At 53.8% G+C, this 108,840-nt stretch overlaps 1 protein-coding gene across 1 annotated transcript; it reads right to left on the reverse strand.

The window, feature by feature from the left end:
• Window positions 1-10,524: 10,524 nt before the first annotated feature.
• Window positions 10,525-68,229, reverse strand: HS3ST4 (heparan sulfate-glucosamine 3-sulfotransferase 4). The gene is made up of 2 exons (XM_061349082.1): window positions 67,327-68,229; window positions 10,525-12,091 (listed from the first exon to the last, which is right to left on the reverse strand). Exons 1-2 carry the CDS (start codon window positions 67,977-67,979, stop codon window positions 11,455-11,457), a joined length of 1,290 nt encoding a protein of 429 aa, XP_061205066.1. The 5' UTR covers window positions 67,980-68,229; the 3' UTR covers window positions 10,525-11,454.
• Window positions 68,230-108,840: the final 40,611 nt, after the last annotated feature.

Raw genomic sequence — 108,840 nt, forward strand, 5'->3', positions numbered from 1 at the left:
GCTGCTCTAGCATCCCCTCTGCAGGGCACTCTGCTCACCGCAGCACATGTATCACCCTCCAGCCCCATCACCCCTGTGCTGCCCCTTCCCATCACTGCTCTGGCCAGGGAGGTTTCTCCTCTTGGGCTGCTCTCACTTGGACCAACCCACCCTGCAGAGCCTCAGTGGGCACAGCCATGGGCAGGGTGATGGACCTGCAGGGAGGCTCAGGCTCCTTGTGAGGAGAAACAGGCAGAATGAGGGAGGAAATTCAACAAGCGGAAGCTCCCCAAAGGTAGCTGGAATTTATGCCCCATTTCAGAGCACACCCTCAATGCAGAGATGCTAATGTGCATCTCCACATGTCCATGTGTGTTCACAAAAATAGGCTTTGAAAGACAGCAGCTGGGTAGGGCAGAGCTGCACTACAATGATTTTTACATCTGCACACATGGTCTGTCTTTCATTAAGGGACATTTCTTATGGAAAAGTAGCTGGATTTCTGATGTGAAAAAACAATTCTTCTCAAGACTGAGAGCTGTTTAGAATAAACGCCAGACACTGTGTGATGGAGACATTGCACAGAGACTTAATGCTGGTCACATCTCTCTTCTCTGCCAGTAAGTCAAGGATGTGCCTTTGCTATTGTATTTGGTGACTCATCTTTCAAATAATCATCTCTGGAAGAATTTTGTGCCGAGATGAACAAATGCCCGGATCCCAGAGGCGTCTTTGTGCCTTTCTGTGAGCGCAGCCTAGGCAGGAGCTGTGGGGCAGCTCTGCCCGTCCTGCCCCACGGGCTGCATGGTCCGCAAAGGACAGTGCCTGCTCTGGGCACGGGATGGGGAGGGAATCAGTGCACATCCTGGCAGGAGGCAGCCCTGCCTCACACAGGTTCCACTCACCCCAAGTGGCTGCAGGACAGGGTCAGGCAGTGCCCAGGCCATTGGGAAGCCCTGCATGGGGCAGTGCCAGCATCGCCATTGCCTGGGGCTGGAGCCATGACAGCCTGAGCATCCTACCAGCACCCAGAGGTTCCCCTCATCCTGGGGCAGAATATGCAGATTAGCTGAGTAAGTGAAGAGCAGTATGCTAATGAATTCCACAGACCCCCTGTTCCATAGCATGGAGCCTACACAGGGAGGGTGTGCTGGAATTGGCTTCCCCTGGAAAGCATTTCCTTGCTGCTTAACAGAAAGTTACACCCTCTTACTAAACCCTTGACAAGAAGGTGAACACCAGAGAAGCTCTTGGTGCTGTGTGGGCTCAACCCGAGCAGCCAAGCCCATGGGGAGAGCAGGCTCCAGTGTGTGCCCGGTGATACTGAAACGTGCAAACAGCATTTGACGTGTGACCTGTGAGGAACCTGCAGTGTGGATGGCGTAGACCAGCAGAGCCAGGCTCCTTGGGGCTAGCACCCCATGGGGCAGCAGCCCCATGGCCACATGCTCGTGGGGGTGACAGAGCTGCCCTTCTGCAGGAGGCTTTAACAGCTTCTTGTAAAGTACATGTCAGGGTGAAGTACACAGATCTGAAATGAAAACCAGCCCTGGATTGGGTTGATTTGGGCTGCTCTGTGATTCAGCAGGGATAAAGCAGCCCTTAATGCGAGACAGGAGTTGTGTGTCTTTGTTAATAGTGCAAGCACCATCCCTGAGCACTGCTGCTCCCTGCAGCCTTCCAGATGGGTGGCTCCTTCTCCTGTTCCTTCTGTGCTGGGGTAGGAGCTGACACCACTATTGCACACTGATCTGACTGGACTCAGAGCATCCAGTGCTTGCTAAGGGAATCCAAATATCACCCAAGAGCTGTACTGGAATGACTGACGGGGTGCCGTCCAGAACACAGAATAGTAAAGCCCCACAGCAGGAGTGTTTGCTATCACCTGGGCACAGCTGGGAAGAGATGAAGAGGCTGCTTCAAAAGGAAGGAGAAAAAGGCTTTAGCTGAAACGATTTGACAGCTGCAATCAGGGCAGGAGCTGAAGGAGCTGAGGAAAGAAAGGTGCGGTTGGGTAGGGGAGGAATGGCAGCGGCAGTGCACAGCTCCTACGATGGCCTCTGTGAGCACGCACCTCCACAGCTACAGAACCGTGTGCTGCTGCGGGGATCGTGGGGCCAGCAGGAGCACAGGGCTGGTGTCTGTTGTTTGGCCTGGCTCCTGGCTCAGACATCCAAATGCACGGAGCCTTCCCCACCTGAAAATGGAAATGCCACTTGATGGAGGCCCTGGGTGCAGCTCTGCATAGAGCGAGCGGTGGTGGGAACCTGCAGCTCCCAAGCTGCCGGCACGGCACCCATGTGCAGGGGCACACAGGAACCTCCTTCAGACACCCGTGCTCTTGCCAGCCATGGGCTGTGTCTCTGTGCCTAACATTGTCCAGGAAGAGTCTCCTCCTCTGCAGGGTTTGAGCCAGCGCTGGGTCTGTCTCTTTGGTGCTGGTTTGTCCCCCGTGCCTGTAGGAACACCTGGCCTGTGTGTGCTACAGTCGTGCCTCCAGCTCCTATCGCTGCAGCTCTTGTGCCCTGTGTTTAAAAGAACAAAGCGGATGGTGCAGGGTTTGGCAGGACCAGGGACTGATTTTCTGGTTTGAGAGCTCTGCTGCTGCAGCAAACAGAGCAAGACAGATGGACAAGCCGGTGGCATATGCCATTCCCTCTCTGAGTTGTGTGAAAAGGCATTTTCCATGATAGAACGGGGATAAGGCTCACAGTTCTCAGGCCGTTAGAGCATCTCTAATGTACGCCTGGGAATACCGGCGCAGCTTTGGGCTTTGTTTTTAATTTCAGAGAGTAGCGCTCATACTGTAAATCTGACAAATCTGCTTTGCCACTGGAGCTGTCGTACCGGCGAGGAAAACACCAGGCTTTGTGCTGTAAGTGCGGCAGGAAGGAAAGGTTAAAGTGTTTTCTGTCTTACACTGCAGACGTGGCCCTGACCACATGGCTGTGCCGGTGCTGAGTGTGTGCTCTCCAGCGCTGCAGACACTGCAGGGTCCCTCGCAGCACAGCGGGACCTCCTCTTGTGTGAACTCTGACAGATTGTGTGAACGGGAAGGTGGCCAAATGCAGCCCCGATAGAGAGAGCCTCTTTGCACTGTCACTAATGAGCTGCCTCTGCAGATTGGTGTCACGCAGGCAGGGGCTGTTGTGGTCCCAGTGTTTAGGATTAAGACACTGCTGCAGTTGGCTCAGGCAATGCCGTGGGCTTTTAAACCAAAGCAAACGTCTGACCAGTAAACCTTTGGTAGGCAATCAGGTCAGCACACAAAGGGCAGCCAAACTCACTGGTGCTTGGGCAAAACCCCATAAACTGCTCGACCACCTTCAGGAAGATCATCTGCTGAGAGGGGCTCCTCTTCACCACGTACTCGTGGTACTCCATCAGTGTCCATCACCCCAGAGTTCTTTCGGAGGCATTGGACAGGGTAGAGCAGACATCACAGTGCTGAGGGATTAGATTAGCAGGAGTTAGCTGTGATGAGACACTTCTGCCCAAGTAAATTGGGAGCTCTGAGGGAACGGAGCACTTCTCTATTCTCTGCAATGGTGCTGGACCCTGGGGAGAGATTCCCACCACAGGCACATCACCCAGCTGTGTCTTGAGCAGACTGAAGTCCAATCCCTGTCCTGAGCCTTGCCCCAGCTCCAAGCCCATGGAGCAGGAGCAGCCAGAGCAGCGCAGATGCAGCTGCTTCCTTGGCTCCTGCAGGGCCTGTCCATGTAGGATGCAGCTGGAGAGGTGTCTGCAGCCGCCGGCCCATGGACTCTCAAAGACAAACTCTGAAGGATCCTCAGGCTATTAATGGGGTATATTTGTAGCTGTTTATCTCTGTCAGTTGGGTGGAAAATCACCAGATGTGTCGTTTGCCTTCATTACACAGACATGTCTGTGTTATCTGGATCAGGGCTTTTAAGCGGTGTGTCACCAGCAGGGGAAAGCTCATTTCTTCTTCGTGGTGTTGGTGTTTGTGGGATCTGCCTTAGAAAGCGTGGAGAGCAACACCCTGGAGGCAAGCCTGCTTGTGGGGCAGAGCTCTGTCCTCTGCTGCTCTGCATATTAACCCTGTGCAAGGAAAGGGAAGCAGCAGAGCTGAGAGCCTCCTAAGCGGGGCTCCAGAGCAGCCAGGACTGCCCTGGGCTGGGCTCTGCAGCCTCAGAAAGCAGGTCCCTGCCCCTTGGACCAGGTCATGTGGGAAGGGCTCAGGGGCAGCAAGGGGGTCCTGTGGGCAGGGGCTCCTGGGAGCACAGGCACCCCATGTGTGGGGCAGGAGCTCAGAGTCATGTACATCTCTCTTCAGACACACAACAAAGGCGTAAGAAAAGAATGCCTTAAATAGGAAGAAACTGTCTCCAAATAAAATGCTTTTCTCATTTCTCATGATACAGTGAAATTTCTTCATGGAAAGATAGTCAGAGTAGAGTCCATTACACTCCACGCTTTTTGCCTTGAAACATAAAGAGCTGCATATCATCTAAGTGTTTGTTATGAGGAAATGTGTATGCTGGAAGAAGCTAGAAATTAAATCATTATTTCATGCAGAAAGATGTTGCTAAAGGGAGAGGATTACTTACTATATTAATTCTGTCCTTCAGCTCCCTGTACATCTCTGTGCACATCATGACTTCAGACACAAAACATGCTGTTGAAATCATCCTGGTTCCTCTCAATCCCGTTTCCTCAGAGCCTGCACCCTGGGCTGAGGTCCCTTGGCTGCCCAGGCTCCAGCCTCGCTCCAGGCCAAGCCCCGGCCCTCAGAGGGTGCCTGATCCACACAGCTCCTTTGCTGGGGTGCCTCTGACCCTGGTGGGATGTGTCCTACCCCATCCAGAGCAGCCATGGGGCTGGTGATGGCAGCATGGGGAGCTCCCTGCATGAGTCTGCAAAGCCCCAGTGTCTTCCTCCTCTGGCATCCTAGAGCATCACTAGCTTAGAGCAGAAATCCCTCTTAATCTGGAGGTAAAACCTTCCGTGTAGAAATCTTCTGGTCTGGGAGCCCCTGTCCTTGCATGGGGTGCATGTAGGCAAGTGCTCACATCTACTGGGCTGTTAGACCTTGTGTTACACCTAAAACATTCCAAAATATTCCTGCTGGTGGTATAAAGCAATAGCAAAGTGACCCTCAAATTATTTCTTCTGATTTCAAGTCTTTCACCTGAAGTCAGGAGAGCTTCTTAAAAGGCATCAGGCTTTTCTAATCAGATTGTTTTTCCAGCGAGTGACTCATAGAGGGATCGTTTTTGAGGTCAGCAAAGCAAAGCAAAACCCTGTGCAAAAGGCACTACGAAAGCTGCTGAAGCAAGAGCATCACTTCCCTTGGTGCTCCTGCCTGGAACATGTGGGAGGTCACAGCCTGGTGGCACAGAGGCAGGAGTCACCAGATTGCACCATGCGGGGTCGCGGGCTCCGTGCCAGGGAGGCAGTGGCAGAGGGCAGGGTGCTGGGGAAGGGAGTTTGTTCTCGCTGACAAAGCTGCAGCAGGGCACGGTGGTTTGGAGCTGGGCAGCTGAATAACCCCACGGTGCTCTTCTCCAGCTCATCTCTGCTCCAGTGTGCGAAAGCCGATGGCGGGAGCCCTTCCCGGCTGCCCTGGTTTCCTGGTTTTGCTGATGCAGGTGCAGTGCTACACTCAGGACAGGGAAGGGCAGTAAGCCACAGGGTCTCGCATCACCATCTGGCTGGAGGCCATGTTGGGCACAATGATCACAAAGTGATAGCTCCAGTTCCTGGGGAAGTAAAGAGGGGGTCAGCAGAACGGCCCATGGGACTCCCTGAGGCCAGACTTTGAACTGAGCAGGAGGCTGCTAGGCAGAGTCCCTCAGGGCGCAGTGATGGAGGCAAAGGGGCCCAGGATGAGTGGACATGCCTTGAGATGGGAATCCTAAAGGTGCAGAGGCCAGCAGGGCAGAAGGAAGCCAAGCCTGGCTGAACTTTGCTGAACAGGCTTTGGCTGGAGCTCAGGACAAAACAAGAGTTTACAACCTTTGGAAGAAGGGGCAGGAAACTCAGGACCACAGGAGTGTTGTGAGGTTATTCAGGGAGAAAATTAGAAGGGCCAAAGCCCAATGAGAACTTAATGCAGCGACTGCTGTAAAAGACAATTAAAATGCTTCCATAAATACATTAGCAGCAAAAGGAAGGCTAAGGAAAATCTTCATCCTTCACTGGATGTGGGGTCCATCTCTTCTTCAACAAGCAATAAGACAAGAGGAAATGGCCTCAAGTTGCATCAGGGTTTAGATTGGGTATTAGGGAAGATTTCTTAACTGAAAAGGTTGGAACAGGCTGCCCAGGGAAGGGGTTGAGTCACCATCCCTGTAGGGATTTAAAAGATGTGTAGATGTGGTGTTTGGGGACAGGGGTTAGTGGTGGCCTTGGCAGTGCTGGGTTAACGGCTGGACTTGATGATCTTAAAGGTCTTTTCTACCCTAAAGAATTCCATGATTCTATCTAGTATGTCATCCTTATTCAAAGGGCTCTGTTTGAAACCTGGCATCAGCACACACAGAACATGTTGAATCTTTACTGGTACCTCTTCAATCTGGTTTGCAAGACATCCTGGAGGATGTGACCTTGGAAGGCAGGCGGAATATTGAACCTGCATAATAAGAGCATCTCCGCATCGGTGGCAGCCTGTTGGGTACAGGGCAGTTAATAAATAATGAGGATGTCAAAGATAACAGCAGGAAAGTCAGAGCAGGCAGCAGCTTTGCAGCCGGCATTCTGACAGCCGCCTGGCAACGGCCAATTAAGAGGTGCACGCTGGTGCTCAGCCCCACAAGGAGCACATCCGGCACCAGCACCAGAGTCTAGTGATGCCAGTACTGGCACTGGGGGCTGGTGATGCCAGTACCAGCACCGGGGCTCTGGTGATACCAGCACAAGGGCATCCTGCATATGTGCAGCATGTGGAGGGAGCAGGGAGCTGCACAGCTCTTCTGGGAGCAAATCCCTGTAAGCAGCAAAGGGTGCCTGGTTATGGCACTGAAGAGCCAAAGGGCAGGGGTTTGCAGGGAGGAGCGATGCTCGCTGGACAGACAAGGAGAGGTTTGCAGAGGGTGGTGAAGCCCTGCGTGGAGCAGAGGAAGGAGACACTGTAAGAGGCAGCTGGAGCAGCTTAATGTGGGGCTCACCTGGGTCTTGCAAGAGAGGAAGTTGCTCAGGAGCCCTGGCCCTGCATCCATCAAGTACCAGTGCTGCCAGGGCAGCTCCTCGGGGTTACAGTCCCTGCTCATGGGGGTGTTTGGTTCAAGGGTTAAATTATATCATGCCACAACTTAAATATTAGAAATCTGATTAGGTGTGAGGTGTAATTGATCTTCTGATGACTTTCTAAACATCTGGTAAGAGGGGACTGCTTTCCAAACAGCAAGATCTACACACAAATGATCTTGATTTGAATAAGTATTCCATCCTTGTTTAGCAAATATACCCAGTGTTAATGGGGCTTAATGGTGCCTGTAATTGGTGTCCAAAGTTATTTAAAAGTAAATTTACTAGAAAATAATTAGCAATTTTATAGTTGACTACTTCCTCATTTTGTTGATAAAAGTTTTTCAGTGGTTTTTATCAGCTGACACAATAGGGCTGTGCTCTGAAACGGCGTTTTTCAGGCTAGCAGGAAACTGTGCACACAAAATAAGAGGAAAATAATCCCCCTTCATCTCTTTGCCTGCAGCCAGCCCCCTCCCTCCCCTCATTATCCACTGACCTGTCCTTGATGAGCAGCAAGTGAAATGTCTCAGGCACTGATTAGGGATTTGTTCTGTGTGACCTTGGGAATTGCAGCCCAAGCTGTGAGGTCAGTGAGGAAAGTTGTCCCCCACCACAGGGACAGTCCCGCTGTCCCCATCCCAGGGACAGTCCCGCTGTCCCCATTGCAGGGACAGTCCCACTGTCCCCATTGCAGGGACAGTCCCGCTGTCCCCATTGCAGGGACAATCCTGCTGTCCCCCACCACAGGGAACAGTCCTGCTGTCCCCAGCTGGGGCAGCTCTGGGTCTGGGGACAGTGACTGGTCCCTGCCTGCAGTGGAAAGCAGGGTTTGTGCTCTCCGTGGGTCCCTGACTGGATCCCATGAAGAACATCTCAGGATGCCTGAGACCCTGTGGGCTGGAGCTGGCCCAGGTGGTCATGGACCTGGTCGTGGTTCAGGTCCTGCTCCCACTATGGCACACACCTTCCCCCACCCCTTCTGGCACCAATGGGGTCGTGTCCCGTAGCAGGGTCGAGTGGCTGCTCGGGACTGGGCTGGCTGATGATGGGTCATGGCCAGCACCCATTGTGGCTCTGCTGCTTGTGGGGTGTTGGTGGGAGAAATGGAGCAGAGAAATGCAGCTGCTACAACGTTTTATTGTTTAGTGCTGTGGGTTCAAGTGTTCGGTTCGGGGTTTTCATATTGTTCAGGTACAGTGACGCTGACAGACAGAGACGCGCTTGGGAGGAGGCGACGGCACAGCAGTTTGGTTTCAGAAAAGACTTCACTCTCCATTTCCAGTCTCTGAACCATAAAGTACCAGCTTTTCCAGAACAATGAATCACCCAGTCTGTGTATAAAATTAAATATAATTTATGCTCTGCTAATTGAAATCAAATACAAAATTCAATTTCCTGTGTATTCTAATGCTGACATTTGAATAGTCTAAAAAAACCGTGTTATTAACCTGACTCTCTCATTCGCAGGCCACTCGCGGCCACATAGAAAATAATTCCCCTGTCAATCCCCAGCATCGCGGCAGACGAGGGGCGCGTGTCAGGGAAGCCGAAGGGGCCGGAGGCACCGTGTCCCTCCGGGATGGGGCGCTCGGCGGCTCCCCCGGGATGGAGGCTGCAGCCGGTATAAAAAATAAACCTCTGAAAGTATGGCAGAAAGAACGGGAGCGAGAGTTGGGCATGGGCAGGCCCAGCACCCCCTGCACCCTGCACCGCTGTAAGCCATGCGGTGACCCCTTTGGGGGCTGTGGTGCACCCCACTCCAGGGCCTTGTCCCAGCAGCAGGGCTGAGCCCTAGATGTGACTGTGCTTCATCCCAGCGCAGGACCGATGCTCCGGGTCCAGCCACACGCTGTGACCTTCCTATTGGGATGCTTCATCGGGTCGTAGTTCTCAGACAAAAATGTGGTTTCAGATCTCGTGTCCCTCCAAGTGAGGGGCACGATGGGTTGATGGCAGCTGGGGGCCAGAGGTTCTTCCCAGGAGAAGCCATCCTGAGCTGCACAGGGACACACAGGGCAGTGCCTGGACCAGACCACACCAAGGCTGGGGCATGCAGGGAGACCTGCAGGGTGGGGATGGGGCTTCTCGGGGGCTCTTCAAGCTCAAGGAGACCTTGCTCAGAGAAAAACTGCTCCCGGTTAAGCTGGGGACGGGGGCTGAGGCAGCCGCAGCTCTGGCCACGAGGTGATGCACAGGGCCATGCTGCGGGCACGTACAGCCAGCAACCTGCCAGGACCCTGCTGTGCCATGGGCTGGGGCAGCCTCCCCCAGGGCCAAACCCCCCCTCTGCACTGGGAGGTTCTGCTCAGCTGGGTGTTGGGGCTGCAGCGCGCTGGGAACAGGCAAAGATACCCCCGGTGAGGAGCCTGGATGCTGGTCCTCGGTCAGCCCCTCCCTCGTCCTCCACTGAACGCATGGAGCAGCTTGCACCGAGCTGTGTGACAGCGGTTTTCACTTTGGAGCTGATCTGAGATGTTAATAACATGTGAAACACTGTAAAATGATTCCTGTTACGGACTTCCAGTTTTCAGGTAATAATTTGGGGATTGTGGGTCTGTGAAAAACTCTTGTGTCAGGAGCTGGTTTTAAATCCAATCACGCTAACGGGAACTGACGTGATGTGAGCAGGGACCTCGCGGAGCCCCTCCAGCATGGCCCACGGGCTAAATTGTCCAAATGGCTTCAGCTCTGCCTTTCATCCAATCCAAGGCACCAGCACCACTTCATGGCGTAATGAACCACGCGACAGGCCACGAAACCCAAGCAGGTTCAGCTTGTTACCCAGAAAACAGTGATTTCATTTGGTTAGCTGGCTCAGGAGGGATTTCTTGCCACCTTAATCAAAACTGAGTCTTTGTCCTCCCACAGTGATCGTGCACAGCATCTCTGCTGCTTCCCAACAGCCAGGGACCAGGCTCTCACAAGGGGAGAGGACTCACACACAGCCCAGGAGGCATCCTCGCCACTTAAAACAAAGCAAGCAGCCAGCAGTACTGGAGTGCCCTTAGAAATCACCCCTACGAGGGGAGCACTCAGCCACAGCAGCTCCGCATTTTCCCTGTTGTTCCCTCCCTGTTTTCCCTCAGTGATGGGGATGGGAACAGTGCTGCTGTGTCAGAGTGCTGCTGGCTGCTCTCCACTGGTTCCAGCATGCAGCACTCACCATGTCGCTGGTGGATCCAGCTGGGATCTGGGTTTATTCTACAGCTTCTACCAGGACTGCAGATCTGGTTGTCTTGCCCATTTCCAGCAGAAAACACACGATTTTTGTGCAGAGCGCTGCTCTCCCTGGCAATCCATTGCTTCTCTGTAACTGAACTAAAGCTGTGCAGGCCCCTCTGTCACCGACAGGCAGGAGAGCTCTCGCTTTCAAGGTGCAAAGGGCAGTGCCAGAGGCCCCACAGCCAGCCCTGCCCAGGCCCTGTGCTGGGGCTGTCCCCATGGCTCTGCCTGCAGGCACCCTGCCCTTCCCACCAGGAACGCCTGGCTCCAGACCTCGGAGCAGGGCACGGCTCAGCACAGAGGAGGGGGGGGCTTGGGGAGGACCCAGGTCTGATCTCACTGAGCATCCCAGCAAAGAGGAAGGGCTCCCTTCCAGCAGTGGGGATGCACCCATCAGTTGGAGGAGAATCAGACCCCGGCGTTTTGTGGCACTTGGTAAACACTAGTTGTAGTGCAACAGGTAATTGGAACATCTGGTGCAAATGAAGTTTCTGTACATAGTTCCCCTGCAGCATAACTGGCTTTATTCCTTCCACACATAAACACCAGTGTGCATGTGAATGCACGAGCCCGGACTTCAACAGATCTGATGCTGCTGTTTGGGCAAACCTAGAAGCCAGGACAGAAGAAACCAAATCTGTGAGTTTGACCCCGTGCTGCTGGGTTTTGGGCCACCCTCCTGCTCAGGCAGCCCCGCAGGAGCTGGTCCTGCCTTGCCTGGCTGCGAGGGGGAGCCAGCAGTGAAATGTGGGCACGAAGCATCCCAGCACCCCGAGGAGTCCCGCGCCCTCTGCCTCCTTCCTCCCACCAGCCCCCGGCTTCTCACGGTCACAGTGGGGAGAGCCCAAGTGCAACCCGAGGTTTGGTGCCACTGAGGTTTCAGGGCTGGAAACATGGGGTGGCTTTGGCAGCAACCCCGACAGCGCAAGAGCCTTGCGCTCACGATGCTGAGCCTCCAGCCCTGGGTGAGTTTTGGGTCTCTAATGATGATTTACACCTCAAAAGAAAAGAGCATTTTCTTGTCCTCGTTTTGTGGGTCTACTTATCACTTTCTTCCTGCTCCCACTGGAAATCCTGGCCTGTCATTTGGTAAAACATGACATTGAAGGGTTTGTAAAACTTCCTCAGTCTGTGGATGACGTCTGGGTCTATTTTGGGGTGAGTTCGACCCTTGGACTTGCCCAAGCACCGGGGAGCACTGCTGTCCTCTGGCTTCTTTAGGCAGGGGAACCCCTTGGTTTTATTAAAATAAAAATGTTTCTCTGTCACAACCCTCTTGAGGCCCAGGAAGTCCTGGACCTTGGCCATTTCCCCAGCCGGGTCAGTGATGAGCCTCTCGCCACTGACAAAGAGGATCTGGGAGAGGGGGAAGTACTGGAGCCAGTTCTCCAAGTGCAGGGCATAGATCCCGATGCGGATGGCGCTCCAGGAGGCGTCGATCAGCCCCAGGGTCCGGTTCTTGAAGGCCAGCACCTCGAAGGTGGGGATCTCCGGCTTCTTGGAGAGCGTCTGCGTGTAGTCCGAGATGGCGCGGGTGACCGGGTTCCGCACCACCACGATCAGCTTCGTGTCCTTGGCCATGGAGTGAATGCGCCTGGGGGCCTCGTTGGTCACGAAGTAGCTGGGGGTCTTCTCCATGGTGATCTGCCCATCCAGGGTCTTGGGCATCACGTTCCTGTGTGGAAGCAGAGGAGGGATGTTAGCAAGGGGCCGGGCATGGGGGGACACCTCGTGTCCCTCCTGCCCCGTGCAGACGCTGCTGGGGCTGTCAGGAGGGGGGATGCTGCGTGCCTGCAGGCCCCAGTGACCAAAGCACTTCTGGCTTGGCTTCCTCTTGGACCCTGGACATGGTGGGCACCTGAAGCATTAAATCAGCCTCGGTAACACATTATACAGTCAATTCGCCATAGGCATATGTAGACAAAAGTTAATTGACAATAAACCTGTACAATACCTGTCTGTTCAGCAAGCCATCTGCTTCCATTTGCTCAATTAAGCCTATTCACTTCAGAGCCTTGTACCAGAGTGGTGCAGTTAGGATTACACAAGACCTTTTTGTTATGATGACATGCTTTTAAATGTCTCAGCTAATAAAACTTAATACAGAATAAGATCCCTTGCTTCTAGTACAATAATTAAATTTATTTACTATCTTGTATGTGAGAAAGAATGACTTTTCTTTTATCTCTAATTCGCATGCTCTGTCAATAATTAATTGCTGCTGGGTTTTGAGCTTCCTGTGCAAGCACTTTTATTAGCCAAAAGGAATTTGCCTACTGGATAAATTAGCATAGCAAGACTTTCCTGGATAGCATATTACCATACTGTAAAATGAAACTGCAGCGAGATAGCATTTATATCTAAGAAAATGAAGAGGTAAATGCTCATCCCAGCTGCCCCCGGTTAAAGATTATCATAGCAAGCAGGAAGGCATTAAGTGATGTCCCTGGCAAGAGCATTAGAGCCTCTTTCACACCTCCTCAGGGTGCTGGAGATGCTGGAGAGTTGTGCCAGGAGCCAAGCTCCGGCTCTGCATGTGCCATGGCCATGAACTGACTGCTTCTTGACTGAGTTACAGCAGTATTTTTATCTTGAGCTCTCCAAGTGCTCCTGCATAGGAGCAGCCCCACAACCCCTGTTTGTTTAACCTGTTGCTGGCTGGTTTGCCCTGCAGATGGGGGAGGCAGGAGGAGGAGCGGTGTCACTGCTCCGGGAAGCGCTGGTAGCACTGGCCAGGTCTCCTGCAGCAGACACAGAGCATGGCGAAGCTCGGGGTCTTACAGGATTATCCCTTCACATTGCAACTATTTTTAGTACAAACATAACAATGTGAATAGGCTGGAAATGGTTCTGTAAGAGCACCTTGGGCACCGGCGGCCGCGGTGATGCTGACGTCAAACCGCCGAGCCCCGGGAAACAGCCATTTCAGGAACTGCACAGCTCGAGTGAGGCCAGGCCCAGCTGGGTCTGACTGCCAGCCTTGCCTCCTGTGCGTGACTGCTGCCCAGCCCAAGTGAAGGGGCTTGGTGCTGCCGCAGGGCTGCTCGTGCCACCAGCGTTTGGGAGTGAAGATGCCAGCGGGGTCCTGGCATCCTGCAGTCACCTCTTCCCTGTTAAAATACCTTTCCCTGGGTCCTGGCAATGGGGCTGTGCTGGGAGCAGGGCTGCAGGGCTCCGGGTCACCCTTTCCAGCACACCCATGGCTAGGCCCTCCAGCATCGTGTCCCACCGGGGCTGCCCTCTGGAAGTGGCGGGCGGGTGTCTGTGCTCTGGGTGAGCACTGCCACAGCCTGAGCCCCAGTGCCTGCCCCGACGAGCTGCAGGACAGTGGGAGCCTGCGGGGAGCAGCAGCTGGTGCCTGCGGCTGTCCCTGGGGCTGGAGAACATGTGGAGGAGTGAGGCAGAGAACTGAGGCCAGGGAACAAAGATGTTTCTAATCCAGTGACTTTGCCCAGGGCGCTCTGAGAGCAGGTTCCTATTGAACCATTAATTACCAAAATCAATGTGTTCCTTGCTCCACAAAATAGTTATTTTATCATCAGTTATAGCTAGCAATTTGTGTGCATTTCCTTCTTAACGGGTTCTATCACAAGCTGCAGACCACACTTTACACTGCTGCTTGCTGTCTTGTGCTAACAGCCAGAGCACATCCCTAGTGCCAGTGCTGCCAGTCTGTGGGGACACAGGTACCACATCCTAGGTAGTGGCTGGGGGTTTTCTGGCCAGGTGCCTGTCCTTGACACTCGTCAGTAACGGAAGCTCCTAAGGAAGGACCAAGGATCTCTCAGTCTCAGTGGGCTCCTCTGCCTGTGCTCCTTTCCTCCTGATTTCTGCCACTGAAGATCTAATGAAGTTCCAAAGCAGAAAGTGTTAACATTGCTTCCCATCTCTGTAGTTAGTGGCAACTCCAGATGCAGTTAACAGGCACATTAACATGCACAAAGGTGTCCAGTCCTGCCGGACTCGTCTCTGCTCGAAGACATCAAGCAGCAACAGGGTCCATTAATTCACCCTGCAGGGCTCAGGCAGTGTTTCTCCTTTGTGCTCTGTATTCACTGCTGGCCTGCTCCGAGAGATGGGAGAATAGAGCTTTCTGCCTTCTCTCTTTACCCCAATCTTCATTTTACAGCACAGTAAAGCCTGACAGTGCTGGACCAGCTCCGATGCTCCCTTTGCCAGCTCCCAACAGGAATACTGAGGGTCAGGGTTCACAGCAGGCTCTCCAGAGGCATCCCTTCCAGGCCAGAGGCAGGTTTGATAATGAGCTGATAATGGGGGTGAAACTCTGGGCACCTGGGGCTGTCCCTACTGCTGCTGCTGGGAGCTTGGCTCAGCACCGTGACACCTGAGGGTCGAATGGGTGCAGTGGGATCAGTGAGCCTGTGCTAGGTGGCACTGTGGGAGTGGGGAGAGGCGGCTCTGATTTTGAGTGAAGAGGGCATCGGCTGAGACCGCAGCAGCCCGGGTGAAGCAGAAGGCGCAGTCTGCAGAGTTCTTCTACCTTGCAAATGGAGCCAGGCGAGCACCAAGCACCAGTCCCCGGTGGTGTTTAATTACCCGGACACCCGCACGCTGTTTGCGCTGCCTCAGACAGGATAAGCTGTTTCCCTGTCAGTTGTGTGAGCAGGAGGGACCAGCAGAGGCAGAAGGGGCTGGTGTGTGCTCCTGAGTCAGACACAGGCTGACAAATGTCAAAACGGGGCGATCACGAGACGCTAAAAGCTCTGTGGGATTAGGAGCAAGGGACCCCCAGACAAGAGGGCTCGAGGGGACTGCGGCTGTCACCAGCTCTGCCCCTCTGCATGGCACAGGCAGCTCTGCCCCCACCAGCACTGCTGCTCTGCTCTGGGAACTGGAGGAACGGGGGATCCCCGTTAGTTAACACCTCTCAGGGGTACCCAGCACCTCTGCTGCAGCCTGAACCGGGCTGCCCGCAGCCACTGCCTGAGGGGTTCTGTAGCACACCCCTGAGCCTGGGCTCTCTCCCAGCTGACAAGATGCTGCTCTGCATGTAAGTACCTGTGGGCTCTAAAACTAAAAGCTCAGAGCAAATGGGGACTGGCTGGGCCCTGCCCCTTGTGCCCATGCTCTGGCTGTGCAATCAGAGGGGGTTACTGGTGGCATTTGTGCTTCATTTGCTCCTAATCCCCCTGACCAGCACCTCCCTGGCACTCGGAGCCTCCTGGTGCCCAGAGATGTGGCACTTTACCTACACAAGCCCTCATTTGCTCTGCATCACGGATTGTGTCTGTGGTCTGTGGGGTTTTAGATGACAGTGCTTCAAAAGAGATGAAACCACTCAGAGTTCAGAGGCAGCTCTGCTCTCTCCTCACCCCTGCTGCTGCTCCAACCCATCCCAGCACTGGCCAGGGCTGGGTGACAGGAGCAGGGTCCTGTCCTGCAGGCACTGCCGTGCTCCCGCTGCCCCTTCACAGGCACTTCTGTAAGCAAGGATTTTGGTCCCCTCTGCTCTATGGTCAGGGCAAGATGATTGTCTTGCCTTTAATATTGTACTTACTGAGCTTTGCCTTTAAATTATGGTTTCAATAAACTATTGCTAAAAAAGCCCCAAACCTCTAAGCCCTTTCCCTGTAGTGGGGATGCTTCAGACAAGACACTGGAAGCAAGTTGTAGTGGCTGATGTTGAAGTATAAAACAAACACACCAGGGGTTTATAAAAGAAGCACGAACAAACTATTAATTACAACAGCCCCTTCAGATGATGTTATCACAACAAACAGGAGCCAAGGAATTGCAGAGCTAATAACCTGAAAGTGTTGCCACATTTACAGACCCCGTTTAACTCCATGCACAATAAAGACAAATGGATAGAGAGGTTGGCACTGAGGAGAGACAGCAGGGAAGGAGCTATCAAGGAAGAGAGGAGGAAAAGCAAATTCAGCTCGCGCTGCACCGTTTTAAGGATAACACTGGGAGCTGCAACATGTCCTCGAGCCACCCCTGGCCCTGCAGAGCACCACAGCTGCTGCGGCTCTGGGATGTACATGCAGAAAAGCTTTTCCCCCAAGCTCTGCCCTGTTTCAGAGTTACTTTTAGGTGCTGCCCTTTCTGGGCAGGCATGTGGGTGCCTTGCTGAGCTCCCACCAGGCACTGGCAGCTGGACCCTATCAGCACCAAGACCCAGTGAGCCCCACACACATCCTGCTGCATCCATCCTGCTGCATGCAAGCATCCCACTGCACACATCCTGCTGCATCCATCCTGCCGCATGCAACCATCCCACTGCACACATCCTGCTGCATGCAACCATCCCACTGCACACATCCTGCTGCATCCATCCTGCCGCATGCAACCATCCCACTGCACACATCCTGCTGCATGCAACCATCCCACTGCACACATCCTGCTGCATCCATCCTGCCGCATGCAACCATCCCACTGCACACATCCTGCTGCATGCAACCATCCCACTGCACACATCCTGCTGCATCCATCCTGCCGCATGCAACCATGCCACTGCACACATCCTGCCGCATGCAACCATCCCACTGCACACATCCTGCTGCATCCATCCTGCCGCATGCAACCATGCCACTGCACACATCCTGCTGCATGCAACCATCCCACTGCACACATCCTGCTGCATCCATCCTGCCGCATGCAACCATCCCACTGCACACATCCTGCTGCATCCATCCTGCCGCATGCAACCATCCCACTGCACACATCCTGCTGCATCCATCCTGCCGCATGCAACCATCCCACTGCACACATCCTGCTGCATCCATCCTGCCGCATGCAACCATGCCACTGCACACATCCTGCTGCATCCATCCTGCTGCATGCAACCATGCCACTGCACACATCCTGCTGCACACGTACATCCCACCACATGCACCCATCCTGCTGCACACAGTAGCTGTTGCCAAGTGCACAGCAGAGAATAGTGCACGGCATCGCCAGCTCCTGCTGCTGAGGGTAACAAGGGTGTTAAACCTGGAGCAGCCGAGACCCTGGAAGGGCAGGAATACTCCTCAGAGCAGTTAACCATCACAGAGCTGCTCGCACGTGCTCTGCCCTAATCGTACATGTGCTGACAGAATGCCAGCCAGCTCCAAGCACTCCCGCAGGATGCAGTGCTCCTATTGCTCTCCTCTGGTGGCTGCTGCAGAGCAGTTGCAGTGCCGGGACAAGGCTTTGCTCCTCGAGTGGACTCCACAGCCTCTTGGACACACTTTAGCTTTTCTTGCAGCATTTCTTTCCCTTCTGATGCTAGGCTGCTTGATGAAGAGGCACAGACATGCTGCTGACAATGCCTGATGCACCTCTGCAGAGCAGTGCTGGAATGGGACACATCTGCTCATGGCTCTGCCTCTGGTGTCGACTTAACATCCTACCCCCCTCCATCACCTCCCACCTGGAAAAAGGGGACAATGACAATAAGCCCCTGGAAGGAGCTCCACCACCCTCTGGCATCAACATCTCCATCACTCATCTGTGGGGACGGGCCTCATTTCTTCATGTTGGTGGCAGCATCCCTGTGCTGTGCCATGTCAAAATGAAACTTTTATTGCCGTTCCTGGGCTTGGATCCAGAACTACCTGGTCCTCCAAGCAATGATCAAATATGCATTATGGCGTGCTTGTGTGGGCTTTTGGTATTTCACTCCTTTCCTGTTCATCCCCTGGTGCTGAGAGTTGGAGCAGAGCAGGACCAGGCTGGGCCCTGTGTGCCCCAGCTCCTGCAACAGGATGGGGACTCACTGCTTCGGCACGTAAGAGCAACCCCACAGCTCCCGGCCTCCCCTGGCTCATGGCAAAGGCCGGCTCGGAGCGCTCATTGGGAGAAGTGCTGCAGTAATTGTTCTTAACTGCCGGCTTCAGAAAAGCTCTTTATTTTCAAAGGATACGTTTTATAAATCTGTGAATTTGCATGTTGCCAAAATCCCCTTGTGCTTTATTTAAATCCAGATTATCTTGTTTATTCCTTCAGTCACAGCTGTCATTTATCTCTGTGTAGGCAGCCTGCTCACGGGGCTGCAGGTTTCCCGCAAGCCCACTCTAAAGGAGCCTTTGTTGGATGGATTTTCATCTTCTCCACAAGAGAAAAAAGTTCTCAGCAACTCCCAGGGCCGGGAGGAGCGGAGGAGGACTGAGTTGCACAAGTGCTGCCCAAAAGAGGCGATGCCCAAGCACTGAGACAGTGTCACTGCCCATGGAGCTCGGCTCCGCTCCGCAGGGTGGAGCAAACATCTGCTTTTGTCTTCTGCAAGGCAAACATGAAGTCATTTTCCCTTTTATTACTAACACATTCCAGTGTAGCTGCTCGAGCTGTCAGCTGTGACCTGCCAGTAATTCAGCAGCCGTGGGACGTTGAAGGGGAGAGTGGCATTGCAGCCGCACGCTGCAGCGCGCATTAAAAGCAGAACCTATTTGCTGTAAGCCCCCGAGTCAAATCTCTTGTTGAATTTGTTCAAACATAAATTTACAGCTGAATTTACATAGGTTTAATGTTTTATAATCTTTTTGCTCTGTGAATCTGTATTCAAGACTGAGTGCATTAGCTTAGAAATATTGTGCTTAACGCTGAAAATAATTTTAATCTCTCCAAAGTCCAATCCTTTGCACATCACTAAACCTCAGAATCCAATCCCTTCTAATAAGAGACACAAAACTTGCATCTGTCGCTGCCTAATAGATTCATACTGCTCTAATTCAAATGGCTTGCACATGTCTGTTAAAAATCATTAAACAAATTGTAAAGCACTTTCAGAAAAGCGGGTGCCAGATCAGGCTGGGGCTAAAGCAAAACAAATCTCCCCCAGGGGACTTACTGAGAGAGTTTAGTTGTTTGGAAGCTGGTGGCTGTGGGAGAAGGGGATGAGCCACCCTTCTCTGTGCCTTGAGCTCTACTCTTGCAAGACTTAATACCCCAAATTAAGGGCTGCCTGGGACTCTTGGTTTCCATCACCAACAGAAGCAGCTTTTCCCACCCCCAAAGCTTGCAAAGCCATTTGGTGTCCATGCAGAACACTCTCACGAGGGGCAGGCTGAGATCCAAGGGCACTGCCTTGCTCCATGCCAGCCACATCCCTGCTGAGCTCCTCCCGTGCAGGACTCAGGAGCTCAGGACACTGCAGCCAGAGCAGGAGCAGCCCCAGCTCTCACTGCAGCCAGGGAATAAGGATCAGCCAGGGCTTGGGAGCATCTCACTGCCCTGTAGCAGGGCCAAGCATGGGGCTGCACTGCCCTTCGGGGCCGCAGGGTCCCTCCAGGGCTGCCTGGACCATCCCTGGACAGCAGCATCAGGATGGATGGAGAAGGGCCCAGTGTTGCCATACCAACGCAGGTGCTAACGGTGCTGACTAACTGCAGGCTGATCTGATCCCAACGGAAGCATCGAGTTGCTATGGTAACCGAGATGCCAAATTGGAGATGGTGCCAATAGCAAAGTTATCCAAACAGAGGCAAGTGTGTGCAGCAGGGGCCGGGCCCCAGCCCTGCTGACGCTGCTCCTGGGCAGATGCAGAGCTTGGGACACACTGCGGAGCCTTGGCTGCATCCCAGGACTTCCATTCCATGGGGCTCCCCTGCTCCCTCCTTTGCTCTCCTGCTCCTCCACCCCTGCTTCCCTCACAGACATGGCCAGAGGGGTCTGTGCCTCTCATTGCAACAAATCCCAGTGGGGCTTCCACCTGCAGGAAGGATGCCGCCTGCGAGCATCATCTGAGCCGCTCTCCAGACACTGAGGAAAATGCCCTTGGAGCACAGTCTATTTCTAATGTGATTTTTCATCATCTCACCCAGTCTGGAGTCCAGCAATGGTGGTGAAAGGGATTCTGTGTCTCCACAAAATGCAAAATCTTTAACAGCGCTTTGGCATGTTTTTAGGTTGGCCTGGATAAGAAGTTGCTCCTGAGAGCCCACTATTGATTCTGTCAGGGATTCAAAGGTTTTATAGGCATTGCTCAGGATCTCTTTAGTACTTGTACCTTCTTAATGGCTCTCATTGCCAATAGGACTGAAAACATCCCCCTGCTCACTGGAAAGTGGCTGAATCCATGCCAGGAGACAGAGCTACTGCCACTGGAGCGTGGCCACCTTCCATGGCCAGCAGGCAAGTGTCCCAGCAGCCCTGGGCACGGAACACGTCCATGGTTCCTCTGATGGAGGTGGAGATACCGGGGCTAGGGACCGAGGTGGGTGAATCTCACTCGGGAAGGCTCCTCTCCTCCTACCACTCTGCAGCTAAATCAGTGGGCAGGTGGCTGAGTAGCAGACAAAAATATAAATATGCTCTGATTTCACTGGGACCATCTGGCTCATGCATGATAGGCGAGTAAGAATGCTATAATCATGGAGCAGAGAACTAAGCGGATCCATTAAAGTCTTTTAGCTGAAGCAACTATGGAACCTGTATTAATCCAGCAACGCTTTGTGAACAAACATCACAAGGTTAGATCCATTCAGTTGCAATTAAAAATAACCCTGGCTGTTGAGGCTGGCTTGGATAGCTATTACAGCACTATGCTCCCCAAAGGCTCTCACGTATATAGAGTGTTGATGCTCACACAATGCAATCTGAAATTATGATCTTAATGCTAAATCTTGCTTTCTTCTGTTCTTTCCTCAAGTGGATCTCCTCTGGGATACGACTGTTGCCTTGTGCTGAAATCCCTTTGCCCATCTGACTGCACAGCTCACACGCAAATTGGAGGGTCTCAGATTAGACAGTGCTGCTGTGATTTTACTGCCTTCTTAATGGGGGTGCCCTTAACCAGCCCCTTCCTCCCCAGCAGCCAAGGTGAATGCACAGGGCTGTGCTCGCTGCCGTGGCCTGGCCTAGCAGCTATCCTAGGAGCAGCCGCTGGAGCTGGCACAGCTGGAGGCACTCAGCACATCTGCACCGGCACATCTGCACCGGCACGCACCACCTCAGGGGCTCACAGCCATGGCCCTCAGCACCTCCTGGCTTTGGCTGTGCAAAGCCATCTCAGCGCTGAGGATGAAGACGTGTGTCCAGTGTCACATTGTTCTACTGAGGATATATTTGTCCCAGACTCTCCAATTGTAGCGTATGATTTATTGCTGGTCAGTGCTGAGCCAGGAAACAGCTTGTGAAAAAGCCTGGAAACGCCTGTTCCTAACCCCACTGCAGTCAACACTGTTTTGACTAAGCCTCGCTACTGTTCTCTGCAGCAGCACTGTGATCCTATTCTCTGGGAATCTCTCAGTGTCATCTCCCAGGTTTAATTGCTGTATTAATCACAGTTACAGCTAAGCAGCACTAGTGAGTGCCCTGCCTCACACACACTGGAACAGGGACTCCCTGGCAGAGCCTGCCTCCTCTGATTGAGGATGTGCAAGTCAAAGAGGTCTGTTCTAAGACCAGGCTTCCCTTCAGCATATGGGTACAAGTCCCTTGAGTGAGCTCATTCATTTTCCACTGTCACAGGAGAAGGGAAAAGACCTGGATGCCCGTGACTGCATGTAAATCCTAGGGCTGAGCAAGCAGCCAACCCAGAAAGCTTCCCACCCACCCAGGGACTGTGTGAACCACATCGAGCTCCACTCTGGAGACAGGTCTTGCAGAAGAACTTCAGGCAGTCTGGGGAGCAAACAGCAGGTATTTAATGAGCAAATACAAACTCACTGAAAAACTGGGGTGTCCCAATACCTGCGTCTCAGTCACAGGCAGCCTGCTCTGCAAAGCGGGTCCTCCAAAGGCTGGGGATGCTCCCGTTTCTCCCAGCACACCCACAGGTAAAAGAGGCATCAAGTACATGGGATGCTGATGCACGTGTTGGATGGCACCTGCAGGACACAAGTCCTCTCCAAACAGCAGGCCCAGTGCACCTTCTGGCAGCAGCCCATGGCAGAGCTGCCATTCCCACTCGCTTGGGAAGAGATTTCCCAAGGTGGGGCTGGCCTCAGACATGGACCAGCCAGGCCCCTCTGCCCCGAGCACACCGGCGCGACAGCCCGGCAGCCCTGCAGAAGTGCTTCCATCCGGTGCTGCCAACCCTTGCTGGTTGCCAAGTCGTATCTGTGGAAGTTTCAGGACTGTTAATAATACATGCCATTGATGTTGCAGGCTATGGCTCCTGGAAAAGCCAGTTTCAGATGGAAAAGGTACAGCTGAGGAAGGGTGTTACAAACAGTCCAGTCCACTTTAATACTGTTTGACTCAACTGGGTGGTTCAAACCACTCCTGTTTCCCAGAGCTGGTCCCATCCTGAGAAGGAACACCATGAAACTAGACTATTAAAATGTATTAGTCTGGAGCTACACAGCATGAGGAGTTCTTTTTCATCTTCTGGAGAATTTACTTCTACCAGGAAAAACACCCTGACAATAATGGCTGCCTAAGTGAAAGCACTGCTGCTGTATCATGCTAAAAGCTTTTCAGGGAAAAACAGTAAATAAATTCCACTCTTCAGATGTATGTGGATGTTATCCTAACACAGTGCCAGAGTAATAGGTGAGCCATCAACAGCTAAAAGGCTGGGAATTGTTACAGAGGGACAACAGAGGAGCAGTACCTGCAGAATAGCTGAATAACAGAAGTAACTGTGCACATCCCACTGCTGACTTCTCACACCGCTGGCATCCAGGAAAAGGAGTTGGACTCTAACCCCAGTGGCACAGAAAGGTCTGGTATGAAGCCACCGGTCCCAGCTGGGCAGGGGCCAAAAGCCAGCCCTGAGCTCAGCCCTTCTGCAGCTTCAAACCCTCATGAGTCCTTGTTAAAATACAGCTGTAGACAAGGTGGGTCCATGCAGAGCCACTGGTGGCATAGACAGAGCAGCTGAATGCAGGGCAACAGGGACAAGGAGGACAGGATCCCACAGGGAGGGGACAGCAGATGCTGGAGGTAGCAAAGCCAGCCCCAGATCCCTCCACATACACACCAGGTGGCCAGATCTTCCCAGCTGCACCAACCTCCGCTGTCCAAAACACAACATCCCACTTTTTAATCTACAGTGGGGGAGGTCTGCATCCTGGCACCCAGCACTTGCCCTGGGCAGAGCTCCATTGCTCTCCCTCACCATCACCAGGCAGTGGTGAACACCACTGCCCCGTCCCCCTTCCCTGCCTCTTCCCTGCAGCTCCTGATGTGTCCCACTCTGTGCCATAGCCAGCCTGGCTGTGTCAGCTCCCAGGTCCCCAGAGCAGCCTGGAGGCATTGACAGTGGGCACTGCACCGCCTTGGTCCCAGCTTCAGACAAGCCCCATGGCAGCCAGGGCAAACCTCAAGTGACTGCCAAGCACAGCACATCCCTTTTCCCACCCCGGGGCTGCTCTTCACTGCCGAGGGCACAGCTATTTATTATTTGCTTCTGCCGATTATTTTGGGGTTTAAGTTCATTTATTATGTATGCAAAAATGGTAATACACTGGCATCTGAATGTCTTTTAGGCATACAATATCCTTATTATTCCAAATGCTTTTTCCTCCATAATTGAATGGTTTACCTTATTATTACTTTATGTTAATGACCCAGCATTTCCATTTTTCTATAGGATGCTTAATTGTAAGCAAAGTGCAATCAGAATCAGAGATGCCATCTATAATTGACAGCATCATAATAACAGTGAGCATTGCAGGAACAAAGTACCAAAATAAACAGCAGCGGGGAAAGGCTCCTCTGAAAACACCCAGGAAGCTGCTCCGGGCTGGGACAGCGCCGGCCATGCAGGATCCTCACCCTCGGCAGTGACAGCTTGGGCATTAACACAGATCGAGTGCTATTTATATCAGTTTGTACATTTAATCAGTTTTTTTGCAGTTTTCAGCGAGATGTGAACTATATCCCTGTCCAAGGCATTTGGTTCAAATCAGCTGAGACAGAGAATAATCAAGATTTATGATTCTCATTCTGACTTGGATCACACAGTCAGTGCAATCGGTACAGCAGAGCTTCCTCTCCGAGCCCAACTGACATCCCTTCACTCTCCCTCGCAGCAGTGATTTAACGTCCATCTCGGGAGCTGTCAGGAGCTGCTGCAGCTCCAGATAACGGCAGCTCCAGGCTTCTCCCCTCTCCCCACCGCACGCAGCCGCCTGCTCCCCTCCCACCCAGCCAGGGGCTGCTTGGCAGAAATCAATAAAATAGCAATTGCCAAATAAAAGGGATTTCATCTTGTTTTACCTCTCAGTACAGCTTAGGGCAGCCAGAAGGTGCAGCCTGTGGCATGTCTGACCTTTTCTACATGGAGCATCCTTGCACAAGCCTCCAGAGCCCAGGTTTCCTGCCCTGCTATGAGTGGAAGGGGCTGGGGATGGAGCGAGTCCTGGGTCTGCAGCAGGGAAGGGCCCAGGAATGGCTCAGGAGGCAGCTTGCAGCAGCACAAAGTGTTGTCAGTGCTTGCAGCAGACAGCTCTATTTCCAGGGGCTCAGCGCCGGTCCAGGGAGCCGGAGCTGGGCTCTCCAAGACCTCAGCTGGGAAGCAAATGCTTAAATAAAAATTAAATGATCCAAAAGCAACTCTATTGAGAGCATCCAGGTGATGGGAGCACAGTGGTGGTGGGGCTGCTTCCAAGCCGTTTGCAGGCAGCCGTGCCATGCACTGCAGGCTGGCTGTGCTGTGGTGTGCTGGCCTTGGCTCCCGGGATGCTGCCGTGGGCTCTTCCCTGGGCATCTGCTCCCGTCAGTGCAGGATGGGCACGAGCCCGGGCCAGGCAGCTCAGTGACAACAGCGGAAGAGGCCTCTGGTACATCAAGTGTTTTGTGCCTGGAGAGACCCTGGAGGCTACCTCCACATCATGCACAGAGCTGGGCAGGATCCCTCCCTGGGCACCACAGCCCAAGCACCCCCAGGATAAACCCCATCTCCTAGGGCTGGCTCATGACAAGAGAGCACCACGACCCCAGAAGGAGGCTCAGCAGGGTCGGTGGAATAACTGGGGTAATGGGGGCTCTGTTCTGACTGCAGCAGGGAAGGGCAGCTTTTGTTGTGCACACCCTCAATACAAAGGCAGAGAAACAGGCCCACCAGCAAAGGAAACTAAAGACTGTTTTCTTGCACTGCGGAGGTCAGTACAGGTGTCTGCTAACGTTTTGTTTTCTTCACCGTTTGTTTAGCCATCTTCCCCCCATACACACCATGTGCAGCACAGCTTAGATTAGGCCAGGACTCTGTTAAATTCACATATCCAGTATAACATTCAAGTAAGTGAAAAAACAGACTGCTGCCATCCCAGTCAATAGAGTAAACAACTCCTGGTTTGGATAAACAGAATTACTAGTGCTGCAGAGCCCTGGGCAGCACTGCACCCTCCGATTAGTGTAAATGCTAAACACAAACCAATTAACACCCTCTAAGTCTGCTTATCTCATGTCACTTAGTGCTAAAATAAAGCCTAACACTAAATACACATATTGATTTAGCCATTAAATCCAGCATCACTCAAAATAGCTCATTATATTACTGAGAAACAAATAAAGTCACCTTAATTTTCAGAACCTGCTGTATTATGAACAATGACTTAATTGCTCCATCCAGCACCAGGGACTTACTGCTGATACTGAGGAGAGCCTGATACTACTTGGCTTGAAAATGAAACCAAGTAGGACCAGAGGCAGAGGGGACAAGAGGACACCCGTGTGCCATCCATGGCAGCCTCACTGCGGAGACACTCGGCATCCCCCCCGGTGCTGTGCCATCAGCTCAGAGAGCCAAGATGTAAATGTGACCTCTGGGAAGAACACTACTGCTGGTACCAGACACCAGTCCTGGGCATCCATTAGCTCCTCTATGAGGATGAGACTCACCACAGTCCTGTCAAATGCTTCATGTTGCTGGTGCCATTTCCTAGAGCACAGCCAACACTGACAAAGCACCAGACTTAGTCCTGAGGAACCAAAGCTGCTTTGGCTTCGCTGGGGGTTTATATGCCTGTTAATTTAGGGACTACTGGAAGCTGGTGTGTGGGAAGTTGATGATGGGAAGAGCCCGGCTGGCAGCATCCTACCCTGAGGAGCACCGGGAGCAGGCAGGGATAGGGGGTGGGTGGTGTTTACACTCCTGATTACAAGAGCTGGTTCTGGCTTTGGCCCTTCTGCAGGCAAGGTTAATGGGATGTGAGAGCCCACAGCTGCCAGAGCACCAAGTGAGGAGGACAGGCAAGGGCCAGCAGTATTAACCAGCCAGGAGTGATGCAAAAAAATAGTTATCTCAAGCTGTTTGGAGGCACGGATTAAAAATAAATCTTCCTGAGTTTAATATTCTGCCAGTCAGCTCCTTTTTGTAGGTGGAATCTATTAAAAAATTATCTTTCTGCTAAAATGCTAAAGTATTTCTGACATTTAACAGCTTGCTCTAAGCAAAAAAGTGCAATAAATACATGGGAGAGCTAAACTGGCCCAGCACCCAGCCCGTCATGAATAAGCACTGCGGTGCCAGCTCACCAGTGACTCCCGCAGACCCTGGCTGCCCGAGCAATGGTGCATGTATTCCAGTCTCCCTGTTCACCCGGAGTAACAGGGAAGTTCCCACCAGGATCCAGCAGCAGAACAAAACCAGACAGAAACTGAATGTTTAGACCCTGGGGTACCAGGGGAACATGTGCTGTAATTTGGCCTCTGTACTTTGAGGTACTTGGTTTGCTGCAAGATGCACAAGGAGCTGCTTGGCAATGTAGTCTTCTCAATAAAAATTAATGCTTTAACAAGAAGCCAAATAGCTACAGCTAATGTACTTCTGAATGAGATCTAAATTTTATTCATAAGCATCAGTGTCAGGACTAAAATAACAGTTTTATGGACACTATGAGCATAAACAGCTCTGCTGATTCAAAAACAGAAACTGCACTTCTGAATGAATCGACTCATTCATTTGGAACAAAAGCATCATTTTAAATACATGCCTCAAATAAAAGAGAAAGCCAGAGACAATATTCTTCTCATGAGCCTGCTTCCAAGAAATGCACTGCAGAGAAGGGAAACAAGCTCCTGGCAAGGGGATGCTGATTGGGAATGTGCTGGGGAAAAGGAGCAGAGATCACTCAGAAGCTGTCTGGAACATGGCTGGAGGTGGGGTGGGATGGCATTCGCCGCTCCCCCGAATCATCTATACGTGGAAAAGAATCTCAGATGGGGAAAAACAGGGAAGCAGCCCTGAGCTCCAGCATTCAGGACCTGCTGGCTCTGGTGCCTGTTGAAATGGCTTTTGTTCCTCTGGGCTGGACTGCACCATGTTTGGGTATTTCTCTAGAATCCTGACCACCAGGTATTGGGCAATCAGACTGAATTTGAAGAAAAAAAGCAATCCCAGGCCTGTGGGCATCACTCACCAATGTGTGGGAGGATGCACGGAGCCTCCACATGGAGTTGCGAGGATGCAAGAGTATCTGCATGGATGGCTGTACGCACACAGTCATAGTAGGGGATGCAGGATGTATGACACAGCAGCAGCTACACTGAATTTGTGTCCCTGCAAAACATAATACAGAGGAGATGACTGTTCCTTGCAGATATTCCCAGCCACTGCTGGTCCCTGGTCTTCATGCTCTGCCTCCGACTGCTTTTTCCTTGCCTTCTCCCACTCTAACACACTGTGGTGGCTCCAGAAGCTGACGGCCACAGCACGTATGGATGAAGGCAGCTTGAGCATATTCCTCAGTTTGGGACCCTTCCTGCTCCCTTACCTGTCATTTCCAGATGTGCTTTTAAGTGGCAGTGGCCTGGGCAGGGCCCTGTGGTACATTGCACCAAGGGCTCTCCATGAGCTTAGTCTGGATCTTGCTGTGCATATTGATAAGCACAGATAGCCACTGCGAGCCCCACAAAGCAGTTACCACTGCGAGTTAAAAACAGTGCTAAAACGGGAAAATGTGGAGAGCTGTGTAACTAACTACAAGGTTTTTAGAGAAATACATCTCGGAGAATGTGCTCATTACAGGCAGGAATATCAGGCAGCTGTCAGGCACTGCTCTGACATAAAGAGAGCTTGATCGACGTGCATGACAGGATGAGATAATGATGGTCATCTGGGCTGGTGGCAGTTCTTGTGCCTTGAGGCCTGAGACAGGGAGCTGTGCACCATGGCCAGCTCTGCCGAGTGAGGGTCGTGCTCCCGGGGCAGAGGAGCTGTGGCCAGGTGACAGTCACCGGGGTGGTTTGGCTGGGCAGGGGAGATGGTGACACAGGGATGGGGCACACGGGAAGCTGAAGGCCTGAGCCTGCACTGCTCATCCCCTGTGAGGAGCATCCTGTGGGGACACGGCTCCTCCCAGCCAGCCTGGCCAAACCCCACCAGGGACCCTCACAGGCACTGGGCCACGTCCTCTGATGGTGTCCTTGCAGAGGATGCTGAGGGCACCTCATCCCCCAGCACACGATGTGGCATGGGTGTGCAGGCTGTGGTGGGACCACACCAGCCAGAAGCACTCCAGAGCTGGGCTGAAGACCACATTGTGCATTCAGTGAGGAGCCCTGAGCTGTCTGAGCTGCTAATGAAACCGCAACAGGCTCTGGACAGTTTGCTTGTTTTACAAGGCCAATTAGGGGCTGTGCAAGAGGAAAACCGCCGGTGGCCGGCACCCCCCTGCTCTCACCCAACTCCTGCAAGTGAGAACAGGACCAAGCAAGTGCCATTGATACTGAAACAGCCCAGGTGAAGAGATCCTCACCCAGTCCTGAGCAGCCAGAGCTCCTGGCAGGATGCAGCCAAGCACAACCCTCCTGCCCTGGTAGACCCTGGGCTCCTGACCAAGATCCGGGGCAGCTCTCTGTGTGCCAGGAGCCCAGCTCCCGCTGCTGCTGTGCTTCCTGTAACTGGGGTAATATATCTGTGGCCACAAATGAAAGATCAATATTTATTTAACACACACACACACACTACCCTTTAGAGGCCCTTAATTGTAAATTAATCATCATTAACTGACAGTAATTGAACATGCTGAAAGCTGCGATCACGGCTTTCCCCACAGCGGGAGGCCCTGGCGCGGCTGCTGCGGCGGAGGGAGCGGGATGGAGGTGGGATGCGTGCGCTTTAGTGCTCCCTCAGGAACAGCAGCATCCTCCAGACTGGACACCCCCACCATGGCCCCTGTGTCCAGCACAGGGGCTGAGGAATGGCAGGACTGAAGGGATTGTCCCAGGAGAAGAGCACTCCAAGGATGTGCTGCTGCCTGCCCTGGGACTGCAGATGGTCCCAGGCAGGGGAAAATGTTATGTTGTGTTGTGTTGTTATGTTACATTATGCTCTATGTTATGCTGTATATGTTATATGTTATGTTATATGTTATGTTTGGTAAGTTATATGTTATGTTATGTTATGCTATATGTTATGTTTGTTATGCATGTTGCTCACCAGCTCACGGTGTGCTCTCTGCAGGAGGCATAGCTAACGGCAGGCTCCAAGCCCAGGGGAATGCCTTTCCCTGGGGAGGCAGAAGCTCCAGTTTGTTTCATTCCTGATTTCACAGAAACATAAACCAGAACTGCAGGTGCCAGCTCCTCCTCCCTTGGCTCCGATAGCTCAGGGCCCTGCCATGGGGTGCTGAGGGAGAGCAGCGGGCAGAGGCTGCAGGAGATGCCTGCTCACCAGCAGCAGTGATTTGGAGCGTGATGCTTTCAGAGGAACCCACCCGCACACTGGAGGCTGTTGAAGCACTGGTGTGCTCCCCAGTGCGGGGGGCTGGAGCAGGTCTGTGTTTCTGTGTCACAGGGATGAAGCGACAGAACCCGTCAGTCTGTGGTGGGGCGTGGAGGGAGCGCGGCCGGTCTCCGGTGCCAGCAGGCTGTGCAGGGTGAGCAGGCAGGAAGAAATGCAAATTCCCTTTCTGTAAGGACAGCAGTGGCATGAGCCCCGGCTCTATTAAAATGCAGAATTATTGCAGGGCCCTTTGTTTAGCTCAGAGCCTGGAGGTAATTTATGCACAAGGATGGAGCAGTGAGGGCTGCGCTCAGCAGCTTGGCACTGCCAGCATTCCTTGGCTCCTGCTCCTGGTGTGAAGGCTTTCCAGCTCTGGAAGGAACAGCTGGGAAGCCCACAGTCCCCCTGCTTGTTCTTGCTGAAGAAGTTTTCCTGTCCCCACATCTCCTATGTACATCTGGGGACCAGATCTTTAACATAGAGGCTAATTAAATACTCGCTAATCAGGCTGGTCCACTGCTCCGCCATGCCTGCACCTTTCCCTCCCAGCATCCTTCGCCTGCTGCTCTCCCTGCGGTTCCCTTAGGATAGGAGCAGGAACGTGGCCCCTTGGCACTCTGGCAGAGGATCCAGTTGAGCAGTGAGGACGTGGGCTCCCGGCTCCCTGCTCTGTACTGGGCACGAGCTGCAGCTCTGCCATGGGAGCATTGACCCTGCAGCCACCAGGCTCAGCAGTGGACTGGGTCTGCCCCATGTGCACTCAGGATGCAGTTCATGGACTTTGCAGCCATTAATTCTGCTTGGATTTGGAGACTCGTAGCTGGCAATCTGAGCCACTGCAAGCTCTGACCAGAATCTGGGGCTTCGCTGGCCCTTCTGCAGCTTTGGCCTCTATATGTTGAAGAGAATCAGGCAGGAATTGGCAGAAGAAATCCCAGAACCTGGCATGGAGATGACAATTGGTTTCTTATGATGAAATCAAGCTCAGAGGGATGCAGTTAATTCGCCCAAGTCAGGACTCCAGCATGCCCAGAGTAACCGTCCTGGTCCACAGCAGAGAGCTGGGCATGCCTGGAGGGACCTGGAGAGCGTGGAATGGGCCAGAGCCAGAAGCAGCAGAGGGGAGAGGAAGATGCTGCCCCAGGTCTCTGAAGGGCAGCAGCAAGCACAGACACTGATGGCCTGGCTGGGGGCGAAGCGGCACAGCCCAGGAGCACAGGGGGACATCAGGGCAGAGGTATCACAGCAGGCACCAGTGCCAAGCACTTCACCTCTGCCCAAACATCATTGCGAAGGCAAACAGAGGCTCCAGGAGCTTGCTGGCAGGGAGGTTTATTGAGATGAGATCTTTGCATCAGGTTGTGTGTTCTTGTTTTGTCGAGCTTAAACTATTTCCAGGATCAGGCTGGATTAAATCCTTGACTTGCACTGCCATCCAGGAAGTCCCGTCTGGGCTTATTTGCATTTTCATCTGAATACTAATGCCGGGCTTCTAATCAGCACGAAAACCTTCCCAGCTCATTGGTTCAAAGGTAAATGTCTGCAGCAGAGAGAGCATGGAGGAAGGCTCCAGCCACGGCTCCACCAGAACCTTCCCCTGTGCTGCATGTACGCGATTTGCTGTATCCTGACTGACAGAACATCAGGGACTCTGCCGCCTAATCCCGATGTGCACGTCTGGCATTAGGATGTGCGCTGCTGGGGCTGTGTTCTGAGAATGTTAGTGTGTTTGACACAAGGTCTGGCTTCACTGAGCCAGGTTTATCACCAGACATTACAAGCAGAGCAGAGGGCTGGCTGTCAGCAGGGGGGGAGCTGGTGAATAAACCCAGAACCTCTGCAGAAAGCAGAGGCCCTGGCGCTGGGAGGACGAGTGCGGTGCTGCTGGGGCATGGCCGGCAAGGAGCTGGAGAAGTCCCAAGGTGTGTGGAAGGGAAATGACCACGACCCCGGCTGCAAATGGGTCTGTGCCGTGAGCAGCTCCGTTCCACCCAGCAGTGCTGCTGCAGGGCCTGCCTGCGTGCTGTCCTGCCCGAGGCAGCCGTCCCAGGCACCGCATCCCACCATGCTGCTAGCACAGGGCAGCATCGTGCCACCCCTCCCCAGGCACCGCATCCCACCATGCTGCTAGCACAGGGCAGCATCGCGCCACCCCTGCCCTGACCTGCTGCGTGCCCTGGTCCCGGCTGCCGGGGACAGCGTCAGGGGTCTGGCTCCAAAAGCCAAACACCGCATCCCCACGGAGTTTCCCAGAGGAAACATTTCTCCTTCTGTACTTGAATGTTTCCTGACAGTTTGCATCAAATTGGGGTTACAGCGGAGCCGAGCCGAGGTCAGCCCGTCCTGCGCCAGAGGCAGACGTGCAGCCCCGCTGCGGCACCAGGAAATTAATCACCATGGCTAAGCTCCTTTCCTGCCACTGTGTCACAGCCCTGACGCCCTAATTGTGCTTGTTAAGAGGAGTGTCTTCCTTGCTCTCGCTCGGGGCTGCGGTCATTTCAGATAAGACAGAGTCCAGATCAATGCTGTTTGACAGGCGATGCACTCCCAGCCAGGCAGTGCACGGGGTGCTGCTGCCCCTGAGCAGGGAACACGCATGGTGTGTGCCCTGGGCACCGCTCCAGGCATGGAGGACTCCTTCCTGGGGCTGAATGACCCAAATGTCCCAGAGCAGGCAGGGATGTGCCAAGCGTGGCGGAGCCAGGCAGCTCTGTGCTGCTCACCTGCTGATCTTCAGCGCTCACCCCACACAGCTCCTGCTGGGAGGGCTCCAGCCTCCTGGGGAAACCTGTCCATGGTGCCAGGAACAATAAACCCTGACACTGCCCCGGCCCTTCCGGAAAGGCCGTTATTCCTGTTTGACTCTGCTCTCCAGAGGCTTTGCCACCGAGGGCTCCTGACAGCTCTGTCCCTTTGTTGCTGCACCAGCATGGGACAAAACCGCCTGCACATTTAGCACCTATGGCATCGCAGGTGATCCTGTTAAGATGTTTCTGTGCTACCTGACTGGTCGCAAGTACCTTGCTCTAAGGAAGAGCCGGCTCTGCAGGCTCCAGCTGGCGATGCTCAGTTCCAGTCTGGTCCCCAGAGCCTGTCGGCAGGGGCTCACACTACACCCCAGGAGAGGGCCGGGGAGCAGTGGCCAGGCTCAGCACCCATGCTGGCCAATGGACCACGAGACACCCAGCGGGGCAGGGACATCCTTCCCAAAGCCACCGCAGCCTCAGACTAGTGACCCCGCTGGTGACTGGGTGCAGAGCTGCAGGTCCCAGCCCCGGTACCCAGCCAAGGCGGTGGCTCTGACGGACCCCAGTTCCTGCCCTGTGCACACCCTGTGCCCCTGGAAAACATCAGCCTTTGGGGACAGAGCCAAGCTAGAGGCAGTGGCCTAGTGTCCCTGCCTGAGCTGGAGCTCTGGGGCAGAGCAGCCTCCATCAGCTCCGACCTGCTCGGCAGCCTCACGCCGTGTGGACACATTTCAGACCAAACACATCTCCAGTTTGGGAGTGCTTGGGGACCAGCAGTGATGGATGGCGGTGGCAGCTGCCCTGAGCAACCTGAGGCTCATATGGAGAGACGTCTCCTTCCTGTTAGAGAAGAAAAAAGCCATAATCCACCCTAACCGCTGCTGTGATTCTGTTATCCATCACAGTGGCAGCTTATTTCTACCTGCCTGGGACTTGTTACTGCTCCAGAAGCGGGGGAGTGGGATGGCAGGGAAGCAGTGGGAGCACCTGATGGGTATCCTTTGCTCCCAGCCAGAGCAGGGGGGGCAGATGAAGCCAAGGGGGGTCTGCACCACTGCACAACCCCACTGCACCCCGGGCACGTGAATGAAAACACCACTATTGTTCCCTGCTTTGGCAGTCAAACCTGGGGCAACACATCTCTGAATTCAATGCCATGCTCCGGGCCAGCTCCCGAGTGTACCGAGCCTTTGGGAATGTGCAGTGTTTTCCTGTAAATCTACAAATTCCTGTTTGTTACCTTGCACTGTGACCAGGAGCGCTGTGTCTGTGCTCATCTGCTGCCAGTGCCTGTGCTATCTCCATCACATCTCCTGAGGGGTTAAACTGTCATGTTGAGCTTGGGAAATGGTGCATGCTGGGCAAGGTCTGAGGAGCTTGGATCTTGGGATGCCTGCGGGGCCTGGGGGTGCCAAACAGACTGTCAGACTCCGGGAGATACATGTGGGGAGATGTGTCACCACAAAGGAGCAGTCACTGGCTTCAGTACTGGGCTGAAGTTTCAGAATCCTCATTTGACAGTGGGGGAAGGTGTTTCTGTGTGTGTTTGCATACGCCTCTGCCTCTGACAGAGAGCAAACAGCTCAGCAGTGGCAGTTGACAGAAGATGCACACACATGGTGAACACCCCCAGCTTCAGGAAGGGCCCCGTGGCTCTTCCCCACCTTGACACCATCCTCACAGGCTCCGCTCCCTGCAGCGACCCTCAGTGGGGCAGCAGCAGCAGCCTGTGGGGCTGTGAGGAGCAGATTGTCCTCCTGTGTCCGATCCCCCCCTCGCAGCCCAGCCACCAGCTGCTTCCTACACAGCTCCTCTATTCACGGACATAAATCCCCACAGTACCACCAGGAAAGGTTCAGCTTTGCCAGCCACACTTGTGAAACTGAGTGTGTTCCTGAGCTGTGTCCCCAGAGGAGGATGCTCTCGTCCCGGCCGCACCGCAGCCACGCAGCACAGTGTGTGAGCACAGGGTCCTGTGTGTCAGCACGGGATCTCAGTAAAGGATCTCTATGAAAATAAAGCAAAATAAAAAGGTTCCATTGTAATCCTATTAATGCACCTCCACACAGGTCGGTATCTCCTGAAGAACACTTCCCATTAAGGAAATCAATTTAGTATTCGGCTTTCTTCCTGTGGTGCATGTTAAAGTGGGATTTGACAATGATGGAAAAAAGATTTGTGTTAAATACTGCCAATAATGTCTCATAGCTCAGGGTTACAGCTTCTTGTGAGCGACAGACGCTCGGAATCCAACGTGCTGGAAACACCGCACTCCACTATCAATTATCTCGAGTTATTAGGTTTTAAAACAAACGGCACATCCGCACCCCAGGCCACATGTTTAGTCTGCATTTTCCTGCCAGTTGCTTCACCTGTCCTGGGTTTTCTGAAGCCGCCTGCTGCCAGCCCTCACAAGGCACAGGGATGCTGCAGCCTCAGCCTGCACCCGGGCACCCGCTCAGTGCGTCCTCACTGCACTGGATTCCAGACCTGGATGGAGCTCCTGACCTCAGAGAGCTTCACAGCAGACAGGTAATTCCTTGATCCTCTTCTGCTCAGCTGAAGACAAAGGGCTGGTTTCGGAGTCACCGGTTGAGTCAGGAATTTCAAACAACTGTTTTTCTTCCTGAGGTTCCTCAGAAGCCCGCGTTTGCTTTGTGTCCCAAATCCCGGCTTTGATGCTTGACAAAAGCTTTCTTTTCTTTGATAAACAGAAACGAAGAGCCATTAATGGGTCCTTCTCTTCTCACTTGAGGAGGCAGGGGAGCCCTGCTGGGGACTCAGGAGACCTTTCGGAGCATCTTTGCATGTTGAAGCTGTGGCAGCACCAGCAGTACAGCCAGCACCTGCCCTGTGAGCTGCTGCTGTGAAGGAGATGGCACGAAGGGACACGGACCTCCTGGTGGGCACCGATCTCACCATCACACATCTGCTGCCCAGCACATGCAGGGAAACTGGCTTCAGCGATGCCACAGGGAAAACTGGGACAATGTGGGAACCGCACAGTGGGCTGGGTTTCAGTCCCTGCCTGGGGATGCACAGAGCTGTGTGCCTATGGATGATGAACTGCCGAGTGCCAGGGAGCAAACCCAGCAGCCAGAGCTGGGAAACACGGGCAGAACGGACAGGTAGGAAGTGCAGAATGCAGGCACGCTGGGCTAGGGGGCCAAGGAACCCAGATCCCAGTACATTCAGCGTTAGGCACCTTCCTAGGGATTTGCTACCCCAACTTGCAAGTCAGTGAAGCCACACGGAAGCCCTGTCCCATTCCTGGGTTGCAGCGTTCCCTGGGACAAGGAGTCTGTGGCATGAGTCCTTATGAACATCACTGTGCCAGGCAAGGGCTGCAAAGTCAATCAGCTGAGGAAGAGCCTGCAAAGGTGAGCAGAAGGCCTGAGCTAACCCAGCCTGCTGCGAGGTGGCCATAAACTGCGGCACAGACTGGTCTTTTTCAAGGCCACAAAGACATTCACTGGTCCTGCAAAGCCCGGGGTTACAGTGAATATCCTTGATTCCTGCTATCAGCACTTCATTAAGCAATTACAGATCTAGAGACATTCCTCTTCTATAAAGTGTTCCTGCATCAATGGCAACAGCCTGCAAATATTCTAGAGGCATAAACAGAGTAATTAATCAGGGTGCTGTAATGGCAAGAAATTAACATAAGGAAAACACAGGCTGGATATTGGAGAAAGTTTTCTGGCAGCAAACCATGGTAATCAGGGAATTGCCATGGCAGGGAAAGGGGGAAACTCCACGGTGTGATGCAGGTCAGAGATGCCTGGCAAATATCCCAGGGGAATGCACAAACGCTGGCTCATGAGATGGACAGGATGACCCAATGCCGACTGCTTCTAATATCAATCTCTGAGTGATTGCTAACAATGATTCACTGCTCTGGGAAAAGGCACTTTCATTCACGGCCGCCTGACAAGGCAGAAGCTCACCAAGGTCTCCTCTCTTGGTGAGACCATTTGCTGCCCAGGTCTCCCCATGCTCATTCTGCTGCCGTGCCGCAGGTTGCTCCTGTGCAGCTCACAGTCCTTGTGCGTGTGCCATCAAGTGCAGGCTCCCAGGCAGGCAGGAGCAGTCCTGAGTGTGTTGGCTGCTGTTTGCCCAACCCCAGCACTACCAGGGCTGGTTTCTGATGGACTTGCTGGCCATGGCAAGCGCGGTCTGTAGCTGAGTGGTAGCGCCTGCACTCACTGCAGCCCCCTGGCCCTGGGGATGCAGCACGGTGCAGATGCAATGAGCAATGCTGCCTGGGAGGGCAATGGAACCAGCTGCACTGGGAACTGCCAGTCCCCCTGAATAAAACCAGCTTAATAGTCAGGATTGCTCTTGGCACACGTCAGTAGTTTGGGGCAGAAACAGGAGTAATTGCAACCCTGTGGAGTAGTTACTGCTGTGGCCTTGCCTGGGAGCAGAGGTTCACAGAACATGCAGCAGGACAGGAGTGGTTCCAGGCAAATGTGTGTCTGCCTGAGAGCTACTCAGAGCATCCCACAGCTCCGCATCAGGGGCCTGATGCTGCAGGGGAGCTGTGTGCAGGAGCACTGGGCTCCAGCCAGCCTTTGAAGGAGTAAAAACCTCAAGGTGAAGGAATGAAAGCACCCCACTCATAAATTCTGGTTTTACAGCAGCTCTTCTGGGGGTTTGGGCACACTGCAGCGAGTGCAAGAGCACTGCTGGAGCCCACCGAGCCCCGCTGCAGGCACAGCGCACCCCTGTCAACACACAGACCTGGGCTGAGGCTCAAACCCACCTCTTCCCCGCACAGCTCTGACCGTGCTGTCACCCGCTTGTGACACCCCACCGGGTGCTCTGTGCATTTCTCAGGGTGACACAAATGTGCCCAGAGCTCTCCCAGGACTCTGACCACGGAGCTGTGCTGTGGTGCTCATAGACAGTGGAGCCAGGGCCCCCCTCTCGGGTGTGCTGTGGAATCACGGACACCAAAACCACTCTCTGTAGCTGTGGCAGAGGCAGCAGCCTGAAGGGTGGGAAGCACTCGCCTGCTGCCGGCTCGGCTCTGCTCCTCTGCAGGCTGCTGCCCACCTGCAGCGATGCTGGAGGTCAAAGCCAGAGGAGGCACGGGCCGGTTTCACAGCACACGCCAGAACGTGGTGCAGGAACAAGTGTCACCAACACGGCCCTGGAGCACGGCCTGTGCAGCTGCAGCCATGGCAAGGTTACCGCTACCTGCCAGCACCGGGGGGGCACCCGCCTGTAGGACGCGTCCCCTCGCACACTGACAGATCATCCACTCAGCGCTCCTGTTGCACAATGTCTCTGTGCCGCCGAGCAGCCACCCGCATGCGAAAGCAGTTTGTTCCCGGCGCTCCATAAAGATGTTATATTTGTCCCCAGAAGTTAATCTTTAAAGATTTTTAGAGAGATCGATAACAAGGGGATGTATGCAGAGCTGTCTGCAGCGACATCCAGAGAACCGTGCCGGGCGGTGTGACTGTCCCTGCAGCTCGGGATTGGGGTCACCATGGCACTGGGCTGGGGAGGGACTGGGGGCTCCTGACACTGAGCCTGGGGCCATCAGGGGACCCAGGCCAGCAGCGGTGGGGGTGTCCAAGAGCACACCAGCTTCTGCAGACCGCATGGAGCATCCCGGTCCCAGCGGCTGCTGAGAACTGAGTGCCTTGCACAGGCACAGGAAACTCCTCGTCACCTTCACACAGCTCCCCAGGCCCATCCTTGGGCCCCTGCTCTCCTCCTCCTGAGAAGGGACCTGCCCGGCTGCTTCCTGGCCCCTGCTCCGGCACCGCTCTGGATGTGGTGGGGCTGTTTCGGACCAGAGCTGCCCACTGCTTCAGCACATGGCCCCTGCAGAAAGCTGGGATGTGAGCGACTCAGGAAAACACCCCAAGTCCCAGCAAAACCCCTTCCACCCCCTGAGAGATATTTCCATATTCATGAGCCTTATCACTCCCCTCAAGCTGCTGTGTGAACACAAGCCATTCAAAAGCAGCACCACACAAAGGCAGATTTTAAAGGCACCGGGGAACCGGCAATACAGTTTCTCAAAGACTCGCTCGCCCTGCGCCTGTCCTGCCTGACTTAAGCCTGTTCCAGCACCACCAGTCCCAGGGCAATGACCTGGTCCCAGCATCTCCAGTGCAGGCTGAACATCCCTCATGGCACTTCCCGCTCAGCGGCTGGTGCAGGGTAAGTCCTCGCAGTACCTGCACTGGGGCACATGGGCTGCCCCCCACACCGTGCCTGCCTGGGCTGGCTCCTTGCTGAGGGAGCAGGCTCCTGGTGGGGTGCTGGAGGCCAGACGGGCACTGTGACCTGCACTGTGCACACGGCTGCGATCAGGATGCACACGCAGCCTTTGCTGTTGCATTAAGTGTTTTATTAAGGAGAGCCATTATCATCTGAAAAAAATCCAGACTTTGTCAGTGCTTATCCTTGTCTGACTCCGCAAAGCTTGTTCACTGTTATCTCCTGCAGCCTAGATTACAGTAATGCCTTGCAGCTTCCAGCTTGCCAGGAGGACGATTACCAGCTCTGGGCCCCGCAGGGCAGTGCCACAGCCCCACGGAGCATGAGCGCTGTCAGCCCAGTGCCTTGCACCAGGGCTGCTCCCAGGGGCTCCCCTCTTGGAAAGGTCTAATAAGATTACTCCAGGTCACCACAAGTGCTCCACACAATTAGTGCCCCCATCGCCTGAGCTGCAAAATGCAGCGGGGCCCTGCACCGTCACTGCACCCATCACTGCACCCATCACTGCACCCATCACTGCTTTCATTTGGGGCTTGCTTCCTGGCAGAGGAACCTTCAGTGTTCCCCACTGTGCCAGGAGAGCGGCTGCTCTAACTGCATCCCGGTTGTGTCCCTGTTCACCCCTTGCTGCAGGCAACCACTGTGCCCCATGCTGCTGACTAAAACTGTTCTGGCATTCGTGAGGCTGAACACGTCTGTCAGTGCTCCACTGGAGTGGTGGAAAAATGCTTGGGAAGCAGCTGCCAGAAACCCCATCCTCCCAGGAAAGGCCCAAAATACCACTTACACCTTCAGGCAATGACCGCAGCCACTCTGCCCGGCTGGAGCGATGCTCCTGGGCCATCCCCATGGGACGGAGCTGTGGGATCCACCAAGGAGCAGGAGCAGGAGCTGGGCTCTGGGCTTCCACAGCTGAGGATCTTGCCCACTCTCTGTGCCTGGGGACAGTCCAAAAGGGATCACCATGCACCCGAACACACACCTCAGCTCTGGGGCACCAGCAGCAAATCCCCCATCTGGTCCATGGGGAGGGATACACGCTGTCAGCACCCGCATCAGGGCCTGCGGCTCCCGTTTCGGATAAAATTCCATGATAACACACCAAGGGAAGAAAGTGGATTTATGGCCATCGGTGGTAATGAGCCTGCTTCCAAGGGTCAGCAGGGTCTGCAGAGGTGATGCTGCTTTGCAAAGGCAAATGCTGGGACAGGGGACGTGCCACAGGGAAAGAGGTGAATGATGTGGGCAGGATTTATCGTACCCTGCCCCGTGTACCCCAGGTTTATCAGCCTGGACCCAGGGAGAAGCAGAAGCACTTAGCACAGCAGGCTCATTTCAGCACGTTGCAGTCAGAGCATCTAAGCTTGTCTGGCTCCCCCCACAACTTATCTGAACTCTTCCCAGATGGCTTTTATCTTTAAACTACTGTACAGCAGCACAAAAAAGACAACAGTAATTTAAGATCCTCTTTGACTGCAGGCTAATACCAGTGCACTCCGCTCACCGGAGGATGGGACTGTCCCCTCTTTATACAGCCCCTGTGATCTGCCCAGCATATGCAGATAATCTCCTGCTCCTCATAAACGCAGCCATAAGCTTTCCTCCCTCTGCCCCCGTGGAAGTGCATAAAACCTGCAGGAAAACCGGCATCATCCTGGGAAACATCTGAGGAGGCACCAGCTAAAACAGGGCAGCTGCAGCCAGGCAGGTCTCAGGGGGAGCTCCCCAAAACCGGCACCATCACCCCTGGGATGTCTCCATGGGGGAGTGCTGGGGAGCAGGGACCCCTGCATACCGAGGGCTGGCTGCCTCAAAACCAGCTCATGCTCCCCTACCCCAGGGCCTGCCTGGTTCACGTGGGGCTATCAGGAAGGGATTCCTGCTCACAGACCAGCCCGGGGTGGTCCTCTTCTCCTGGGGGATTCTGAAATATAAAAGCTCTTCCCATGTGGATGAAAGGTCAATGTCTTGGAAACGTTACGATCTACTGGTGAGTTATTTGGGGTCTATGCAAACACAGCCTTTCCTGATTTCAGCCCTATTAATTGGGTGCTTTTTCACATGTTAAAGCTGAATTAATTAAGCCTTCAAACTCTGACTCATTGTCAAACCTGTTCACTACAGCAGCTGAAAGAAGGTGCTCTGTCAACAATGGAACTTCTCCCCCAGCACTTTAAAACCTGAAGGCTCATCGGAACCAACTATAGTTTGCAGATTGTTTAGGGTTTAACTTAGCAGCTTCTTTTTGTGGCAAAAAGAACGGTTCAGAAACGCTCCCAGGCATCTCTGCTGCAGATTCTGGGAGAGCAAAGGGGGCTGGCACAGATCTCTGATCCTCAGCCAATTTCTCCAGCACCGGATTATAAGCATCCTTCTTCCTCTTGCTGGAGTGCAGACAAAAACTGCATGTTCTTGTAAAAGCCTCCAGCCATAAAGAAGACAAAATGGTGTAATGTTTAACAGAATGTGGTGTCCTGGCCATGGCTCTGTGTCCTTGGGGTTGTGCATCAGCAGCCTGGGCCAGTGCTGGCCTCTGTAGCTCCAGGTACCCCTGGTGTGGGAGGAAATCTCTGGATGAGGAGCAGAAGATGCCACCGTGGACATGTGTGTGCATCATCCCTAGGCAGCAAGCAGACCTGTCCGTGTGGGCAAATCAGTGAAAGCCCCTTCCCTGGCAGCACAAACCTCCTGCCTCTCCTCTGGCTGCTCTTTCTCAGCTCTTCATTGAGAGCCAGTATGAAGATGAGCACTTGCATTTTCCCTTGGCCTGGGATGGTTTGAGGGTCCCTTCCAACGCAAACTCTTCCACGATTCTATGATCTCACACTGCTGGGAGAGGGCAATGGCATGCATGGGCCTGGGCTCCCGGGTGTCTGCTCAGGTGTCACAGTGGGACTTCAGGCTCTACATTGCTCTTGCAATGTCCTGCTCGACCAGGCTGGCACAGGCCATGCAGATCAGTGCTGCACCCAGAGCAAACCCTTCCTCCTGCTCCCACTAAACAGCAGAGTCTGGCTTTGCCAGGAGTCGCTTTGCTCATTGCAGGTGCCTCCATCCTGCAGATGACAAATCACTCCCTGAATGCTCGGGCTGCTCAGCCTGTCTCTGGTTGAGTTGAGATTTCACCCAGAACCACATCCCCAAGAGTTATTATCGGTTTCATTAGATTAATGATTGCGGAACCACCAGCAGCATAGCAGATGAGGCGCTTACTTTTGCATTCCCATACAGTAGCAACCAGTTGCATGGTTTTGCTTAAATCAGGCCAAGAGACTGACACAGTGAGGCGTGATTTCTTGCTGGCTTTAGCAGCAAGGAGACAGATTTATGATGCTTAAAAAATACTGGCTGGACCGGGAAATGGACAGAAATCTTGGTCTGTGCATAATGACACACACAGCTTTAACCCCTTGCGTACTATAAACTCCTTCCCAGTCTATTCTCAATTTAGACTGGTGGCAGAACCCCCCTAGCATAAGGGGGTGAGGAAAGCAAATTAGAAAACATCCTCTCACTGCCTAGTCTGTCATCTGTGCTGCTAATAGTCATGTGTAGACCACATGGTGGGCATGCTGAGATAAAAGGAAGCTAAGAGATTGTTTGTACCGTTAATATATCTCATGATAAATGATGTGTAAAGTTTTACTGCAAGGTCTGAAGGAGGCTGTGAGCAGGGAACACCAGCTGAGGGGATGCCAGTTTTGGGAAGGATTGAAAGGCAAATCTGGGGAGGCTGGGGAAGGGCTGGGAGCAGCCTGAGCCCACAGGAGAGGGGCACAGAAGGTTTATCCCATCTCCTCCAGATCCATAGGGCACTGCCAAAGTGCAAGGAGCTGAGACTCCAGATCTGATGGGGAGGTTGGGGCATCACATGCACATGGGGAGGTGAAGTTGAAGGCTCCTGTGATAGCTGAAACATGAAGGCAGCCAAGGCTAAACCTGGCAGCCAGCTATGCTCTTAGTGGGCTTTCCTGCGTTATCGTTTTGTATTTTTCCCTATGCTTTGACACAGTGTCAAATGGAATAAGGTTCGTTTTCACCCTGAAGCCTTCCCTGAGGTCTCTGGACACTCCTTCCCTCTGGGATTAAAGAGGTTGCACTCTGCAAAGCCTCGCGGAGCACAAGCTGCAGAGGTCCCTCGCACAGGGGCTGCAGGAGGCAGCTCTCCAGACCACTCACACTGCGACTCCTGGAGCTCCGTCCTTGGGAAGCTGCTGAGATTCTCCTTAGCAAACGTCTGTGAAACTCAGGGCCATTCCCGGTGTCTGCCAGGGTTTCCTTGCCACAGCAGCACTGTAGCAGCAAGAGAGATGTTTGCACCATCTACGCTTTCCGTGCTCATCCAGGCTAACTCTTTTGGTGCTTTGCCCTTGGCTCATGGCTGCTGAGAAGCAAGTGGCAGGTCACCATGCCCTGGTGGGCTGGAGCGAGCTGGTGTGCGTGCCCCCGGCTGCAGCCAGTGTTTGAGCCTCTCAGCACCACTCCTGGAACAAACCTGAGGGTCCCTGGGAAGCTGCCACCCACCTACATCTGCTTCTCCTCTATTGGTACCGGATCCTGCTGCGTGGAACCCAGTGCTGGTGGCATCGTGACTGGGGACACTGCGAGCCCCTCTCCTCAGCTGGGGCGTCTTGAGATGCCCACAGCAGAGCGTTCATGCCGTGGGCATCTCATAAATGCCATGTAAACATGAAGAGAATTGAGCGAATGCTAAAATGGAGATGAATTTTTGGGAGCAAAGAGATTGAATAAAGAAACAAGGCAACAAAATATGAGGTTTATGCACTGGAAAGATGTATCTTGACAAGGACTAATATTTTATGTAGAGCAAATAACTCACTGGTAACAGATATGCACATTTTAAAATGTGATACTAGAAGAAAGTCCTGGTTGCCCCTGCTTCTCGTCAGAGCCTCAGACAAGCACAATCTCCTCACCCCGCACTCAGCATTGTATTTAATCACTCTTGTCCTCCCTGCCCCTCTCTTTCCCCAGCAGCTCTCCTCTCCCCGCTGGAGCTGGGTTGGGATCACTGCTCCAGCTCTCTGCATGGGGCAGCACTTTCTCCCCATGACTGACACACAACGTTGTGTGTAGACTCCCCATGTTGCAGAGCCCAGCCTCCATGCTCTGGTCACATCCTGCCACTGCTCCCTGCATCGGGAATCACCTGGAATACAGGGGATGCTCTGCAGCTCAGCAGTGTTGGTGATTTGGGCTTGTGTGTCCAACTGCTCACTGTGACTGCTTGAGTCCAACCCAGGGGAAGATGACATGCTGAGGAGCAGGGACCTATGGTGGTGGGACCCATCCACAGTGGGGCTGGGAGCTGGGATCCGTTACCCTCACCTCCGTGTCTATAAAGGACTCTGCCACCAGGCAGTCAGGACGCCTTTTAGGAAGTGTGCTTCTGCAGGCTCCCAGCACGCATTCTGTGCCAGACCATCTGCCTGTGCTCCCCATCTCTCCTTGCCACAGCCAGGGATTTGCACAATTGAGCACATTTAGCTGTCACTGGAATCTTCCTACCTGGCGCAAGGGCTGTAAGCCTTATCTGCATTTAGGAATTGCGCTAAGCCAGCAGATCTCCTGCATATTTGCTCTTTGAAACCGTGCTATGAAAAGCTCTGGCAGGAGGGCCACATAAAGGGAAAGCCCTACATCTCCAGCCTACAGATAAAGCTTTGCACCATACAAGACATTCTGATATTTTATGCTAGAATTTGGCATTTCTCCAGAAGAGCTCCGAGTTATCTTAAGCTTCATAAATGCAGAGCTAAAGCATTAGCAGAGGAATTGCTCTTAAGTCAAGGGTTAGAGGCGCACAGCAAAGAGGGCTCTTATGGGGGACTCTCCCAGCGGCTTTGGGGGATAAGTGCACATTTGCACCCCCCCATCCTGGGAAACCACAACGTGCTCCCCAGCGCTAAGCTGAAGGGCTTACTGAAAAACTACAGCAGAGCACTTCGGCCAAGCTCCTAAGTACATAAAAGCATCAAAAAGTAAAAACATATTTTAAACTAGGATTTAATTAGATGATGGCTGGGGACACAAATCTGGTTACACACACGCTGGAGCTGTTCTGAGCGGGAGAACCCGAGATGCTCAGAGCAAGGTGCTGCTCTGAACGGACACAGCCTGCACAGCCCTGGAGAGCAGCAGGACTTGGGGCTGTGACTACCAGCAAAGGGCAAGAGGCTCCTGCATGCAGCAGCGCAGCGGGAAGGTGCGAGGGCACCAGAGCTGTGCCCATGGCCACCCCGGCCGGCACGCTCCCGCAGGAGCCGGTGGTAGGAGCTGAGCAGCTAAAACAGGCGGTCTTGAGATAATCCCGAGGAGAGAAGCGAGGCAGCTGCTCAAAGGCTTGTGCCAGCCTGGAGCTGAATCTCGCTCAGGGAGAGGTGCCGCAGCAAAGGGGACCCTGCGTCTGATCAGGAAGCTCAGTCAAGAGCTGGAGCGTTTAAACAGCAACAGCAGAGGAACTGGGAAACAGAAAACAGGAAAGAGCAAACGGCTTTTAAACAGTGGAAATGTTCTGCTATGGAGGAGGAGGATGCAGAGGGAGGATTAGCCGTCTATAAATACAAGCAGCACTGAGTTAAAAGGCTAATTAGAATAGCAAAAAGAAATACAGCAGCACATTTCAGAGACTATTTCAACTAACAAAGAGTTTTTCAAATCTGTTTGCAGGAGTGAATACGAAAGAGAAAATTGGATCCCTATGAAATGATTTCAAGAATTGGAGGAGGAAAAAGGTAATGGCAGGTCTCTTAAGCAGCTAATCAAGCTCCCTGACATCTTCATCTGTTGCAAAGATAGAGGGAAAGATGACAGGCCCCAGTTTTCAGGTCTTGGGAGGAAAAAAGAGCCAGTAACAAAGGATGGGTTTGTGAAGAGATGGGCCACAAAGGGAAAGGCCAGGCATTCTTTCCTGGGCAGCCAGAGAGAACCAGGCAATCCAATTATTCCAGGCTGTCCAGGAAGGGCCTGAGCCCTGCCCTGCCTCGGGGCTGGAGGCTGCACAGGACCCAGATCATGGGGTATCAGAGCCAGCCTGGAGCAGAACCCCTGTGAAGGGGCATCACTGAGCCCACAGCCTCAGCATATGCAGGAAATGGCTTTTAGTGTCCCCAAAAGCTGGAGTAGATGGTCCCCGAGGTTCTTACCTATTAAATGTCTACATGCACACACATATATCTACATACATGCACATATATACATCCACACACACCCCACATGGACACCCCCAACCTGCCCCATCCTGTGAACATTCGGGACTGGCCAGGATCGCTGCGAAGCAGCACCGGGAGCTCTTTGGTCCCCACAGCACAAAGGCAGCACGGAAAAAGAGCACTGTGCCCGGAGCAGAGGCCAGCCTGGATTCACATCCCTCACCCGGGCTCCCAGCAGCTTGGGCTGTGGCACGAGGGCATCATCCAGGCCCCTCTGCAGCTGGAGAACAGGGCCTGGCACCCCCAGAGCTCACACCGAGGGAAACAGATGAGGATAAATGAGGTGACTTTTACTCTTCATCTGTTCATGACATCACCGGTGGCTGCTGCGACCCCAGCCACAGGTCACGATGACATCAGCCCAGTAATGGGACCAAAGGGTGGCAACTGGGCATGATTCAAGAGCCAGGAGGGCACAGGGGGGAAGAGGTGGTGGCAGGAGCAGACGCCGAGTGCTGCTGTCTCCTCCCCGGCAGACAGTGCGAGCCGGCTCCCCGCGAGCGTGCACAGACAGGGACAGCGGCTGCGGCAGGGCTGCCTGGCTGGGAACCTCCTGGAACTGAGCTAATTGCATTGCCTGCGAATCCCAGCGGCAGCGATGATACTGTGCTCTTCTCCAAGGGTGCCGAGCGGCTTCATGAGCGTTCATTAACTGCGGCTCGCACACCCCTGCGAGGCTGCCACATGCGCAGAGGGGAAGGCAGCCCCGGGACATCTCACAGCTCCCCCGGGGCCGGCTCCATCCCCAGGCTGTGGTTACAGCCCAGGGGCTCCCGCTCGCCGGACTCCACTCTCATTAACCACCCCCTCCCTGGCACCCGCATCTGCATCCATCCTGACTCCCGAGAGCAAACACCAGGCGAAGACGGGAGTACTTTTGCTGTTAAACAGCCACTGGCTGCAGCCCTCGGTCCGGGCCGGCGGCAGCACTGTCTGTCCGTCTGTCCTCTACTCCTGGCTGCCCCGCTGTGTCCGTCCCTCTGCTCCTGCCTGGGCCACCCACCCTGAGCAGCCCACGGGCCCTGCAGCAGCACATCGGACTGTTCCCAGCTCCACATTATGTGCTGGGCATGAGGCAGCCTTGCAGAGGCAGGACAGGTCCAAGATGCTCTGTGCGCTCAGCTCTGCACCCCTGTCCTCTCCCCATCAAGAGCCACTGAATCCCATCCAGCCTGCACTCCAGGCACTGTTCCCTGTGAAGCAACACGGAGAAGAAGGAGAAAAATTCACAGACGCGCACCTAAATAAAAGTGAGTTTCCCATGAGGTGTCAGCAGCTCTTTAGCATTTGCTGCCTGATCGTCACTCCAGCTGGTGGGGAGAGCGGCTGCCAGCTGCCTACAGGAACAGGAAGATAGCAGCTTCCTCTCTCGCCTCAAGACCTGCATTGGCTCATCCCTGGGCATCACTCCTGCATCTACAGAAGAATGGCTTCTTGCAGTGGGTATCAGGATGGCAACAAGAGGGTCAGACACAGATTGCTTCCCCGTCCCCAACAGGGAGCAGAACAGCAAGTCCAGCCACAAGATATATAGGGTTTTGCTCAGAAATGAGGAACTTTGTTGGTCTCAAAGTGGTGGAACTGGATATAGACTGCTGCATCACAGCACCCCAGCTGGGATGGCTGCCCTGACCCCAGAGACCATTCCTTTCCTCCAGCAGCCACCAGGAAGCGAACGATAAAGCCACCCAGCTGCACACTGCCCTGCACTGGGTGCTGAGCTGGCCTCTGTCCTAATCCTTGGGCTGAGGATATTTGAGATTATCAGGGAGAAATACCTCACATATTAGGGAACAATACATTATACATACAGGGGTGCCCTGTCCTGTGTCCCTGGGCACCCGTCTGTGGCCAAAAGCAGGGTACTGGGCTCAGCAACCTTCCCCACAATGACCACTCACCAGGTGTCCTGCCCTCCCCACTGCTCAGCCACTGCTATCACTCCAGCACGAGGGAGGCTTTTTGTACAGAGCAGGGATGACTGCTACGAATGTCAGCTTTAATAGCAGACTTCACCTCAGCTGGACAAAAGAGCTGTTTGCCCTGTGGCAAAGCCAATGCAGCTGAGCTGCATAAACTCACTAGGTCAAATCTGCCCATTTGCAACTTGCTCTTTCTTAGCACGGGGAAGAAATAGTTATTTCCACTAATTACAAGTTAAATGCCAAATAAATGCCCTATCCTTTATGGTAATTGCAATGTCACTGAGTGATTAATGCCTGCTCTACATGCTGAAAGCCTGCACCACATTTGCAAACTGTAATACTTCAGCTCCCCAAGTCACTGAGCTCTGCATAGCCTCCGTCCCCATCAGCCCACCACTGCTGGGGCCTGGAGAGACAACATGAAGGGTGGGCTCCAGATGTGCCAGAACACAACTGCCGCAGGACTCATGACAAAGGATGCTCTGCACCAGTGTCAGGAGCCGTGGCTATGCCCAAGAAGCCACCTAGCCTCAGAGTTACCCCTGGTCATGATGTGATGCACTGGGCTGCACCGCCTGCATGCCATGCACAGCACCGTCAGCTGCGTGCCATGCACAGCACAGGCTGTGTGCCATGCATAGCACTGGATGCCTGGTCCCTGGCCCACAACCTGGTTTCCATGGCCCAACAGAGAGGCCGGGCTCCCAGTGCGGTACCAGACCTCAGCGCCAGCCCTGGCACCTCCACATCCCTTGGGCACACAGTGCCCATCCTGGCGCGGCAGCCACAGCCAAGTGCCCCATCACTGCTCAATACGAGGCTGAGCATTAAAACTGAGTCCACATTCTAGCAGCGCCCAGTGCCCTCCTCCCCATGGCTCTGCAAACTCACTGCTGCTCTGTACCCAGCATCCAGGCACCGGCGCTGAGCTGCTCCCGAGAGGGCGGCTGCAGGGAGAGAGAAAGGCTTTCAAGTTCAGTTCTATATGGATATCAGGGTCTCCAACGGTGACACTTGCTAATTGCATTTTAGAGAATAACAAAAGGAAATTCTAGAGAAAAGCTCAGCACTTAGTCTCTCCCCCCCGGTTTTTCCCTTTTTAAAAGAAATAATCTTTTAAGCATTAAAAAACTCCCCAGTGCTGCTGGTACAAATGCAGTGTAACCTTGAATTATATGTAGCAGGGCTGGCTTTCATTATTTATTAGCAAGATCAATTAGAATATTCTGTTTGCAGAAGAATATAATCCAATATGTACTTCAAGCACTAACAGCTAAATATATGCTTATTTAAAAATCAATCTAAAAGTCAAGGTTTCCTTTGTAAATCCTTACTACAGATTAAAAAAAAAAAAAGCTTTGAGTGTTACCACCTGCGGAATGCTGTAGTCTCAAGGAGACAGTTATACATATTAAAACATCTCAAATGGGAATTGATTGTAAAGCAAACAATTGCTGAACCCCGCCAGCACAGAGGGCTCACGGCTAGCTGGAACACAGGAAGGCTGCATGGCTCCCATGGATGACACCCTGGGAGCCAGCCCAGTGCCCTGCAGGGAGCAGGCACCAGGCACAGCGGGGGACACCGTGGTACCCAGCTCCACCAGCACCGGGGCTGTGCCAACCGTGCCACCGGCCCGCTCACAGTATCGCGGCGGAGGCCTGTGTTCCGTTGCCTTGAATGGGCTGACAGGGAGCCAAGGCACCGCCTCAGCCCGGGCAGGAGCCGCAGTGTCCTCGCCCTTCTCCAGGCTGCTAAGATTAATTGTCATGTATTATTTATTGACCTCAGCCGCGCCCTTGGCCCGCACCGCTTCCTCCGCACCGCGGCGCTGGCGGTGACAGGCTCCGGCAGGACAGGACAGGGCAGGGGAGCACCAGTGACACAGGGCAGTCAGTGCTCCCGGCCCCACAGCCCTTGAGATGCCCCAGCTGCCCCATTCCCACCCCACACAGCCCTTCCCTGGCTGTACCAGCGCCTGCTTTAATCTCTTCCCCTGCCACAAGCCAGGCGCGGGCGTGCTCAGCGAACTTCCAGGTTCTCCTTCTTTCTTAAGCTCTTTCTCTTTCGTCTTTCATTTTTAAATCTTATCTCCAGGTAAAGAGGGTATTTGATGGGATCAAAAGGTGACCTTTAACAAGGTGAGCACAGCCTCAAACGATATCCCTGCAAGTTCATGCGCACTGGAGCGTTAAAGGGAGCGGTTCTCTGATCTCCTGCTCCTCGATGGAAGAGTTTCGCAGAGATCCCTGCCAAAAGTCAGTGCAGCAGGAAAACTTCCTTAAACACCCATCACCCAGAGCCAGGCACGGGCTGTCCTCCGGCCTCTGAGAAAGGGATCGTTAAACGCTTCGGAGGTAGCTCCTTCTCTGTTCAGTTCCTGGGTCTAGCACATTCCCAGCTATCCCCATCTTTCACTCGGCTACATAAAATCACTCCAATGCCTGTTAGGAGAAGCATTGCCACCCTGGGCAGACAAAAGCAATCAGGATGCTTAGAGAGTGATTAGTGGGCTGGAAAGGCATCCAGACAGAGCAGGGATGGAGACCCCGCGGCTGCCTGCTGGGTGCAGAAGATGCTGCCTGGGGGCCCCTCTGTCCCCATCAGGCCTCCTCGGCAGTGCTGTGCCCTGCAGGGTCCTGCTGCTCATGGCAGGGGAGATGCAGAGAGGGACCAGCAGCATGAGCTGGTAGATGGCAAATCCCTTCCTGGGGGGACTGGGCTGTTTGACCTACGAGCCAGGGGTCACTCCAGCCTTGGCCAAGACCACAACCTGCAGACCTCTTCTAAGGACCTTGTGGATAAATTCCAGGCAGCAGCGGAACAGTCTGGGCTAAGGAATGATGTGGGCACCTGGAGATGTGGCTCCTGAGCTTCCCCTGTGCCATGGGGTTAACTGGCTGCAATGCCAGCTGAGACAAGGAGGCACAAAAGCACAATGTAATCAGACCTAGGTAACTTTAAGTTTGATGGCTTTGTAATGGAAAGTAACTGCAGTGCTTGACAGTAGTTGACATAGTTTTAGGTCTTTAGGAGCTCAGTACAAAAGTGAAAGAAAACCAGAATAGAAAAACAGGGCCTGGGGATGGCAAGTACCTGGACCTAGCAGGTGTCCAGGATGGGAGCAGTTCAACTAACTGATAAGTAGGACAGAGTGATGTCTATGTCTGTAATGTCAATTAAGCTGGTGCTTCAAAGCCTGCCAGAAGTGATGAAGGTTGTTGGGAGAAGTAAACGACCCTTAAAGACCACCATCACATTTTTGTATGCACCCGGAAACTTCGATGTAATTCATGTGTGGCCTCATAAATATGTATGTAGAAGAGAAGGCTGCCTGGAGACCTCAGAGCAGCCTTCCAGTATCTGAAGGGGGGCTATAGGATGCTGGGCAGGGACTCTTCTTTAGGGACTGTAGTGACAGGACAAGGGGTAACGGGTTCAAACTGAAACAGGGGAGGTTTAGATTGGATATAAGGGAGAAGTTCTTTACTGTGAGGGTGGTGAGACACTGGAATGGGTTGCCCAGGGAGGTTGTGAATGCTCCATCCCTGGTGGTGTTCAAGGCCAGGTTGGACAAGGCCTTGGGTAATATGGTTTAGTGTGAGGTGTCCCTGCCCATGGCAGGGGGGTTGGAACTGGATGATCTTAAGGTCCTTTCCAACCCTAACTGTTGGTTCTATGATTCTATGTATGCCCAGTGACCATATGAGGATGGCCTGTGTAGCAATAGGGGAACACACATTAGGAGGAGCTATCCCCCATGAATAAAGTATACCTGCTTGTCACCTTGAGAACTTTCTTGCAAGTTTGTTCCTGGAGTTTTCTCCGAATCACAGCTGAGGGGAGCAGGGAGAGCCGGAGGCTGGGCTGTGCCGTGCTCTGCAGCAGCAGCCCATAGCCAGCACTTGGGGTCCTGGGGTGGTGATGGGACCACTGTGCTGCCACAGGGCAAGGGGCAGAGCAGGGGCTCCCTGGTCTGCAGTGGAGCTCGATGGTGCTCCCGTGTGTGGCAGGGCACCCGGAGCGAGGGGCAGAGGGGAGCACTGGGCGGCTGCAGGGAGCCCAGTGGCCATCATTTCTGTGCCACCATTCACAAGTGCAGCAGTGCCCAGGCTGTGCTGCTGCCGAGCACCGTGCACTGGACCGGGGCACGAGTGACCGGCCCTCAGCATAGCCAAGAGAGCAGGTCCCCCTGTGTCCCATTCACACCATCTCTGTGTCCCCATGCCTCCCAGGAGAGGAACAAGGGATGCCAGCCAGCTCTGGATGCTTCAGGATGGGATCCACTGCACCATGCTCCCAGCCTCCTTGTGCACGCACATCCCCACAGCACCTCGTCACAGGGATGGCAAAACCACCGCAGGCAGGCAGGCAGCCAAGGGGTTAAGGTGCCTTGCTATTCCTTTCATACCTGAGCTCCACTTATTTGCAGACTGAATTTCCCAGAAGCCGCGGCTTTTTACTAGTGGATTGGCTGTAGAACCATGTTATTATAGATTGCAAGTTCCTTAAAGGTCAGATAACACAATACAATTGAATCATATTAGTGAGCATAGCGGCTTGGTATTTTACTAGGAAAACCCATAAAGCGGATTGTTTGTTGCAGAGAAACATACGATGTATAATAAACTCAGTGTCATTGTCTCCAGAAACAAACAATCAGTTTAGGAGAAAGCAGCTCCTGTGATCACTTGTCCTGGATGCCAGTGAAGGGTGTCAAGTGCAGGTACTGCCTGTCTGCACTGCACTGTTAGGTTAAAGTACCCATATGCACTGCACGGTTAGGTCACAGTACCCAGATGCACTGCGCAGTTAGGTTACAGTACCCATAGGCACGCACTGCACGGTTAGGTTAGAGTACCTGTATGCACTGCACGGTTAGGTTAGAGTACCCAGATGCACTGCACAGTTAGGTTAGAGTACCCAGATGCACTGCACTGTTAAGTTACAGTACCCTGATGCACTGCACAGTTAGGTTAGAGCACCCAGATGCACTACACGGTTAGGTTACAGTACCCTGATGCACTGCACAGTTAGGTTAGAGTACCCAGATGCACTGCACAGTTAGGTTACAGTACCCAGATGCACTGCACGGTTAGGTTACAGTACCCTGATGCACTGCACAGTTAGGTTAGAGTACCCAGATGCACTGCACAGTTAGGTTACAGTACCCAGATGCACTGCACGGTTAGGTTACAGTACCCTGATGCACTGCACAGTTAGGTTAGAGTACCCAGATGCACTGCACAGTTAGGTTAGAGTACCCAGATGCACTGCACGGTTAGGTTAGAGTACCCAGATGCACTGCACAGTTAGGTTAGAGTACCCAGATGCACTGCACGGTTAGGTTACAGTACCCTGATGCACTGCACAGTTAGGTTACAGTACCCTGATGCACTGCACAGTTAGGTTAGAGTACCCAGATGCACTGCACAGTTAGGTTAGAGTACCCAGATGCACTGCACAGTTAGGTTAGAGTACCCAGATGCACTGCACGGTTAGGTTACAGTACCCTGATGCACTGCACAGTTAGGTTACAGTACCCTGATCACTGCACATTATGAGTCCAGATGCACTGCACAGTTAGGTTAGAGTACCCAGATGCACTGCACAGTTAGGTTAGAGTACCCAGATGCACTGCACAGTTAGGTTAGAGTACCCAGATGCACTGCACAGTTAGGTTACAGTACCCTGATGCACTGCACAGTTAGGTTAGAGTACCCAGATGCACTGCACTGTTAAGTTACAGTACCCAGATGCACTGCAGATGGCCTGGTAGGGAAATAAACAATTTCCGAGTGTATTGTTGAGAGACAAATATTCAATACCCCATTTAATGTATGGGCTGCCGTTAGCGGTTAATCTAGGACAATGCGGAGCGAGCCGTGTCTCACACCGCTATTAAGGCAACGCAGAATTGATTGTGAGGATGATTGAAGATTTCTGAGGAGCACAATTCCCAAGTCCATGATGACCCCTCCTTTTCTTCTAATTTGTCTGTAATCCACTCAGACAAATCCTTTTATCACGTTTATTTCCTTTCCAAGTTACAACCAGTGTGATTAATTACTTGACTTTGCGGTCCTACTTACCCTCCTGTACACTCTAATTTTTCTTCCTTTTAAAATGGTTTTCCATGCCAGACAGACATATTTCCTGTTTAAGCTCCTTCACTGTGTCCCGCTGAAGCTCGCTGTTACTGACTGATTCCCCTGGTGAAGGGTTTCCTGGCCAGGACCAGCGGGCACCCATCCCATCCCAGGTTTTGTGGAGGCAGTGGGTGACTCACTGCAGCAGGACTCAGGTCTATGTCATGGGAAAAGGAAAAGCACAAACCTCTTCCTCCCAAAGCTCAGGCGCTTGTCGGCCCCGCGGCCACTCTGCCAGCCTGGAAATTCTCTTTTGGGTCTAGATTTAATCTCATAATGAAAAGGAATTGGAACCGGCACAACTGTTTTAACCTTCCCCAGACACAGAGAGAGGAGGAAAAGTAATTTAACCCCCCCACAATTTGAATTCACAAAGCCACGTCTCCTCTCATCCACCCTTAACACTCGTGTCGGCCTTTGGGGGCTCCCACCTCTGCCCATGCTGCGTGCACGCTCTCCCAGCCAAACACACACAGAAAAGCAATGAGGTTTAAATCCAGTTTCCTCTTTCTACCTTCTCTTTCTCTTCTCTCTACGTAGATGCTCTCCAGTGTTGTAACTAATATGATTTGTGTTTAGCACAGTGGGAAACAAGAATGATTTATGGGTCTGTTAGCAGTACACGGCTACCTGACGCCATCTCACCCCCCCGAAAGGGCACTCCAAGAGCAGACTGATGAGAGGGCTCTGGCATTACGTGTAATTATTTGTACACCCTGCCCACATAATCACTGTTATTGGGCTCTCACGATGCCTGCGTGCTTTTCTTATGCCACGCTGGGCTTTGCTTTGGGAGAAAATGGGACCAGGACCTTTGACCAGTTCCAGCCCAATGGCACACACCAGGCGCTGCCCACACCGTTTCCATGAGCTGATCTGCTGGGTTGAAACTGGTGTTTTCAGATTAACTTGTGCCTCAGCTAAACCCAGTACTCTCAATGCTCAGCCTCTGCATTTCATTACCAACAGCTGATGCAAAGGCTCTGCACCGATCCAACCCAACTCCTTGAACCTCTTCAGAAGCTTGGCACGTTCAAGGCCAGCTCACAGTGAGTCGGGTGACAAAGTCCTATTGGAAGTCTTTAGGATCAGTCAAATTCTACCTGTGGCTCTCAGAACAGCTCTGTCAGTGAGGATCCTGCACCTCTGCACTAGCAAGTGCCCTTCATTAATGCTTAATGCTGCCCCAAGTACATTCCATGTCCTCCCTGGCTTGGCAGCCTGCCCCTATGAAGCAGGGCAGAGGATGAGCAGAGCCCCCTCGCCTTCCTTCAACGTACAGCAAGAAGACAAATGAAATAATGAAAGAAACTCATTTTAATACCACAGAGGGAATTGTTTTATTGCTAAAGCAGCAAATAGAACTAATTGAATCCACTGGAAAAAAAATAAAGGAGTGAGGAAAGGAAGGGATCGGTGCAGTGCACAGACAGAAAGGGCACACTGGAGTCTGAATATTCATGGGCCCAGAAACTGCAAATCCTTGAATGCTAAATATCTTCATAACTGATAATACTGCCAACGGCGATGCATGCACCATGTTCTCACAGGAGCTGGCAGTGTTTGCATTTACAATATATATTTTTTAAGCAATATTATGAAACAAATTCTCTGGTTCATTAAAGCTGCTGCGCACCTCCCTGGTAAAACAAACCAGCCCAGAGGAAGCGCTGTAGCTGGGGCAATTCCCAGCCACAATTCAGCACAGGACGAGCATGGTCATGTCCCGGTGCCGACACCGCCTGCATCCTGCCTGTGTCCTGCCAGCGGGTGGCCAACAGCCCTGCAGCCCCACATCCAAGGGCAGCAGGCACCCCAGGACAGTTCTGCTGCTGGTCAGGGACAGGCAGCTCCTGCAGGATCAGGCTGTGAAGGCAGCTGAGATCCCCGTCCCTGTGAGCACAGTCCTGCATGGCTGGGTTGCAGAGCTGGGGCGATCCACATCCCATCACTTCCCATTGCACATGCTGCCAGTTAGATCTGCCACAAGCTTTTAAACTCACTGTTTCCAGTGAACCTCAGTTTTCAGCAGCAACGTATATATTCATGTAGGAGGCTGCATTTTAATTAAGACAGCATTCATGTTCTTCATTACAATACTAAGTCATCCAGCAAGAAACACCAAGGACATAACTCCTGTTAATGAAGGAGTTACATATTCTGCACTGTACGCTTAAGCACAGAGGACCAACATACAAAATTACATGAGGTGCAAGGGGGTTCTCTGGGAGAAAAACTGGATTAGAAATGCAATTTATACTCTGAAGGTTCACACAACATTCATTCAGCGGCACCACCACGACTGCAGGCCCTGAATCTGCATCCCAAAGGCATCACAAACAGCCTGTGGTACTGCAATCTACTTCTTTCCCCTGGAAAAACCCAAGTCTGGTCTCAGGTCCCCCCACCCGTGCTGCTGTGGAGCACTGCACACCCCACATTAGGGCAACTCGGGGCTCAGCAACCCCTGGGCTCATAGGAGGATGCAAGATGAAATCCAGCTCTCTGCAGAGCCCAGTGCCAGCATCCCACATCCTCACCCTCTGGGCACAGCAAGGGGCTTGAGGCTCTCCTCCGCCTTGCTGCACTCCAGCATTAGCAGAAGTTAATAGGGGGCACAGGGGGAGCGGCGCCGGGAAGCAGCTGCCTGGGAGGGATGCGGCCGGGAGGCTGAAGGCTCCGCATCCACGGCGGCGACCCGGCTCCTGAAGGCATTACCCCGACTGCAGTCAGCAGCTTTGAACTCAAGCATTAATAAACAAGCTCCTTGCACACGCCGGCAAGGGGAAGGCGCTTTCGCACCATTGCCTACAGCAAAAAATGGCTGAGGAATTTCTGTTGGGGTTCTCCAGAGGAACCAGTCCATGGTGGAGACGTGGATGGGCTCCCACAGAGACAGCCCCATTCCAGGAAGAGAGCGTTTCAGAGTATTACGTGGGAACAGGGTAAAAGTAACACACTTTGGTGTAACTTCACCAGCAATGGCTCTAGCAGAAAAAGCCTGTTATGATCTGATAACACATTTCCCCTGCTGGCACTCCAGCCTCAAGAACTCCAGGATAGTTTGAGCTTTAAATCCATGCCAGCTCTTCTTTCACCATTAATTGTTAGGCTATTTGTATTACATGTTTTACATACCAAATAGATTTCCAATTTCATGGTGGGCTAGACTGCAGAAATGCTTCTTTTAATCTTCTTAATTCTAAAGTAGTATCAAACTTTAATATTTTCTAATGGAGTATACATTTACTCACATCTAACAATATCACTACAATTTAGGAGCAATAAAAGTCAAGCTCTCGTCTGTATGATAAGCTTGCAGCTTTATTTCCAAAGTTCAATCAGTTAACCTAGGAGAGCAATAGCTTCCCTACAATGAGTAACGATGCAGAATAATATTTAGATAGAGATAAACCCTTTCTGCATAGGAAATTGCATTATGATTTGCTGGGTCTAAGACACTCTCAGTGCTTTAGTTTACCAATGAAGTTATTGCCTCGGGCATTCTTCCAGAGTGCTTTGATTTCTTTTGGGGGGTTTCTGGAGGATTTTGAGCTGAGTAAGGAATCGCTGTTGTTCCTGATCCAGGCATGTGCAGCAGCCTCGGCAGCCTCCCTCCCATGACAAGGCACAGGCACAAGAGCATCCCAAGGAGCAGACGCGAGAAAAGACCAGAGCCCCCTCTCAGTGGGGACCAGGCTCTCTGCCCCTCATGGGGGAGGTCTGGGGGCCCTGCTCACGGTGCCAGGGCTCCCCTCAGCCCCCAGTCTGTCCCATCAGGCCCAGCTCCTGTGCAAGACTGATCTGAAATCAGACTCCAGTGTCCATTGTCTCAAAGATTGGTCTGAGAAGCTGAGATGGAATTCCACTGTCTTTTGACTGAGATGGGTGGGAGGAGTTGAGTTAAAACTCCAATGTCAATTCCCTGGGAGAATCCTTGCTTCATTTTCTACCTTTTTTTTCCAACCTGTCCTATCACTATGCCCTTTATTACAATAATTTCCCTTTTTATAATAATCGTCTTTCTGTAATTTGTAATAAACTTACCAGTCGATTCTGGTACTTGACCTCATTTGTGTCTTAATTTCACTCATGGATCACGAACTGGAACAGGGTCCGACACTGGGGTTTTCTCCTAATCGGACCCTGACAGCTCCCCAGGGACACATGTATATGGTCACACCAGCAATCACAGCAGATGCCTGGCTAGCTTGGATCGCTCTCTTTTGGCCAGACGGTTAATCTATCTTGGGTAGCTGTTAGTGAAGACTGGCAAGCAAGAATGCTTGCCAAGAGCTCCTCTCCACTGCCACACAAGTTTAACCCACTCCTGTCCCTGGCACAAGTCACATCCAGCCCCAACCACCACACTTACATCTCCCTCCACACCAGATATCACACCTCCCCATCACCCCATCCAGCTCCTCTGGAGCCTCTTGAGCTCTGGGCTGCAGCTATTTGCCTTCCTGGATGATTTTAGCAGCTCAGGTAAAAGAGGCAGAGCCTGTTCCTGGGGTACCTCTGTCACTCCCATACCACCTCGTGCTGTCCGCTGGCACCATGGAGCAGCAGGGGTGGTGGTTGGTGGTTTGGGATTAACACAGTTCCAATAAACAGCCCAGAAATGAGATCAGAGGTGAGAGTGCTGACAGTGCAGGTGAGCAGCAGTGGGATCAGTGCTGGTGCTCCCCAGGGGACAGACCAAGCAGGGATGGACTGAAGGTCAGTTAGAGCCCTCCAGCAGCAAGGGCTCCAGCATCCATGGGCTGCCACCAGGATTTCACAGTTCAGCGCTCTGGATGCGATAAACAGGACTGGAGCCCAGTAATACCCAGTTAATGACCTGCCCAAGGGGTGCAGCTCCTCACACCCACAGATGAGCAAGGAAAACCTTTGGGAGCCATGGGGACTGGGGGGTTGGACAACCAGGGAGCCCCAAAGCCTCTGTGGCTGGTGCCCCCTCGCAGTTGGCTTTGCACAGGTTGGGTGGCTTTGTCTGTGCCCTGGCTGGGCCATAGCAGCTTGTGCTGGCAGCAGAATCCAAATGTGAATTGAGCACAGCCCTGACGCTGACGCTGGCTTTCCATGAGCGCACTCACTGCTCAGCTTAATGATATCAATGTCCATCAAGAACAAATACAGAAAGGGCAGAGCTGAGGCTGAAATAAAGTTATTTGCAGATGCATATGAAGACTAATAGAAAGTATATTATATTACTGTGCCCATCTCAATGCAAGATGAAAGGAAATATGCTCTAAAACAAAGGAGAGCTGCAAATTCAGGCTCCCAGAGCAAGGTTGCTTGTTCAGATCCAAAATGATTACCTGCTACTAAAGGAGGGGGCCACGTCCTCTCCAGCCTGGCACTGGAGGGAATGGAAATCAGATTTTGGCTTGAAATGTGTTACAGCAATCTCAGTAATACAAAATAAAGTCTGGCAGCTGGAGTTATTTTTACCCAAAGCCAGTTCTGTTTAGTAGGTCTGCGCCTATAACTGATGTTCCTTTGCTGTTCTATTTCCATTCCCCGGTCCTGCTGCCTCAGTTTCCCCAAGGCACTGACAAGATTGGAGCAGACAATCCCAGGTACATTTGGGGAGGACCCTGCATTATTTAGCTGTAAAAATCAGTTGTGAATTTTGCATCCACCCTCAGCATTTGGCCTGTTTATGTTGCCAAATAAATTCTTTAAAGAAGTACTGTACTTCACAGGAGAGCTTGTCAAGGTAAATACCTTCATTTACATAAAATGTGACTAGCAATTGAAATGTTAAAGCCATAAAGAGCAAGTTTATGATCCATCCTTGATGTTTGGATGTATAATATGACAACGGGGAAAATTGTGTGCCTTGCAACATTTACTAAATTGGTGTGTTGACTCTGGGGATGCAAATGGGAGATCTGAAAAAACACGTTGGAGGGGTTTTGAGGTTGGTTTGGTTTATTTTTTCTTCCTTTTTTTTTTTTTTCCCCATAAATCTGAATCCTTTCCACATCTTTCAAACAACTGGCTTTTAAACACCCTCCTTCGGCTTGGAAACAGCAGCTGCCTGAATGAGCAAACAGAGGGCCAGGCAGGGACTGTGTGGGAAGGAGGTCCCTGGCACAGAACCACAGTGTCTTGGGTTGGAAGGGACCTCAAAGCTCCTCCAGCTCCAACCCCTGCCACGGGCAGGGACCCCTTCCACTGGAGCAGCTTGCTCCAAGCCCCTGTGTCCAACCTGGCCTTGAACACATGGGGCTCTGAGGGATGCTCACCTCTGGTTGGAAGGGACAGGACTCTGGATGCACCGGTATCCCCTGAAGCAGCTCAAAGCCGTGTTACCTGTGCAGCAGAGGTATGAGAAGCTGCTCCCACAGGGATGCCTGTGCCTTTGCTCAATCACAGCAAGAAATCACCGCTTAGAAAACACTCCTATAACTTAGGATTTTCTTTTTAACTTTTTAAAAGGGAGGAACACCGATCTAAACCACCTCAAACCCTAAGTGTTAGTTTAAAAAGTGAATAAACAGGATAAAATGGACTGCTGCCTACACACATACCACAGTGAAATGATAATATCCACACTTAATGCTCTGGAAAGCCTGGCAGTTCATGTTCCTCACCGGAGCCCAGTACAAACAGGCAGCCATCCATTCATACTCGTACCCTTCGCAATTCATTGAAACCACTTGGAGCAAAAATCATCTGAAAGAAATTACCTGTGTGTATTGCACCCTGAGCAGTGAGAAATGCCCCACATGAGCCTCTCCAGCCCCCAAAGCAATGAAATTTCTGATGAAGTGCATGATAGAAAGAGTCAAGGAAAAGAAGTCCCCATGACAACAAGAGGCAAGAGAAAGCCATGAAAAGCAAAAGGCTCTGACCTCTCTCGATACACAGTGTCACCAATTTGTACTGGAATTTTCACTCTGGAAACCCAAAGCCGGTGTCCATAACTTCCTTTGAGAACCTGTTGCACCTCCTCTGCTAGCCTGGGCTTTGAGCAGAGCGGAACGAGCCTCACTAGGTTAGGAACCAAGCAGGGTCAGGCTCGTCAGTTAAACCCACGAACACAACCAACTGACTCTTTCCCTTCCTCTTTGCCAAGGGGGCTGGTTTTCCTCAGGCCTATTTCGGGATTTCTGTAGTATCTACATGCTTGAGGGATGCTGCACTCACACACGGAGCGAAGCTCACAAACTGTAACACTACAAATAACACTTAAGCCATTAATAGCAAAGCACTGCAGTGTCTGTTCAGTGGATTATTGAGGAAAATCTCACAGAAAACATTCTTGAAAACACAGTCCAACAATTGGAGCATTTCAAGCCTTATGGCAGCTCCCTGCATGCTCCACGGATGCTCTGAGAGCATCTCTGCATCCCTTGGCTGGTTTTCTGAGCCCTGGGTTCACAACCCTGTTGATGAGAGCAGGGCAGTACCCAGGGGCTGCGGTGGTGGGACATAGCCATGGGGTCCCCCACCCGCGCTGCCTCCCCCCACACTACACACTCAGCTGCAAGTGGTTTACACAGCAGTGGAAGCAGTGAGCAGCCCTGCATGCGCTCTGGCCCCTTGCACTTCTCACTCCCTTTGCAAGAAGAGCAGGCACAGCATGGAGGGGCTGCGGGTGCTGCGAGGAGCTGCCATTCCCATGGCTACAGTCAAGTAGCCTGTGGGTAACCATCATCAGGTGAAAAAACACTGCAAACAGGCCTGAATCACTCCCTGCGGCAGCCCATCCATCCATCCATCCCCTGAGCTGAAACCCAGCAGAAGGGCTGGGAGAAGTCTGCTGCCCATCAGGGAGCAGGGGGGCTCCGCCAGCCCAGCACACAGGGCCAGGAAGGCCCCAGCTCTGGCACTCGGTGAATTCACTCCTTTAGCTCTGGATGTGGAATAAAATCCATGCCTGATGCTGGACTGACCTCTCTTCAGCCCCCAGATGGGTAGGACACAGAGTGCTCAGGCAAGACCTTGGCCCCTGCCACAGCCTCCAGCCTGCACCCTGCCAGCCCCAACCCTGCACCAGCCTCACTGGGAGCCAGACCTCAGCACCAGTGGGAGGCCAGTGCTGTAGGTGTGTGTGTGTGCGCTTCCAAGTCATGGAGGACTTGGGCTAGGAAAACCAGCACGCACGTAGGATCTAACCCAGACTTAAAGGTTTAGGACAGGCACAAGGGGACAAGGTATTGAAAGAGCTGTGACATGGAAATGCTTGTACAGTCTTCAACCCAGATTAATCCTGATGCATCGGATCCAGAGGAGAGAGGGCAGCTGAGTCACTCCATTTCAGCAAAAGCCAACTCACAGCAGGCCCCAGGAAAAAAAATCAATACACTTTCCCTAAGTTACCAGAGTGCAGAGGGCACTGTACACTGGGAAGGACTTTTGCAGAGAAATACAGCAGTTTCCAGCCTTCGGCAGTGGTGCCACTCATTAGCAGCAAGCCCCGATCTATCCATCCACTGCAGGTGTTCTGTAGTGCCCATCAGCACAGCCTCACAGCATGATGGAAGGGGTTTGATTTTCTGAATACCCCAAGCAGATCAGAGCCACAGGCACTACCCAGCCACACAATTACTGCTCACAGCGAGGGTCACAACGAGTGGGACCGCAGCTGAAACGGCCCCAGGCTATTGCTGTCCAACAGCTGTTAAGGGATGCTGCAGGGGGGTCTCATCACACTCCTCAGACACAGCAATAGCCGTGAGTGAGGAGGATCAGCCTCGGTGCGCAGGGACAGCCCCACCGCGCACCCCCAGGGCAGTGCAGGAGCTGAGCCCATCGCAGCAGTGTGTGACAGACGCTTCCCAACCAGGCAATAGTGCCCACAGGGATACAAGTGTGAGCGCTGGCTCCGCAGCCACAGCTGCTCCTTGGAACCGCTGGCTCGAGAGCACGTGTTTGCTACCAGAAGAGCTCCCTGTCACGGTGTTATCCATGATCTGTATGAGGGCAGCAGCTCACAGCACAGCGCACAGGCCTGACGGTTAGTGAGCGCTCCAAAAAACCCAGACAGGCGGCAAAAATAGCGTTAGACATGCAAACCACTTCATTGCCTGCCATAGTGACTGCTCCTGCAGCGCCTGCTCCACGCAGAAAGCTCTGCCCCTGCGTAAGTGCTCAACACACGGAGGCCTAGGGCAGAGCAAGAGGAACGTGGTCTCATTACAGACATTGCTGCAGCTTCCCTGCGAAGGCTCCACCGACAGGGAAACAGGGAGTAAAGCCGTGTGCAGGTACACGTAGAACTGAACTCCCGGTTATTTGGAATAATCCTCAAATCAGCGAGCTTCAGAGCTCCACAGTTTAAGCCCACCACTATCAGGTGCTCTCCTTGCATTGTGGGGATTATGTTTTTGTTAAAACCGCAAATTTGTTTTCAAAATACTGTTACAAATCTCCAGTTTTCTGCTAACCACAGGGTGGCAAAAAACCCTTGAAGGTGTGGGCAGCACTGAACCACCACAGGGTGCTGAGCCCGTGGGTGGGAGCAGTGGACTTGGAGCATTGAGCTATTCTACTCTGCTCAGAGAGCTCTGAGATGCCGAAGCCTGAGGTCTGAAGCTCCGACCACTTTTCATATTCACAGAGATAAACTGAACTCCTTCTGTGCTCAAAGGCCTCCAGGTGCCCCCATCATTCTGCTCGGAAAGGCTCTCAATTCATTTCCAACTGCAGGACAGCTTGGGGCAGAGTTCACAGCATGGGACAGGCCCACTGAGGCATGAGCATCACCCTGGAGAGAGCATACCCCTGTGCAAAAGGCTCTGGTCCCAGCCCTGCTGCATGTGAGGGTCACCTGTGGTAGGTGGGCACCGAGAGCTGCCCTGGGCACAAGAGGGAGCAGGAGGATGCTCAAGGCACTGCCTGGAAATCAGCAGCAGCTCCTGCAGGGAAGGACAGTGTGTCCCATGGTTTAGAAGGAACCAGCAGGTGAAAGAGCAGCCAACAGCTTCCAAAGGCAAGGCAGTGCCGGCCCCTGGCCACAACCTTCATCCACAGTGGGACCACATCCTGGCACAGTGAAAGGGATGAAGTCAGCAAAGTTCATCATCAAAGATAATATTTACTGCGAGGTAGCCGCATCCCCAACTTGAGAGAGCGATGAAGCTATGCCAGTAACACACCAGAGAGAAGCATTGCCAGTCTGCTAACAGAAGGAAAGGTTAAAAGTCACTTCCCACTCAGCCTTTAGCATGCTGCTTAACAGCAGTCAGCTTACATTCTGCATTAAATAGGCACGCTAGGAAATTTATCAACAAGAGTTAATGTACACGGGGGTATTAAGTGCAGTTTAAGGAAAGCGGCATCATTGCACTTGTCCTTCAGACAGCCCAACACCAGGATGTGCAGAATCACAAATTACAATTACACAAATGATTCTGGCAGCACAACACCAACCAACTGAAACAAGCCTTCGACCCACTGTGCATAAATACACGTGCAGGAAGACCTCGGGTAGCTAATTCCCACATAAACCCTGACTGCAGAGCCAGAGCACAGCTCTCCCTAAAGGATACTGGGAAAGCAGCACAGGCTGTGGGGAGCTGGCACTGGGGCTCTGCTTGCACCACAACTTCAGCCTCTGACTGCTGTCCCCACACAGACCCAGGCACTGGGCTCCTAGCTGACTGTCCCAAGACAGCAAACCCGCAGCACACAGCATGGGACACATGAGAGGACATGGTAGTGTTTGGGTGCTGTCTGTGTTTTACAGTCAGAGAAACCGAGCTGGGAAAGCTGCTTCTCTTCCCTAGAGCCCTGCCGGAGCAGAAGACATCCTCAGGACTGAATGACAAAACGAGGCACTCCAAGGGCCTGCTCTTCCCTTATTTCACTACGTAAGGGAAAACCTGACAGCATTAAAAGCTAACAGTTTATAAGGCGTGCAGAGAAGTGTTATATGCAAAACATAAACAAGTGGTAGAGGTGGCTGTAAGGAGATGCTGGTATAAACACGTCAAGAGCTGCTTCTCTGCTTCTTTAGAAAATTGGTGTTTTTGTGGCTAGGAAACATCTCCAGTTACCAATCCTGGGCTGCAGCTGGAAGCAGCCACCTTGGGTGAGCTCAATCAGGTGAGATCCAGAGGTGCAGGAAGGAAGAGCTGCCAGTGGGGATGGCCACCTTCCCCCTCCATTGTCTATGTACAGCACCAAGGGCACTCACCTCCTGTGCCAGGGCAACAGCCCGGTCCCGGTGTGGCTCTGGGGGAAACCTGTGGCTCACCGAGGTGCAGGCACCAGTGCAGGGTGCCCTGGTGTCCTGTCCCGCGGGGCGAGGCTGGCAGCCGTGTGCAAGGAGAGAGGAAAACACTGCTGGGGCTGGGCAGGTGTGGAGGTGGCTTCAGGTGAAGCAACCGGGACACGTCCTCAAGCCACAACAGCGGATACACAGCAGCGTAATCTGTCATACAGCCTATACAGCCAATATACACAGCCAGAGAATCCACCCCAGCCTCCTGTGCCCTGGGTCCTCACAGACCAGCCCTGACCCAGCCCCTCCACCAGCACAGCACAGCGCCCGTGCTGGAAATGAGCCGAACAAACCCCAGAGCTGCTGCTGCAGGGAGGACAGATTTCACAATACATCTGCGAAGGAAAACCTGTGTGTGCCTTTCACTCCACGAGAGGAGTTACACCCACTCCCCAGCCCTTTCCTTGTAGCATGACTTAGAAGATGAAAAGGCAGCTGCTTGCCATACTCAGTGCTTGATCTTCTGCCTATTTTGAATAAACCCAAACCTTTTTATATGCCACTTTCTAGCCTGTTCCAGCAAGTTTCTACACTTATTTTTCAAGGCAAACCTTTCCTGCAAGAAAATTCAGTGAAATAAGATACTGTGTCTGAAATGATGCATATAAAAACAAGCAGCACAGTCAGTCCTTGATTCCTTCCCCATGCTGGTACAGCACACTGAGCACACTCCTGGAGACAAGCACCATCCCAGGGCTGATGTCTATGTTGAAATCCCCCCCAAAAAATCCCTCAGCATTTCAACACAGCCAAGCAGATGCTGGAGCAAGTAAGTGTTATGAAGACTTTGCTTCCACAGCTGCCACAGAAAATTGCCTGGAGTTCCTCACATTTAAATGCCATTGACATGAAGACTGTGTAGTCTATTTGATAAAGAGTGACCAGATAATTCAAGCAGTAACTAACTTGCTGCCTCTATTTATTTTCCCTTCATTTCAGAGCAAATACCATGCTAAGTGCAGCAAAAAGGACTTCGCCAGCCGAGCCATGTACTGTTTCTTACAAAGAAACTAGTATGGGTTGCTTTTAACCGTAAACTGCTGGTAAGTTGCAGGTTCCACGGATGCCCTGCGTTTTTAAAAGCCAGAGAGAAAGCCCGAGCCCTCAGAGTTCATTGATTTGCTAAACCTGCCAAGGCACTTAACACTTCATTACTGCAGCCCGCTGTTTTCTAACAATCGGGGCTTTTAGCAGAAGATTCCCTTAAAACATTGCCCAGCGTCAGACAAGAACACGTAGAGGCTTCTTCCCGGGTAATATCAGATCTTGTCAACGGAAAAAAAACTTTCTGACGCGGAACTTGTTGAATAAAAGAGTAAATCTTATTTGTGAAGCGAGTCCTGCAGCTTCTATGGAGGCAGGCGTCCTCCTGCGCTCGGAGCCCCGACCATCCATCACCGAGCCACTCGCGATCTTGCTTATTTCAGTAATTATTAATCACTGACCCATTTAGACGCGGTTTACACCAAGCGCAGCGGCACTGCCAGGGTCTGCCCGAGCTCTCCGGGCACGGCACTTAGAGGAGGATGTTCCGCACATTTTCTGCCCTCCCATGAGAACGCCGCATTCCAAATCACCACCGCGCCCAGGCGAGGGATCCACGCGAGAGCCCGGCCTGCCCCGGCTCCGCTCCCACCGCGTCCCCGCGGACCCACGCACCGGTCCCGGGCCCCACCGCGCCGTGGCCCGGGCCCCATCTCCAGCCACCCACCGGGGCCAGCCTGGGGGAGTCCCGGGCATCCCCCGAGCACTGCACTCCCGGGACCGCCTGCGCACGGGCACCCCGCGCGGCCCCGCAGCTCCCGCGCCCTCACCTGTACCACTCCAGCCCCTTCTCGTAGTTCCTGTCGAAGAAGTGGGGCTCGGTGCCCACAGCGCGCACGTCGGGGTGCGCCCGGATGGCCTCCAGCAGCGCCCGCGTCCCCCCCTTCTTCACTCCGATGATGAGAGCTTGCGGCAGCCTCTTCTCCCCGTAGTCCGGCGTGGTGCTGCTGCTGCTGCCGCCGCCGCCGCGGCTCCCCGGGCTGCCAGCCCGGCTCAGCTCCTCGTCCGTGGTGCTCGACTCCTGCGGGTCCCTCTCGAAGGCTCCGCTCTGCGCCGTGATCACCTCCCCGGGGGCCAGCGGCGTCCGCGGCCAGGCCCCCGCCGCCCGTTCCTGGCTGCTGTTGCCGGCCCGCGCCGGGGCCGCCGAGGGGTCGGGAGCGACGGAGCCTCCCAGGAAGCCGGCGGAGGAGCGCGGGGGCCCGGGGAGAGGCGTGCCAGGGAGCGCGGCCGGGGACCGCGGGGTGGCCGTGCCAGGGAGCGCGGCGGGGGAGCGCAGAGCGCCCGGTCCGGTGCCCCCCATGAGGCTGTAGCACAGGTAGGTGAGGCAGAGGGAGAGGCTGCACATGCAGAGGAGCTTCCGCGCCGGGGGCACCTTAGAGCCGCGCCCGCCCGGCACCCCCAGCTGGGCGGCGGGGGGGGCCATGGCTGCTCCCCGCTCCTCGCCCCGGGCACCGGGCGCACATGGTGTCAGCCGCCGCCCGGCCGCCCCCGCCGCATGGGGCGCCGCTGCCCTCCCGCCCCGCCGCCGCCGCCGCCGGTGGGGAGGGGGAGCCCCGCATGGCACGGTCGCCGCCGGCCCCCGCCGGGCACCGGGGCGGCCTGGGCTCAGCGCGGCTGCGCTCCGGTGCCGCCGGCTCCGCACCGCTCCCGCCCGAGTTCCTGCTGCTAAACTTTGTGCCGGGTGGGAGGCGGGAGCGCGCTCCCGGCGCGGGGAGAGGAGGAAGAGGAGGGAGGGAGGAAGGGGAGGGGAGGGCAGGACCCGCCCCCGCCGCCGCCGAGAGCGCGGGGAGCGCGCTGGGGCCGCCGAGCGCCGCTGCCGATCGACACCGCGGACAGCGCCCGTTCAGCACCGCTGACAGCAGCGGGGAGGGCCGGGAGCGCGGGGCCCCGCGGGCGGCACCGGGCAGGGCAGGGCAACCCCCGGGCGCCGCAGCCCCGCTGCTCCCCGGTTCTCCGGGACAGAGCCAGCGCCCCACAGACCCAGCCGCGGGGCCACGTCCTCCCCTGCCAGCGCTCCCGGCCGCAGGGAGGGTGCGGGCCAGGGCGGGAGGCAGCGCCCCGTGGCCTCCACCAGCTCTGCTCCGGTCCCTCAGCAGAAACCACCGGGCTACAGCTCCTTGGCCCCTTGTCCTGCCCTGCTCCCCTCTGCTTCCCCGCAGTGCATTCTGTATCGCCACCCTCCTCGCCCACTGCCTCCTGCCCATGGCTCCTGCGGAAATCCTCCAGCTCCCCCAGAGCAGCGTCCAGACAAGTCCCCTGGGACAGCCCCTTGCAGCAAGGTCTCCTGTCTATAGCCCTCTGAGACCCAGGAGCAGAGTGTAGAGGGCAGCCTGCTGTCTCCTGGGAGCTTGGGGAGAGGTGGCAGACCGTGGGCAGGGGCAGGAAGCAGCTTCTTTGCTGGTACGGTGGAGCTAAGGGCCATTTGCAGCAAGGGGGGTTCATAGTTTAGGTGCCAGGAGCTGCACTAGTAGGTGAGACCAATTATACCCTCATAAGCTGCTCTTCCAGGAGCTCCATGCCAGCCTTAGTGGCGCAGGCTGGGGCTGAGAGTCTCCTTCCTCAACAGTTTTTCTGGAACAGCCACTACCTCTTCTCAGCTCCACATTTTTGGCACTTCCCACCTCCAGTTCTCAGCTTTGGCTTTTGGAAGGATTTTTATGAAGGGAAGAAATGCTTCAGTGTCTCTCAGCTTCCTCCTCTCCCTCATTCTGGGATCTCCCGGGAGTCTCTTCCTCGTAGATTTTGCCCCGTGGCACTGGGGCACATCACAGCTCTTGGCATCCTGGCCACCGTGGTCCCCCCTGCAGCAGACCAGTGCTGGCATCGCTGTAGTACAGAGAGGAACTGAGGAGCACAGCCATTGCTAATGCCCTCTCAATTGAACCAGCAGCAACCTCAAATTCTGTATCTGAACCCCCAAACCACCAGCATTTGAATGCTGCAGATCACCCCAAAAGCCAGCACCTGATCCTCATGGCAGAAGCTGCAGAGCTGCCTGTTAACGTGTGTGAGGGCCACTGCTGGGCTTCTGAGCAAGCACTGGAAAAGTGTGAGTACGTTTCCAGCCGTGTGTGGCTGTGAGCACTGGTGAGCTGTGAGCAGGAGTATTTGGAGGCTGTGACCCTTCTCTGCTTAGGGAAACTGCAGAGCTGTGCATCCCATCATGCAGAGGTGCTCTGGGCATGGGCTGGATGGAGAAAGGGGGCAGAGCTCCATCATACACCCCCAGCTGACAAGCCACGGCACAGATTTCATGGGGGAAGTCCAGGGGTTGCTCCAAATCTCTCTGTGATTGTGTGAACCTCAGGGGGAACATAGAATCATACAATGGTTTGGGTTGGAAATACTGAAAGGCCACAGCAAGGTCTCCCCTTGAGGAGCCTTCTCTTCTCCAGGCTGACCCAGCCCAGCTCTCTCAGCCTGGCTCCAGAGCAGAGCTGCTCCAGCCCTCGCAGCATCTCCGTGGCCTCCTCTGGACTTGCTCCAACAGCTCCACGTCCCTCTCGTGTTGGTCCCCAGAGCTGGATCAGGACTGCAGGGGTTCTCCTTTGAGCACAGCAGAATGGGAGAGAGAATAGGGTGCACTTGATCCCGCTGTTTGTGTCACTGATGAAGATATCCTCTAGGAGGACCTGCTCCATGATCTTCCCAGACACAGCGCTGAGGATGACAGGTTCCCAGGATCCTCCTTTCTAGCCTTTATAACAAGGGGTGCAGTGTTCCCCCCTTTCCAGTCCCAGGGGAGCTCACCTGACTGCCAGGGCTTACCAGATATGATGGAGAGAGGCTTGGCAGATACATCAGCCAATTCCCCCCAGCTCTGGGAAGATCATGGGTCTAAACCTGATCTCTTACAGCAGGAGGGACTTTGCTCCCCCAGTGCCTGTCTTGCAGTCCATCCACTTGTAGCTGTGGAAGGAGAGGCCTGACAGGAAGATGTTGCTGAGTACCTCCGCCTTCTCCCCATCCGTTGTCCCCAGTTTGCCAGGCTGGCTCATTGAGGGGATGTGTTTTCTCTGACCTTCCTTCTCTGGCTGACACACCTATAGAAGCCCTTCTCATTATCTGCATCCATTCCAAGTTCAGCTCCAGCAGTGCCTTGGCATTCCTGACCCCATCCCTACACAACCAGCCAGCATCCCTCTGCTCTTCCCAGGATACCTGTCCCTGCTACCATGGCCTGTACATTTCCTTCCTGCCTTTTAGTCTTGACTCCATGCCCATCTCTTGCCTTCCCTTCCTGATTTCCTACCCCCGGGCATCAAGAGCTCTTATGTTCTACACAAAGGGTCCTTAAAGCTCTGCCTGCTCTGTTCTGCTCCCCTGCCCCTGAGGGGTTCCATTGCCCACCTCCTGGCAGTTCACTTCCCAAAAATGCAGGCCCCTGACTTTACTCTTCATCTGACCCATATCCCCAGGACCATGACCTGCCCCAGGCACTGTGCCATTGGAGTCCCAGCTGTGCTGCGAGCATGCCAAGAGCAGCATCTGAAGAAAAAAATCAAGTTCCAATATGAACTCCATACCCAGAACTGGGAAAAATACTCATTGAAGAAGAGCAAGAGCACAGGCTTTCCCATAATGAACAAAAGCTCAATGCTGCTCTCAGCTGGACATGTGTTCTCTCTGTGCAGCGCCAGTTCCGAGAGAGATTATTCCTTCATAATATATTTTTTATGGCACACATGAGACCTCTGAAATGCAGTGTCTTGTGTCCTCTAAATCATTTCCTGTAACTCCTTTTCAACTGCATTACGGTAATGTGAACGTTTGGGGACTAACTGGAGCTGACAGGAGTGAATCCTCACATCCCCTCCCAAGCTTCCTGCCCTGCTCCGTGCCCAGAGGAGGCTGCAGCCCTGGGCTGGTGGCAGGCGTTTGCCTGAGGTGTCCTTGGGGCTCTGTGGGGCCCACCAGGGCGCAGGGGAGCACAGGGGATGCTGCTGGTCCAGCAACCAGAACTGAACCTTAAATGGAAACTCCGAGTAGCTGAAGTTTGGGTCATGGAGCATGGAGGGGGCACGTGTGCAGGACTGGGGTGACATCCTCAGGTGGGGACAGACTGCATCCACGGGAAGCCCTGCATAGAATGGGTTTGCTCTGCTTAGCTCATGTGTCTGTCCTTTCACATGTACATGAGTTTTCACATATGCAATATGTATTATTGTTATGCCTAAGTCTACCTTGAGAGAGATGAGCCCTCCTCAGACATGGAAACACATGTATTCTGAATTGTAGAACCCACAGAGAGTCTGCTGGCACAAGCAGCCTGCTCTCAACTCTCCCAATATCACATAAAACCCAAGAGATCAGGTTTGGTTCCAAAAATATAAGATAACCCTCAAAACAGACACCATTTAATAAAGAGTCACAGTGCTTTGGTCTTTCTTACACTGAGCACACATCTGAACTGCAGTGCTTAGCAAAATGCCCTGGTCTGACATCCCTGTGTCTCTTCTCCTGTGACGTGCTGCACAGAAGACTAATAGGATTTGCAGCAAATCATACATAACAGAGAGACTATTTCTTCTCAGGCACCAGCTTCCAGCCCAGAGGAAATTTTATAACCTGAATGTAAAGCCCTCTAAAACAAATGGTTTAGCTTTAAATGCCTGCTGCCTGGGCTCCGACTCTTTTTATTCATCATAGAATGTGTATTTCTCCTGCATGGATGTCAAACGCATCCATGAGCAGATCGGAGTGTTATCCAAGCGTCTGGTGATGTTCAGCCAGTGCAGGCAATAGGAGCTGATGGAGTGTAACACTTTATTTGACAGTTCTGCTTTTAAAGGCTTATGTATTTACACTGCCTATCTGCATGCTTTTATTCACCTTAATTAGCAATAGGAGTGCACCTCCAGCATTCAGCACTTCCAGCATTCAGGCAGTGTTCAGCCTAGAGAGGCCAGCCGGTGCTGCTGGCTCTATGTGGGAGCTGCCAGGACAGGTCCCTCTGGGAATCATCTAGTTCATGCCCCAGAGTTTGGCAGGGGTCGAGATCAGTTGCTTTGGAGAAAGGCGGAGGAGCTCTGCAGTGGGCAGCCATGGGGCAGCCTCCTCAGAGGCTGTTTCTCCTGAGTCCCCATCGTTTGGTGTGACTGGGGGATATGCCTGTGATGCTCTAGTCTCTAAAGCCATGGCAGGCAGCGAGGAGCCCTTCCTTACTCCAGTTGGTAGCGCCTGAACCTGCACATGCTAAAGGCAAGGCCCCAGTCAGAGCCAGGTTTCCCACATAATAGACTGGAAAGCCCTTTTGGAGATGCTGCTGCACCTCCGAGAAGCAGAAGGGTCTGGCTGGGACCATGCAAAGGCTCATGAAGGGAAAGCAGAACTCTGCTCCAAGGCAGGGACAGGTGAAAGCTGGCTCTGTTCAGACACGGGAACTCCCACTGTTCCCATCAGCTCTGCTCCAGCAGCATAAACTGGGAGAGCAACAGGGGCAGAGCCAGAGTCCAAGGACAACCTCCAGACTGAAGAGCCCATCTGAGGGGCCTCGGGCGTATTCAGCCAAGTGAGAGGAGGGAGCTCATCCCTCACTCTAGAAGCAGAAGCAGATGAGCACCAAGGAAGGAGGGAAATGGCCCCAGAGAACAGGCAGCCCTGGCACAAAAACAAAGAGGTATGAGTTGGCACAAATACATTTTGGCTGGAAATCAGATGGTTTCTGACTGGGAGAAATGCTGTTCTGGAACAGATTCCTGAGAGGAGTATTGGGGGCAAGGCATGCAATTAGCTTTAAAATTGAGTTTGAAATGGACTTTCTAACATGGCTGCCAGCAATTGCAGGGAAATGGGATCTGATGGCCCAAGCTGTCCCTTCCAGTTCTACGTTCCTGTTGTGATTCACAAGCACCAGTCTGAGAAGACCTCTGACAGGAAAGGGCTCTTTAATCTACCAAAGGCTTAGCACTACCCATTGATGGGAAGCTGGAATTAGACACATTTGAGTGAAATGGGAAGTGTATACTTTATCAGGGACAGCAATTTCCTTCTGCAGTGATTTCTAAAGGAACATGGAGGTTTCCTCCCTTGGAAGGCTTTACACTGCAATTGGAAGTCTCTTGACAGAAATGGTCCTGCCGGACCAGGCTGGAAGCGGGATGGGTCCCTGTAGGGAACCTCTGGCCTGTGTATCACTGCATGCTGCTGCCCCAGTCGTTTGCTTCCACCAAGAAATAATCTTCAGAGATGATCACCTTTGTTTCCTGCCTTTCCCAGACACTACAAACCTGTCTTCCAGGAAGCATCAGAGGTTGATCTCCCATCATTCCTCCTCATTATTCACTTGTCATCAGAAGTAGTGAAACACCTTGAAAAGAGGTGGATTAATTCACACGGTGCTCTGCCTCCTTCAGGCAATGCATGAAGTTTGTAAATATACACCAGACAGAAAATAAACAGCGAGCATGCCATGACATTTAAACTCTAGCCCAAGAAGGCACTCCAGATGTTCTGCAGCAGCATTCCACACTGTCAAAGCATTCTCTCATTCATGGAAACATCTGCGGGTTTAGAATAAGTGTTTGTTCTGATAGCTTTTAATAGTGGCTCCTGTGGTCTAAACTATACAGCCTACATCCGTCTTCCTTGCCTAGAATTAACAAAAGAAGGAAGAAGAGCATCTCTGGGCAAGCTGCTCAGAAACCAATCCCTGTTGCACTGATGCATTGTTCACAGTTGCTATGAAGAGGGAACAGCTCTTACACTTGGAAAAGTGTATGTGCCACAGATATGTTGTGGTCCATGATTTATACAAGGAACAGTCCTGAAAATGTAGCCAGAGGGAAAACCATTGTCTGAGACTCACCTGCTGGCAGAGGTGACAGGAGAGGTTAGACAAGGGGCAGGCACAGGTGACACAGGCATAAGAACAAACCGGATGGTCCCCCATGGTCCCCCTGCTGGCATCCACAGAGCCACAGCCCCACACAATGAGGCTGCACGGGTCCAGTCTGACCAGTGCCCTACCGAAGGGGCTGCACATTGAGGTGATGCTCTGCCACAGCCAGAGGCTCCAACCTCCCACTGCTCCTCACAACCTGCTCCCACTCTGCAGGTCCCAGTTATCACTCAGGACTGAAGCCTCCAGCTCCCTCTCCACTGCCCTCGGTCTTACTGGCAAGTGAGTGGCTCTATCTGCACATTATCAGGAGATAATCTCCTGTTCTAATCTCAGCTATTGCAGGACGAGGACCAGGGCTTGCAAAGGCAGCCCTTGGCTGATTGCATGACAGGATGACATGGCTGAGCACAGTGTCAGCTGGCTGCATCCATCCTGTGCTCAAGTAGTGATGATAGGGAAGAGGAAGGCAGCAGTTGCAGAGATGCTGTCTTATGTTTGCGAGGCGGCCGAGTACATTATTGCTTGGCTACAGAAGGGGAAACCGAGGCAGGGAGGGAGAAAGAGATCCACCCATGCTCACAAAGGCACTGTCCATGTCCCAGTGCAGGCACAGCCCTGTCTGGGTGCCCAGGGCAGAGGCTGGCAGCGCAGCACGCAGAGACCCGGCCCCAGCCGCTGTGGGTCTGCAGACAGAGCTGCCTCCAGAGCAGCTGTGACCAGGGCACGGCCGTGTCCTGCTGCTGGTGCAGACACAGCCCTGCTGGCTGCAGTGAGCTCATTCCGAGCCATCCTGACATCACGCAGCCGGCCAGCAAGGGCGAGAGATTAGCAGGAGACCGGCTGCGCTCTGCACCTCGCCACCTGAGCCCTGCAGCTGATGCTGCTGGGGCTGGCAGAGTCTCTACAGCTCTGAAGTGGGAAGGAGCAGGATGTGCCCCCAGACATGGCAGAGCCCAGGGCCCCACAGACAGCTCACCTGCAGCACAGCCTGCTGCCAGCTTTGCATCAGGAGCCCAGATCAGAAATGTTCTGCCAACATACTCTGTGCTTTGTAAGCTGCCCTTCACCAGCTGCATGGTCCACTCCAGGAGCAGAATGTGCTGTCTGGGTGGCTTGGTTGCCCAAGGAGAGTGCTGGGCCCCTGTGCTGCAGCTTTGCAGAGCATCACCCCCTCTGACACAGGACATCTCCTGCGCTTGCTCACGGGGTAGGGGTGATTGTCCATGGCAAGATGCCACTGAATCAGCATGGGCATGCCAGCCCCCCTGGCCCACCTCGGGGAGCTAGCTGTGCTGTGCTGTGCTGTGCTGTGCTGTGCTGTGCTGTGCTGTGCTCTAAGGTGCTCCTCATGTATTATCACAGCGGCTGGCTGGGCTGCCTGGAGAGCCTCTGCAGCCACGTGTCCGAGCAGGTGAAGCTTCCCTGAGCCTCAGCCCAGAGCCCCACCAGCTGAGATGCTCACCCTCTCCCTCTCCATCACACACTGATGCTTGAACACAGTCACATCACTTACTTCATCCCTTCGCTGCCAAAGGCCTTCTCGTAGCCAGCAACGCTGCCCGTTTAAACTGTTAAATGAGAGCTGACAAACCTGTTCTGGCATCAGAGCCTGATCCTGTGCCGTAACCTGCAATTCCCCACTGCTGCCTCAGACATGACTCAGCTTCTGATGACTTTGATCTCACAGTGTGGGACTGCCACAGGGACCTCACAGCATCTGCCGCCACACACCCCAGCCCTGGTCAGCGAGTGCTCAGGATTCCATCCTGCCCCACCGTACGGAGCTGCCCCTGGATCAGCATCAGTTTTTACAGGGACAATGAGGCTTTGCAGGACCTGCCCCTGATCAACTGCCCTTCGCTGGCAGGAGCAATGCCCAGTGTGAGTCTCTAAATCATCCATCTTACTCACCCTTTCCCTTCCCTGCACGGTTCCTCCTCCCCTGTCACTCAGCCGAGCCCTGCCAGTTTCAGTAATTTAATCCCTGCTCATTAGATGGATCCTCCACCTCCCTCATCATCCCTGTGGCTCTTCTGTGAGCTGCCTGATTTATCACTCTCTGCCTGGTAACGAGGTACCCAGCGTGCTCCCACTGATTTATTCTTCAGAAACACCCATGCCACCTACTCGGTGGGGCTCTGCTCTCTTGACTGCTTCAAGACTCCTGCTTTTAGGAGTTTGAATGATTTCACTAGGGATTGAAATAGGATTAATAAGTGATCGCAACTATTCAGTTGCTAGATTCTGCCGCCACACCTGCTTTCCTTATTCCTGATATATTCTATAGTCTAGAAAAAGAGGCTTGCCAATGCTTCCCAAAACTGGGGTGGGACATGACCCTCACCCCCACCGGAGCATCCCCCAGGGGCAGCAGGGCAAGGTGATCCCTCCACCTTCCCATGGGTGTCTCAGAGCATCCCAGCCTTTGACAGAGGCAACAAAGAGAGGAAGCAAGAAGGGAGCCAGGGCTTTGGGGAGGGTTTAGTTCAATGAAACTCTTATTGCCCACAAGCACTCAGGAGGCATTCCCTAGGGATGACAGATCACATCCCACAGCTGCACGTGGTGGAGCAGTCCTGCTCTGGAGTACGGAACACCAAGGGATTGAAAAGGGCCAGGAAACAGAGCAAGTGATTGGCACCTTTGCACCAGTTGCATGCAACTCTCTCTGACAAACTCTGCAGCCTGAGCTTGCCCTCTGCCACGCAGTAAATGCATTCACCCAGCCGTAGGTGTGATTCCTAGGTGGAGCTGACTCATGTGGAAGGTTTGGGAGCAGAAACCCCTGCAGAGTGACTTCAGCGAGCTCCTGTCACTGCGTGTCAGGACAGGACATCATCGGCAGCTGGAGCAGAGGGGAACAGCCCCTGCTTCCCGGGATCACCTCTCAAGGCTGTCAGGGACCACAGCAGGGCTGCACCCGCCTCTCCCGGGCTGCTGCACTCTGGTTCAGAAATGCACTGTGCAGTGAACAGGAACCCAGGTGCTGCCTAACAAGCTGCTTAAACAAACTTCAGATTCATCTGGACGGAGTTTCTAAAGACTCATCTATAAAGGTCAAACAGTCCTTGCCAGCCCATGAGCCTCTCTTACACAGAAGAATCAACTGTGGCTCTTGTTATGGAAAACAGTCAAAATAATACAGTGGTGCTACCTCCAAGAGAAAATAGATAGTGTGAGTTATTCTGGCTTCCCTTTCAGCAATATCAGTTTAGAAAAAGCTAAGCTATTTACAGAAAGCATTTTGCTTCCAGTACTTTTGAAGTAAGTGAATTTTGAATTAGTTTAAGTGCAGGATAAATCAGTGAAATAGGAACATCTTTACACTCCAATAAGACGCTATTACTCATAAGCATATTGCACTCTAGCTTGTGGACTAAAACTATCAGTGCATGACAGGACACCAAGGGCATGAAACACAGGAGATCCATGAAAATTAGCAAAGCTCCTTTGGTACAGAGACAGAATGTGGGGTATCAATAGGTGATGATGGCAGCCGATGCTGAGATCATCCGGCCAGATCCTGTGATCCAGGATGCTCCAGACAGTCGGGAAAACTCCAAACCCCCTTCCCAGAACAATCCATATTGCTTCAGGTCTCACCATTACCGCTGTTTGCCACATCCATCACACTGGCATGGGAGAACCACAGGCAGGAGCTCAGCCCCTCACTGACTGGTGGGGTTTCATTAATGAGATTTTAACCTGGGCGGGATGGTGAATGCATGGAGAAGGATGGAGCAGAGGCTGCTGCAGAGGCAGATGCAGCACCACCACTGGATGCTTTCCTTTTTCACATCCATGACCTTGCTGTGTGTGGACACCCGCAGCTGGGCACAAGGAAATGCAACACAGGATGCCCCATGCCCTGCATGGGTTGTTCTGACCATGGAACAACACTGGGGCATGCCCTGCTCCCGGCAGCTCAGCATGGAGCTCTTGGCATCTCCAGTGTCAGTTTTTACAATACCAACATGACATGCAGTTGGAAGGGCAGACCTGAAGGGCTCCAGGGATGGCCAGACATGATGCATCCTGCTACATGCACACTGTCAGCTCCTGAGCAAGATACACAGCAGACGCAGTCATTTCTGGCCCTTATCTTTGGACATCTCTCCAGGGAATGAGCCTCCTTGCCTTGTAAGTCCAGCCAGAAGCTGGTCAGAGAGAAATGGTGCTGCATCTTCATCATCTACAGACCCAGCTGGCTTCAAGCATGAAAATAAGAAGATAAGGAGCAGAAATGGCTTTGCAGTTTCCACCATGTTTCTCCTCCTTGCTACAGTTGGAAAGAACATGAGGTGAAGGCATTTCCATGCCCCTGGGACAGTGCTTCCCATTTCGGACCCAGCCATGCCGTATCAGAAGAGCATGCTGATGTATTTTGTGTTGAGATATCCAGATAGCTGCCTTCTGAAGACTGGCCAGGGACCTTCCCGGGGCTTTGCAGCTGGCTCTTGTGTTTCCAGTTCTGAAACGTAGGTGTTGGAGAATGGGAGATGAAAGAGCCGCATACTGGATGCGGAGAGGCGCAGAGAAGGTTTCCGTGTTCCCTTGACACCTCTCACCCTGCTCCTCACAAGCTGCTTGGATTTTGTGTCAAGAGGGTGATTCTGCAAATTAAAGCGGTGCTTGTCTCCTCTTGGTTGGCATGGCAACCCGGGAGGAGCCATGGCACAGCCGGCTCAGCTCTCCTGGCTGGAGGCAGCCCCGCTCCTCCGTGCCGGTGCTCCTGCTGCTCCGGGCAGATGGTGCCAAGATCCCAACCAGAGCGGCTCCCAGGCACAGATTCCATGCGGCCAAAGGGCCGAGCTCGGCTCAGGCGAGGCAGGAACAAACCCACGGCATGGATTTGGTCCTGGACCAGCAGAGCCTCCAGGAACAACCGCAGTGAGAGCTGCACTTGGGCACAGTCATCTCCCGACACTCAGACCCCCCAGCACTTGGCAGGGATCCCCTTTCCCTGCTGCCTCAATAAATGAATTTAAGCGTTTTCCAGCTCAGCAACTGGAGTCTTTGCTAGTCTTGCATTTGTGTTTGATTAATGAGATATAGCCAGTAATTTAAACATCTCTTGAGATCTCCATCTTTCCCAAGTAATTCTGAAGTTATTGCTGTTTACACAGAAGAAAATCATATTGCCTTGCAGAGAGCATTACTGTGGTGATAAGGGTGGAAATTGATCCTCGAGGAGCAGGGCAATGGCACCTCCACGGACTCCCAGTAAATGCTCGTCCTTTGCTGGAAGAGGAAAACACCTTCTGCAAGCTGAGCTGCCCGCCCCAAACCCAGGAGAGGCCGGGGCCGTTCCTGCCCCGCAGATCCAAAGTGCCTGCTGCTTCCCTGGGAGAGGCACCAGAGGCTGGGACTCCCCCTCACAAGAGTGCAGTGGATTCCTGCAGGCTGGGGTTGGGAGGATAATTTCCACACGCAGAGGGGTTGTCAGACCTGTCTGAGATAAATCTGTTTGCAAAATTATCATGTTAAAAGGTTTTAATTATTAGGGGCATGTTAGGAAGACAGCTGGGATTCGCCTTCTGTTGTTCCCACCAGGCCTGATCAATCCTGGTTTTTATCACATCCCAGCATAAAGCTGGAATAACCCTTCAGGTCAGAGGAATCAGGCTGCTGTCAAGGCAAAACCTGGCCTGGGAAGGGAGTGCAGGCAGTGATGGTTTGGGTGATATTTGTGCAAACCCAGGGCTTGCTCCTGAGCAGAAGATGTGGGATTAGCACCGACATTAAGCCATGCAGGTTTCTGCATGTGTAACCTTGAAGCTGCTTCGCCTTTGAGAAGAGAGAGCCGCAGCCAAGCACCACCTGCAGCACCCCGCTCCGGCTGGATTTCCATGAGGAGCTTGGAGCCAGTTCAGGTTCTCAGCTCTGGTTGGCAGAAGCTCTCCTCCTGCTGCACTGCCATCGATCACGGTCCACTCCTGGGCCGCAGAACCACGCTGGGCAGCTCCCAAGCGGAGGATGCTGAGCAGTGCCAGGGGACAGCAGGGACACAGCCGGCCGCCCTCCTCCCTGCTCTTCTGCAGGTGTGGGGAGCTCCAGTGTTTTCCTGCTGCTCCTTCAGCTGCCTCAGGAAAAGCCTGCAGGGACAACTCAGCCCAGCTGAGGCTGGCATTGAAATAAGTGAATAAAGGGTCTCAATGAAGGCCTGAAGGCTCCCAATGCATCCTCTATATTCTTGAGTCATCCTGTTATATCTGGCTGCTGCTAGATGGTCACCTTTCCCTCTACACGTACCAGTCAACCCAGCACCCTGCAAGCACTGGGATACTGGGAGCCATGTTTCCCAAGGGCAGCTCCCCACTGCAGGAGCACAGCCAGTCTCCCCCTTGTGCCTCCTGCTCACCGCACTGAGGCCAGCCCTCTCCGGCAGGGCAGGGCTGGTACCTCCCTGCTCCCCAGCAGCAGTTCCGCAGGTGCTCTCTCCAGTCCTGTATGAAATAATTCGTGTTTAATGAGCTCAGTTAGCCGCAGATTAATCGAAAACAATTTTGCACAGGTTCCTTCTTCATTATAAAAACATTCTGGTCCGTCTTCTCATTTCTCAAACTGTCTCTCTGTGGTCATCTTCCTGCTCCCCTCATGCTGCCAATACAAATTACCCTTCCCTACACATGCTGTCTGGGAGAGCAAAAGACTCAGAAGCTCCTTAACCCCTGCATCTTCCCTAGGAGAGGTACAGAAGTTAAGTCTAGAGGCTTATCCCAGGAAGCCCCTTCCCATGCACGCGATACAGCCTCAGGAGAGACAGTCAACATTCCTGCCACAGCACAAAGATGGGTTTGCTGCAAAGCAGCATCCCCCCTGCAAGCCGAGAGCTGCAGAGGGGCTGCAGCTGGTAACAGCTGGCAAAGCCCTGGGGTGGGCTGGAGCAGAGCGGCCTCAGCCAGGGGAAGCATCAATTACCTCTATTATATCCCAAAGCAGATTGGCCAGTGCAGAACAGAAACAACCCCGAGCCCTCCAGGCTACCCACTGGGAGCTGCTGGTTGAGGTGAGCGACTGCCCCCATTGCCAGCAGGGCCCCGGCCGCAGGACAATCCATCCCCAGCTTTATCACCACGCACTGCTTGAGCCTGATTTACTGTTATTGGCAGTCACCAACCTTTGCCATTTATATTCAATGCCAAGCTTCAATTTACAGTATACTTTCTGCTTCAGCTCACCCTGGCCTCTATCTCCACCTTCCACATTAATGCAGGATATGCATGGAATTCATCTTGGAATTTATTTAAGAAACGTCAGCCACGCTGGCTTTAATACATTCCCTCATCAAAGCAGCACAAAGCTCAATTTAAATGAAAATTAGCAAATTATGGATTGTTACCCAAGACCAGCACCCAATTCTGTCCTGCTGACCTGGCAGGGTCCCCAGCACATAGCAGGTGCTCCAGCACGGTTCCAGTCACTCCTATAGGGAGCCCATGTAAAGGGTGGAAGGAAGAAAAGAAGGAGTAAGATGCAAGCTCACAGCCAAAGAGAATTCCTCAAGTAACAGAAGATAGGCAGCCAGGATCTGTGGTATTTATATTAAGGGCAAGGGGCTGCAGCTGGGCACACGGGCTGGGGTAAGAATAGAGCATCCGAGCTGCCTCCTGCTGACTGTTCTTGTGTTTGGGGTGGGAGAGGGTCTGCACCGTGCCAGGATCTTCCTTGAAGCATCTTGTGATGTTTGAATTAGTGGGTTTACTGTATACAAGGATTTGGATGGAGGAAAGAGGGTACCTGCTAAGGCAGCAGCTTCTGCTGTTTGTAGTTTGACTAGCTTCAGGTACAGATTTGCTCTTGTGGTGGCTTCAGTCTTAACGGGAAGTTCACCCAAGCCTGCACTAAAAACTTGGATGTGAGCAGCAATGATTTGGGGAAAGAGAAATGCTGGAACAGGAGCCACTCATGGGGACCAGTGCTTGAGTGGTATCAGGGCTTAAGGAAGATTCTCACTCTCACAGCTGGCAAAGCTGCACATACCAGTGCCCAAGGGGCACCCAGGGCTTGGTCCTGCTCTGGCCGTGATGGGGGAGCTGCCCCGGACCTGCCAGCAGCACTCCAGGACCTGCTGCTTTCCTTGAAAGAGAGTGGAAAATGGGTTTACAGCTAAAAGAGAAATTAAAATACAGAAGCCACAGCCTGGTGAGTAGCGTGTAATCCCCTGCAGAATGAGCAGGGCTAAAAAGCTGAAAGCAAAATGAGCATAAACACAGAATCTGGTTTTGTTCTCCAGGCTTTGCTGCCTTGAAGCTGTTCTGAGCCCCTCGTGAGAAGTCCCTGCTGAAAATCTCAATGCGGGGAGCTGCTTCCTGCACCAGAGCCCCAGGGTGGGGTTCTGGCAGGGTCTGGCTGCTCGGGGTGATGCTCAGGCTCTTGGTTGGCCTCAGCAGGTGATGCCATGGTTTTGGTGTCTTCTGTGGAGCAATGCTTTGTGTGGCTGTGCTGTTGGGGGGGGCCTGCAGAGACCTGGAGAGCGGGAGGGACCTTGTGCCCTGATCTGGGAGGAGGCAGGACTGAGTGATGTGAAGGGTCCCCAAAGCATCTGGCAGCTGGGGAAGGGATAGGGATGTGTGTGCTGGCTGCTGCGGGGAGAGGCGCCTCTGCAGAGAGCCAGGAGCAAACCAACCTCGCTGCAGAAAAGCAGTTTCCCATATTTTGCACCAATTAATATTCTTTTGGAGAGCGAACCACTGCTCCTTTGAGAAAGGGACAAAAGGAGTAACGCTGACGAGTTTCGGCCTCATTACAATATTCTGTACAACAAATGTGCCTGTGTACTGGAAAATACAGATGTTGCAGCTGTCATTTGGGATAATCTGATTATCCTTCTATTTCTAGCTTTGTTCAGAATGCATTAGACGTGTGGGCTGTTCAGAGAGATAATTAGAGTTGGGATAACCACCGGAATGTAAGAAGCCTTCTCTAGGTCAGAGACTTAACTGAGGCTAAGCCAAGCTGAAGCCTCAGCCCTATGCATGAGCCTGTGCATCCCACCATGTTTGGGACCTTCTCTTCTCCTCCCCTCCTGTAGCATCATGAAGGAATGTCGATGGGAGATGAAGCTGGTGCTGCCCCTGAACTATGGTAGGTCCCATTTTGCCTAGTGCAGTATAAGCACCCCAGAGAGGGGGAGACCCTGCCTGCATCTACCAGGGGGCAGGGGAACATGGGTAGGGGTGCTGCAGGCTTTGCAGGATGCTCCCTGCTCAGCCCTGTGTTGCTGCAGAGCTTCAGGAGGCAGAGGAAGGCTCTGGGGCAGATTTCCCTGCGTTAGGACTGGTTTGGGGGAGCTGGATCTGGCCAAGATTCCTGTGGGCCCTTGAACAGCCTCCGCTGAGAACAGCGCTGCTGCTAAAACCCAGTCTGCAGCCAAATTGCCAAACGGATTCAGCACATCCTGTGCACCAGTTAAATGCTTCCATTGCAGTGATTAACTCTGCTCACTTTTTAACAATAAAAAAGTGAAGACATTCTCTTTGTAAGGCTGATGGCATTTTGGCAGCTGTTGAACGTGTCAGTCTTAGCAGAAGCCAATTCCAGTGAATTAGGCCATAGTCAACTCTCTGTTTTCTAACTGTAGGTATTTAAAGCCCGAATGATTAGATAATCCAGAATACAAATGAATAAAGGCTGAGGAAAAGGAAAAACAAGCCATTTTAGCAAGGTCCCATCCCATATGTTCTCACAAAACTAATGCAAATCAATGCAGCTGTGGATGTGCAGCGAGGACCAAGGCACTCTTTCGGCACGTGGTTAAACCGGTGTTTATCCCATGCTGCTTTCTGGAATGCTCCCTCCCTAATGGGTATCCTTCCTGCTGGCGCTGGCTCCGGGCAGATTCCAGCCCAAGCTGCACAGTGCCAGGTTGTGCCAGTGCATGGAGTGTGTGTTGTCAACCCCTCACCTCTGGCAGGGTGTTAACAGGGGCTCCATCCCACTGCCATGTCCTGCAGCTGGGTGATGGGGAGACACAACTGCTTCCTGCATGAAGAAATCACACTCAAGACATTGCTGTGCTACAGATCCACAGTCAGCGCCCTGAGCCTGCCCCAGGAGCGGCTGGGGTGCACGGGGGAGCTGAGTGAGGTCTCTGCCACTGCATGAGCTCCTGGGGACGCCAAGCTTCCCCCTGGAAGCCCTGGAGAGGAGAAGCACTCACTCTGAACCAGCACATGCAAGGAGTTCGGGTCTCTCAGGAATGTATTGGCACCGTGGGAAAATAGAGGGAGGCAGGAGCAGCATCCAGCTGCATCCCAAACCTTGTGCAGTGGCTGCATCTGTGTGCATGGAAGAGCTTTTGTGTATGTAGCTGCTCCAGGTGGCCCAGGAAAGGCTACACATCCCTGCCTGTGAGGGGACGCACAGACTGCACAGGCCTTGCAGTCATCTCCCTGGGCTGGGGTGCCAAGATGCTTCTTGCCTCCCACTCTGTGTTGTGCATCTCACAGGTCCTGGACCAGCTCCGCATGGAGCTGTGGGATGAGCACCAACAGGCTTCCCCCATGGTAGAGGTGAGTGTCCCGGGAGCTAGGGGTGGATGTCATGGGAAGCAGCAACAGTGTTCTGGGGAGCTGCTGAGCATGCTGGTGAGTGTGGCTGCAGAGCTGGTGCTGGTGATGCCAGGGCCGGGCATTCCCGATGGAGCAGAGCCGCCTGCCTGCGGGCTCATAAATATTCCCGATGCAGCCAAGACTGGCTGGGGTTTAATCGTGGATTGCTGAGAGCTTTTGCAAGGATCTTTATCATTCAGTGTCTGTGTAAAACATTTTCCAGAGTCTAAATTCTGCTATAGAAAAACTATTTATCAAGTGCCCCCCCTCTGCTGATACACTGGACAGGAGTTGCCAGCGCACCCTGACAGCCGGCTGGAGGCAGTATGATAGATATGTGGCTAATAATCAATCAATACTTCTGTTTGGGCCTCTGTCTATCAGCCTGGCATTGTGTGAACTAATTAGATGATAAAATGTGATGAATGTGTATTAAAGTCAGCTTCCTCCTGTTAGCACTCCAGGGACCCTTTCCATTTTCTAGCTGACCTTTTAGATCCCAGCTTTATTGTACGTGAATGCAATTAAATCAATTTGTCAGATATTTGCATTGCTCCTGCTAGTTCAGAATTCAATTAGTCAGTGTCACTTTACCGTCCTTGTCAGCCTCTGCACCAGCCCGGCGAGGGGAAAAAGGAAACCACCAAAAAGAGCCTGTTAAACCCAAACCCTCCAAGCCCGGCCATGCAGCTCTTCTCTCTGCAGCTCGTTCCTTCCTGCTCACACTATCGCTGCTGCTGCTCCCCCAGGGGCCCTGCAGGGGAGGCTGCAATGGGACCCACGGTGTTCCCCCTGCGCTGGAGCAGACGGGTTGCCTGGGTCCAGTGCAGCAATTAGCGGAGCCCCTCATTACCGCTGCTGGGGCTGCGTCGAGGACAGATCTTGTCCAGCAAAATTATCCACACAAGCAGAATGAAACAGCAACAACCATCTCCATGCTATGAGGGTTTGAAAGAATATTCAAATGAGAGCCAACCTTGGCAATTATTTTTCTTCCTGCTGTTCTGAAGTGATGGCTCCTTTATCCATATTTTATCAGCCAGCGAGGAGCTCTGATAGTTAAGATTCTGTTGCTTGCTTAGATCCACGAGAGCTCATCCTGAAAGTCTGTTTGAAATTAGCATAGAGGAATGTGTCTGGCAGCCAGGGCTCAGTCCTCACCCCCCACACTTGGGTTTGGAGTTACTCCTCAATGGTGAGGGAGCCGCTCACGGCTCGTGCTGCCCTTCTCCCTGCAGGATTGCCAGGGCTTCCACGGGGGCTGTGATTAGGCACAGGCAGGGTGGGGGGGTTAGGATGAGTCCTTGCTTGCAAACAGTGAGATGGGCGGCACTGGGACAGGACTCAGGGGCTGGCTGGATGCTGGGGGCCAGCTGGGTCAGGGACTGGCACTGGGCCTGGCTGAGGAGCAGGACGGGTGTACCCCAACTGGAAGCATCCCTCGTGCTCTGCCCTTCAGCGCCCTTCCGTGGTGCTGTGCACTTGTCTCCACCACTCCCCATGGCTGGTGCATGGTGAGGCAGGAGCACCCATCCTTTATTTCCTGAGGTAAGAATTGAAGTGGAGGGATGCAAGCACGAGGCACTGTCAGAGCGCTGTGTTACAGCCTCTGCTCAGCCTGTGCTGGGTTCAACCTCCCCAGTCACCAAGGCCCAGGTCTGCCTGAACCTGCTGCCATGCTGGACTCAAGCTCTGACCCCTGCCCTGGCAAAAGTCCTTCCAAACCCAGCCTCGAAGGGGTTTGAGGACGTCACCTCTGGGTACCTCCTGCCCAGGGCTCTGCAGGCACTGCCAGTCAGCAGCCACTGCTGGGGCTTCCCAGAGTGGTGAAAGGACAAGGACACTGAGAGGGACCCTGCGAGGGGCTGGAGCAGGGGGAAGGAGGAGCTGCTCCTACCCTTGTGAGCACACGGTGCCTCGGAGTAGCCACAGAGAGAGACTGAAGCTTCCTGGAGCTCGCGTCTGCTTGCACAAGCTCACCTTCCTCCTCCGAGTGCTGGCTGGGATATGAATATCTGATCCATGGCAGGTATAATTAACAGATGGAACTAGCTAATTATGTCCTTCGCATGTGAGCAGGAGACGCAAACTGTTAATTGCTGTTTGCACATTTATTATTCCAAGCACTGGGACTGCTGGCATTTACTGTGACATGTGCCCCGTTTACACACAAACAAACTGCACTCCTGGCTGTGCTGTCGTACAATTTAAGGCCTAATTAATTTAAGCTGCTCTGCTGCCCTGTTGCTTTGAGAGGGGCTTGGGGGGGTGCTGGTGTCAGCAGCAGCCCCCAGGCGCTGCAGCTGCTGCGCTGGAGCTATTGACCCAGCTTGATGGCAGGGACAGCCCTGCGAGCTGTGCAGGGGAAGCCTGCTCACAGGGAAGCAGACGTTGCCCCATTGCCAGCATCACAGCAATGGGGCTGTGAGCGCTCCCATGGAGCCTCCCACAGGGCACCTTCACACGGATGTTCTGGGGACTGCCCAGGAGCCAGCCCTGGCCATCAGCAGGAGCACCCTCGTTTGCCACCTGCCAAACCCCGGTGCAGAAGCGTCTTCCAAAACCCCCTCAGGAGCTGGGGCATCCTTCACACTGACACCCGTTCAGAGCAGGTCCCAGCCCATGCCTCTTCCATGCCTTGTCCCTGCCTCTGCTCTGAAACCAGCAGCAGGAGCAAACCCTCCCATCGGTGGAAGACTGCCCTGGAGCATCTCCTGGGCTCAGCAAGGACTGACCCCTGCGCTGAGGAGGGCTCTGCAGGCTGGGGCTGATCTGGGGGTGCCAGAGCGAGGAGGGGTCCGGCAGCACAGGAGCAGACCTGCAGCAGACCCGGTCTGCAGCCACTGTCTGCCTCTGAAATGCAACCAGAAAATAACAGCTGTGTTTTCAAAGGTATTATTAAACCCCTAGCCTTGAATAGGTGTTTGTTTGAGCTGAGGGCTCAGAGCGCACCTTAGCCCAGTGGTTAGTTATATAAATATCGGAGATGAATAGCAAAGGAATTTCTACCTTTTCTGTTAAAGACTTGAGATGGTTTTCAATGACCACACGCACATCAGGGGGTCTGAGCTCATATTTTCTAGGTGAACACTTTCCTTTGTGGCTGGAGAAAGCTGTTTCTGAAATGCTGTTACTCCCTGGCAGAGCAGGATGTACCTGTTAGTACAAGGTGAGGAGCATCCCCCAGATGGGCTCAGCACAAACAGGGGCTGAAATGACCACAGGACTGACGAGGGAGCTCAAGCCCTGTACTGGGTCACCCCAGATCACCCTGGTCAGGAATGGAGCCAGCCTGGAGCCACTGTGGTTCCTGAAGAGCCAGGACAGGCCAGCTCTTCCCTTGGGCACGCTGGGGCTGCAGGGGTGGCCTGTGGTCAGGGAAGCCCAGCACTGCTCTCCGAACAGGAACAGCAAATCACTGTGGTCTGCCTTCCCCTTCCTTCAGCAGAATGAGCTGCGGGGCGGACCCCGAGATGCTTGACTGAGCCTTAAAATACCTGGGGAAAAATAATAGGGATGGCTTGAATATATCTGCGGAACATTAGCAACCAGTTGAGCCGTTGTGTTTAAGTGTTGTCCTCAGCAGACTGGCATTTGGAAACCCTCCAGGATGATAGCAGCCTGGCTACCAGACCAAAGCGGAATAGATGGGGGTATCCATGTATTTCTGCTGGATCCAAACAAGGGTAACGGAGATGGATGGCCACAAGCACCTCAGAGCATCATGGTTTGCTGTTAAACTGCTGTTTGGGAGCACCGGGCATTGGGGTATCACGTGTGTTAGGAAACACATTAAAATCACCTGCATGAAGCAAGGGGACCCCAGGTATCAAAAGCAATCTCTTCAACCTTACCTCAACACTGAAATTATAGATTGGAAATGTCAAAAAGCTGGGAAACGCAAAAGTTGTTTCTGGTATTGATGTTAACTCAGGCACAATTGGATTTAACTTGTCCATTTTACATAATAAGTCTTGATACACACTTTGTCACGAAACTCCAAATAGGAAGTATTTAATGTGCACAAGGTGGTGATTTTGTGCTCCTGGTATATATTTTACATGCCTCTGACTGATGACTTTCAGAGCACAGGCAAAGTGTTGCAACGGTGCTGTGTGTTTTCAGAGCACAAGCGGGGGGGGCAAGGTGGAATAGAAGGAGCAGAGACAAACAAATGACCTTGGCACTGGAACTGCCTTCAGGGTTCGGATGTAACCTCTGCTCCTGCAGGGTGTAATGACCCCACTGCGGGGATTTGGGGGTGACTCCAGGGAGATCCCTGGCTGGGAGCTGCTCAGATCCAACAGTGCGATCCTGCAGAGAGGCAGAGGTTGTGGAGCACGACATGGGAGCAGTGAATGCCCAGACCCTGAGCTGGGATGTTCAGGCATGGGATGTTTAAGCTCGCCCTGAGGAATTGCATTAAAATGTCTCTGCCCCACAGAAGTAGCAAATGCTGCAACTGCTTCTTTAATTGTTCCTTTTTGAATGTCTTTATTTAAAGACTCCAAAGCCGGTCCTGGGAACTTATAAACTGATCAGGTATGGACCTGGTGGTTTGGATAAATAACCATGGAGCAAAGCGCTCTGGAGGAGGCCCTGGAGGGCGCAGGGTCTGCAGAAGAAGGCTTTGTCTTGTGAGTGTGAGAGGGTTCTGGGGTGGAGGGGGCTGTCCAATGGGCACGGTGACTCCCTCCCTCCCTCCAGCATCCTGCACTGCTGCCCCACATCCCTGGGGGTGATGGGAGCTGCTCCTGGGCTCCGGCAGCACCTCAGCTCTGCGCAGGAGCATCCGCACAGTCCCACCTCCTGCCTGTCCCTGCCTGCAGGCAGCTGCTCCTTACCCCAGCTGCTCCCACCAGGATAAACTGATGCTCTCCAGAGCTCCGGTCTCAATGTCCTCTCGCAGAGCTCGCCCCACACCACCGTGTGCAGCTCTTTACAGCACCATGAAGAATTACAGTTCTGCACCACAAAAGCAGGAAATGGAGCTATTAATTTCCTTGCAAGTCTGCAGGGCACTTCCTGGATGGATGCTGCTTAAGTAGATGTTACCTGCTTCAGGAGGGAGGGAGAGATGCACCAACAAGGATCAGGTCCCCAGCATCACCCTGCACCATGCCATAAGGGACCTCATCTGGGGCCACCCAAAGATGCCCTGGAAGGACAGAGGAGCAGCAGGCAGAGCTGAGCCCCAGGGGGGGGCCAATCCAATGACCCAGGACCAGAGCAGGTACTGGTTATGTTCCTGGCAGCCTGGAACACCTGGCATGGGAAGGGTGGAAGGCAGGGTGGGCAGAGTTGTCTGAACACCCCAATTCCTGTAACTGAAGCCATTGCGAATCGTTTGGAATGCCAGAATCTTGGCAGGATAGTGAGTTAAACCCAAGAGTGTGAATTCAATTGCACCTTTGGGTGCTGCTTGGTGGGAGCTGCCACAGCCCTTACCTGGAGTGCCAGCTGGAGAGCCAACCTCAGGCTGCTCCCATCCAAGCAGGCGCTGGAGATGCTGCCCAGTCCCCTCCTGCCACAGCCGCAGCTCCCTGGGGCCAAAGGCAGCCAGAAGTGATGGGATGACCCCAAACCCACCCTGCCGCTCGCACCCATCCTGTACCAGTGTCCTGTCCCGCATGAGGGGCTGTTCATGTTGCCTGCTCCTGCCATGGCTCAGCCAGCGGCTCCCCCAGCTCTGGCCCCATCAAAGCACCGCAGCACTGCTGGCAGGGCTGCAGCTCTGGCTCTTCCTGCTCCCACTGCCCAGCAGGAGCCAGGGATGTGTCAGTCCATCCATCAGTCCATCAGGCAGAACATGCTCACAGCTTCCCCTTCCTCCAGTGCTGCCCCTTCCAGCCCGCACACCAGCAGCATCTCCATCACTGCCTTGGGTGGGTGGCTGGAATGAGAGAGCATGTGGATCTGCATGACTTTTCCATCTGGAAAACTGCCACCCTCCCTTCCCAGCCAGATCCAGCAGGCCCTGGCTACTTGAAAATGCTGCAAGCTTTAAAATAGAGGTGGCTTTGCAGGATGATGGATTTCAGTGTCTTTCTGCTTCAGCTTATTGAACAGGGTGAATTTTTATGGACATCTTTCCTCATCTCTATTCATCCGAGTGTTTCCAGAGCTCCAGGAACCAAGCACCAGTGGCATTCCCAGGAGAGGACGGTGGGGCTGGCTGTGGGGTGCATGGCAAGCACCCGGTGGGTCCCTGTCCCCAGCCTTCCCTGCCCTACAACCACGCGAGGCCGCCTGCCAAGCAAGTCAGTACGAATCAATCAATGTTTGTGGCCTCTCGATAACTCTATTACATCCTCAAGGACAGATCTGCACTACCCGAACGGGCCTGAAGCAGACGCTTGGCTGCCAGAAGAGCAGGCGCACAGGAGACTGTAAATCATGCAACATTAATATTGTCACTGACAATGAAAATCTCTGTATCTCTGCATCTGCCTGCGAGCGGTGGCCTTCAGATGTGCTTAATAAGCACCTGAGCTCCTGCACCCGCTGCAGGGGGGGGAGATGGAGACAGGGAGACCTCAGCCATGCTCTGCTCCGGGATCCCATCTCTGACCATGGCACAAGGAGGCTTTTGCCAGGCCAAAGCATGGAGCAGGGCAGAGCATCCCGAGGTCAGGGACCTGCAGAGCAGGAGGAGAGGGGAAGGGTGTGATGGCTGCTGAGAGCTGATGGGGACATGCACATGTCTGCAGCCTGGCAAGGAGGAGAGGGCCAGCCTGAAGGATGCGGTGCTGAGGCAGGCAGCAGGCAGCAGGGAGATATCTTGGGAGCTGGAGAGGCTGGCGCAGGGATGAGTGTGCTGCAGGCAGGGCCCTGTGCTCTCCTGCAGACCCTGTGTGAAGTGCCTGGCAGGGAGACTGATCGGGACATGCAGGGATGCGCTGATGGAGGTGACTGAGCCCGGGCCTGGGGATGCAGAGATGAGGCAATCACTTAGGAGCATGGTGGAGAGGAGGAGCTGGCACTGGGTGAAGGCCTCGCTGCCCGCCAGGATGGAGCCAGCAGCCCAAGCCCAGCAGCTCTAAGGGCTCCTCAGTGGGAGCGAAGGCAGCCTCCCATGGTCCCACCAGCCCTTCCTGCCACCAGGATTCAGCCCAGGGCAGCATCCTCCGGGCACTCTTTGGATGCACAAGATACTCTCAGAGCCAGGGCTGGGGAGCCTCCCCACGGCACTGAGAGGTCAGAGGATGTTCTGTCCTTGTATATGAACGGGAACAAGGGCCCGTTTGGGCAGGCTCAGGGGTGCCCCTGCGTGCAGGACCGCAGCGCTGGGTTAGTGCTCGGCACTGACACGGGGACAGGGAGAGCTGCTGCTGCCCGAAGGGCACATCCACACAGCGGCAGCTCTGCCGTGCCCAGGACGTCCCTGTCACACAACGGGCCTAATCCTGAATGCACGTGAGGCACAGACAGAGCCCATGGGGTGAGAAGGGCTCCTGCTGTATCCCCCAGGAGAGGGGTCTGGTGCACCATGGGCCTCCACTTCTGCGAGTTTCAGAGCAAGGTAAAACTCGGTGTATTTTCCCTGAGCCCACAGTTTGGCTGGGCCCTGGCAGCTGCTCCAGCTACGGAGCGAGTCTGTTCGGGGTCTATAGGAGCATTCATATGGAAGAAATCTGTTCCTTTGAGTCATTTTTCATTAGTTGCAATACTACTGAGCAAAGCAGAGCTGGTTTTGTAAATTAAAATGGGTTGCAGTTCAATACAGAATACTTCATTTGCAGCCGAGTTAAATAAGAGAATTGACATAAATATAATGCAATTACTTTTGCTACTTTCATAATGCCTTTATGAGGAAGATAACCATCCACATGAATACGTTACCCCACAGTGTCTCTGCAACGTTTCTGGACTTAACTCTTTGAGTAGTATCAGAAGAATGGATACATTTAATTAAGTATCTTATTGTAGAAGTCAATTTTACGATGGTCAGGAAGCAGTAACTTTAATTTTCAGCCATGGAAGAGGCTTTCCTTTTGTCTCCAGACTTGTAATTTTAAGGATGCGAATTCAAATAGAGCCCCTACACGTGCGTGTCTCTTGCGGGAGGACGTGTAAGGTCTGGGGTCCCCTTACCCCAGGCCAGAATGGGCTCCCCCGGTGTGCAGGGTGCCGCAGGGTTCCCAGCACAGTCACACTGCACGGCTCTGCAGTGTGATCCCTTCTGATGGCAGCTCTGCGGGGTGATCCCTGCAGTCCCCTTGTCCGGGGTCCTCAGCACCCAGAGGTGAGACCCAGTGAGCACCGAGGGCCACGGGGGGGTGATGCAGCCGCAAGGCAGCGCGGGGGAGCTGGCACCTTGCTCCACTGACTCCTTCGGCTCACTCAGCTCTCCCGCCTCTCCGCTGCCTTCCCAATTAACGCTGGAGTGCTCCGGTGCGGTTCTTACCTGCTGCGCCCCAGCCCACCTCCACCAGCTTCCTTCATTAGCGGTGACTTCTCATCAGCACAGAATTAACGGCAGGTTTGCAGGGAGAACCCTGAGTTTGATAAAGCCCACTGCTAAGGACGGCCGTGTTTATGTCGCTCTCAGCAAACACTCCACGTGGGGACCAGGAGAGGTGTGATGGTGACACAGGGAGGTAAGTGATAGGGAGAGGGGGTGTTCAGTGGGAAAACAGATGCTATGTTTATGCCCTCAGAGGGTACCTGGCAGCAGCAAGAGGCTGCTCCCATTCCATGCTGTTTTGTGATAGCTCTCACGATTCCTCTCTCCTTGAAAGAGCCCCTGCTCCCAAGAGGGACCCATCTGAAGCTGCTCCGGGCTCCCCTGTGCCACGTTCTGCTCATGTCACCTATCTCACATCAGTCTTAAAATACAGAGTACAAAGAGAGAGAACAAAATCTCTGAAACTGGACTAAAACCCTTTTGAAATGTGCTTGGTGCCAGAGCAGATGGAATCTGTTTCCTCTGGGAGGGGCCTCTGCAGGCACATTCCCCATATTTGCTTTTACAGCAGTAGCTATTTTAGACTTGCAATGCCACTTCTCTGCAAGCAGCCAATAAAAATATCCTCCTGGAAGCGATGGGATCCTTACCTCTGTACTCAGAGCAAAGCTGCTCATCTCGAGTGCAAAACGCTTCCAGCTCCTTGGGGTCAGCAGCATCTTCTGCAGCCACAAGACAAGCCCCTGGTACCCGGGATGGCCGCGGTGCCCGCACAAAGGCTGCTCAGCCCTCATGTGCTCTCCCTGCTCCCCTCGTGTTCCTGGCCATGCTCCCCACAGCCCCAGGGATGCAGGGAGCAGGCAGAATCCCAGCTTCCCTTGAGCCCTGTGCACTAACTGGGCAAGGGACAAAGCTTCCCATGGGCCAGCAGGGATGTGTTGCATGGAGACAGCTCTGGGAACAAGGACACATAAGGATGGAGATGGGAAGCGGTACCCAGCCAGGGTGTGAGGAGGGCTCGGGGCTGGCTCAGCACAGGAGGGCAGCATGCCCATGCCCTGGGGTGGAGATCAACCAGTGGCTGCAGCTGCCCTCTGTGGCATGTTAATGCACAGCTTTCCACCCGCAGGCTGAGCAGCTATGCTTTTCAATGTAGAATATTAGGGGTTATGACAAAATCAAACAACACTTGCTGGAGAATTGATTCTGCCCCGTGTTTCCCTCCTAGCCAGTGCCTCGGTATCACTCCTCGGTGAGCGATATATCAGCCCTGCAGCAGCACAGGGGTGGGTTTTCAGGACACTCTTACGGCCAGGTTTTCAGCATGAGGAATAGGAGCCTGCCTGCAGACAGGAGGATGAAAAGTGCCTCTAAAACTCCCCCAGCAGATCCATTCCCTGTTCCTGGTGGTGCAAAACCAACAGCACGATTGATTGGCCCCTACATCCGAATCTGTGTGTTGCAGACAGTCGCTGGCTCCAAAGTCACTCGAATTCCCCCCGTGTCCCAGAGGAGCCGTTAGCTGTTGGGAAGCCGAGCTGCAGAGCTGAGCCCTGCTCCTGCACATCCACCCGCCTGGAAATGGGCTGAGCCTTGGAGCGCTCACGGAATCCACTTGCCAGGGAATGGATCCCTGCCCTGCAGAGAGCAGCTTCTGCGTTTGATTATGCAAGAGCAGATGAAGAATCCCAATCTTCCCCTTAGTTATTCCTTCCCTACTTTGTCCCTGATTGCTCAGTACAAAAGCTTTGAGCCATCTTTAAACCAAATGGCTTCACGAATGACAAATAACATGAAAATAGGCTTCATAACCAGGAATAATGAACGAAATCATTCACTTTGATATCAGGAGATGGTCTGTGTTAAAGGAGCCCTTCAGCCTGAATAGCAGAAAAGCACATTGCAATTTTCATGTACTTACTGGGATAAAACATGTGATTCCATGGATGCTGCAGCTGTCATTTTGCGCTGGTCTTTGCACTTTGAGTCTGAATTGCATAGGTTATCTTGACACTTGCTGATAAATTTTAAATCACCTCCTTTGCTGTGTGTGAGAAGGGGCCGGGAGAGCATCTGAATACAAACATTAATGAGGGGTTTTATTCCTTAGGACGCATCCACCTGCAGCCGTCCCATGTCCTGGGCCTGCACCGGAGCACAGCTCCCATCACCCATGGGGCAGGCCCTGGGCTCACCCACCCATTGCTGCTGCTGCCCTGGGCCTGCAGGAGCGGTGTCCCCTGGAGCTGGGGGCACCCCAAGCTCTATCCCCCAGAGCCCTGCTGCAGGGGGACCCCTGCAGCCTCCCCCCGCCCGCAGCTCCTCCCCTACACACCATTAACCAACACAGTAATCCTGGTGTCATTAAGCAAATATCTGAGCAAAACCTAATAATTTTCCAAAGCTTTTATCTCAGCAGCTATGAAGATAATGGCTAAAAATAGGTGTGCCCATGCCGGCTGGCAATTAAAACATCATCATTTTGATTCCATCCTGTTTTAGTGCACACAGGGCTCTGCTGGGAGTTAGATTAGCTTGATGGGGCAAATTTACTCATCAAAACATGTATGAAAAGTGGGGCAACATGGAAATGCATCAGCAAGCAGAGCCCTGCAGAGCTCCGGGGTCAGATGTGCAGCACTGGAGGGAGGCAGGAGCTGCTGTGTCCCTGGTTGTGCATCCACAGGGCATGGGGCTCCCTGTGCGAGCATCCCTGGGCAGTGCCTCCCTTCCCAAAACCATGTGTTTCCCATCCTGCTCTGTGTGAGCAGCCGCAGCACCGGGAGTTTCCTCCACCGCAGCGATGCCTTTGCCCTTCTCCCCTTCCTTGCCCGGTTCAGGCAGAACAGCTCAGGGTTCAGAGAGGAGTTTGCCCCAGAAAAGTTCAAGAGTTAGGAAAATCCACAGTGCAAACAGATTAATTAATCTAATCAGGAACATCCCTCCAGAGGAATTGGATTAGTGCTTTTGGGGATAAGGATTGTATTAAGCTGATAAGATAAGTTACAAATGCACTGAGATGCTGATTTATGGCAAGAAGAGGGCTTGACGATTTGCACAGGTTCATGATCTCATCCTTAGGGCTGCAGATTGCTGCTGAGCAAATCAAACAGCAACGTGCTCCCGAGTTTCCTTTGTCACTGCAGACTGCTCTTTCTTGGCGGCTGCAGCTCAGCCCCGCGAGGGCAAAGGCTGATGCACCAATAGGGCCTGCCAAGATCTGGGGGTTTAGCTTCTTGCCAGAACATGAGCATGTCTGGGGGAAGATTTTCTCCGAAGATACAAATTCCGCTCCTCGCCCAGCTCACACTTTAAGTGCCAGGAGAGACTTCTCTGCTCTCGTCTTGTGTGAATGCAAAGCACCATCTGTTTCCTCTTGTACCGCCAGCCTTGGCATGCAAAGAGTTACCAGGTGTTCACTGCCTGTCTTCACTCCGACACAGAAAAGTCTCTGAGACACTTAACCAGGGCAGCACCTCCTGTACAGTACAGCCCTTGAGCAGCAGTACATGGGACACGCGTCCCCCATTCCATCAAGAGTCATTGGCAGCACGTAAAGCACAGCCCATGGGATCCAGTAGCTTCCCTCCCTGCCAGCTGGTGGCACAGGGACTTGCTGCCCCTCTTCAGGATGGATGGAACGTTTCCAAGGTGTCTCAGGCAGGGGACAGCATGGATGCACTGTGGCACAGGTGCCTCTCACCCTCACACATGGTGACTGGTGTACAGAATGGGGCAGACTGGAGGTTACCTTGGCAGGTAGGGCAGGAGCACATCAGCAGGACACGGTGCCCAAGCACGGTGCCAGCCTTCGTTAGGTGCTCACTAAGCCATCCATGGCCAGGCCACAGCAGCTTTGGGAGCAGCCATTTCCCCACCTCCGGATTTCCCCCCAAAGCTGTTGCTTTTCTTGCTGCAGCTCCCCCAGCATGAGCTGAGGAGCCTGAGTGAATGTCTCTACACAGCTACACTTGTCCTTTGCTCGGCTCTGTGCTGCCAGAGCAGCAGACATACAGCTGAACCACCCGGAGCAGCAGCCGCCCGGGGAGCGCCATCGCTCACAGTTACAGGGTGCTTAACAAAGGTAATGGAGCAGCGGGTGCAGGCTCTGCGCTGCCCGGAGCCCCATCGATGTCACTGTGAATCCCTCATCCCTGCTCCTGAGCCTGGCCTGGGCTTCTCTGTGCCCACAGGGGGGTCTCCAGCCGGAGGCTGCCCCAGCTGGCCCGGCAGGAATGCAGCAAATCCTCCTCTTTTCCAAGCCCCAGGTCCCCTCCATCACCATCCCTGCGGTGCTGTGCAGCCTGGGACAAGGCTGAGGAGCCGCCAGCACCACGGGGAGCAGAGGGGATCCCTGAGACCACGGCTCCACGGGCCTGTGTGTGACAGGGAACCGCTGCCTGCAGCCTCTCGGGTTCGCAAGGTTAATGCAGCTGGGGAGGCCTCCTCGTGAGCAGGCAGCAGCCGCACCACCCCTGCCTCGCCGGCCGTGGCCTCTCTGCCCCGGGAGAGGAGGAGGAAAGGTTCACAGAGTGAATTTCTCAGCTGGAAGAAGGCAGAAACAAACACAGCTTGAACGGTCCCAGCGGGCGCATCGCTGCCTGCTGCTCGGGAATCAAACAGGCAAGGGGCTGCTTGTAAATACAGGCAGCAGCGGGGAGCTGCCTCCGGACAAGGACCAGCCTTTGTTCTGCACCAAACAGGGCAGGAGCAGCGCAGCCAGCCCTGAAGGCAGCCGGGCTCTTGGGCTGAGGCCTGGGGATGGAGAGCCCTGGTTTTTAGAGCTCCTTCACCCTGGCAGTAAAGTGCCACACAAAATTAAAGAGCCCACAACAGAAAGTTGCTTTTCTTTCTGTTCCCTCAGGCAGGGGAGATAAAAGGAGATGTTGTTGCTACCCAGCTGCGCACTGCACAAGTATATTACACCCATATACCCAGGCACTTAGACTCCAGCATGCTCAATCACACCAGCATGGCCACAGCACACAGCCCGTGGAGAGAATGAGCCCGTCTCCAGCCTGGCAAGTGCATCAAGAGAGCTTCTGCTCATAGAGGACTGCAGCATGCTGCTTTCCTTGGAACAGGCACTGCTGGGGACCATAGAGGACTGCAGCATGCTGCTTTCCTTGGAACAGGCAGTGTTGGGGACCATAGAGGACTGCAGCATGCTGCTTTCCTTGGAACGGGCACTGCTGGGGACCAGCACTGCTGCTTCTGCGGCTGGACCGGGCTCCCCCATGCCACCAAGCCTCCAGACAGGGGGAACATGGCTGCCCAGCACAGGGGCTGGCCCAGGACAGGCAGGGTGCAGATCCACACCAAGGGGCAGCACCTCTGAGGTTGCTGGGGCTTCTCTAAACCCAGGGTGGCCCAGAGGTTATCAGAGCTGGATCTGGAGCAGGCAGTGCGAGTGTGGCCCTTGCTGCATCAGGCAGCACCGGGCAGCACGGGGCTGTGCCTGTTGGCACTCAGCCTCGGTTGCTCCCTCAGACCATATTTGCCTGGGAGCTGGATAACCCGCATCCCTTTTCCAGCTCTGTGAGCCTGCTAATGACAGGAGAGCCACGTGTTTCCTAGGTGAGGCACAAATCCAGCAGAAGTGGTGATCCTGCCCCTTCAGCACAACCCGGCACTGACCCGGGGCTAGCAGAAGGCATTTTGCTACTGCATTTCCTTTCCCTTTCTCCAAACTGATCTCCAGGCAACATGACAGCCGCGCAGCTACAGCCCGGGCTAATCCTGCTTCCCTCGTTACTGCAGAAGGTGAAGGAAGGGGTTTGCTGCTTTGAAGCCTCCGCAGAGGCTCTCCAGGGCAGCTGATGAGCACGAGGGGCTCAGCTCTGCCGGGGGAGGCTCTGACCGTCACTGGAACCAGCTGGGCTGCACCGCCCGCCTCGATCAAGGTTGGTCAAGGAGGGTCGGGGTCCTCCTCCTCCTCTGCAGGCTTTCTCCAGAGCAGCAGCAGCAGCAGCAGCAGCAGCCGGAGGCGGCCGGCGCAGCCGTTGTGCGGGCGCAGAGCACACTCTGCCGAGCCAGCGCCGCACCGCACCCGGGCTGAGCCCTTCCCCTTCCCCGCTCCCGTTAGCGCTGCTCTGCGCTCCGCGGCCGCCAGGGGGCGGTGTCGTCCCGCTCAGCCCCGCGGCTGCCGCCCGGCCGGCGCGGTCACCCCTGTCACTGACTCGATGTAATCGAGCAGCTCCTGCTTAAGCGCAGCCGAACTTCCCCCGCGGAGGCTTGTGAGGGCCCCGGTGGCAGAGGCTTGTTTTGCAATCGATAACTGTTGGCATCGTGTGAGGCCCATAAATCACGCTGAAACCCTGGGGCCATCAGTCATGGGGTCAGGACGTTCAGTGGTCAAACTGCTAACACACTGCCTGCTGCTCTGTGTGCTTGTGGGGCACCCATCAGCACGTCCCTGTCCCCTCAGACCTCCTCCAGCGTGTTCAACCCCGCGCAGTGGTGAGCACGGTGTGTTTGGGTGCTCGTGTACGTTAACGTGGCTGTTTCCCGGTGCCCGATGAGACAAGGACGTGGCAGCTCCACCACGAAAAGCTGGCTCCCTATGGCTGCACGTAGGGAAGTTTGGAAATCCTGCAATCTGTTTCTCTTCTTTGGAAACGTTTGACCCAGTTCATGCTTTGTAAAACGCCACCACCAAAGATGGGTGCAAACCAAGCCCCAGCCCAAAGCTCGCAAGCTGCTTTCCTCTTCCAAGGAGCTTTGGGATCCTGTGGACTGCGGTTAGGGGTTCATGGCTTCACATCCTGATGAGTCACAATGTAGCTGGGGCAGTGGCAGCGTTACCGCCAATGAGGGCTAAAAAACCCTGCATTTGTTTTAAGGAAAACCTCCCCACGTTGTTGGGCTCTGACAGAGGCTTCGGTGCAGCCCTGCAGGACACGAGAACATCTTCTGTGACCCCTGTCCCTCCCTGGGGCCAGGGAGCGCGGCTGCTGCTGCAGGCAGGGGATGCTGGGGTGGCTGTGGGCAGCGCTGTTCACATCGCTCAGCCTGGACCTCTGTCCAGAGACTTCAGTGGTGGAAGCGAAAACGCAGCACTGAATACACCAAGAGAGAGAATCAGTGAGAGAAGCCTGTAAGGAGGAGAGTTCTGCACCGGAGCCAGGCAGTTTGCTGCTGCCTCCCCATCCCTGAGGAGAGCCGGAGCATCCTGCTCAGAGTTCAGCCCAGCCAGCAGGGCCAGGTTTCCTTCTTGAACGGCCAAGCTGAATTCATGCTGTATGAGACCCTTCTGCTGACCCCCTCATGAGTAACTTCCTTGCTCACAACTATTTACCTCTTCCAGCTTCCTTATACCCTTCTTTGGGATTCGCAGTCCCAGGACTGCAGTTTGTTCCAGTGTGGGTGGGGAGGGCTTTGCATACTCCATGAAATACCATTTCCATGCAATGTTTTGTAGTCGCACAGACAGGGGCATCAGGCCCCAGATGGGCTCTTGCTGGGGTCTTTGTGCTGCTGAGAGAGGCTTATGGTGTTCTTCAGCTCATTCCCTTCCATGCTGTCCCAGAGGCACACGTAGGATGTGCTCCTGGTCAGGACTCAAGACAGTGTCCTGCAGGCAGAAACTCAAGCAAGATCAATACCATGGTGCTTGTGCTGCATGTCACTGGGGGTTTGGGGTGCTTTTGCTCTGTGGTGCGCTGCCCCAGCCCTTCCCTCCTCCTGCTTCTGCTGGGAGCCAGGACACAGTGCCCAGTGCCCTCTGCAGTGCAGATACCCAGCTCTGAATCACGCCACAGTCCCTTGTGTCTTCCAGTGTAATGGTCCTGGCGTTCCCTCTGTGCCAGTACCTAGGAGAGGGGATTTTGCTTTTCCCTTCCTTCCGTTCCATCCAGCCTCCCTCCTGCCTGCAGCGTGTTCCCAGCCCTATAAATACGTGCTGCTCTGGAGGAGAGCTCTGCACCGTGCCTCCCTGCTGCCCGCCCCGCAGGCTCACACGTCTCAGCACCTTCCTTCTCACCATAAACCCTTTAAATCACAGCTCGCCTGAAGGCGCGAGGGACTAGCAACAGCACAACTTATATTGGTTCCCAGGCCATCTGGAAACCTGATTTAGATGTAACATTTTCTGCAGTCACCTGGAGGAGGCTTTGGATGAAATATTTCAGGGCTATTGATCTCTATATCCATCACTCAATCCCCTGTATTCTTCCCTGTTACTTCCAAAGCCATTGGTGCCTAACAAGCCACCCTAGCTCCCCACCGGCTTAACGCTGCTCCCTCAGGCGTGCACACCCATCCTGTCCCGCTGCCCACATGAGATGACAGCACATCTCATTCACCAGCCCAGAAACGAGCTGTCCAGCACCCCAGCATGGTCAGCGTGTCCAGCCACCTCCTGAAAACCATCTCTCCAGTGTGGCTTGGGCTGGAGAGCTCCTTGGTGCACGGTGCTGGTGCCCAGCGGGCCCACGGTGGTGGGCACTGATGAAGCACAGTGACCACTGTGGCAGGCAGTGGGGCACCAGCAGAGCTGGGGTGTGTGCACCCACAGACAGCACCCAGCACCGCTGCTGGGGACAGGAGAGCTGCATGCCAGGGAGCAGGGTGCTGGAAGGGACACCCCAGTGGGCTGCAGTGTTTAGACAAGGCTGTGGCAATGGGAATGAGAACAAAGCACGACACGCTGCTCCTTAGCACCCACGGATGGGCATGGGAAGCTGGAGTCCCTCAGTGACTGCAGCCCTGGAGCTGGGGTGGGCGCAGCCAAGGCCCATGGGTCATGGCAGCAGAGAGGGGAGCAAACCCCCGGGTTCCTGCAGCAGCGCGAGCCCCTGCTCCTCAAACTGGCTGTTGCCAGCAAAGTGCTGCGCTTTGAACACTAGAGAGCAGTGGGCTTTTGCAGGGACAGCGCTGCCTGCCCTGCCCGCTTCTGCACGTTCACGTCTTGAGCAGGTCATGCTCATGCTCAGGCTCATGAGCAGGGTGCGCATCCTGCCTGCAGGCACAGCGGGCACAGACCCATCACTGAGAGCAGCAAACCCCTCTCCTAAAGTGAGGATGAGGATGGAGCATCCCCATCACAGCGGGGTGTCCCCAGCCACCTGCCCCTCTGAACCATTGCTGCTGCCCTGGCCAGGCACCACCAGCAAGCCCAGGGCACACAGCATGGCAGGGCTCTGTTCTCCGAGTCCTCCCTGGCTGTCCCTGCCTGACGGAGGCTTTCCCTCTGGAGGCACCAAAGCCCATAGGAGCGGGTTTCTGTAAGCAAGGGGGATGCTGTGTGCAGCTTCACACAGAGCTGCTTGTCCAGCACCTACCAAGGGCTGGGTGTTTGTTTGCCAAGCTAGGTCAACGACTGAAAAATGATCTCTCTGAGTTCACCTGAGTTACTCCAGATTGGTTTTTAATGAGAATGGTAACCTCTGGCAGTGGGGGCAATCAGTAAGAGAGACACTTGATAACAAGGATGTAACTGCACAGCACAGTCTGGCTTTAACCACATCAGAAGCCTGTGCAATTTCAGATGTGCCCAGTCCTTGTCACCTCTGATTTTTCACTAACTTTTTTGTGCATCAAATGAGAACAGCCTCTCTCATCCCTGCCCTGACTGGGGTGTGTGTGTAATGAGCCCCGTGCAGGAAAGCAAAAGGAGAGGGAGGAAATTGTTATTTAGCCCAAATCAGAAGGCTGTGGCTGGCACTTTCATTAAGGGAATTACAGTATTATAGAGCCACAGACTGGTTTGTGTTGGAAGGGAGCATAAGGCTCACCCAGTTCCAACCCCAGCCATGGGCAGGGACACCTTCCACTAGAGCAGGGTGCTCCAAGCCCCCGTGTCCAACCTGGCCTTGGAAATCTACTAACCAGTGTTGATGGTGCTGTTGCTCCTCCTGCTGCTGCTGGGGCTGAGCAGTGCCAGGGCTGCTTCGTGTGGTCGTGCTGGGCTGCAAGGCCTGGCCCATTGGGTGCTGCTCGACGTGTCCATGATCCACTGGGACCTGGGGAGAAAACAGCGGCAGCTCCAAACAAACCACGCACGGCTCCCAAGCGCAAAGGTGGTGCTCAGGGTGCCGAGGTGAGAGCTGTGCCTGCGATGGAAACACCGCTGCCTGGGCACTGGAGCAAGAGAAGGTTTAACTGAAGTTAGGAGCATGTTTCAGGTCCAGCAATGCTCATTCACAGGCTGCGCTGCCAGAGCGCCTGCTCTCACACACTTAATGTTGTGTGAAGCTCATAATTAGGAGGAATGGGGCCAACGCATCCTCACGACCTCACAGGGTGCAGGCAGAGGTAACCATGAGTTCAGCTCAGGTACTTCATTATGTAGGTGGCCGGAGGTCAGCCTGGGTGAGCGGGGTCCCAGCAGTGCTCCTGCCTCAGTGCTGCTCCCCCATCACAGCCAGTGTCCCACTGTGCTCCTGTGATTCATGGCTTTGTCAGGGAGCCAGCGGTGTTAGCAGCCAGGAAAAGCAGTTTGTGACGAGAGGGCTCTCGCCTTCGCGGCCACCTCTGCATTTGGTTGTCCAGCAGCCTCACAACTTGGCACGGATGCCAGTTCTGTGTGATAAATATAGCATCTGCGCGCCGCTGCCGGGGTAAGAGATTGTTGATGACCTTTCCAATGGAACCTTGGAGCGCGTGGAGTAAATGTAGAAAAGGTCATAAGTGGAAACTTTTATGATGTGGTAAAGTCAAATGTCATTCCTAATCAGTCTGCAGACACCTGGGCCTCGGCGCTCGCCTGCCTGCGCCGTGTCCTCCCCGGCAGCAAGGAGACAGGCAGGCTGCCCGCTGTGTGCTCCTGCCTGCTCCGACCGCAGCCACCGCTGCGAGCAGGGACCGCGCTCTGCCACCCCAGCACGGCCGAGAGGGACAGAACCCAGAGCAGGCAAAGGTACCCAGGGAATAGGGGCATCTCTGGCACAACTCGTCTTAAAAAGAACCCAAGGGAGTGCCAAGGGGTTGTTAGTGTTATTAGTAAGGGCAGCATTACTAATGTGCCGAGGGGTTGTTAGTGTTATTAGTAAGGGCAGCATTAGTAGTATTGGTATTCCACATTATCTCTAGGCAGTGCAAAGTGGTTGAAACCTCAGCCCTGGGTGAAATGGGGCAGGAAGGAGGTGCAGAGGGGTGCACTGTGGGACCCTCTGGGTAAGGATGCCTTTTGGGGGTGTGAAGGGGACTTGCTGAGAGGCTTGGTGGCAATCTGTGCCTTACCCTAGGAGCATCCTGCCAGGGCGTTTTGCGACCTCACCTCTGGGAATGTTCTGGCTGTAGAAATGTGATATGGAGGACAATGCAAAAGAGGTGAAATTGGGAAAAACTGAGCCCGGGAGGCAGGGCTGGACCTCTGCCTGCTGCCTCCCTGCCTGCCTTTCCATACCTGTGCCAGCCGGGAGGGGGGGGAAGCGTGTGTGTGTGCAGGCAGGCGGTGGAAGGCTCTGCAGCATTCACACCATGTCTTGCTCCAGGACCTCTGTGGGTGGATTTGATGACTTTAATGCTCGCTTTGGTGTTGCAAACAGCTGTTCCACTTGCACCCAAAGCAAAAAGCAGGCAAAGCGTTTTGTTTCCAAGGACTCATTGAGAGCAGCTCCAAGCAGTGGTGCTGCTGAGAGGAACCCCCAGCAAAGCTCCTCTCTCACCAGGTCTTCTCTTCGCTGATTTCACAAGTGTTGTATAAGAATGTGAGTTTACCTTCCGTGAGTGCTGTAAGGAGAAGTGTAATTGAAATTCCCCTCCCAGTGCTGGGGAAGATGACTCATGCATCACTCTGCTATTTTCTGTATAATAAGATGGAAAGCCGGGGTTGGAGGAGCTGGACTTAACAAATAGCTGAGGCTCTTTGCATTCAAACAGAAGTGACATCAACATTTAAATCCCAAACAACCCTGCTAAGATTACATTTGCAGTCAGCGTAAAGGGCCCCGGCAGCCGGGAGCGCTGGTGCAAGCGTGTTTGCATTTATCTTTTGCAATAAATATTTCCAGCTGTGTACATGAAAAATGACATAATTTCCTGGGTTTCAACATTTGGGCTCTCGCAGCACATACATCAGCCGTCTGCTGGTTTGGGCCTTTCCATAATGGGCTCGGGAGTCAGGAAGCACTTTGCAGCCGCAGCTATTCCAGTGGGATCCTGCTGTGCCCGCTCCCGGCCAGCCCCGGTGGGGAGGTGGGATGATGTTGTGACTGCAGTGGCACAGCCACGGGGCCGGGGGAGAGGCGTCACCCCCTTACTCAAGCACAGCTCCCCGGATCCTGCCATGGCTCTGTGGGCCAGGAAAGCCCTCGGGGAGCACCATCAGGCTGTGACCAGGGCCCCTCCTTCCCTTTGCCTGGGCTCTTCTGCACCTCCATGCACTTTGCTGCCATCCCCATCACTGCTGGCAGCTCCCGCAGTCCCGGCCTCCTGATGGAGCTGGTGTTTGCCTGGTCATCCTCTTACCCACCCGCTGGTCCAGCTCCTCACATCCCAGATCCTGGCACTGGCATCCAGCCGGCAGAGGAGTGGTGCCAGGGCTGTGCAAGCAGTGCCGGCTTTGCCCCTTCTCCCTGCCCAAGTCTGCTGCCCATCCCTGGTGTCTGACGGAGAAACGGGAGGATCGGACACATCTCAGCTGCCCCATCATGTCCCCACCCCGTGTCCTGCCATGTCCCGAGCCCTGGCACGTCCCTGGCAGCAGCAGCTCTGCTCCATGCAGGGCTCCCAGCTCTGCTCTCCCACCGGGCACCGGAGCTGCCATCACTGCGGAGGAACCATGGAAAACAAATTGTTTTCCTCTTGTGCCTCTCTCTCCTGCTAAGAGCCCGGGCGCAGTGATCTGAGTGGCATTGTTTAGCCAATTACTAATTTACTAGGAATTAACTTTAATGCACTAATAAATGTTGTCATTTTCCTGACAAATTATCATAATAACGCATTTTAATGGGCTGCAAGAGTCGGGAGAATAGCAGGAAATAAATATATTTTAGTATTTCTTATTCACTACATCTGTACCTAATTATATTTGCAGAATAATTACAGCACCGCTGCCTCCCTGGGCTGTGTTTGTGTCCACAGCACGGGGTGATAAATCCCTACCAGGGTGCCCCCCCCCGGTGTTGGGGCTCAGCCAGCCCTCCATCACCTGCAGGGACGCCCATGGGTGACACGGTCCGGCCGGGCCCTCGCCGCCCACCCTGATTTACTGACCTTTGCACCGAGAAACTAATCCAGGAGACGGACGGCTGGCAGGACCCTCTGTGTGAGATGTGAATCATTCCTCAATCACAGCCTACCCTGGGCTAAAGAGGAGGCTCCAAGGTACTGGTGGGAGAGGAGGGCTCTGGCCAGGGGGATGCAGGTGCTGCAGTGATGAGCTGGGGATGCTCCTGCATCCCCCTGTATCTCCTGAGCATCGCACTGGCCGATGCCAGAGCCCCAGAGCCACAGGAGGGGACGGTGGGACAGGGTGATAGGGGTGTCAGCACCTGGCAGAGGGGCTGAGTGATGGGCTCCTGTCTGCGGCATGATGGGTTAGAGCAGGAACAGTGAAACACTGGAGCTGGCCAGCCTGAGGGCTTCTGCTGCTGCTCATGGGTGGTGCCACCCCACTGGACAGGGACAGGGACAGAGGCAGCGACAAGAACAGAAGAGACGGGCAGCACTGCGGGCAGGGTGCTGGTATAGAAAGCCTGGGGCACTGCTACAGTGACAGAGTGTCTGGCTGCTTTCATGGATGGAGGACAGGAGGACATGAGGACAGACAGCAGAACAGCAGGACAGCCCCACACATGCTCTTGCAAAGGTCAGTGCTGGGGCTGGCAGTGGCACTGCTCCATCCCGCCACTTTGTGTGGGCTCTGAAGGGTCCTGGACAGCAGCATCAACCCACAGTTATGTGAGACCTTTCCATCATAACAGATTTATTCAAAACTCAAGCATAAATATTAATGTCCCCAAAGATTTTGAGCAACTATTTGGCATGAGCAGAGCAAATATTTAAATCAAACCTGACTGCTGTGCACTGCAAACAGACGGGACAGTGCTTCACAGGAGGTACCTCTGGCAAAGCCTGTCTGTGGGCTGGCATCTCTGGAGCCCCAAGGGCTGCTCTGATGTGCACGGCACATGGACCTGCACCCATGGGTGCCCCTTCTGCTTTCAAGGTGACTGCTGCAGCCGTGCAGGTGGCTCCTGGATGAAAGTGGATGGGGCAGCCCCTACCTGCAGTCCCCTCCTGTGGCACACACTGTGGTACCCACAGCCTGAATAACATCTGGTGCCAGGGGGGTTACCAGTAATGGGCCAAGAGCCTCAGCCCCTTTGCCCCATTGCCAGCCCTCCCCTAGAGCAGCACAGGGTGCCTGATGTGCCTGCAGTAATGAACAGAGATGTACATGCTGTCATCAGACTGCATGAGAGGTTATGGAATTATAACTGTGAGAGGTTATGGAATTATAACCATGAGAGGTTATGGAATTATAACCAGCCTCTCAGCACTGATTGAGCACGTTCACTTCAGGGGAATCACTGTGTTCCTGGTTAATGGTGTTCAGATGCTCCCCAGGGAGCTGCCCAAGGGCTGGCATGGGGCTGGAGCTTCTGGCCCCATGGGGCTCATGGCCAAGGGCACGAGCTGGTGGAGCTGGGGTTGATGTAAAACCCCCTCCGCTCCTATTGCTGCTGCTGCTTCCAGTGCAGCTCTGCAGACAGCAAGGAAGGACAATGGCTCATCCCCTGGCACAGGCCTGTGACCTGTCCTCATGGGGGAGATAAGCTCTTTGCCATAGGAAAGGGAGAGACCTCACAGGTCCTGCTTTGTGATCAGGCTGCTCCCTAATGACACAATCGATGCTCATTGATTGTTCAAGGCCATGGTACAGAGATGCTGTCAGCCACAGAGGCTGATGTTGCACAGAGAGCTGGTGTCTGGCAGTCACAGCACAGAGAGAACAGGGGACAGCCCGTTCTGCACTGATGAAGTAATGCTCAGTGTGTGCCCGCAGGTGAAGGTGCCACCGCTGCGTGGGCTGGGTGATGGGGAGGGACACAAGAGGCTCCTGCTTCATCAGTGTTCCATGGCCTCATTCACAGGTATCCCGGGCAGAGCTGGAGCTTATGCAGGACTGGATTAAGAAATAGATGCCCCAACGTGCTTCTGGTGTATGATTCCCTTGTAAGGCTTAGAAAACAGCCCCAGTTCTGCCCCTTCCAACAACAACCAGATCCTCTCGCAGGTAAGGATGGGGGAAGTGGCAAAGTGCAGGCATTTCCCGCAGAACTGGGCTGTTTTGAGGCTGCAGATGTTAGCACCAGTCTGTCTGAAATACAAATAACTGCAGACCATTAAAATAAAGCCATCTCTTTAGAAGAGAAACAATTATGCTTTTCAAAGCAAGTGCACACGTCTTTACACCTAGTAATTATCAATTACAGAAGATACCTGCTCTGTTATCTCAACAGCATCTCCAGTTATCTTTTCAGGGCTAATTGCAACGGGTTTAATTCAGAACTCAAACACTAATGATTTTGAC

The sequence above is a fragment of the Neopsephotus bourkii genome, unplaced genomic scaffold, assembly GCF_033783945.1.
Source record: "Neopsephotus bourkii isolate Nb327-2 ecotype Australia unplaced genomic scaffold, CSIRO-AGI_Nbou_v1 NB_384, whole genome shotgun sequence".
NCBI classification, from domain to species: Eukaryota; Metazoa; Chordata; class Aves; order Psittaciformes; family Psittacidae; genus Neopsephotus; species Neopsephotus bourkii.

Coding starts and splice junctions, on each gene's coding strand:
- HS3ST4 (XM_061349082.1), bottom strand. CDS start 67,979: ATGGCCCCCCCCGCCGCCCAGCTGGGGGTGCCGGGCGGGCGCGGCTCT. Junction 12,092..67,326: donor AAGGGGCTGGAGTGGTACAG/GTGAGGGCGCGG, acceptor GCTTCCACACAG/GAACGTGATGCCCAAGACCC.